This window comes from Mus musculus, chromosome 6, assembly GCF_000001635.26.
Source record: "Mus musculus strain C57BL/6J chromosome 6, GRCm38.p6 C57BL/6J".
Lineage (NCBI taxonomy): Eukaryota > Metazoa > Chordata > Mammalia > Rodentia > Muridae > Mus > Mus musculus.
Genome location: NC_000072.6, coordinates 142,064,823 through 142,201,309, shown reverse-complemented (window position 1 = coordinate 142,201,309; position 136,487 = coordinate 142,064,823). Strand labels below are relative to the sequence as shown.

The 136,487-nt window shown below is 40.2% G+C and overlaps 1 protein-coding gene and 1 pseudogene across 4 annotated transcripts; one reads left to right on the top strand and one right to left on the bottom strand.

Moving 5' to 3' along the window:
• The first annotated feature begins 15,132 nt into the window (after positions 1-15,132).
• Slco1a6 (solute carrier organic anion transporter family, member 1a6) lies at positions 15,133-115,549 on the top strand. 4 transcript variants are annotated; one of them, XM_006506965.3, is made up of 15 exons: positions 15,133-15,303; positions 40,198-40,310; positions 43,934-44,075; positions 55,540-55,672; positions 68,078-68,184; positions 68,595-68,741; positions 88,348-88,446; positions 91,782-92,003; positions 98,168-98,332; positions 99,523-99,718; positions 101,823-101,988; positions 104,899-105,071; positions 110,241-110,305; positions 111,389-111,506; positions 114,706-115,549. In XM_006506965.3, exons 2-15 carry the CDS (start codon positions 40,251-40,253, stop codon positions 114,923-114,925), a joined length of 2,013 nt encoding a protein of 670 aa, XP_006507028.1. In that variant the 5' UTR covers positions 15,133-15,303; positions 40,198-40,250; the 3' UTR covers positions 114,926-115,549. The 4 variants fall into 4 exon arrangements, with proteins under 4 accessions (XP_006507028.1, NP_076207.1, XP_011239889.1 ...); NM_023718.3 differs by having other exon boundaries at positions 15,161-15,281; positions 114,706-115,542; XM_011241587.2 differs by lacking the exon at positions 15,133-15,303 and adding an exon at positions 34,041-34,301.
• Positions 89,788-90,860, bottom strand: Gm18159 (predicted gene, 18159; annotated as a pseudogene).
• Positions 115,550-136,487: the final 20,938 nt, after the last annotated feature.

The following is a 136,487-nucleotide window of genomic DNA, read 5'->3' as shown; positions in this document are numbered from 1 at the left end:
GATGAATTTTGAATTATCCTCTATTAAAACCAATCAACATAGTTGGTTCCAGAAAAGAATTGTTCTTAGGTTGGGTTGATGGAGTAAAAAAAGTAATCAACTGAAGACAGAAAGAACTGAGAAGAAGAGGAACATCTTGGGCCACATCTGAGAAATTGTCCTTTGACTTTAAAGTCAACTTGAAATGGTTGCCAAGGGATAATGGTTTGAAAACACTTACTTGTATTGTTATGAGAAAATACGCTGACAAAACCAGTTTTGTCAAGTTTATTCACCTGATGTAATTGTCATCTCAGAGGCTTACTGCCTCTGCCTGCTAACATAGGTCCAGTCCTGGAAGTGTGTGATATAATCTAGGCCTAGAATGTTTCAGCCTAGAAGAGTTTCTGCTTAAGCTCATCTTTTCTTGTTCTTCTGAACACTAGCTGGTTGGAACAATTCAACCTGGCTTCTCTCAGCTTCTCTGAATTGTTCTGCTGAGCCTAAAATGAACTTTAGTAGTATGTTCTAATCTTCTGGTTCCTTCCCATTCTCTGGTTCATTCTATCTACAAATGTGGTTAGCTTGTTCTGTCTTTAACCTGTCTTGATAAAACTCTCCTGGTATAAACTGCTTCCTCTATCCCACATTCTCTGTGCTGCTTCCTTAATTCACTTCCCTTCTCTCTCTCTTCTCCTGAGAGTTAGGTATGTCCTATTTTGTTAAAACTTTCTCTAACTTGTTGCTATGTCTGCCACACAATAAGACATCACTTTCAAATATGAATTCTAACTTCTACAAACTAACTTTACCATCATTGCTTGGGGTTAAAAGTATGTACCACCACAGTTAGACCTAAGATTTTCTCTACCTGAAATTTGTTCTATACCAGGCTGGTGTTGAGTTCAGAGATCCATTTGCTTCTGTCTCCTGGGATCAAAGGCATGTCTGCATTCTATCCTGATCACACAGACCTAGAAGGTCTTTGGATGGACATATTGCCAAAGCAGCCATGTTATGGATTAATATTTCTCTACAGAGGTGAAAATGTCTGTTTTCTGCTCTGGACTCATGAAGTCCAGAGAAGGACAATGAGTTATTGCTTCCACAAACTGAAGTTACCCTCTTGTTTCCATTCTGTCCCCACTATAATGAGTTTATGGCCACAACAGACCACACTTTTTTCTTTATGTCAACACTGGAGATTCTAGCTCATGTCCTCATATTTATATGGCAAGTGCTTCTACACACTGAGCATGACTCCTGTCTTGTTTCCTCTATGTTTAAAGCTACAAATCTAATCCTATTTAGTTTGTTTATAACCAAGGAAAGTGATAGTTTGAAAGAGAATTACCTGTATATGCTCAGGTTTGAATACTTGGTTTACAGTTGGTGGAACAGTTTGGGAAAGATTGAGAGTGTGGCCTTGTTGAAAGAGGTGTGTTATTAGGGGTGGTCTTGAGGTTTCCAAAGTTTCCAATATCCATGTCATTCCATGTTCTCTCTCTCTGACTCTCTCTGTGTGTCTCTGTCTGTCTCTGTCTCTCTCTCAGTTCTAAGCTATAGCCCTCATAACTACTTCTATGCTCCCAGCATGGTGGTGATGGTCTTGGACTCTTACCCTCTGGAACTGTGAGCCCCAAATGGAATACTTTATTCTATATGTTACCTTGGTTATTGTGTCTCTTCACAGCAACAGAAAAGTAACTATGGCAGGGGATAACAATTTTAATAGGAAATTTAGAAAGAGTTTAACAAAGTTTAGTGCAGAAAAATCTAGATCAATCAGTTGGATAGATTCTTTTGAAATATTTCTATCTTTCAGTGGGGTTAATATCTGCACATTGACTGACTATAAAATCTTTACCAGTCACTTTGACAGTGGCTTCTTTCTCCTGTTTGGTCCATTTAGTCATGTGACTCTTTCCTTCACCTGTTTTGAATATATGCAGAGATGCTAAAATTTTCCTGTCCTTTTATGATGTCTTTGGAATTTTGGATATAAAACAAAGGGTATGGGAAAATAATGGATTATAGTCTTGAACCATGAAGCCGAAACAACAGTTACTGACTCCATGAGTATCTTTAAGAGTTATTCAGATGCTATGTTGAATGAATAATTAGAACAGGCCAGTCAAAATTATCCTGAAAGACAATCTTGCTAATAACTGCTGGCCTCCACAGATGAAGGAGGCAAACTATATTTCATCAATCCAAAAATTATATCATTGACTGAATCATTACATATCCTTCCATCCACTTAACCTGACTCTAGACTCAGTGGCTTTCATTGATCATGTATCTAGGATAATCCTAAACAAATCTATTTCAGATCATACTTTGGTGAGGCAGCCAGGCTTTTCAGAACAAGGCACATTTTTATCTCACTGATACTCTCTGCAGTAAAGATGACTACTGATTGTGGGACTCTCAAAAGACCATTTCATCTTACTGTCTGAATATTCCAGTGGAAAGTTCTGTTCTCTTTTCCATTAGCAGTTTCGAGAGTCTCATTAAAGATATGGCTCCTCTTCTGAGATGCCTCAGTTCACTTACTCCTTGCTCCTCAGAGACCTTCAAAGCATGGTCATCTCTGTAGATGCCAGGAAAAAAGGCTGATTTCCTATCTCATCAGGATACTAATGACTTCAAAGGAGACTCTAGGAAATATTCTAATAGAAAGGGGAGCAGAACTATAAGATTCAGGCTGTAAGATAAAAGCATCTGTTGATAGTCCTACAACCAGGGGTCATCAATTCTAAAGTCCTAAAATATGTTTTTATTAGTATGTAAACATAGAAGTAGGAATGGGTCAACTGTTTGATGAAGTCTTACAATGTCTATGTCAGAAACCAGTCAAGTTATATAAGTTATAGCTTTACATCATGCAGACTAGGTTAAAAATGGGAAGTTGCCAATACTAAGTATTTAACCTTATAGATGACTTAAAAACAAAGGCAGGGAATGAGTATTCACCATCATCTAAAAATGGCTGCTGGTACCATCTGTGGAATTCAGGACAGTACTAAAGGGACGCTTACCACTATTTCCAAGAAACCAGGAGTTCCGTTATGTCACCTCCAGTTGCTGCATATGCAGACCTATTAACATCAGAGAAAGGAAGTGCTGAGAAAGAAACACAGTAAAAAAATCTGAGCTTATAAGGAACTCAGAAAAGATGGACTCCCACTATGAGGAATAGATTACCTACCTTATTTCAATTGTATTTCTAAAGACATACAATCTTCAAAAGTTGAATCATGAGTTGGTGGAAACCCTGGACAGGCCTGTGCTAGTGAGGACATTGGAACAAGAATACAGAGAAAAACCCACAGCTAGATGAGTTCACTGGAGTATTCTGCCTAGCACTCAGAAAGACCTAAGTCTAGTCCTTCACATGTACTCATGAGGAAACACTCACTCAACATGGCCAGCACTTCCATGCCATTAACACTAGGACAGGAGCTGACAATACTGTTAATCACAGTAGCTGTGGTCTAATTTTTTGGTGAAGTTTATTTTTATACAAAATTATAGCACACACCAAATTTTTATACTACTAAATAACCATTTGGAAATAAAATTATTATGAAAACAGTCTCACTTGCCGCGCATCAAGTGTAAATAAAGTTTATTGCACCCATTACTGAATAGAGATGCAAAAAGATCTGCATATACATTTGTAGCCATCTAATTCTAAAGAATTTTAATGCAATACAGATAATTATTTCTAAAGATAACAGAACATTTTACAACTATCATCCAGAAATATCTTCCCTGGCTCTGTATGAGTTTTGAAAACAAGAATGAACTCTAAAGTGAATGAGGATTGATGGTTTATATTGAAAACACTTGAAAGTTCATTCCTTCTCTTGGCCTACATTGTTGTCAACTTTATTCTGGACAAAATTCTTTGAAGTTATCAGAGTCCTGATGAGATAGAAAATCAGGTGTGTTTACACATCAGCCATGCATATGCTAAGACAGATTTCTTCCAGAGATATCCACAGAGGTTATCATGCTTTTGGTGGTCTCTGGGCCAACAGGGAGTCAGTGAAGTAGGGCATTTTAGAGGATCCACATTTTGGATGAGACTCAGAAATATGTTAATGGAGGAGAAAACAGAACAGTCTACTGGAAGACTCAGGACTGAAATGAAAGGTCATTTGAGAGTCCCACAAGCAGTAGTCATCTTTATTGCAAAGAGTATCAGTGAGATAAAAGTGGGAAATAAGAAAGGGCATCAAATTCTAAGAATAAAATTCAATACAATGAACCACCTATCATGTTCTGAAGAGCCTAGCTGCTTCACCAAAGTCTGGTCTGAAATTGACTTGTTTAGAAGGATTATTCTGGAAACATGGTGAAGGAAAGGGGCTGAGGCTGGAGTCAGGGTAAGTGGAAGGAAGTATATGTGATTATTTAGTCAATAATATAACTAAGTTTAAATATTCATGAAGAGGAAGACTATGAGAAACAGAAGTTTTTACACTGAAGTGATGAGTCTAGTATCTGCCATATTGAAATTTACATGTTTATTTAGATATGTAAAAACAGAAAAAGGAAGGAAAAGTTTAAAAAGTAAGTTAGCAGACTGTGCTTCATGAGCCAGTTAAATAAGATTACAGCTGAGAAGTACATGGGAGGGGAGAATTGAGACTTTCAAATTCAGATTTTTTAAAAAAAGATTCTTGTCTGTGAAAAGAAATAGGTAAACAAAACCAGCCACAAAATGGTTTGCAAAGAATGGAGAGTGCTTTGTGATAAGGAGTGAGTGGAGATGGAGGGGTGGGAATAACCAGGGAGTGGTCTGGTGGAATTAGATCTTGAAGATACAGGATGAAGAAACCTAATCTCTAGGATGGTTCCACAAATATAAGCTAAAGACAAATACAGTTTTTATTGATTTGGGGGGGAAAGATGAGAGATATTATGAAGATAGTTGGAGAAATGCATGATGTAACATTACATTTTAAAACCTGTTGTATAAAAACCATATGTTTATAAAATCAAGGTGGAACTGCCATCCCCATCCCAAAACAACAAAAATCCTGTAACTTCAGTTACATGGACTCTGCCACCCTCTTCTGGCCTTTGGCACTACACAAATATGACGTGCAGACATAAATGCAAACAAAACAGTCAAACAAAAAATGAAAATAAATAAATCTGAAAAATTATTAAAAGAATTTAGTATTACTGCCATTTTGTAGTTATGTCTAGAACAATTGATCACTGAAATTAAATGGTTCTGTATATTACTTAAGTATAAAGAAGAGTGCCCTCCTTTTGCAAAGTCATCAATATATGAAATTCCCAGAGGTCCTATTGGTGTTCACTCTATCCTGTGAAACATGCTCCTCATAAAGAAATAAATTCAAATATATGACTTTTATTCCATTTCACAACTGGTAAAGACAAGAGAGTGCTTAATTTAAACATCAGTTATAGCAATAATGTCTTCAAATATTTAGTATAGAATATGAATATAAGAGGTAGCCTTCCTGGAAATGGCCCACCAGTTTTGCATGGTCTGCGATGGGTGAGGGCAAGATCCTAAAGTGACTTCATCCCAGGATGGCTTCTTGCAGCTGATATGCTTTTCCTGTTATATATCTATATATCTATACCTATATCATATCCATTTCCATATTTATATCTATATCTCGACACTCTTTTGGGATGACTTCTGCAGAACAATAAAGATAAACTGTTTTGTAGTGATGCTATATAGACAAAGAGATAATTTCTTAATTCTTAATGATGATCCTATAAGAATTCCTAAAAATTATACTAAGCCCTTTATAATAGGACTGCTATTAAAGCCCCCTCTAATATGAAAATGCAGAATCCAAAATAAGTTCAAGACTACCTAGCCCCTTCACCTCTGAATGGACTTTCAGAAACATAGCAGTCAAAATGACTAAGTCTACAGCTGCCAAAACAAAATGAGCTGTTCTCAGAAAAATAACCATATCAAGATAGCAGTCCCCAGAGAAATTCCCCTACCATGCCCCACTCTAAATTCTGAGAAAAAAAAAAAAACAAAAAACTACAAACCGCCCTGACCTTGCTGATAGCTGTGATGTTAATAGTTATGACGTTGATAGCTGACCCTTAAGTTTAAAATGTACTACTGCTTTTCTGATCAAATCATAATAACTAACCATGGGGGCAGGCAAAGTGAGTCACAAGGCCAAAGGGTTACTTAGTCATCCTATACAAACCAACCAATACCTGGAAAGGTTACTTGCTGCTCTAATGAGAAAAAGCCAGCTACCCTGTTGCTCAAATATGCCCCTTACAAGGTATAAAAAGTATGTTCTTTCTTTGTTCTGGGTCTCTCCTCTGGCCTGCGTGCTAAGATGAGGGTCCCCAACATGTTGGATCAATAAAAATCTCTTGTCGTTTGTAGTAATGGCCATCTCTGTGGTCTTGGTAAGTGAGGGTCTTTTGACAAGCTCTAAAATTTGGTGCATTGGCCAGGAAGACCCTCCTCAAGAGGACCCAGACAGGGTGCATTGGAGGTCTGCTAGAACAAGATAAAGTCAGATCCCTGTCTGCCTGTCTGCCTGTCTGCCTGTCTGCCTGTCTGCCTGTCTGCCTGTCTGTCTGTCTGTCTGTTTGCCTGTCTGTCTGTTTTTCCAGTGTCTGCTGTCTGTGTCTGTTAGGTTCCAGGAAGGGACCGACTGGTTTCAGGTTCTAGTTTCAGGTCTGGTGTTTGGTCTTGGGGGGACTGACTGGTTTCAGGTCTGGTTTTGGTTGGGGGCAGGTGGGAGGGACCGACTGGTATTCAGGTTCCAGGGTTCTCGTGGGAGATCCCTATCTGGGTGGTCACTGTGACTTGCAGATGTGTTGGAGATGTCACAGAACATAGGGAACTGGAGGACACCCCAGAATTCCCCCGGGGGGTTGAATCGGAGGCGGTCATTCTCAACCAAGTGTTAGCTGCGAGTCAGCTACCTCCTGGTTCAGGCTTCTGTGGGAATTGCCTCTAAGAACGCCCTGTATTGGTCTTGTTTGTTTGGTTACTTTCTTTTTCTGTGGAATTACTTTATCTGTGTCTTCTGTGTCTCTTTGTATTCAGTCTTGGACTGATGAGTGACAACCGTTTTGAGTTATGCCCTACAGGAAAAGCATACGATACCTGGATGCTGACCTCTTTTTTTTCAGATCCTCAGCTGCCCTGCCTCCCACTCTCCAACTCCAGAGATCGGATGGTGGAAGCTCCCTTCCCTGCCCTGGGGGGCCTTCTTAGGTGGCCTCGCCCTGTTCCCATCCCCCTTTCACTATTGGCCATGAGTCTGTTCCAAGCTCCAGTGAGGGAGGCAGCCGCCCACTCGGGGCTTCTCCTGCCCAAGGTAGGGAGCATCTGAAAAGTCTGTTGCCAGACTCTATGGGAGGTGGGTGGGTCTCATCTCTGTGGGGTTGGAAAGTGCTCCACCAATCTGGCCAAGGTAACAGGTAGAAACAGAAGTTAGAAGGAAAGACAGGGTAAGTCGGTGAAAGAGTTCTGCAGGTCGATAAGAAGGTACAGAGGAGGAGAAACTAAGGAAGGAAGGAGAAGGAAGACAGATGTGTACAGATAGAGGTCTGGAAAGAAGTGAGCTAAGACTAGAAAAAAGAGCAAAGTTTCTGCAGACTCAGGAGAGATGGATGACAATGGCAAATGAAGAGATTAACAGTGAGAAGTGAAAATAGAGATGAAAGGGATTAGATAGAGGTCTGAGATAGGAGAGACAGGCAAAAGGAAGGGTTGCTATATAGAAATAGGAAACAAGATGGGCATAAAGACAAAGCACAAGTGGTGAGAAACAGGGACAGGCTGACAAAGACAGAGACCAGAGTCAGATTCAGAGATGTGCAGTAATACAGAAGGATAAACCAGGGCAGAGGCAAACTATGGGAGAGGATGAGTGACGAGATGGGGACTTGACAATTGGATAACATCCAAAAGAAGCAAAGACAAAAAACGGAGGAACAAAAAGTTGTATGTATGTATGTATACTCTCTCTCTCTCTCTCTCTCTCTCTCTCTCTCTCTCTCTCTCTCTCCATATATATATATGGAGAGAGAGAACATTATATGAGATCTTCATTACAATCAGGAAGACATGTGCAAAGAGAGGTAAATAAGAAAGACTAGAGCCTGGGAAGGTGGCACATGCTGATAATGCTAGCACTTAAGGAACAGGAAGCCAGGGAATTAAAAAAGGATGAGATGAGAGAAACTTGCATAAAATACTGGCCACAGTATTCAGGGAAGCTAGAGACCTGCAAGAATCTAGTAAGATAGTACCTGACAATAGAAGAGAGCCTTTGGATAAAGATCATTGTGTTTACTGTAAAGAGAAAGGATACTGGGTAAAGAAGAAGGAGGAGGAGGAGGAGGAAGAAGAAAGAAGAAAGAAGAAGAAAGAAGAAGAGGAAGAGGAAGAAGAGGAAGAAGAAGGAGAAGGAGGAGGAGGAGGAGGAGAAGATGATGAAGAAGAAGAAGAAGAAGAAGAAGAAGAAGAAGAAGAAGAAGAAGAAGAAGAAGAAGAAGAAGAAGAAGAAAAGAAGAAGGGGACAATGGTGGCCCTCTAAAGCTAGAAAAGAGAATGTGTTTCATATTCCCCCACCGACCAGTTGAAGTCAAGTTAGAGAGTTCCTGGGCACTAAGGTCTTTTATAGATTGTGGATTCCAGGTTTTGCTGAATTAGCAGCACTGCCTTATCCCCTCACAAGGGATAAACAGTCCTTTGCATTGGGAAATAAAGAACAACAAGCATTTGACACCATTGAGACTGCCCTAATGTTGGCTCCAGCTTTGGGCCTCCGAATGACACTAAGCCCTACCACCTGTTCATTACTGAGAACAAAGATATTGACAAAGGGGTTCTTACTCAGAGATTGGGGCCCTGGAAAAGACCTGTGGCATACTTATCTAAGAAATTAGACTCTGTAGCTGTAGGATGGCCTGCTTGCCTACACATGGTGGCAGCTGTGGCTTGCTAGTCAAGGATGCAGATAAATTGACTCTGGGACAAAACTTGGTGATCTCAGTGCCTCACACCTTAGAAAGTATGGTTCAGCCCCCTGATTGATGGCTGACTAATGCTCTCATGACACATTACCAGAATCTGTTGCTCAACTCCAACAGTCACTTTTACCCCCCAGCAAGTCTGAACTCAGCTAACCTGCTCCCAGATCCAGACTGTCAGCAAGTTCTTGCAGAGGCACATGAGAGGCATGAAGATCTGACAGGCCAGCCACTAAAGTGCACTGATGTTACCTGGTTCACAGAAGGAAACAACTGTGGTAAACAGACACCAAGTTACCTAAACACAGGCCCTACCAGAGGACACGTTGGCTCAAAAGGCAAAATTGATGCCCACACTAAGGCCTCAGAATTAAGAAAAGGAAAAAGACTCAACATCTACACAGATAGCAGGTATGCTTTTGCCACTGCTCACGTCCATGGGACCATATATTAACAGAGGAGTCTATTGACATTGAGAGGAAAAGAAATTAAAAACAAAGAGCAAATACTGGCTCTACTAAGGGCCTCCATGACCCTGCCAAGGTAAACATCATCCACTGTCCTAGTCACTGGAAGAGGTATACTGTGATAGCAAGGGAACAACACGACATACTGAGAGTTATGAGTGGTTACAGCCATGGCTCTGCTGGTGCTCCTGGCAACAGAGACCCAGGTTACCTACATAGGGGAAGACTTAGCCCTCATTTCCAAAGATTACATCACCAGTTCAACAAAAAGATGAGACTGTGGCACACCTCCGGGGGGAAAGAAAATCCTGCCACAAAGAAAAGCAGAGGCTATGATCAAACAGATGCACCGGTGGACTCATCTATGGGTAAGGAAGCACCACCAGACTAAGTACCATGTACCAGGGTTAAAACACCTTGTGGAGCAGGAGGTACACAAGTGTGTTCCCTGCCAAAAAGTCAATGTCTGCCCCACCACGGTGGATCTAGGGAAGAGGTACCGGGGAGACCTACCTGGCGTCTACTGGCAGGTAGATTTACGGAGGAAAATATGGGTATAAATACCTTCTGGCTTTTGTGGGTACATTCTCGAGATGGGTAGAAGCTTTTTCCTGTAAAAATGAGACTACTCAGATGGTTGTCAAGAAGATTATTGAAGACATTTTTTTCCCAAGGTTTGGAGTGCCAAAAGCAATAGGATCAGATAATGGCCCTGCCTTTGTTGCCTAGGTAAGTCGGGGCGTGGCCAAGTATTTAGAGGTCGAATGAAAATTACATTGTGTATACAGATCTCAGAGTACAGGACAGGTAGAAAAAATAAATAGAACCCTTAAAGAACCCTTGACAAAATTGACCATGGAGACTGGGGCAGACTGGGTAGCGCTCCTTCCCCTTGCCCTATTTAGAACCAGAAAATACTCCCTCTTGATTCAGTCTTACTCTCACTGTCTTAAATGATGTGTTTAAACCCACATGTTGTAATAATGATCTGTATGCTAAGTTAAAAGGCTTGCATGTGGTGCAAAAGAAAGTCTGGTCACAACTGGCTACAGCAAACAAGCTGGTTACTCCAAAGCCATCCCATTAGTTCCAGTCTGAGATATGATATACATGCCCCCGCATCATGCCCAGACCTTCGAGCCTTACTGGAAGAGTCCCTACCTACTCTTGTTTACTACCCCTTCTTATTCTGTTTTTGTTCTTAACCCACGCATCCTTAATTGCTTAAGTTACAGTACAAGTTTTGACGCTCAGGCAACAATATCAGTAAATGAAACAAAGTGAGACATCATTTCAGGATTGAAATGTACCAGAGTAAAGGGGTGGGGGATTGTAGAATCCCAAATGAGTTCAAGACCACCTAGCCTCTTCCCCTCTGAAGGGACTTTCAGAAAAATAGCAGTCAAAATGACTGAGTCTACAGCTGCCAAAGCAAAATGAACTGTTTTCAGAAAAATAACCATAACAAGATAGCAGTTTCCAGAGAAATTCCCCTACCCTGCCCCACACTAAACTATGAGGAAAAACTCACAAACCGCCCTGACCTTGTTGATAGGTGTGACGTTAATAGCTGTGACATTGAAATAGCTGACCCTTAAGTTCAAAATGTACTACTACTTTGCTGACCAAATTATAATAATCCACCATGGAGGCAGGCAAAGTGAGTCACTAGGGCAAAGGTTTACTTAGTCACCCTATACAAACCAACCAATGCCTGAAAAGGTTACTTGCTGCTCTAATGAGAATAAGCCAGCTATCCTGTTGCCCAAATATGCCCCCTACAAGGTATAAAAAGTGTGTTCTTTCTTTGTTCTGGGTCTCTCCTCTCGCCTGAGTGCTGAGAGGAGGGTCCTCAACATGTTGGATCAATAAAAATCTCTTGCCGTTTGTAATGATGGCCGTCTCTGTGGTCTTTGTGAGTGAGGGTGTTTTGATGAACTCCAACAAAAACTGCAACTAGAATCTCGCCAGTCTCCATGTGTCATGAATGAATTGCTTCTGAGATAGAAAGAAACCATTTACAACTTAGAACGCATTCCAAAAGCATCATTATTGTAAAACAATTAACCAGAGGCCATAAAAGGGTACTGTCAATTTATTGTAGGTGTGAGCATAGAGGATAAAATATTGACTGGGTTCATCTATACAAAACTTCAATGATAGCTGTGTCACGAAAATTGTGATTTTTAACTTTTCATGAACCTGTGAAGCCAGAGATAGATAATGAATTTCTATGACTAATGAGAATGTATATTAACACCTCTGTTGTAAAATTCTCATTCAATTTACGATTTGAATTTGTGTTTGAACTTTTAGTGAACTTTTGTAAAAAAAAAAAGTATATTTGGAAAAACCATGTGGCCTATTTCCCTAGAAAATGTATAAAACACCCAGGAGTGATTACATTGCATGACATTGTTACAACAGAGCAGGAAGAGAACAAGATTAGGAGTTGGAAGGAGAGAGCAAGATGAGAATGAGGAAATAGAAGGACAGTAGAGTGGAGTAACCTAGAAATTAAGAAAGCAACTCAGAAACTCAGAGAGCATATAGTCTGAGAGATTTCCTCCTTAGAGTAGGATCAGCAGAAGAAAGCAATATGCAGAACACAGAGAGAAATAGGAAACGAAGAAGCTGCAGAGAGAGCAGCATGATGGTGCAGGTTTCTCCTTACCATGGGATGCAACAGGTCTTTTCTTACAGATTTGGGTTTAATTCATTTAGCAATAAAGGGGTAGAAGCTTTTTCTTTCTCTGTGCAATAAAGATTAGAGTTCATTTTTCATCCAGAATAAATGAGTTCTTTCTGAGCTGGTGCTTTGACTTTTGCTTCATATGCATATGTAAGTAAGCATGTATGTATGTGTGTAAGTATGTAAGTTGATTCAAGAGATTCTTGGGCCCAGCAAATAAGTATGAATGTGTATATAGGAATGTATGTGAATTTATGCATATTTGCTTGTGTAAAAGTTTTTTTCCTTCTGTGAGTGACTCTCTCTTCTTCTGATTCAATAAAAGTTTATTGTTTCAAACTCTCTTCCTTCCTCACAAAGGAGATGGGAGGCTTCTGGACAAGAGAGAAAAAAGCCTTAGCATTTAATCCTTTACTTAATCCCCTGTGGTTAGGCTACGGATGTTAACCAACCAAGCTAGTGGTTTCTAATTTCAGAATAAGCAAGAAAGTTATTATTATTTTTTTTAAAGAAGTCAGCAGTTTCAGCATTCAGCATAGCTAGAGTTTAAAGCCCAGAGACCATTAGTATTTGAAAGTACATCTAGAGACCATCAATTTTTAAAATGACGTCCGGAGACCTTCAGTCTTTAAAGCTACCTCTACTTCCAATGCTTTGATGTGCTTCAAACTGTTCCAGGCCGGGATGGTTCTGGACACAATGATACCTATATTTATGACTGTGTATCACGTGTGTGGTGCCAAGAAGGCCAGAAGAGGGTGTCAGATTCCATGGAACTGAAGTTACAAGATTTTTATCCACCTTGACTTGTAATATAGCATGTTTCAAAATATACCTACATAATGCATTGCTCCAAATATTTTTTCCTAGGGATGTAAAGTGGGCTAAGGAGCTGGAGAGACACCTCAGCAGTTAAGAAAAGTGACCGGTCTTCCGGAGAATCTGGGTTCAATTCCCCAGCATGAAGACAGGTGGTGGGCACAATGTCCCATCCCAAGCTAAGAAGCTATTAGCACTTGCAAACTACTGGGAGACAGAGAGAGAGAGAGGAGAGAGAGAGAGAGAGAGAGAGAGAGAGAGAGAGAGAGAGAGAGAGAGAGAGAGAGAGAGAGAGAGAGAGAGAGAGAGAGGAGTTTCCTTTAACAAACAGTGTGGCCCGTGATGGGCCCACTGTGTTCTGGTGAAGACCACTCTCAAAAGCATGCAGGCAGCACAAGCTATAGTTGATCAGTTTTACAAAAAGAAAAAGGCACAAATTTGGGTGGATAAAGAAGTACAGATGGGTCTGGGGTAAACAGAAGAAATGGTAAATATGATCTAACTTTCTTGTGTGAGGAAAAAAAAACTGTATGTATTTGGATTCAGATTGAATGGCTTTGAAATGTTTGCAGTAAAATTGAATGCAAGAGCAATGTTCCAGTCATCGGCTTTATAATGTTATCTGTGCTTGCTCAGGTGTATGTAGACATTGGATCAGTAGAGCTGAGCAGACAGAATTACATAAGAGACCAGGAGAATGCCCTTCAAATACCAGCTACCATGCCTCCAAGTTACTGGTTTATCAACTCGTTCAACGGTCATGCAATTGCCCTGTTTTAGAAATTATAAATGGAGAGGATGTACCCATACTTAGAACAAAACAACATTATTTCTTGCCTATGCCAAACTCCTGCAAGTCTATAAAATGGAGCATTTGGTGCAAACTTACTTTAGATAACTAGATAAAAAAGAATCTATGCTGGAGTTTTTGACATCACCAGGTAAATTGAGGAAGGCAGTGAAGGTGATTGAGGCCAAAGCTGCTTTACCTTCAGCAATTCTTTGTCTTACTTAACTTGTTGCTATTTTGTGGCCCAAAGCCACTGACTTATGGTGATTAACTTCTGCTAATAGCAGCAGGGGATTAAGAAAAAAAGGCTTAGTTACTAGTTCTGTTTTCTATTTGGCTCAAGGGACCCTTGCTGGCTAGGTGAGGGTTAGGGTTAGGGTTAGGGGCTCAGAGTTTAACAACTCTTCATGAACCAGAGAGAAGAGAAAAGAAAGAAAGTGCCACAGACTGTACTCAGTTGGCCCCTCAACCTGCAGGAGAATCAGGGTCCCAGTATTCAGGTAAGCAGGGAGTGGGCGAAAAGTGACAAACGGACACCGACACAGAGAGAGTGCTGTATCTGAATGTAATTTCTCAAAGCAAGCATCAGATTTATAATACAGAAGAAAATAAGAAAGTTAGGTGACACATCAGCCAAGGTATATTGAGGTTACTGGATGCTTAATGACTTTTTACACAAAACAGAGGAATGCATACATAAAGACTGGCAGGATCTAGGCAATATAACATCTGAGACAAATGCAGCACTATCTAAGATCAGCTATATTCTTAGACCAGGTGTGAGGTCCTTATGCTCCTGGGGCAAGGGCTTTCACACCTAAGCCATAGTTCTAATTTTGATTTATTGTTTAGCCCACTACCAGCCAGCTCTCAGTAAATACTCAACTATGCTATTCCTCTGGGCTAGTGAAAATATGTGCTAAGGAATTCAGCTCTAGCTGACCTTCTCATGAATAATGCAATACTCTAGTTCCTCCTTAAACCACAGCCCTACCTACTTCCTAAACCATTGTAAATTCCTGTATATGAGAGTGACTCAGATGCTATTCTAAGTGATTTTGTGGGGGACTTTCTTCTATTCAATAATGTAGCCTGCCATACATAACTATAATAAGCATTCTAAACTTACTTTCCTAAGCTTACCCTGAAATTTCTAACTCTATGTAGTAGATTTTAATGCCTGATTTCTTTCACTATTTCTCTTTCCATGCTGGATGCAATTCATCTGAATAGGTAATATTCTTACTAAATTCCAAGTCCAGGGTCCGCTCAAGGACTGCTTAAGACATTGGTGAAGGCCAGGAATCAAAGTTCAATCTAGCTTAGGTATTTGACAAATTATTTCTTGGAGGCACCTATAATAAAAAATACTGAAAGAAAGCACACAGATCCATTCACTGACTAACACAAGGACAAGTTTGGAGTGATCTGAACTCTGGGAAGCCTGTGGCCAGGGAAGCCTGCACTGAGGACAGCTGCTTCCTCAGCTGCTGTGTAGACTGAGTTCCATCAGGTTTGTTTTGGAAGCTGCTTTTGTAAGTATAGCACATGGAGGGAAGTGTGCTAGAGGAATCAGGAGCTGATGGGTCCTCACTGAAGTCAACGTTGCTGGGAAAGTCTGATCTTTGTATTTGGGCCTTCAGGGTAAATACCTTCCAAGGAGAATGAGAACATTGTCCCTTGAACAGTCCCTAAAATAGTCAGAGCCCATAGTATAACTAAAAGGGGGAACTGTAGAGGATTGAGTGCAGGTAGTGTGTTTGGACTTTAAAAATACAGCTGGCTTTCAGCAGCAAATCTGGAGATCTGTAGACCATGAGAGCTTGTGTAGCAGGCGTTTTTAGTACAGAGGCCTGTCCTTGCTGCTCTGCATGTCTGATATATACTGAGGCGGCCATCTGACCCTCTGAGGAATTGTCTGCGCCTTACCTCTCCCAACTTAAGGTTCCAGGACTACTAGTGCAGCTTCTGGGACTCTCCTGCACTCTCGTGCTGGGGTGTAGTAAGCCCTTTCCCAGGCATGACACCTGCCACTGTTGGCTGGATCCTCTAGGCATGGAGTGAGGAGGAAAGTGGGGAAAGACAGTTTGATTTGCTTCTGTGTGGCTAACATACTATGATTCAGGTTTCAGTTCTCTGTAGAAAGGACCATTTAGAGAGATGAGAGTCGGGTGCTACATGTTTAATCTTTAAAAATGAAAAACACGTACATAACTTGAAAGGTGCTTTTGTGCAGCTTGTAGAAAAAGCAGCCGTTTCCTCTGCAGTCCTGACTCACACTCTCCATAATGACTTGAGTTCTTAGCTCTGATGGATTTCTAAACATGCAGTATGAAGTCCCAAGTACCTAAAATGTATATATTCAAATACACAATAAAAAGCATGTTTGTTTTTTGTTTTTTAAGTCAGGATCTCACTAGGTAGCTCTGACTGTTTTGAAATTTATTGTGTAGACCAAACTGGCCTCAAACTCACAGAGATCTGCCTGCCTCTGTCTCTCTGGTGCTGCGATTAAAGATGTGGGCCACTACATCCAGCTGAGGACACAGTTTCTTGCATGACCAAACTCAAGACAGAAGTTAGCATTTCTTTTTGTATTTTTTGTAAAATTTTATAAAAGATTGAATTTTAATTAGAGCAAGCTAATCTCTTCTAATAGTAAACCTTGGGCAGGCAAAATGTCTCAGTGTGTACTTGCAACCAAACCTTACAACCTGAGTTTGTATCCTGGGACCCACTTGGGGGAAGGGAAGAACCAACTCCCCCAGATTGTCTTGTGACCTCCATATGCACTGTAACATGACCATATACACACTAAATGAGTGTGAAACCTTTAAGTTGAAAAAAAAAAGGAAGGAAGAGTCACACATACTGGATTAAGTGGAGAAGGGTAAATTGCCTTTGTATTGTTGTTCTTGGTATTTTTACTTTCTTAGGATAATTGATCACATGTTTTTCTAAGTATTTTTTATATCCCATAAGTTCACAGTAAGTTAAAGGCAATAGTTCATGTCATAGATCAGTAAGGAGTTACTACAGCAGACTTGTTTGCATGTCTTTCCATTAAGACTTGTATTTGGGACTGACGAGATGGCTCAGTGGGTAAGAGCACTGACTGCTCTTCCTGAAGGTCCTGAGTTCAAATCTCACCAACCACATGGTGACTCACAACTACCCATAATGAGATCTGATGCCCTCTTCTGGTGCATCTGAAGTCAGCAACAGTGTACTTATATATAATGATAAATCAATCTAAAAAAAAAAAGACTTGTATTTGACTAAACATTCATTATCTGTTACTAGCTCCATAAGTTTATTGTACATTTAAAGAAATATTTTTTATGTCATAAGATAGTTTTGCCAAGAGACAAGTCATCTGCCTTGTGTCTCATTATTTTGATATCTTGTATGTCAACATCTAGTGCACTGGGGGTCCCAAGTGAGGGTAATCAGGAAAGAGAGGATGCACCACAACAGTATGCTGATGAATACTTTATCGAATGTTCGAGTATTTTAGTAGACAAGCAGAATAAAGTTTTCTTACAGCTTCTAACTCTCAACAGCTTCTGTTTCTCAAGCAATAGCTTGTCTTGCTTCAAGTGACCTCCTTGCAGAATGCAAAATCTCTCAGCCGTCCAACACTCCTATGTGTTGTCTAACTTTACTATAAACAAAGTTACTTTCTCATGAGAAAATGATTATGAAGGCTACTTCCTCATGCATGCAGCTTACTGGGTAGAACACCAGAATTCTCTGCTGTGAAAGTTTGCCTTCTCGGTATTTCAGTATGCTGAGGTTTACAGAGCTCCCATGTCAACTTGTATCTAGTGGGCAGGGGGCAGTCACCTCATAACATTTCTCTACACTTGTATATGTAGACTAATCCATCATTTAGTTTTTGTCCTTGCACCTATAATAACCTGCCCATTTACAGTTTATAGCCTATAGTAACCAGATAGTGGCTTCATTCCTAATCTAGAAGGAATGTTTGCCTTGTTAGTAATTTTGTTCCAAGCCTGCTTTCTTTTCCTAGTGCAATTGTCCCTTTACACATGAAGGTTTACAGAGATCAATTTACAGATTTTATTCTGTAGGGGGCTTGAGATTACTTATATAAATGTAGGAATTCTATAGAATTATAATCAGGGATAGTAAAATCATTAATTTGTCTACACAGCATTACTATATAAAAATACATCTTCATATTGAATTGTTTGTTGAGACACAGTCATATTACATGGCTGAGGCTTATCTCAAAGACACAGTTCTCATAGAGAACATTTGGTTCTGGGATGCAATAGAAAACATATTTGTAGCTGTCCAGCAGCCATGGATGAACTGGGTTACCTGAAAGGGGGGCTGGAAATGAAAAGGAGAGAGTGCGAGAGAAGGATGAAGTCAAGACAAAAGTTTCTGATCAAGGCTCAAAGTTTAATAGTCAGCACTGCATTTATATATAGAGAAACCACAGACTCATACTTTGTTTCAGCTGGACGGAGTTGCAAAGCAAGCTCAGCAGGCAGTCTACTCCTGTAGGAAATTGATTCCCTCTGGGTCTTTGAGGTCCAACTGAGGCAAGCACTTAAGGTCAATTTAGCCTGCTCAAGGCTGGGGGAAGGATACACATATTTATTTCTTGCACCAGTCAACGGGCTATGTTTTTTGAACAATAAAACATATTGAATTGTTTGATAACATTGTCAATACAGTTTTTTTTTCTTTTTGAGTAATTTTTTAAAAATATTGTTTTTATTACATATTTTCCTCAATTACATTTCCAATGCTATCCCAAAAGTCCCCCATACCCTCACCCCCACTCCCCTACCCAACCATTCTCACTTTTTGTCCCTGGCATTCCCCTGTACTGGGGCATATAAAGTTTGCAAATCCAATGGGCCTCTCTTTCCAGTGATGGCCTAGTAGGCCATCTTTTGATACATATGCAGCTAGAGTCAAGAGCTCTGGGGTACTGGATAGTTCATAATGTGGTTGCACCTACAGGGCTGCAGATATCTTTAGCTCCTTGGATACTTTCTCTAGCTCCTCCAATGGGGGCCCTGTGATCCATCCAATAACTGACTGTGAGCATCCACTTATGTGTTTGCTAGGCCCCGGCCTATTCTCACAAGAGACAGCTATATCAGGGTACTTTCAGCAAACACTTACTAGTGTATGCAATGGTGTCATCGTTTGGAGGCTAATTATGGGATGGATTCCTGGGTATGGCAATCTCTAGATAGTCCATCCTTTTGATCAGCTCCAAACTTCGTCTCTGTAACTCCTTCCATGGGTGATTGTTTCCAATTCTAAGAAGGGGCAAAGTGTCCACACTTTGATCTTCGTTATTCTTGAGTTTCATGTGTTTCACAAATTGTATCTTATGTCTTGGGTATTCTAAGTATCTGGGCTAATATCCACTTATCAGTGAGTACATATCATGTGAGTTCTTTTGTGATTGGGTTACCTCACTCAGGATGATGCCCTCCAGGTCCAACCATTTGCCTAGGAATTTCATAAATTCAGTCCTTTTAATAGGTGTGTAGTACTCCGTTGTGTAAATGTACCACATTTTTTGTATCCATTCCTCTGTTGAGGGGCATCTGGGTTCTTTCCAGCTTCTGGCTATTATAAATAAGGCTGCTATTAACATAGTGGAGCATGTGTCTTTCTTAACAGTTGGTACATCTTCTTGATATATGCCCAGGAGAGGTATTGCCAGATCCTCCAGTAGCATTATGTCCAATTTTCTGAGGAGCTGCCAGACTGATTTTCAGAGTGGTTGTACAAGCTTGTAATCCCACCAACAATGGAGGAATGCTCCTCTTTCTTCACATCCTCGCCATCATCTGCTGTCACCTGAATTTTTGATCTTAGCCATTCTGATTGGTGTGTGATGGAATCTCGGGATTGTTTTGATTTGATTTCCCTGATGATTAAGGATGTTGAGCATTTTTTCAGGTACTTCTCAGCCATTCGGTATTCCTCAGGTGAGAATTCTTTGTTCAGCTCTGAGCCCCATTTTTTAATGGGGTTATTTGATTTTCTGGAGTCCACCTTCTTGAGTTCTTTATATATATTGGATATTAGTCCCCTATCTGATTTAGGATAGGTAAAGATTCTTTCCCAATCTGTTGGTGGCCTTTTTGTCTTATTGACGGTGTCTTTTGCCTTATAGAAGCTTTGCAGTTTCATGAGGTCCTATTTGTCAATTCTCGATCTTACTTCACAAGCCATTGCTGTTCTATTCAGGAATTTTTTCCCTGTGCCCATATCTTCGAGGCTTTTCCCCACTTTCTCCTCTATAAGTTTCAGTGTCTCTGGGTTTATGTGGAGTTCCGTAATCCACTTAGATTTGACCTTAGTACAAGGAAATAGGAATGATTCAATTAGCATTCTTCTACATGGTAACCACCAGTTGTGCCAGCACCATTTGTTGAAAATGCGGTCTTTTTTTCATGGGATGGTTTAACTCCCTTGTCAAAGATCAAGTGACCATAAGTGTGTTGGTTAATTTCTGGGTCTTCAATTCTATTCCATTAGACTACTTGTGTGTAGCTATACCAGTACCATGCAGTTTTTTATCATAATTGCTCTGTAGTACAGCTTTAGGTCAGGCATGGTGATTCCACCAGAGGTTCTTTTATACTTGAGAAGAGGTTTTGCTATCCTAGGTTTTTTTATTTTTTATTTATTACGTATTTTCCTCAATTACATTTCCAATGCTATCCCAAAAGTCCCCCATACCCTCCCCACCACTTCCCTACCCATCCATTCCAATTTTTTTTTTTTTTGGCCCTGGTGTTCCTCTGTACTGGGGCATATAAAGTTTGTGTGTCCAATGGGCCTTTCTTTCCAGTGATGGCCAACTAGGCCATCTTTTGATACATATGTAGCTAGAGTCAAGAGCTCTGGGGTACTGGTTAGTTCATAATGTTGTTCCATCTATAGGGTTGCAGGTCCCTTTAGCTCCTTGGGTACTTTCTCTAGCTCCTCCATTGGGAGCCCTGTGATCCATCCAATAGCTGACTTTGAGCATCCACTTCTGTGTTTGCTAGGCCCCGGCATAGTCTCTCAAGAGACAGCTATATCTGGATCCTTTCAGCAAAATCTTGCTAGTGTATGCAATGGTGTTAGCGTTTGGAAGCTGATTATGGGGTGGATCCCTAGATATGGCAGTCTCTAGATGGTCCATCCTTTTGTCACAGCTCCAAACTTTGTCTCTGTAACTCCTTCTATAGGTGTTTTGTTCCCAATTCTAAGAAGGGGCACAGTGTCCACACTTTGGTCTTCATTCTTCTAGAGTTTCATGCGTTTGGCAAATTGTATCTTATATCTTGGGTATCCTAAGTTTTGGACTAATATCCACTTATCAGTGAGTACATATTGTGTGAGTTCCTTTGTGATTGTGTTACCTCACTCAGGATGATGCCCTCCAGGTCCATCTATTTGCCTAGGAATTTCATAAGTTCATTCTTTTTAATAGCTGAGTTGTACTCCATTGTGTAAATGTACCACATTTTCTGTATCCATTCCTCTTTTGAGGGGCATCTGGGTTCTTTCCAGCTTCTGGCTATTATAAATAAGGCTGCTATGAACATAGTGGAGCATGTATCCTTCATACCGGTTGGGACATCTTCTTGATATATGCCCAGCAGAGGTATTGCTGGATCCTCCGGTAGTACTATGTCCAATTTTCTAAAAAACCACCAGAGTGATTTCCAGAGTGGTTGTACAAGCTTGCAATCACACCAACAACGGAAGAGTGTTCCTCTTTCTCCACATCCTGGCCAGCATCTGCTGTCATCTGAATTTTTGATCTTAGCCATTCTGACTGGTGTGAGGTGGAATCTCAGGGTTGTTTGATTTGCATTTCCCTGATGATTAAGGATGTTGAACATTTTTTCATGTGCTTCTCTGCCATTCGGTATTCCTCAGGTGAGAATTCTTTGTTCAGCTCTGAGCCCCATTTTTTAATGGGGTTATTTGATTTTCTGGAGTCCACCCTCTTCAGTTCTTTATATATATTGGATATTAGTCTCCTATCTGATTTAGGATAGGTAAAGATCCTTTCCCAATCTGTTGGTGGCCTTTTTGTCTTATTGACGGTGTCTTTTGCCTTGCAGAAACTTTGGAGTTTCATTAGGTCCCATTTTCAATTCTCGATCTTACAGTACAAGCCATTGCTGTTCTGTTCAGGAATTTTTCCCCTGTGCCCATATCTTCAAGGCTTTTCCCCACTTTCTCCTCTATAAGTTTCAGTGTCTCTGGTTTTATGTGAAGTTCCTTGATCCACTTAGATTTGACCTTAGTACAAGGAGATAAGTATGGATCGATTCGCATTCTTCTACACGATAACAACCAGTTGTGCCAGCACCATTTGTTGAAAATGCTGTCTTTCTTCCACTGGATGGTTTTAGCTCCCTTGTCGAAGATCAAGTGACCATAGGTGTGTGGGTTCATTTCTGGGTCTTCAATTCTATTCCATTGGTCTACTTGTCTGTCACTATACCAGTACCATGCAGTTTTTATCACAATTGCTCTGTAGTAAAGCTTTAGGTCAGGCATGGTGATTCCACCAGAGGTTCTTTTATACTTGAGAAGAGTTTTTGCTATCCTAGGTTTTTTGTTATTCCAGATGAATTTGCAGATTGCTCTTTCTAATTCCTTGAAGAATTGAGTTGGAATTTTGATGGGGATTGCATTGAATCTGTAGATTGCTTTTGGCAAGATAGCCAATTTTACAATGTTGATCCTGCCAATCCATGAGCATGGGAGATCTTTCCATCTTCTGAGATCTTCTTTAATTTCTTTCTTCAGAGACTTGAATTCTTATCATACAGATTTTTCACTTCCTTAGTTAGAGTCACGCCAAGGAATTTTATATTATTTGTGACTATTGAGAAGGGTGTTGTTTCCCTAATTTCTTTCTCAGCCTGTTTATTCTTTGTGTAGAGAAAGGCCATTGACTTGTTTGACTTAATTTTATATCCTGCTACTTCACTGAAGCTGTTTATCAGGTTTAGGAGTTCTCTGGTGGAATTTTTAGGGTCACTTATATATACTATCATATCATCTGCAAAAAGTGATATTTTGACTTCATCTTTTCCAAATTGTATCCCCTTGATCTCCTTTTGTTGTCGAATTGCTCTGGCTAGGACTTCAAGTACTATGTTGAATAGGTAGGGAGAAAGTGGGCAGCTTTATCTAGTCCCTGATTTTAGTGGGATTGCTTCCAGCTTCTCACCATTTACTTTGATGTTGGCTACTGATTAGCTGTAGATTGCTTTTATCATGGTTAGGTATGGGCCTTGAATTCCTGATCTTTCCAAGACTTTTATCATGAACGGGTGTTAGATTTTGTTAAATGCTTTCTCCGCATCTTTGGAGATGATCATGTGTTTTTTGTCCTTGAGTTTGTTTATATATAGGATTACCTTGATGGATTTCCGTATATTAAACCATACCTGCATCCCTGGAATAAAACCTACTTGGTCAGGATGGATGATTGCTTTAATGTGTTCTTGGATTCGGTTGGTGAGAATTTTATTGAGTATTTTTGCATCAATATTCAATATTCATAAGGGAAATTGTTCTGAAATTCTCTATCTTTGTTGGATTTTTCTGTGGTTTAGGTATCAGAGTAATTGTGGCTTCATAGAATGAGTTGGGTAGAATACCTTCTACTTCTTTTTTGTGGGATAGTTTGTGCAGAACTGGAATTAGATCTCTTTGAAGGTCTGATAGAACTCTGCACTAAACCCATCTGGTCCTGGGCTTTTTTGGCTGGGAGACTATTAATGACTGCTTCTATTTCTGTAGGGGATATGGGACTGTAGATTTTTAACTTGATCCTGATTTAACTTTGGTACCTGGTATCTGTCTAGGAATTTGTCCATTTCGTCCAGGTTTTCCAGTTTTGTTGAGTATAGCCTTTTGTAGAAGGATCTGATGGTGTTTTGGATTTCTTCAGGATCTGTTGTTATGTCTCCCTTTTTTCCTTTCCTTTTCTTCTCTTTCTTTCTTTCTTTCTTTCTTTCTTTCTTTCTTTCTTTCTTTCTTTCTTTCTTTCTTTCTTTCTTTCTTTCTTTCTTTCTTTCTTTCTTCTTACTTTCCTCTTTCCTTCTTCTTCTTTGTTCTTCCTTGCTCTTCTTCCTTCCTTCCTTCCTCCTCCTTCTCCTCCTCCTCCTCCTCCCCCCCCTTCTTCTTCTTCTTCTTCTTCTTCTTCTTCTTCTTCTTCTTCTTCTTCTTCTTCTTCTTCTTCTTCTTCTTCTTCTTCTTCTTCTTCTTCTTCTTCTTCCTCTTCTTTCTTCTTCCTCTTCCTTTCTTCTTCCTTTTCTCTTTGGTGTTGTTGTTGTTCTTCCTTCTTTCTTTCTCCTTTCCTTCTTTTTTCTTTCTTCTTCTCTTTCTTTCTTTCCTCCTTCTTCATTTCTTTTCTTTCTTTCTTTCTTTCTTTCTTTCTTTCTTTCTTTCTTTCTTTCTTTCTTTCTTTCTTTCTTTTTCTTCTTGTTCTTGTTCTTCTTCTTCCTTTCTTCTTCCTTTCTTCCTTTTTTCTTTCTTCTTTCCTTCTTCTTCTTTGTTCTTCTTTTCTCTTCTTTCTTTCTTCCTTCTTCCTTCTTCTTCTTCCTTCTTCTTCCTTTCTTCTTCCTCTTCCTTCCTTCTTCCTTTCTTCCTCTTTCTTTCTTCTTCCTTTTCTCTTTGGTGTTGTTGTTGTTTTTCCTTCCTCTTTCTTTCTCCTTTCTTTCTCCCCTTTCTTTCTTTCTTTCTTTCTTTCTTTCTTTCTTTCTTTCTTTCTTTCTTTCTTTCTTTCTTTTTCTTTCTTTCTTTCTCTCCTCCTCCTCTTCCTTCTTCTTTTTTTTCTTCCTTTCTTTTTCTTCTTGTTCTTCTTCTTCCTTTCTTCTTCCTTCCTTTCTCTCTCTCTTTCTTTCTTTCTTTCTTTCTTTCTTTCTTTCTTTCTTTCTTTCTTTCTTTCTTTCTTTCTTTCTTTCTTTCTTTCTTTCTTTCTTTCTTCCTCCTCCTCCTTCTTCCTTTCTTTTTTTACTTTCTTTCTTCCTTTCTTTTTCTTCTTCTTGTTCTTTTTTCTTTCTCTCCTCCTCCTCCTCCTTCTTCTTCTTTTTCTTCTTCTTTTTCTTCTTCTTCTTCTTCTCTGCCTCCTCCTCCTCCTTCTTCTTCCTTCTTTGTCTTTGCCCAATATCCTTTCTCTTCACAGTAAACACAATGATCTTTTACCAAAGGCTCTCTTCTGTTGCCCAGTATTATTTTACTAGATTATTGAGGCTCTCTAGCTTCCCTGAATACTGTGGCCAGAATTTTATGCAAGTTTCTCTTGTCTCTTATCCCTTTTTCATTACTTGGCTTTCTGTCCCTTACAGATCATTCCTAAGTTTTACCATTTCCAGCATGTGCCACCTTCCCAGGTTCTAGTCTTTGTTATTTACCTGTCTTTGCTCCTGTTTTCCTGTTCCTCCATTTTTTTTCCTTTGCTTCTTTTGGATGTTAGCCAATTGTCAAGTTCCCATCCTGTCACTCATCCTCTCCCATAGTTTGCCTCTGCCCTGGTTGATCCTTTTGTCTTACTGCACATCTCTGAATCTGACTCTGGTCTCTGTCTTTGTAAGCCTGTTCCTGTGTCTCACCACTTGTGCCTTGTCCTTCTCTCCACCTTTTCCCAATTTCTATATAGCAACCCTTCCTTTTGCCTGTCTCTCTTATCTCAGACCTCTATCTAATTCCTTTCATTTCTATTTCCACTTCTCACTGTTAATCTCTTCATTTGCCATTGTCAAGTATCTCTCCTGAGTCTGCAGAAGCTTTGTTCTTTTTTCCAGTCTTAGCTCAGTTCTTTCCAGACCTCTATCTGTACATATATGTCTTCCTCATCCTCTCTTCCTTCCTTTGTTCCTCCTCCTCTGTACCTTCTTATCAACCTGTACAACTCTTTCACCGACTTACACTGTATTTCCTTCTAACTTCTCTTTCTACCTGTTATCTTGGTTAGATTGGTGGAGCACTTTCTAACTCTACAGACGTGAGACCCCCGAAGAGTCTGGCAACAGACTTTTCAGATGATCCCTACCTTGGGCAGGAGAAGCCCCAAGTGGGCGGATGGCTCCCTCAATGGATCTTGGAACAGACTCATGGCCAGAAGTGAAAGGGGGATGGGAATGGGGCGGGGCCACCTGAGAAGCCCCCCACCCCCGGGACAGGGAAGGGAGCACAGAGGTCACAGCTGACTCTGCTCCACCATCTGATCTCTGGAGTTGGGGAGTGGGAGGCAGGGCAGCTGTGGATCTGAAAGGAAGAGGTCAGCATTGGGGTCTGACAGGATTCTTAGGCTTTTCCCAGAGGGCATAATACTCAAAACAGTCATCAGCCATCAGTCCAAGCTGAACACACAGAGATACAGAACACGCACACAGAAACTGTCCAGATAAAGCATCACAGTAATTCCACAGAAACAGAAAATAACCAACCAAACAAGACCAATCAGGGCGTTCTTAGACACAATTCCCATAGAAGCCTGGACCAGGTGGTAGCTGCCTCTCACTCAACCACTGGGCTGAGAATGAATGCCTCTGATTCAACCCCCAGGGGGAATTCTGGGGTGTCCTCCAGTTCCCCATGGCCTGTGACATCTCAACATGTCTGGAAGTCACAGCGACCACCCAGATGGGAGTTTCCCACCAGAGCCCCGGCACCTGAATACCAGTCATTTCCCCCATGACCAAAACCAGACCTGAAATTAGAACCTGAAACCAGTCGGTCCCTTCCTCGGACCTAACAACACAGACAAGGCAGACATTCAGATAGGCAGACTGGGATCCGTTGCACAGTGTTTGGGTCCTCTTGAGGAAAGTCTTCCTGGCCAATGCATCAAAATTTGGATCTCCTCAGAAGACCCTCACTCACAAAGACCACAGAGACAGCCATCACTGCAAACTTCAAGAGGATTTTTTTTTTTATTGATCCAATATGTTGGGGACTCTCCTCTCAGCACACAGACCAGAGGAGAGACCCAGAACAAAGAAGGAACACACTTTTTATACCTTGTAAGGGGCAAATTTGAGCAACAGGGTAGCTGGCTTATTCTTATTGGTGTAACAAGTAACCTTTTCAGGCATTGGTTGGTTTGTATAGGGTGACTAAGTAACCCTTTGCCCCAGTGACTCACTTTGCCTGCCCCCATGGTGGGTTATTATGATTTGGTCAGCAAAGCAGTAGTACATTTTGAACTTAAGGGTCAGCTATCAACATCACAGCTGTTACCATCGCAGCTATCAACAAGGTCAGGGCAGTTTGTGTTTTTTGTTTGTTTGTTTTTTGTTTTTTGTTTTTTTCCTCAGCATTTAGTGTTGGGAAGGGTAGGGGAATTTCTCCGGGAACTGCTATCTTGCTATGGTTATTTTTCTGAGAACACCTCATTTTGTTTTGGCAGCTATAGACTTAGTCATTTTAACTGCTATGCTTCTGAAAGTCCCTTCAAAGGGGGAGGGGCTAGGTAGCCTCTAACTTATTTTGGATTCTACAGTTTCTTTGGATGGTTATTTTGGGAACTCACTGGTTAAGGAAAAACTGCCACCATATTAACTTCCAGCTTTAATTAATATGTACAAAATATTAATAATCATTTTTTACACCCTATAGAATCAAAGAGCAAAAATACACAGAGATTATTCCAAAGTTGTTCTTTACTTCTTAAATGAAAGGCACTATAGACTGTCTCAACTTTTCTTTATGTCTGATCATCTTAAAAAAGGGAAAGCTAATAGAGTAAGTTGAAAATAATGTGTCTGTGAACAATCAATCTTCAAAAATCCTCTTTTCATGATCACTTTTTTCACCATATTTAGTGATATTGCTGATTTTAACTCCTAGGCATCAACATTTCTGTTTCTCAAGATAGGACAACAAAAATTGCTAGAGATATTGCTGCATTTGGCAGAAAGAACAGAGTCATCCCTGGATGAGAACATGGGTACAGTACATGTCTGAACAGTAAATAGAAATACGTATCACCTATTTCAAAGCCTCTATCCATCAACGCAACAATAGAAGATGACATGCCAAATCTTTCTCTTTGAGTGATGGAACTTTTCAGAGTGATGGAACTTTTCATCATGATTCCACTGGGTTTTGCATATGTAACTGAATGAGAAGGCTACCACAAGTATCTAAGAAAAAGCAGAGAGGAGAATAAAGGTTAACTGAAGGATTGGTTATAAAAACTCAATTGCTTTTCTACTTAATGTAAAGATATAATTTTTGTTTTTCTTTTCTTGTTTTTAATTGAAGACAGTATAACTGTCTTTTCCTATTGGCAATTGATATGCCTTAACATTTTTAATGTTGTCATTGTAGAGATAACACATAACTTTCTAACTTAGTTATCAGTCATTAAAGCAGTAAAGTTAACACTATTAGATTATAAACTGATTTCTAAGTGGATAATCTCCTCTGGCCATTACTTTAGACTAACCTTTGTTTCAGCAGAAGCCACCTCTAGGGATTGGCAGGATGTTTTCAAGGGCAGTGCTTTTAGAATGCTGGGAGAATATTTTAAGGTTCAAAATAAACAGATGTCCCCTAGACAACATGAGTGAATGAACTTTGATCTAAGATGCTGTCTAACCTATTTTACTATTGCTGTGATGAGACAGCAGATAGTTGCTGGCTTATTTATAGTTTTAGAGGGTTAGTCCATGACCATCATGGTGGGGAGCTGAAAGATTCTCGAATTCCCGGCCAATGCACCAAATGAAAGATTCTCGAATTCCCGGCCAATGCACCAAATGAAAGACCCCCGAAGGGAGACCCTCACACAGACACTCAAGTCCCGGGACAGCCGCGTACCCAAGAAGACACTGAGACCATACATAAAATGTAGAAGGCAAGATTTAATAAAGTAGCAACATGAAAGCACACAGACCAGAGCTCTGGGGTCGAAATAAAGCAGCAACATGAAAGCACACAGAGCTCTGGGGTCGAAACTCATACACCTTTGCACAGGGTAGAGGAGTCTCGACAGTCAGCCAAAATTTTTCACAGGCTTATATAGTAAAACTCAAAGGGGGAGAACTGGGCAGGAAAAGTACAAGTTTACATCACTAGGGAGTTCTGCCAAAGGAATCTACGTAACTAAGGAGTCATGTCCTATCAAGGAATCTACGTAACTAAGGAGTCATGTCCTATCATTTGGCAATGTACCCGGTTCATTTTGAGGTTGTTTCAGGAGGCCTTTATCTCAAAAATGTTCTTGGAACAGTTTTTTCGAACTTTAGGGTGAGGAGTTTTGGGGTGAAAAGTTTAGGAGTGTTCCGAGAACAATCTCTAGATGGGAGGGGGTGGGCTCCGAGGTAAAAAATTCATGTTCTTACAAGAGGCCAGTAATTTTTTATTCTTCATTCCCCACTTCTTCTTGTAAGTAATTCTAATCTTAGAATTTCAGAAGTCTATATCTCTATGTGGAGAATACTGCATTTACTCTATCTTTAACATGGGAACAAAAACAGAATAAGGCAGATTAGTAAACAGAACTAGGCAGAGACCCTTCTAGTGAGGCTTGAGGGTCTCAGCATGACGCAGGTGTACGTAGATCAGATCTCTGGCTGGAACTGGTAAGATGTCCTTGGGGTACCCAGCTCGTTCACTGTAGCCAGTTGTGACCAGACTTCTTTCTGCACCATCTGTAAGCCTTTTAACTTAGTATACAGATCATTATTATAACAACATAGGTTTAAACACATTATTTAAGACAGTGATGGGCATAGGAGCCCCATAAAGGATCTTAAAAAGAGTAAAACTGAATCAAGAGGGAGTATTCTCAGTTTTAAATAGGGCAAGGGGAAGGAGTACCAAGTAAGTCTGTGCCAGTCTCCAGGATTAATTTTGTCAAGGTCTGTTTAGAGTTTTATTCAGTATTTCTATCTGTCCTGAGTTCTGAGGTCTGTACACATAATACAATTTTTATTTGACCTCTAAATACTTGGCCACACCCTGACTTACCTGGGCAACAAAGGCAGGACCATTATCTGACACTATTGCTTTTGGCACTCCGAACCTTGGAAAATTTTTAATAATCTTCTTGATGACTATCTGAGCAGTCTCAGTTTTACAAGGAAAAGCTTTTATCCATCTTGAGAACGTTCACAAAAACCAGAAGGTATTCATACACATATTTTTTTTCAGTAAAGTCTATTTTTCAGTAGATGTCAGGTCTGTCTTCTCATGAGAGGACTAGTTTTCTTTCTTCAGTTTCTACTATGTCATACAGGGTTTCTTTTACCAGTCTTAATTTGTCTATAACTTGATAGTCTTCAGACTGTCAGGATCATTGCTCTTTAGGATGCCTGGGCGGTTAGATTTGCCACCTGATTTTTTTTAGCCACAGCATCTTAGGTCTTTCTCTGCAGATGTCAACAGCTCTCTTTGTCTGTATATATAGAGCTTGTATTAAAGCCACAAGTTTAGCTTTCTGGGCTGAAGTCTCTTTAGGGAGGCTGCTGGCCTAGATCACTTGCTTTCTGTCCATCACTGCACTGCTGTCCCCGCCTTCCGCTTACCTTTAACCTCCAGGCTACTGCCATCCGTGTACCAGTTCAAACTCTCAGGCCAAGGCTGATCTGATCCTTCAGATCATCTCGAGTATGAGTTCCTTCTGCCAGAATGTCAGCACAATGATGAGTAGGTGAAGTCTCAGGCAGTAGTGAGATTGAGGATAGCAGGGGGAGCGAAGGTCACTCGTTCAGTCAACAAAAAGCTCTGACAATGTGTCCATCGGTCAGGGGGACGGTTGGATAATGTGACATGTGCCAAGTTTTGTCTCAGAGTCAATTTATCTGCGTCCTTAACCAGAAGCCACTATGTGCAGACAAGCAGGCCATCCTACAGCCACCAGGTCTAATTTTTTACAAGTATGCCACAGGTCTTTTTTAGGGTCCCAATCTCTGAGTAAGAACTTTTTTGGCAATACCTTTGTTCTCAGTCACATCTAGGAGTCCCATAGCTGGGGATAACATTAGGGCAGTCTCAAGAGCATCCAAGGCCATCCAAGATTGTTCTCTTTTTTATATACGAAGGGCTGTTTATCTCTTTAATTCAGCAAAACCTGGAATCCACAATCTGCAAAAGTCCGCAGTGCCCAGGAACTTTTTAGCTTGTTTTGCACTGGTCAGTGGAGGAGTATGAAACACAGTCTCTTTTTTTAGCTGCTTCAACAGGTAGGCCACCGGACTCTTCTAAGGACTCAGCTTCTGTATTAGCACCCCTTTTGTTATCTCTTTATTTTTAGTTACGAACAGGTGAAGGGTTTGATCATGAGGGGGGCTCCTCTTCTTTTTATTGGGGCAGTCTCTCACCCAGTGCTTTTTTTCTTTACAGTAAACACATTGATTTTTAGCCAAAAGCTTTCTTTTGTTGCCAGGTACTATCTAAGTTTTCTAATTTTCCTGACTTTTGTGGCCAGCATTTTATTTCTCTTATCTCTTTGTCTCACAGCACAGTTCTGATTCTGACTCTGGTCTCTGTCTTTGTCAGCCTCATGTTTCTTTAACTCTTTTTCTTGTCTGACTCTTATACCCTGTCCTTTTAACTTCTTGTTACCTTGGTCAGATTGTTGGGACTTTCTAGTCCCACAGAGACGAGACCCCCATCAGAGCCTGGCAGTTAGACTCACAGGTGCTCCTTACCTTGGACAGAAGCCCCAAGTGGGCGGATGCCTCCCTCACTGGAACTTGGAACAGACTCACTGCCAGCAGCTCAGGGTGGTGCCACCTTCTGAGAAGAGGGAACTTTAGAGCAGAGACGGGAGTGCAGCTCTCACAGCTGGCTGCAACCGGCACCTATCTTAAAGTGAAAGCAGTTTTTCTGTTAACAAGAGACGGGATGGGAGGGACAGGGGAATGAGAAGCTGCCTGGGAACCTGCAGCGCTCTTGGCCGGCTACTCGAACAGCCTCCTCTTCTTTTTGCTTTAGCAGCCACAACATCCAGGCCACTGACTTCTCAGGGACCACTCCTCATTTGCTCCGGATTTCCGAACTCATTTTTCCCTAGGCTCCAGGTCCATGGGCGGGACCACTGTGACCCGCTGGCTGCTCTCTGGAGTTGGAGTGGGAGGCAGGGCAGCTGTTGATCTGAAAGGAAGTGGTCAGCATAGGGATCTGACAGGATTTTTAGGCTTATTTCAGAAGGCATAACTTAAAAACAGTCGTCAGTCATCAGTCCAAGTCCGAACACAAAGAGACACAAAAGACACACACAGAAACCGTTTTTTAGGCAACCACTATAGAATCACAGTACCACAGAAATGACAAACACAAGCAAGACCAATACAGGGCATCTTACATACGATTTCCAGAGAAGCTTACTGTCACTATGACCAACTCAAATGGACCTGTCTCCATGGGAAGGTCCCAGAACCTGAGACCGGCCTAAAACCAAACCAAGATAATCAGTCAACTCCTTGGGACCAAGACCAGACCTGAAACCAGACAAACCAAAAACAAAACAGAATCAGAAGGTGGTCCAATGGAGGACACACAAGTGAACAAGACACACAGACATACAGACAGGGAGGGATCCCACTTTATCTCCGACGTACAGTGTCTGTGTCTCATGACAAAAACCACAAACAAAAACAAGATAGCAACAGAGAAAAAGAAGCCTGACGGGGTCGGATTCCACATCGACTCCCTTCCTGATGGGGTGGGATTCCACGTCCACTCCCACTCTGGCAGAGAGAACACCCTCTCTCCTTTAAATTCAGCGGTGCCACACTTAGACACTTAGATAACAGACAACATAGACGACTCACAAAAACAAACGTAAACAAACAAAATTACCAAGCGACAGAACCAGAGTCAGAGAAAGGGGAGTGGACACAGATTGTCCCATTTCTAGAAAAACAGTAGTCACAACAAGAGCGGACACGAGACTAAGACAAAAAAGAAACCAGAAGAATCAGATGGCCTCTCTAAGGCCGGCCGATTGAGACCCTCTGCACGAGGTGGGACTCGAACCCACGATCCCGTGACCAGACGCGAGGTGGGACTCGAACCCACGGTCTCACAACAAGGTGCGAGGTGGGACTCAAACCCACGATCTCGCAACAAAACGCGAGGTGGGACTCGAACCCACGATCTCGCAACTGGGCACGAGGTGGGACTCTAACCCACGATCTCGCAACCCCAAATGGTCTCTTGGCCTTCAAAGGGGTCCACCAGGCGTCCCTGATCCTCCCCTGATCCTCCTGGGACGTCTCCCAGGGTGAACGGACGGTGGACACCTGGACACGTCTATCCTTATCCACCCCGCGCTCCGGAGCGCGGTCTCACTGAGCGTCCGCAAAACTGAAACTGCGATCGCACCAAACTTAGAAACAGAACACAGACATCAGACCAAAGCAGAACAAAGAATCTTACCTCTAAGTGGGTCTAGGACCTCTGGGTGGTCGCGCTGTTTCCCGGCCAACGCACCAAATGAAAGATTCTCGAATTCCCGGCCAATGCACCAAATGAAAGATTCTCGAATTCCCGGCCAATGCACCAAATGAAAGACCCCCGAAGGGAGACCCTCACACAGACACTCAAGTCCCGGGACAGCCGCGTACCCAAGAAGACACTGAGACCATACATAAAATGTAGAAGGCAAGATTTAATAAAGTAGCAACATGAAAGCACACAGACCAGAGCTCTGGGGTCGAAATAAAGCAGCAACATGAAAGCACACAGAGCTCTGGGGTCGAAACTCATACACCTTTGCACAGGGTAGAGGAGTCTCGACAGTCAGCCAAAATTTTTCACAGGCTTATATAGTAAAACTCAAAGGGGGAGAACTGGGCAGGAAAAGTACAAGTTTACATCACTAGGGAGTTCTGCCAAAGGAATCTACGTAACTAAGGAGTCATGTCCTATCAAGGAATCTACGTAACTAAGGAGTCATGTCCTATCATTTGGCAATGTACCCGGTTCATTTTGAGGTTGTTTCAGGAGGCCTTTATCTCAAAAATGTTCTTGGAACAGTTTTTTCGAACTTTAGGGTGAGGAGTTTTGGGGTGAAAAGTTTAGGAGTGTTCCGAGAACAATCTCTAGATGGGAGGGGGTGGGCTCCGAGGTAAAAAATTCATGTTCTTACAAGAGGCCAGTAATTTTTTATTCTTCAGAGCAAGGCTCCAGGCATATGGTACTGGAACAGTATCTGAGACACATGGCCAAAGCTGCGTAGTTCTACTGCTTGCTGGAGCTGGAGCTGGAGCTGGAGCTGGAGCTGGAGCTGGAGCTGGAGCTGGAGCTGGAGCTGGAGCTGGAGCTGGAGCATGGGCCACTTGTTCTATTGCATGATCACCAGCTATTTCTTTTTCAACTCTTTCACTGCTTAAATTTGGCTTTCCTGGAACTGGCTTTGAAGATTGACCTGAACTCAGAGATTCCATGGCATGTACTACCATGCCTGGATTTAAGCTTTTATTCACCTAGAACCTGCTGTGTCCAAGGTTGACCTTGAACTCAGTGATCTGCTTGGCTTTGTCTCCTGGGATTAAAGGTGTGTACAGACATGCTGGATCTAAATTTAGCTGGATAGGATCTTGCCTCAAATTCCCTCTCCCTTAATCTCCTATCTCCTAGAACATAGTATTCAATTCCATTTCACTTCCTGGTACCTCTTTAATACCTGAAGCATATAATTTATATTTTTCTTTTTATTAGCTTGCTACACTTGTTTAGAATGTTTTTCTTAACCAGAGAACAAAATCTATGATGGGTGCTTCTGAGATTCCCGTTGTCAATGCAATTAATCTGAGTTTCTTCATTGTAGCCTCAGGCCGACCAAGGGCAAAAATTAGCCAATTCTTCACCAAAATACCACCAAACAGTCTTTATGCCACATACTGAAATTCTTCTTCTCTGAAACCTCTTGGGCCAGGTCTGCACAGTTCAAATTATTTGGATCAACAGTTTCTTCCATATTCCTATTAGGATAACTGATTAAGCCCCATTTAAAGCATTCCTCTGCTTTCTAAATTCAAAGTCCCAAAATTTATAGTCTTCCAAACAAAATTATGGTCAGGACTATCACAGCAATACCCGAGTACCTGGTACCAACTTCTGTCTCAGTTAGGATTTTACTGCTGTGAAGAGACACCATGACCAAGGTAAGTCTTATAAAGGACAACACATATTTGGGGCTGGCTTACAGGTTCAGAGTTTTAGTCTATTATCATCAAGGTGGGAGCATGGCAGCTTCTAGGCAGGCATGGTGCAGGCAGAGCTGAGAGTTCTACATCTTCATCTAAAGGCTTCTATTGGAAGACTGACTTCCAGGCAGCTAAAGTGAGGGTCTTAAACCCACACCCACAGTGACTCATCTTTTCCAACAAGGCCACACCCCCTAATAGTACCACTCCCTGGGCTAAGCATATACAAACCATCACAAAGACAGAAAACAGTTTAATGAGACAAGTACAATTGAATAGAGCTCAAGTCACCTTTTTGAATTACATCTAAATGCTTGCATGTAAATATCAGTTATTCAGAGAAGGACACGTTCATCCACACATAATATTTATCTCATAAGTAATCACATGTATAGATCTCTGTTTAGGTGTCTGGTCTTTTCCTAGACTCTACATTATTAAAGTTAGAATTATTGGATTTTTCTCTATATCAGAGACTTGTGGCTTTTACTTAGGTTATTCTTGTGATTAAAACTCCATGTATCCTCAGATTTCTGTGACTCTACCTTGCCATAGAAAGTGTTTTAGTCTTGAAATTCTGGGTAAATTTTGGAATTCAAAGACCTCAAGAAAGAATCCTGGTCAAATAGTCTAGGCTTCAGTGAGGCAGAGGTTTAGTACAAGTACAACAGATAGCTTCCCATTTTTAAAGGCAACAGCCTTCAAGTGAGTTCAAAACTCACCTTCTAGGTTTCATTTATTTTGTGTAAAGAAATGAAAACCTTTATTTTATCTATATTGTCATTAGCTTAATGTCATAGCAAAAAGCTCTGAGGCTATCTTTAGTATCACCAAAGAATGAGTATAGTTATTTGCATTGGATTTTTCAATAGAAACCATAAAAAGGTAATCTTTTATGCTTTTATTTACAAGGTCACTCAGACTATACTAACCTTCCTAGATAATATTATAATATTCAAGGTACTGCTTAAGTTGTTTCTATTCAAGAGATTGTCTTGACACATTTGAGTGGTGTGCATGTCTGCATACATGTTTATATGTATGGGTTTGTGTGTATACATAGGAGTATGTTCAGGTGCAGGTGCACATAAACAGGTGTGTGTATTATAGAGGCCAGAAATCAATGCTGAATATCTTCCTCTAGAGTACTCAACCTTATGTGTTTTTGATGGTGGTCTTGTCTTAGGGATTTGTTGCTGTAAAGAAACACCATGACCACCAATGCTTATAAAGGAAAACATTTAATCCAGGCCCTTTTACAGTTTCAGAGGTTTAGTCTCTTCACATCATGGCAGGAAGCATGGTGTATTGCAGGTAGGCATGATGCTTAAGAAAAAGCTGAGAGTTTTGTGTATTGATCCAATGGCAGAGGAAGCAGACTGTGTTCCGCATTGTGCTTATATTGAGCATAGGGTACCTCAAAGCCTGACCCCACAGTGACACACTTCCTTCAACAAGGCTACATCCACTTCAAAAAGGCCACATCTTCTAATAGTGCCACTCCTCTGGGCCATGCCTTTAAATACTTGAGTCTTTTAGGGCCATACCTATTTAAACCACAATAGGTCTCTTCACTTAACCTGTTGGTAGTTTATTTGCTTAGAGTGGCAGGTTGGCACACTGCTTTGATCTTGCTGTCTGGGTTTTGAGGTTACAGGCAGGTGCAAAGAAACTCAGCTCTTTACTTGGCTACTAAGAATTCAAACTCACATTCTCAATATTAAAAGCCAAACGTTTTGTCCTTTGAACTTCCTCAGCTGTACTGGATAATTTTATATCAACTTGAGATGAGCTAGAGTCATCATCTGTGGACCAATGGTCTAGCCTGTGGTACATTTTCTTGACTGATGATTAATGTGAGGGGGTTAGCTCACTGTAGATGATGCCATGCCTCAGTACAAAGTCCTGGGTTCTGTAATACAGCAGGCTGAGCAATACATGAGGCGCAAAACTGTAAGTAGCATTCCTCCATGGCCTCTGCATTACTTCTTGCATCCAGATTCCTGCCCTCAGGTCCTGTCCTGACTTCCTTCAGTGATGAACTAATAGATAACAGCTCTGTGCTCTGCTTGAGCTGGCTTTCCAGACAGCTGTGTAGATGTCACAGCTCATGCAGACCAAAGTCCAGTCTTTTATTTGTATATTAATTCAATCATCCATACCAGGTTCCCTTTTGATTATCCTGCAATTCAGCATTTTATGACCTTAGGCCCTTGATTCTTAGAAAGAGACATCAAGTACATTTTCTTTTAACATAGCAAATGTACCCAGAGATCTACCTGTCTTTGTAAGTACAAACAACAAGTTTAGCTTGGTGGGATCCCACTCAGAGATCATCACTTCGATCTTGCCTAGACCTAAACTCACTCTGTCCCAGGCTGACTTTGAACCAGAAATCTGCCTATCTTTGTAAGTACAAATAAGTTTAGTGGGTGGAATTCTGCCTTTGGATTGTCACTCCCTAAATATTTTTATCTCCTTCCTTAATATCTTTCTGACAAGCTGACTCAGTGCAGGTATATCTGTTCTTTTAGGTCCATGAAGCCCCTCATACAATTCAATATTGCATCCTTATATTTTGCATAGTTCAGAAATTAGATATTTTTGAACTCATGTTTCCCCGCAGTACTTCCCCACAGTTTTAAGGGCTGTCCTGAAGGTGTCAGCATTTACCATTTGGCTGAGGAACATTAGACACACCCTCCCTCCCAGGATCATTCTGTTTCTAATTATCATGGAGTCATTAACCTTGGCAGGGAGTTCTTCAAGTCTTCGTCAAAAAAGTCATGTACTCAGTAACTGAACTCACAGTCAATGAATGTTTGCACTTTCGAATTAAAACAAAAAGGGTAAGATGCCAAGTCCTACATGGCTGTGGATGGGACTGTGAAACATGGAATTCCGTGCCCGGATGCTGGATGCAGGATGCTGGTCTCTAGGATTGCAGAAAGTTGCCTCCCCTCCTTTTTTTCTCTGTCTCCACTCCTCACTCCGCCTTCCTTCTCCTGTTCAATCATAAGCCTACCATTGCCCTAATGTGATCGGACAGGGAAAATCCTGCAACACTAGAGTCCCCTGTTAATAGTCTCCTGAATCATGGATGCTATTGACACATTTTTTGGATAACAGATCTACATGATGTGCTGTGTGAATCTCTCCAATCAAGGATGTAGTAGATAAGGAAAAACTGGAAATCACATCTGCCTGATCCAATCTTAGTGGTAGAGGAGGTGCTTAGTCCTACAAGTACTAGATGTTCCAGAGTAAGAGTTGTACTCAAGGATGGTGGTGTGGTGGTGGTGGGTCTCCCCTTCCTTGAGGAGGAGAGGGGGCAATGTGGGGAGGGACTTGTAAGGGTGGGACTGGTATGAGAAGAGGGAAGGGCCTGCAATTGGGATGTAATGTTAATTAAGAACAAGAAATTAAGTAAAGGAAAAATAAAGCAAAGCAAAGCAAAAAAAACAACAACAACAAAAAAAAAAAAAACCAAAACAAACAGAAAACCAACCAACCAACCACCACCACCACCACCACCAAACCAGATCCAAACACACAAAAAAACACCTTTTACCTATAAGTTTCTTTTGGTTCTAGTAGTTTATGATAGCCAGAGAAAAACTGACTAAGACAGCCTAGCCCTGAGATGATTTTTGTTTTGTTATGTTTTGTTTTAAAGAGTCACTTGTTATTGTCAGGAGCCATAATGGGACAAGTAATAACTAGCTGATGATCTTCCTGAGATGGCCTGCTTCAGATTATTATATAATCTATGACAGGTTTGCCCTCATTCAGTAAGGCTGTAAGGGATTCACTTTAGGAAAGATTCTTGCTATTAATACACTTTTCCTGTTATTATTAAACATATATAACAATCACGTCTTTGGTTCAGATTCACGAAGATGTACTAACTTGTAGTGATGTTATATAGACAAATAGATGTCATAAGTCTTAGTGTTCTAAAATTATATCTGTGATTATTAAGCTCTTTTATAGTGTGACTGCTATTAGGTCTTTTTCTGATAGTCAAAACTGCAATGAGAACTCTGCCAGGTCCCCAAGTGTCACCAGTTAATTGCTCTTAGATAGCAACCAGAATTTCTCCTACTCAGAACACTTTCTAAGAGGTTGTAAAACAATTAACCAAAGGTCATAAAAAGAGAAATAATGATTTATTATAGGTGCTATGACAGAAGATAAAATATTGACTGGGTCTATCTATACAAAACTTCACTAATAACTTAGTTATGGTTTTCAACTTACAATCACTTTGTGGAGCTGAGACAGGTGATGGATGTTTAGCCAGATAATTACTCCTAGTGAATATGCATGTAAACCTTCTATGTTGTAAATTTCTATTTCAATTTATGATTTGATTTTTTGTGTGAACCTGTGATGTACTTTGTAACATGTGATCATGTACTCAGAAAGATGTAGAAGTACTGAGGACAAAGAGAAGAGAGGAGAATTTTTTTTCCCTTAGAAGAATTTTTTTCCTTTTCCCCACTTAGGATATTTCTGCTTTTCCCCTTAGATAGCTTTCATAGGAAACTTTTTACAACATAGTAATAAACTCTATATCCACTTTTCAAAATGTCCCCTTTTCTTCCTGCAACTTCCTAATAGCAGGGCGAGAGTTAGAGCTGCTTAGTTCCTGCTGCGATAGTGCAAAGGCTATTTACTTAATCCTTAGAAATTGCAGTTTCTGGCTTCAGAGGATCTAGAAGGCAAGCTAGCTACAGTAGCATAGGAACTTAGACTTAGATAAATAAACTTTTTATTATTATACCGCAACCCTAAATATCTTGTAAGACAAAGTCTTACCCTCCATCGACACTCTTCCTCCTCTGCTGCCTCAAGGAGACCTGACAAGAAAGAATACCCCTTCACATTTTATAGTTCAGTAAATAAGTTAACTGCTTTAATAATTTAACAATTGTTCCCCTACTGAGTTGTACCCTTTGGCCCTGATACCAGGGTTTGAGCCTAGTTTCATTGTAACTTATTAAACATTCCATTGATATTCTTACAAGGCAAGCACATTTTTGGGGGTGGGGATGAAGAAGAGTTGGTCTGGGGGGGGGAGAAGGAAGGGGTAGGGTAAGGACTTTGGAAGTGGAGAGAGGGACACTGTGGTTGGGACTTAATGCATAAGAGAAAAAAACATAAGGAAATTCAAGGTCACAAATGAAAAAAAAATGACTTGTTATTGTTCAACAAATAATTTAAGCACTGTCTTTTAAACAGGCAGTGGTAGGACTTTGAAAGCAGAGACATCCTTAAACAATCAGAAGAACAAAATGGGAGAACCTGGGAAAAGGGTTGGAATCCACAGGGTCAGGTGCTTTGCCAAGATCAAGGTATGTACTGTTTAGAAATATGCGTATATACAGGCACAGAAGTCTTTTAAACGAGAATTGAAAGTTGCTGTAATATTGTTAAGCTTACATGAAATTTTGCAACACGAATGCCATTTTATTCTATGTGTTGTTAATTTCTTGACTTAAAAGCATTGGTTTTATAATTAGGAATATCTAACCAGTATTATTTATCCAGGATAAGAGGGAAAGATTTTTTTCATCTTAATTTCTATTTTTAAATTAAATTAAATTTCAGTTGCAGCCTCCTTCCCTCTTACAAAATGGAGTTTAAAATGTTTTAGGTGTATATTTTGTTGTAGTGGTGTTTAGTCTGAGGTCAGAGGTCAAACCAGTGCCTAGCCTTCAGGGATTCCTGACAGAAGGTTAGAAGTCACAGCTAGGAAATAGTTCCCTAATAGAAGTGCTATGTTGATTAATATGCAAAGATAACTTTATGATCCAGTCAGACAAATATTTTCTTCAAGTTTTGGCAACACAACAGTTACTCTTTGGTAAGAAGATACTGTTAGCTGGTTTGGTGGTTTTCAGTATTCTAGAGACAAAAATTGTTTTTATAGCTCCAAAGTCAGCTTTATATCACAAAATGTAAGCTTATTTTGACCTAGAAAATTTGAGCACTGGCCTAGTTCCTGAAGAATCCCTTAAATATTCCTCTCTAAGCTGCTAAGTCATCCTACTGAATGATCATTTTACTTTTATTCACATGTGCTAGAGGTTTATGAAGATAAAAGAGACCCTGGAAAGTATTTTTGCCTGCTATTATTGGAAACCAAAGGCATTCTGGTTATCCTCAGTTCTCACATGCTTTTGAGGAGTCCAGGTCCCTTGGCTCCTGACCTTCACCGGATGCCTACTCAGCTATCAAGTGGGTGCAGTGGACTGAATCCCAGTCCTCAGAAAGTACAGTCAGTGCTCTTCACCACTGAGCTGCATCTCCAGCTTCACGAATTAGGAGAGTGACGAGGATTTTGATTATTACTTACTAGGATTATGAGAATTTGTTGAGAAAAGTCATTAGGTATCTATAACCGTACTTCTCATAGTCTGTTTCAGGTAAATGACTTAATTAAGGTTTCAGTTACTGCAATGTGACATCATGGCCACTGTAGCTTTGGGCCAGTAATTTGGGCCATTTTAAATATTCAGAGGTTTAGTTCACTGCCATCATGGAAGGAATTATGGTGGTGCAAAGGCAGATATGGTACAGGAGAAGGAGCCATTAGATAGATATACATCAGGTCATCAGGGATCAGGAAGAGAGTGACTATGGGATTGAATGGACCTTTTGAATCCCCAGAGCCCAGCCCAGTTAGACACTGCCTCTTAAAGGCTAAACTTCTAATACTACTACTCCCTGGTGGCCAAGCCTTCAGGCTCATGTGTTTATGGGGCTCTTCCTAGCACAACCACCTGAATTACTTTAGAGTTTAATAAGAGTAGATATTGGTGTTAGTGTTATGGAAAAATGTTAAATCCATGACTTTACAAGATAAAATTTAGAAGTAATTGTTTAAAATTAATCACATGTCTCTTCTTCTCTGAAGTTAGAACTATCTTCATTGTTTAGTGGGCCAAATGGTCTACATTGACAGACTGAATGTAGGTCCTGCTTTCTAAATGGAGAATATTATCATTAACAAAAGTTTCCAGGACAGGAGAAATAACATCCTTGATGCCCTTCAATCATGCATGCATTGATGACCTTCCTGGTACCAATGGTTAGTTCTAACACAGTGGCTACACAGATGTCCCTGGTTATGCTCCATGGGTAAAAGAAAACTAAACCAAGATTCATGAATCTTGGAAAAGGACTTCTACGAACAAAGGTGCCCATGGAGAATAGAGGAGAAAGAAAGGGGAAGAAGAAAATAATCAGAACATACCATGTATGTATGAAATCAGTAAAAAATATATTTAATCAACAAAAATTATTAAAGAAAAGAAGGGAAAATTTCTCAAGAGGGCTGGGGAGATACCTTGATCAGTAAAGTAAAGTACTTGTTTGGAAAATAGGAGGTCCTAAATTCAGTCCTCAAAGTTTTCATTAAAAACTCGGCATGGTGACATATAAGTATAACTTTAGCATGGAGAGATGGAGTCTTGCTGATACATGTGGCTCACTGCTGAGCCAGTCTTGCCTCCTGGCTGAATTCCAGGCACTTGAGAGTCTCTATTTGTTTGTTTGTTTTTGTTTTTAATATGTCATTTCTTGGGGGTATTGACCCTGAAATTGTCTTCTTTCTCCCCATGTACATATGCATGTATGAACTCATCCCACACAAACATACACACACATCCAAAAAAAGAAAAGATGAAAAAACTTAAGAGGAAAAAAAAAAAGAAAACTACTTTAGGAAGCATGAAAAGACTACTCCAAAGGAGTTTACTTTAGACTCTAGAGAGCTAAGGTAAAAAGTTGGTAAGATTAGCTTCATGAATACAGATGTTATGTAGCAGGAGACCCAGATGTGCATAGCTATTGAATTCTTTTACTTCTGCACAGAACCAAATACTTTATAGAAAGAACTAAATAGGCTCATTAACTATTTATCTTTATTCTCTAAAACACAAAGAAAATAAATGATCATCCAGAGTCTGATTATTTTTGTAATTTTGTAGACTTTGGTTTTAAATAAAGGATCTGAATTGTAAGTCTCAAGTGAAAATTATAAAGTGTCAGTCACATCCTCTGAAAGAAGTACAATGGGAAGAGTGATCATCTCTTTAAACAGCGTTAGAATTTAGAAATGTCAAGAGATGGAATTACACTATATTACAGATAAAGAGTACTTGTGAGGTATGCTAAAGTTGGTACTCTCATTTCCAAATTAGGTTTTCTCTTTTTTCATGTTTTTGCTTTAGTTCATCTATCTTAATTGATACCTGTGACAGTAAAGTTATAAGCACTAAATAAAAATTTCACATAATAACATTTGAATATAGTTTTGGATAAGACAGTTCAGAAATTCCAGAAACTTGGACGATAAAATTTGCCATCAACCAGCTGCTGGAAGATAAGTTAACAGAAACAGAAATCTCATTCACTACATCACTCCAAGTGAGTTAATTAGTCACAGGCAGGTAGTTGGAAGTGTTTTCTATAAAGCCATAGTTTATCCTGTACCTATGGGAACCCACACTGTTCTGCCCTAGTGTTTAATTACTTGAACACCATTTGGGCTGCTTCGATAAAGTGTTACAGAGAATATTGTACAAAGGAGAAAAACAACCCCATAGGTCACTCTTCACTCTTCTCTGACAATTGCATCCTGTGTTGTGCTTGAGAATGCAGAAAAAGAGAACAAAGTGTTGAACTGACCAAGGACACTCAGTGGTAACAGTATAGTAATAAAGATCCATCAATAGCTATGTCTTACATGGAACAACTCCATGTCTTTCTGTATGAGTAAGGTACACCATAAGAGAGCAAAGCCCTATCTACAAAATTTACTAAATGTTAACCAACTATTCTGTGTGTTCAGAGTGCAGGCATGGTGACACAGAAAGAAGAGATTACACTTTGAAGGTGCTTGCTTGGATGTTACGGGCTGTTTAAGACAAAGTTTTCTTTTCTTTTTTTTCTTAATATTTTTTCTTCCTAGGTGTTTCTGTTGGCATTAATATGGGCATATATATCCAAAATACTATCAGGAGTTTACATGAGTACTATGCTCACACAATTAGAGAGACAATTCAATATTTCCACATCTATAGTTGGACTTATCAATGGGAGCTTTGAGATGGGTGAGTTATTACACTTATTTTTATATATTGATATTTTCTCCTTATTTCCTGAATTAGACTATAAAGTATGACTGAGTTATATGCTTCCTGGTGTTGCCTGGTTTGGTGTGAAGAAGCTTCTTATTTAAATATCCTCGTGATAGCAGATAACTATTGTCACATAGGGTGACATGATTCTGCTTCTCTGGAGGGGGCAAGAGATGATGAACATTAATATCTAGTTCTATCATTTGGTAACTCAGAGAGAAGCTAGTGCCTTTTCTTTGGCATTTTAGAAGGTCACTTTGGGACTCAGAGAAACTGACATTCCGAAGGAGAGAGCAAATGTTTCTCTTCCCACTACTGTATCTCTGAGTGTTACAGCTCTTCACTCGTAGTTCTTGGGAATGATAAAGAAAATTTCCTGTGTTTGAGTTGTGTCAGACACAATACCTTGAACTTCAACTCATAAACACATGAGAGTACAAAGGATGAAGGAAGGAAATATTCCCTTTATAAGCCAAGAGACCTAGAAGTTTGACCGTAGCTTTTACCTCATTCAAGGTGAAATTGTCTTTAATGTATTTGATAAAAATGGCAAGAAAAATTAGGATTGAGAAGAAGGTACACACACTGAAGATGATCTGTCCTGCTTCGCAGAGTCAAGGTGCTCAGTGCTTATGATTGCATCCATGTCCTAAGCCTTCAGTAAAGTCAGGATGAGTGTGGCACATAGACCTTACACAAATTCTTCTGGTGTTCTGTGAGTTAGATGCAGGAAATGTAGTTTATTGATTATCCAAGGTCCTACAAGGCACAGCTGTGCAAGGGAAGAAAGATTCCTGAAGGAGTAAAGGCTTTCCAGAAGAAGAAAAGGTGAGGTTAATGTGAAGGGGAGATTTGGACAGAAGATGAAGCATAAAATCATTTTTTGTGGGCATGGAGTCAGCCTAGTTTTATGGGGAGTTGGATGTTGCTAGAACATGAGCCTGGAGAGATGTGCAAGGATGAGAAATGAGTAGAGGCTGTGGCTTACTCTTGAGTATGACTTTTACCTCACAGGTGTCAGAGTGCCAGTATAAGTTTGCAAGTGGATATTTGTCTTTCTATGCAGAGAACTCACCATGAAAATCCAATGACATTTAATTACATGCAATTGAAGTATTTAGGTGAATAGGGAGCCATTTACATGTGTTATTAGACGCGTTCTCACGACCGGCCAGGAAAGACGCAACAGACCAGAATCTTCTGCGGCAAAACTTTATTGCTTACATCTTCAGGAGCCAGAGTGCAAGAGGCAAGAGAGAGAGAAAACGAAACCCTGTCCCTCTTAAGGAGAATTATCCTTCGCCTCGGACGTGTCACTCCCTGATTGGCTGCAGCCCATCGGCCGAGTTGACGTCACGGGGAAGGCAGAGTACAAGTAGTCACAAAATACCCTTGGCACATGCGCAGATTATTTGTTTACCACTTAGAACACAGGATGTCAACGCCATCTTGTGACGGCGAATGTGGGGGCGGCTCCCAACATCTCCCCCTTTCCTTTTAATAAGAGCAAATAGGCCACCCATATTAATGAGAGTGGAGATAGAGGTCAAATCCCCAGTGTGTAGGTAAAGGAGCCATGTACAGGATTAGCTCTTAGGCTCACAGGCTTTTACCCAGAGCAACCCTGACCTGCTCCCGTGTCGTTTTGCCTGGGGGAAGGGAACTAGGACACTGAACCTTCATGAAAGATGACATGTCTCCCTAGAATAGGCTCATATATGCCGCAGAGCCTTTCCATTGCAGTGCTTAGCCGTGCAACTCTCTCGGGCTGCTGAAGCACACTCACTCTATCCCGTGCAATGAGTCTAGCCTCGTGAGATATAAGAGCTGAGTGGCCAGCGACCTATTGCCTAAGCATAGATAACCATATATCAGGGGGAGCTCCATGTTCTAGTCCTGCAAGCGCCTGGGCAATAACCACCTTGTCTCTCCTAGTTTGGGCCTTAAGCTTACAGACCAATCAAAGAAGCAACACTAATCCACAGCAAAGTGTATCTCCAAATAATATTAATCCCACCCATTTTTTAAAGAAAGAAAATGCTGAGGAGATCCAATTGGGTAATCCTTTGGTCAGGGACAGGTCCAAGCGCGTGGAGTTGACCTGAAGTCTCAATTCCCGAAGGGATCTGTTCAAATTCAGCCATCCAATTCTGTAACATATACTGAAAAAGACTTTTTGACAATTTAGCTGCCCTAGTAAATTTAACATACTGAATGGAAATAACACACAATCCCGGAAACTTTTGTTCACATCCCAGCTGAGTTATTTGTCATAATACATCTAGTTGTATCTGGACAAGATCTATGAGTTGATTAACCAGCATGAGACCTCTCTGTATCTTGACATTAGCTGAGGCCTGTTTATCTATGACTGTAGTCACTGAGGCTGACAAAGTGTTAATGGTGTCAGTTGTCTGGACCTGTCCAGACAGAGCCAAGGCTGTCTGAATTAAGGCCAAACCCAGTTCCTAGTTAGTGTAAAAAGCAGGAGAATACTTGAGCATTATACATCACCGTCATTGGGAGTGGAAATGTCGACATTATCCCCCAACGCTGCTCTCTCTTTATTATTGACGCCCTGGACATCACCAAGACGAGGGACATCAGTATTCCCTTGGTCAGTCTGGATTTTTCGGGTGAGTCTTTCTGGTATCCAAAATGGGTTGTCTTCATCCTGTGGGAAAACACAGACCGCTCCCCTGGATCTTATCAAAATAGGATCCGGGCCATACCATTTATTATCAAGGACATTTTTCCATTTAACCATCTCATTGGGCCTATCTGGCTCTGTACAATGACGTTCAGCCGCAGTATGGCCATGAGCATCAATATTTAAAAAATTGAGTGTAAAGAGTGCCAAAGACACCGACACTCTTGGTGCTCGGGGTAAAATCTCTTCAATTCCCCTCTTTTGCTTTATAAGATAGGCTTTGAGGGTGCGATGCGCACGCTCAACAATACCCTGTCCTTGAGGGTTGTATGGAAGTCCAGTCAGGTGGGTTACGTCCATCTGACGGCAGAACTGTTGGAATTTTTGAGACGTATAAGCTGGTCCATTATCAGTCTTAAGGAGTTTGGGTTTCCCCCAAGCACTCCATGCCTCAAGACAATGTTGAATCACATGTGAGGCTTTTTCTCCGGTTAATGGAGAAGCAAACATGATGCCAGAACATGTGTCAATGGACACATGGAGATATTGAAGTTTTCCAAAGGAAGAAACATGTGTAACATCCATTTGCCAGACCTGTAGAGGTCGAATACCACGTGGGTTAATTCCCACATGAGGAACTGGCAAGAACTCACAGCAGCTTTGACATTGAGTAACAATGTCACGGGCTTCTTTTCTTGTCAAGGAGAAACGACTGCGTAATGTTTCAGCCGTCACATGAAAATTGTTATGAAAATTTCTTGCAGCCTCTACCGGGGATGATAGGGCAGCAGCCACCACTTTAGTGGCCTTATCTGCCAAATCATTTCCCAGAGCCATGGGGCCAGGTAGGCCTGAATGGGCTCTAACATGAGTAATATAAACAGGAAATCTTCTAGATAACAAAACTAATTGTATCTGCTGAAAAATATTGGCAACTCTACTGGAAGGCTTAATCACTCCAGCCACTTCTAAAAGATTTACTGCATTAACCACATAACAGGAATCTGACACAATATTAAGGGGTTCTAAAAAGGTTTTTAAAACTTCTAAGACCACTAAACATTCTACCACTTGAGGTGAATTTTCATTATATTGTTTGGATACCACTTTACCATTAGCCACATAGGCACCTATGCCAGTTTTTGATCCATCAGTATATACCACAATCCCATTTTTAAGTGGGTTTCTTACTGTTATTTGTGGAAACACAACAGATTGATTTTGGGCAAACTGTAAGATTGGATGCTTTGGATAATGGTTATCTATTTTTCCTGAAAAGGAGGTAACTAAAACTGCCCAATCATTAGATGTGGCTGCCAAGGTTTGAACCTGTGCAGCGGTATAAGGTACAATTAAAAGATATGGACTTTGCCCAAAGTGGGTGATTGCTGCTTTTAGGCCTTTAAGGGCAAGCTGTGCAATTGCATCAGGATACCAATCTATTATTTTAGCTGGGGATACGTTTGGATGGATCCACAACAATGGCCCATTCTGCCACAAAACTGCAGTTGGCAATTGTGCTGTCTTAAAGACACACAAACTGAAAGGCTGCGAATCCTCAATACGTTGTAATTGTGCATTCTGTAAGGCTTTTTCCACTTTTTGTAAGGCCTGGTTAGCAGCTAGAGTAAGAGTCCTAGGGGAGGAGATATGAGGATCTCCTTCTAAAATACTAAACAAAGGCCTTAACTCAGCGGAAGGAATCTTTAGAAAAGGTCTGAGCCAATTAATATCTCCCAACAGCTTTTGAAAATCATTTAAGGTATGGAGGTGATCTCTTCTTATCTCTACCTTTTGGGGCACAATCTTATCTGGGGACACCACAGAGCCCAAGAATTGTCCTGTATCAGAAATTTGGACCTTTTCTGTGGCTATCTGTAAACCCCACTGACTTAAAGTTTTAAGTAGAAAAGGATATGCCTTTTGTAGCATGGTAAGGTCTTTATGGCACAGGAGGATGTCATCCATGTAAAGGAGCAAAATTAAAGAGGGGAATTGTTCCCTCACTGGCAAAAGAGCTTCTTGTACATAAAGTTGACACATAGTAGGACTATTGGACATTCCCTGTGGTAAGACCTTCCATTGATACCTCTTATCAGGTTCCATGTGATTAATAGAGGGGATGGTAAAGGCAAATCTGGGCCTATCCCTTGGACACAAAGGTATAGAAAAGAAACAATCTTTAATATCTATAATAATTAAATTCCAGCCACGTGGTAAGGCGGAAAGTACAGGGAGACCCCTCTGTACTGGGCCAAATAAGTTCATTTGCTCATTAATGGCTCTGAGGTCATGGAGCAGTCTCCACTTTCCTGACTTTTTCTTAATTACAAAAATTGGAGTATTCCAAGGTGAGGTAGAGGGTTCAATATGGCCTAGTTTTAATTGTTCCTCTACCAGTTGAATCACAGCTTCTAGTTTTTCAGAGGATAGGTGCCATTGAGGAACCCACACTGGGTCCCCTGTTTTCCATGGTATGGGTCGTGCTGCCCCAATGGCCGCTATGGAAAACCCAGACCCTGTCTGTCTTGGTTTCCATTAGGTGAGATGGGCTCTATCCTTCCCTGTTCTTGATGTCCTAACCCTTTTCCTTCTTTATAACCCATCTTTGCCATGATATTTTTTGCTTTAGCTGAATACCCTCCTGATGGGGTGTTTTCATTGGACAAAATAAGGCCCAAATGCTGCATAATATCCCTTCCCCAGAGGTTAACCGGGAGTGGGAGCACATAAGGTATGAATTTCCCTTGCTGTCCTTCAGAGGATTCCCACGTCAAGGCAATGGAGCTTATAGTGGGACATGATTGATAACCTAGGCCCTGTAATGAATGAGATGACTCTGTGGTGGGCCATGCTTTGGGCCACCAATGTGTAGAAATTATACTTTTATCTGCTCCGGTATCAAGGATGCCTTCAAACTCTTTTCCGTTGATCTTAAGGCGGAGCTTAGGTCTATCATTTAAAGATACAACCAAATAGGCAGAATCATTTCCTGAGGAGCCCATTTTCTTTATCTCAGGTCCTGCAAATTTCTCCCTGGTATTATCAGGGAGGAGCAGCAGCTGAGCTATCCTATCTCCTTTACTAATAGAAAAAACGCCCTTAGGGCTTGAGCACAGGACCTGTATTTCAGGGGAATGTTGACAATCCATAACTCCAGGGTGGACTACTAAGCCCTGCAAGGTGAGTGAACCCCGGCCGAGAATAAGGCCCATGGTTCCCGGGGGCAAGGATGGTATAGGCTCCACCGGCACCGGCTGAATACTCATTTGAGGCATTAATAGGAAGTCGGAGGCGGCACGCAGGTCCACCCTTGTGGGTCTTCCTGGGTCGCCTCTCTGACTGCTTCCTGGGTCCTGACAAACCGGTTCCCATATCTTTGAGGGCCCTGGGACCGAGGGCCCGATGACCCGTTTTTTGGCACATCAGTTGATTGACTATCAGGTGGGGGAAGGACTCTGCCCTTTATATCCCTCACAGAGCGACACTGGTCAGCTCTATGATAACCCTTGCCACACTTAGAGCAAAGAGTGAGAGTCCCTCCCTGTTTATCTGGAGCTCTGCAATCTTTCTTAAAATGCCCAGGCTTTCCGCAATTAAAACATGTCCTCTGATCATTTCTGCTCATGGAGCGGTTCTGAGATTGGAGGATGGCGGCCGCTAAGCCTGCATTGGTGAGGGGTCCCCCAAGCTCTCGACAGACCCTGAGCCAGTCTTGTAAGCCTTTGTTCTTTCTTGGGGCTATGGCCGCTCGGCACTCCTTTGTGGCTTGCTCATAGATTAGCTGTTCTATCAGAGGCGCAGCTTGCTCTGACTCTCCAAAAATACGCTCTGCTGCCTCTGTCATTCTGGCCACAAAATCTGAGAAGGATTCCTGAGGTCCCTGGATTATCTTTGTTAACTGCCCAGTGGTTTCACCTGCTCGAGAGAGCGCCTTCCAGGCCCTAATAGCCGTGGAAGAAATCTGGGCATAAGCTCCCCAATGGTAGTTTGTCTGATCAGCAGAATAAGCTCCCTGACCCGTTAACAAGTCAAAAGTCCAATCTCTCTGCTCTGGAGTCAAAGCAGCTGCGTTTGCTCGGGCCTGCGCTTGTGCAGCTTCGTGCCAAAGCGCTCTCCATTCCATATATTTGCCCATACTAGGGAGAGCGGCTTTTACAACCGTTTGCCAGTCGGCAGGAGTTAGTGCCATGCCGGCGAGCCTGTCTAACTGCACCAAGGTAAAATTAGCATTGATTCCGTATTTACGAACCGACTCGGCAATTTCTTTAATTTGTAAATATTCTACCGGAGCGTGGACACGCCCACCCTCGGCTCCTTCAAAGACCGGAAATGCCTGTTGTATTTTCCTTTGTTCCTCTCTGGGAATGAATGAGTCTGCGCACTGCCTCTCTGCACACTGCCTCTCTGCGCATTGCCTCTCTGCGCATTGCTGACGCACTACGCAGGGCGGGGGCTCCGCATAGGGCGGACCTTGAAGCCGACTGCCCTGAGGCCAATCAGCAAACTGGCCTTCGCCAGCCGCTTTTGGCTTCCTTAACTGATTAGCTAGCACTTTACCTGGCTGGTACCCTTTTTTCTCATAATGAGCTGCTTCTTCCTCCCAGTCTGTTTCCTCAGAGGAGGATTCTTCACCTGCTTCAGAGCTACTAAGAGCTGGCTCCCCGAGCCCATCTAGCGATGAGCACAGGCTCCTTTTCCTAGAGACCTCCGCTAATTGATCTTTTTTCTTTTCCCTTTTTCCTCTTTTTCTTCTAATCTCTCTCCAGGTATTCCTACCTAACCTTAACTTTTCCTCGGGTTCAAGACCCTTGGAAAGGCCTGTATACTTATTTTGTGTACCATATTTTCTCTTTGTTCCTACTCTCTCTCCCCACTTTACTTCTGATAGCTTGTCCTGAATTTCATCCAGAATCCGCCCTGCCTTAACCACTTGATAACATGTGAAAAGGAACAAAAGGGCTCCTAACACCAGAAAAAATTCAAGGCCAAACATATTCCACTTTACTTCTGATAGACTGTCTTGAATTTCCTTAGAAAGTTCAAGACCAGACTTACCTCGTAAAGCTGTACTCACTGGTACTCTCGTTCCCCAGCTGAAAAGTTCTGAATTCATACAGTTGAATCCTTCTTAACAGTCTGCTTTACGGGAACCTCTATCACCGCGACCCGCAGTTCTGGTTCTGGAATGAGGGATCTTCCCTGCGCCAGTCCCGAGTTTTTTCTCGTCCCGGAATTCGGCACCAATTGTTATTAGACGCGTTCTCACGACCGGCCAGGAAAGACGCAACAGACCAGAATCTTCTGCGGCAAAACTTTATTGCTTACATCTTCAGGAGCCAGAGTGCAAGAGGCAAGAGAGAGAGAAAACGAAACCCTGTCCCTCTTAAGGAGAATTATCCTTCGCCTCGGACGTGTCACTCCCTGATTGGCTGCAGCCCATCGGCCGAGTTGACGTCACGGGGAAGGCAGAGTACAAGTAGTCACAAAATACCCTTGGCACATGCGCAGATTATTTGTTTACCACTTAGAACACAGGATGTCAACGCCATCTTGTGACGGCGAATGTGGGGGCGGCTCCCAACATACATGGAATAAAAATTATCAGAACCTTTAAACAACCTGTCAACATTTGTGCTTTTTAACAACAAGGTAAACATTTAGATTTGTTTTTCAAGTAATTATTGGCTTCATGACATGTTGTAGTATTTACAACAACCACAATGTCACAGTCACAATGTCAAAGTCATATTTTTACTCTATTGGTGTCAGAATCATGACTGCTCATGTCACTTTTGCTTCCTATTTCACCATTAACAGAAATGCTAATGTACAGTTAATGATTATTGAAAATAATTTTTATACAAGTTTATGGAAAACTTTATTTCTTGCATAACTCTAATTTCTGTGAACTACATGGACTTAAGGTTAAATATTAAAGGTGACTGTCTAAAGCAGAACATACTAACTAGTAATAACAACACTGGCTGTGATCCATGATATAAGGCAAAGTCTTAAGTAGAAAGAATTGTGAAAAGAAGCGATTCACATTGGCCAGTGAAAGCAGCATTTGTTAGGCATTTCCTAGGGAGTTTTGCAAGCAACCTTTTCTTACCATGGATAAAATTTACATCTTTCCCCATGCCTCCCAGTATATTATTTGAAGAAAACAGCAAGGCAATGGAGGAGGTGAACTTAGCATAATGTGAGTTCTTTTTTTCCAAACAGTAGGTATTTCAGGCATGATTTAGAGCATTCAGAGGGTACAGCCATATATTAGAAAGTGGCACAAAGTGTTCAAACAGTAGATATTCTAGGACATTGCATTCTACATGATGGCCTTAGTGAAAGAGAATGGTTGTAATAAGGAGATAGAAAGGGCACATACCATTCAAATTACTGCAAATTCTCTTTTACTTAGGTAACTGTTTAAGGAGAGATAGCATTGGAAGAAATACAAAATCTTCATTTATCTTTCAAATATTTAAGACCACCTAGAGGTACACTAAGTCATCAAAAAGATGGTTGTATTTTTTTTCTGATTTTCCTATTATGTATAATTTGAACAGGGTAGACATTTTCATCATAATGAAATTATGTAGTTTGTAGATAATTTACTTATGTATTTGGTTCTTTTTTGTGACCCAAGGGGAGGAGTATCCTGAACAGAGATTTAGGATTTTCCAGCCTGGAAAAGTCTTCCTTCAGGATCACTATTGCTTTACATTTGAAGCAATACCCAAAGCATTCTAAGCCCCAGTCCCCATATTAGGTGGTTGGTAAACAATGAGCCCTAGCATCCACTTATTAGTGAATACATACCATGCATGTCCTTTGGGGTCTGAGGTACCTCACTCAGGATGATATTTTCTAGTTCCATCCATTTGCCTGCAAAACTCAGGATGTCCTCATTCTTAATAGCTGAGGAGTATTCCATTGTGTAAATGAACCACATTTCCTGTATCCATTCTTTTGTTGTGGGACATCTAGGTTCTTTCCAGCTTCTGGCTATCATAAATAAGGCCAATATGAACAGAGTGGAACATGTACCCTTATGGCATGGTGGGGCATCTTTTGGGTATATGCCCAAGAGTGGTGTTGCTGGGTCTTCACGTAGATCTACTTCCGGTTTTCTGAGGAACCTCTAGATTGATTTCCAGCAATGGAGGACTGTTCCTCTTTCTCTACATCCTCTCCAACATATGTTGTCACCTGAGGTTTTGATCTTACCCATTCTGATTGGTGTAAGGTGGTATCTCAGGGTCGTTTTGATTTGCATTTCTCTAATCACTAAGGACTTTGAACATTTCTTTAGGTGCTTCTCAGCCATTTGAGATTCCTCAGTTGTGAATTCTTGTTTAAGTTCTGTACCCCATTCTTTAATTGGGTTGTTTGTTTTTTGGTAATTAACTTCTTGAGTTCTTTATATATTTTGGATATTAGCCCTCCATCAGATGTGGCAATATTAGCAAAAAAAAAAAATACAGAATATCCAAGATACAGTTTACAGGACTCAAAAAGGTCAACAATCTGAAGTGCCCAAGTGAGGACCTCTCAGATACGCTTGGGAGAGAGAAGATAGCAATCACAATTGGGGAGGGAGGGAGGGACCTGGGAGGGAAAGTGGGCAGTGGGGGAGGGAGGAGAGAGGTGGAGAGGGGAACCATCAGGTTCACTGGTGTTGTCTGAGGGAAAAGGACTGAAGCACTGAGGGCCAGAAGAAAGAATGGAGACAGCTAACCTCAGGAAATAGGAGATTGGGGGGGGGTCCCTCAAAAATGCACCAGAGATCTGGGAGGTAAGAAACTCTCAGGACACAAAGGGAGGGACCTTAGATGAAATGCCAAACAGTAGGGAGAGGGAACTTATAGAGCCCACCTCCATCAGGAAGACAGGACTTTAAATGAGGGATGGGGTTGCTATCCCACAGTCACAACTCTGACTCATAAGTGTCCTGTCTGAAAGAATTACAGGGATGGAAATTGAGAGGAACCTGAGGAAAAGAAGGTCCAAGGACAGGCCCAAAGTGGGATCTAGGACAAGGCGAGGTTCCAAAGCCTGACACTATTACTGAGACTATGGAGCGCTCATGAAAATTGACCTATCATGACTGCCCTCCGAAAGACCCACCAAACAGCTGAAAGAGTCAGATGCAGATATTTGCACCCAACCAATGGACAGAAGCTGCTGACCCCTGTTGTTGAATTAGGGAAGGCTGAAAGAAGCTGAGGAGAAGGGCAACCCTGCAGGAGGGCCAGCAGTCTCAATTAATCTGGATGCCCCAGATCTCTCAAACACTGGACCACCAACCAGGCAGCATAAAACAGCTGATATGAGGCTCCCAACACACATATACAGTAGAGGACTTCCAGATCTGTGTTCATTCAGAAATGATGCACCTAACCTTCAAGAGACTGGAGGCCCCAGGGAGTTTAGAGGTCTGGTGGAGTGGGGGGTTGGAGACATCCAGATGGAGACAGGGGCGTGGGGAGGTGGTATAGGATGTGGAAGAGTTGGAATGTGGATCGAGAGGAGGGTATAGAATATGGAGTATAAAAAAGTTAATTAATTAAATTTTAAAAAATCTTTAAAAAAAAAGAGCAGTCCAGGAGGGTTATAATGTCTGGACATAAATAAAATTAAAAACAAAGCAAACAAACAAAACAAATAAACAAAACAAAACAACAACAAACCTCAACGAGCCCTAGAGTCCAAATGTTGGGAAGGCTGTTGTCTAAGAGCTACTAATACTTTACTAAAACATGCATTCTCATTTCCCTCTTTCAGGTAACCTTTTGGTGATTGTATTCGTGAGTTATTTTGGAACAAAACTGCATAGACCTATCATGATTGGTGTTGGTTGTGCAGTTATGGGCCTAGGGTGTTTCATAATATCACTACCTCATTTCCTCATGGGCAGGTGAGTATTCTAGTCCTTGATGATATTTTAGATTCAATTTTAACCTACAGGAAATGAAGCTCTGAATTTCCTCTCTGGGAGAAGCAATGTTCCTTTTTGTCCCAGAGGGAAATACCACAGCCCTTCCTTCTTTGAGTATAAATCCAGTACCACATGGCAGAAACTGTCAAGTTCTGCTGCTAACTGGAGTTGGAAGATGACTGACTCCTTCCTTCACTAGATCTTCATCAGCTTTCTGCTTTCCATCTTTTCTCTCACTGCTTAAACTTGTGTCTTTTTCCTGGATTACTTTCCCCTGAGTTAATATGAAATGGTTTCTCCAAATTAATTTTTAATTAATTTTTGATTTATTTACATTCCAAATGTTTCCCCCTTTCGCGTCCCTCCTCCACAAGTTCTTCACCACTCCCCCATCCACTTTGCTTCTAAGAGGGTGCTCCCCACCCACCTGCTTCTACCTCAAGCACTGCACTAGCACCCCATTTCCCTGGGGCATCAAGGTTCTACAGTATTAAGCCAATCCTTTCTCACTGAGGCCCGACAAGGCAATCCTCTGCTATTTACATAGCAGGATCCATGGACCAGCCCATGTATGCATTTTGGTTGATGGCTTAGTCTTTGGGAGATCAGAGGGATCTGGGTTAGTTGATACTGTTGTTCTTACTATGGGGTTGAAAACTCCTTCAACTTCTTCAGTCACGCCCCCCCCCCCCCAACTTTTCCACTGGGATCTCTGACCTTAGCTCAATGGTTGTCTATAGGTACCTGCATCTGTCTCAGTCATTTTCCGGTAGAGGATCTCAGAGGACAGCCATGCTAGGATCCTATCTGCAACCACAACATTGGTATCAGTAACAGTGTGTGGGTTTGGTGCTTGTGCATGGGATAGATCCCAAGTTAAGCTGATCTCTGGATGTCCTTTCCTTTAGTTTCTGTTCCATTTTTGTCCCTGCAATTCCTTTAGATGGGAACAATTCTGGGTCAAAAAATTTGAAGATGGGTGTGTGGACCCATGTCTCTAATGGAGGCCATGTGTATCTACTGGAGGTTGTCTCTTAAGGTTCCATTCTCCCACTCTTGGGCATTTCCACTAAGGTAATCCCCATTGGGTCCTGGGAACCTTTTACATACCTGGTGTCTAGGACTTTCTAGAAGTTGCTTCCACTCCCACCCTTTGCATATTTATATTCATTCTCCTGGCCCTCTAGGTTTCTCTCCTGTCTTTCCCCCATACCTGACCCTGGGTTTCCCCTTTTTTCTCCTTCTCACCTCTCCCACCCAGGTCCCTACCACCCTCTGCCTCTCATGATTATTTTGTTTCCCCTTCTAAGTGGGATTGAAGCATCTTTTCTTAGGCCTTCCTTTTTGGTAAACATTTTATACTCTGTGGGTTATGGTCAGTGAGTTGTATCATGGGTATTTTGTACTTTTTGGTTAATATTCTTTTATAAGTAAGTTCATACTATTTATGTCCTTTTGCATCTGGGACATCTCACTCAGGATGATATTTTCTAGTTTCCTCCATTTAACTTCAAAATTTATGATATTCTCAATTTTAAAGGCTGAATAGTATTTCATTGTATAAACGAACCATGTCTTCTTTATTTATTCTTTGGTTCAGGAACATCTGTTTGTTTGTTTGTTTGTTTGTTTGGTTTTGCTTTTTACAGTTTCTGGCTATTATGAATAAGGCTGGTATGAACATACTGGAACAAGTGTCCTTGTGCTATGGTGGAACATCTTTTGTGTATAAGCCCAGGGGCAGTATAGCTGGTTCTTCAGGTAGAAATAGGGCCAATTCTCTGAGAAATCTACAGATTGATTTCCAGAGTGGTTGAATCAGTTTACAATCCCACCAGAAATAAAGGAATGTTCCTCTTTCTCCACATCCTCAAGAGCATGTGCTGTCACCTGAGTTTCTGATCTTAGACATTATGACTGGTCTAAGGTGGAACCTCATGGTTGTTTTGATTTGCATTTTGCTGATGACTAAGGATGTTGAACATTTCTTTAAGTGTTTCTCAAGGATTCAAGATTCCTTTGTTGAGGATTCTCTGTTTAGCTCTGTACTCCATTTTTAAACTGGGTTACTTGCTTTTCTGGAATCTAACTTCTTGTGTTTATTATATATTTTTTGATATTAGCTCTCTATCTAATGTAAGGTTAGTGAAGATCTTTTGCCAATATGTAGGCTGCCATTTTGTCCTATCGACAGTGTCCTTTACCTTACAGGAGCTTTTCAGTTTCATGAGGTCCCATTTGTCAATTGTTGATCTTAGAGCCTGAGCCATTAGTGTTCTGTCTAGGAAGTTTACACCTGTGTCAATGCATTCAAAGCTATTCTCCACTATTTCTTCTAATAGATTCAATGCATCTGGTTTTATGTGAAGGTCCTTGATCCACTTGGACTGTAGCTTTGTCCAAGGTGATAAATATGGATCAATTTGCATTCTTCTACATGCATATCACCAGTTAGGCCAGCACCGTTTGTTGAAGATGCTTTCTTTTTTTAAACTGTATGGTTTTGGCTTCTTTGTCAAATATCAAGTGTCCATAGGTGTGCGGGTTTATTTCTGGATCTTCAATTCTATTCCTTTGATGGACCTGTCTGTCTCTGTACCAATATCACTATTTTGTTTTGATCACTATTGCTCTGTAGTACAGCTTGAGGTCAGGGATGGTGATTCCCCTAGAAGTTCTTTGATTGTTGAGAATTGTTTGTGCTATCTTTGTTTGTTTGTTTGTTTGTTTTGTTATTGCATATGAAGTTGAGAATTGCTTTTTCCCTGTGAATAACCGAGTTGGAATTTTGATGGAAATTGGGTTGAATCTATAGTTAGCTTTTGGTAAGATGGCCATTTTCACTATGCTAATACTACTGATATATATATAAGCTCCGTGATCTCCTTTTCTTCTCCAACTGTTCTAGCTAGAACTTAAAGTAATATATTGAATAGATAGGGAGAGAGTGGGCAGCCTTATCTTGTCCCTGATTTTAGTGGGATTATTTCAAATCTCTTTCCATTTACGTTGATGTTGGCTGTTGGTTTTTTGTATACTGCTTTTATTATGTTTAGGTATGTGCCATGAATTCCTCATCTCTCCATGAGTTTTAACATTTTCTCAAAGTCTTTTTCAACATCTAATGAAATGATCATGCAATTTTTTCCTTTATTTGTTAAATAGTGGATTACATTGAAATATTTTCTTATATTTAGCCATCCCTCCATCCTTGGCATGAAGCCTTCATGATTGTGGTGAATGATGTTTTTTGATGTCTTCTTGGATTTGGTTTGTGTGAATTTTATTGAGTATTTTCCTATCAATATTCATAAGTAAAATTGGTCCAAAGATCTCTTTCTTTGCTGGGTCCTTGTGTAGTTTATAGTATCAGAGTAACTGTGGCATCATAGAATGGATCAGGTAGTGTTTATTCCATTTGTATTTTGTGAAACGATTGTGGAGTATTGGTATTAGGTCTTCTTTAAATGTCTGGTAGAATTCTGTACTAAAACTATCTGGTTCTGGACTCTTTTTGGTTGGGAGGTTTTTAATGACTACTTGTATATCCTTAGGGGCTATGGAACAGTTTAGGTAGCTTATCTGGTCTTGATTTAAATTTGGTACATGGTATCTGTCTAGAAACCCACCCATTTTATCTAGAGTTTCAGTTTTGTAGAGTATAGGCTTTTGTAGTAAGATATGAGTTTTTTTTTAAATTTCCTCAGTTTCTCTAGTAATCTCTCCCTTTTCATATCTGATGTTGTTAATTTGGATACTGTCTCTTTGCACTTTAGTTATGTTGGCTAAAGTTATATCAGTCTTGTTCATTTTCTCAATGAACCAGCTCTTAGTTCTGTCGATTCTTTATGAGATACTTAGTGCTATGAAACCTCTTAGCTTTCATTGTGTCCCATACATTTTGCCTATTCTGTACCTTCATTTTCTTTGAATTCTAGAACACCTTTAAGTTCTTTCTTTATTTCTACCCTGACCATCGTTGCCATGGACTGGACTCAGTCAGTCCTTCAACCTGTGGGGAACCAGGATACCGGTACAGGTGAGCAAGGAGTTGGAGGATGATAAACAGACACGGATACCAGAGAGAGTGCTGCATCTGAATGTAATTTCTCAAAGCGAGCACCAGACATATTATACAAAAGAAAAACAAGAAAGCTAGGCAATATATCAGTCAAGGTACATCGAGATGCATAATGGTTCTTTACACAAAATAGAGAAAATGCATATATAAAAATCATGCAGGAGCCAGGCAGTGTTTACAACTGAGATAGGAACAGCCCTACCTAAAATTGTCTATTCACAGGAGCCAGGTGAAAGGTCTGATGCAATGACAGTTTGTTGTTAAACCCACCACCGGCGTCCCTTAGTAAATACCTAATTATGTTATTCCTCTGGGCCTGGTGAAAAACATGCACCAGGGGAATTCCATTCTACTAACCTTTTCATGAATAATACTTTAGTTCCTCCTAGAACCACAACCTACCTTCTTTCTACTATTAGGTAATATAGACTGCCATTCATGTCTGCAATGAGAATTCTAAGTTTACTCTTTTGAACTAGCCCTGAAAATACTAGCTCCTATCTGGCAAACTGAGATGCCTGATTGCTAACTGTCAGCACTGGGACATTTTGTCTGAATGAATAACATTCTTATGAAAATCCAAGCTCAGGGTCAGCTCAAGGACTGCCTAGGACATTGATGAAGACCAGGGAGTAAAGTTCAACCTGATTTAGGTATTTGTAAGGTCATTTCTTGGAGGCACCTATAATAAAACAATACTGAAAGAAAGCACACAGGTCTGTTCACTGACGAACGCAGGGACAGGTTTGGAGCATTGTTGCCAAGGTTCCAGGAGACTGAGCTTCTGTGAACCTCTTCACCTCAGGTCTGCATCCAAGCTGTTGGGCCTGGCACCCAGACTTCAGGAGTGGTGTGGCACATAGCATCATTGAATAGACAGTTGTTCAGTCTCTATGAGTATATATATATATATTCTATTATTTTTGTTGTTATTGAAGTCCAGCCTTAGTCTTCGATGATCTGATTGAATGCATGTGATTATTCAATATTCTTGTATGAGTTGAGGCTACTTTATGTTTGATAACATGGTAAATTTTGAAGAAGGATCTGTCAGGTGCTGAGAAGGTACATTCTTTTGTTTTGAGGTGAAATGTTCTACAGAGATCTGTAAAACCCATTTGGTTCATAACTTCTGTTAGTTTTACTGATTCTCTGTTTAGTTTTTGTTTTGATGACCTGTCCTTTGGTGAGAGTGGGATGGTGAAGTTTCTTAAAATTATTGTGTGGGGTCTAATGCATGCTTTAAGCTTTAATAAAGTTTCTTTTATGAATGTGGGTGCCCTTTCATTTGGGACAAGATGTTCAGAAATGAGACTTCACCTTGCTGGATTTTTCCTTTGATGAGTAGGAAGGTCCTTCCTCATCTCTTAGGATTACTGTTGGTTGAGAATCCATTTTATTGTATATTAGTATGACTACTACAGCTTGTTTCTTGGGACTGTTTGCTTGGAAAACCTTTTCTAGCCCTTTACTCTGAGGTATTGTCTGTATTTGTTTCTGAGGTGTGTTTCTTTTATGCAGCAAAATGATTGATCCTGTTTGCACAGCCAGTCTGTTAGCCTTGTCTTTTTATTAGTGATTGATTCTGTTGATGTTGAGAGATATTAAAGACCAATGATAGTTGCTGTTATTTTTGATGTTGGAGTTGGTATTATGTGTGTATGATTCTCTTCTTTTGGATTTGTTATGGGATGATTAATTTCTTGCATGTTTTGGGGTGTGTGTGGTTACACTCTGCCTGTTGGAGTTTTCCTTCTAGTATCCTCTGTAAGGCTGGATTAGTAGAAAGATATTGTTTAAATTTGGTTTTATCATGGAATATCTTGGTTTCTCCATCTATGGTAATTGAGTGTTTCACTGAGTATAATAGCCTGGGCTGGCATTTGTGTTCTCTTAGGGTCTACATGACATCTGCCTAGGATCTTCTGGCTTTTAGTCTCTGTTGAGAAATCTGTGTAATTCTGACAGGCCTGCCTTTATATGTTACTTGGTCTTTTTTTTTTCTTACAGCTTTTAATATTATTTCTTTGTTCTGTTTGTTTGTTTCTTTGTTTGTTTTGATTATTATGTGGCTAGAGGATTTTCTTTTCTGGTCAAATCATTTGGTGTTCTCTACTCTTCTTGTGCTTTAATGTCCATCTCTTTATTTTAGGTTAGGGAAGTCTTCTTCTGTGATTTTGTTGATTTTTCTGTCTCTTTAAACTGGTAATCCTCACCCTTTTCTATTCCTATTATTTTTATGTTTGATATTTTCATTGTGTTTAAAATTTCCTGGATGTTTTGGGTTAGGATTTATACTTTTTTTTTTGACCAATGTTTTGATATTTCCTATAGTTTCTTCTATACCTGAAATTCTCTCTTCCATCTCTTATATTCTGTAAGTGATGCTTAAGTCTATAGCTCCTGATCTCTCTTCTAGATTTCCCATCTCCAGGGTTGCCTCCATTTGTGATTTCTTTATTGTTTCTATTTCCATTTTTAGGTCTTTGACCATTTCTGTTCAATTCTTTTACCTGTATTATTGTATTTTCCTATATTTCTTTAAGGGATTTACTTGTTTTTCCTTAAAGGCCTGTGTTTTCCTGTGTTTCTTTAAAGAAACTATTTATATTCTTCTTAATGGCCTCTAGATTAAAATTAATCCTTATCTTAATGAGATGGGATTTTAGGTCAGAATCTTGCTCTTCAGGTCTATTAAGGTATCCGGGACTTGCTGTGGTAGGAGAACTGGGTTTTGATGTTGTCAAATTACATTAGCTTCTGTTTCTTATGTTGTTGTGCTTGCTTTTTTGCCATCTGGTTATCTGTTGTGTTAACTGGCCTGGGTATATCATACTGGAACAGTCCTCCTTGGGGTCACATAGAACTGTTTGACCTGGGTTTGAGCACATCTCCTGGGAGGCAGGCAATTCTCTCTCTGGTTAAGGTAGGCTTCCTTTTCTTCTGGTTAGAGCAAGCTGCTTGTGTCCCCAGTTAAAGCAGTCCTCCTTGTATCCTCTGGTTAGAGCAGAGCTCCTAGGAAACAAGCAGCCTTTGGTGTTAGGGGGCAAGAATGCTGCTCTGCTAAGGGTGCAGGTGGAGGGTCAGACTGAAAGCCCAAGGCAACTCTTGTGGAGGAAAACACTTAATTTGGGGCAGGGTTACACTTTCACAGGTTTAGTCCATTATCATCATGGCAAGAAGCATGGGGTCGTGCAGGCAGACATGTTGACGAAGGAACTGAAAGCTCTGGATCTTGATCCATGGGCAGGGGAAGAAGATTGTGTTCTACACTAGGCAGAGCTTACGTGTAGTAATGAGACCTCAGAGCCCACTTCCATAGTGATATACATTCTCCAACAAGGCCACACCTCCTCCAACAAGACTACCCATTCTAATAGTGCCACTTCCTATGGCCAATCATTCACCCATACGAATCCATGGGGCCATACCTATTCAGAACACAACACCATCTCTTTGGTGCTTTGTAGTAGATTTAACTTTGCCATTTTGTCTCTTGAATAGGCTTGGCACTTATGTTATTTATTTATTTATTTATTTATTTATTTATTTATTTATTTATTTATTTATTGCTGTATTTAAAAAGATACCATGTGCTGCAAATTTCTCTTCTGAGAGAACATCTTGTTATTTTCACAAGAATTCACTGTCTTTTTTTTGTTTTGTTTTGTTTTGTTTTGTTTTTCTAGACAGAGCTTTTCTGTATAGCCCTGGCTGTCCTGGAACTCACTTTGTAGACCAGGCTGGCCTCGAACTCAGAAATCTGCCTGCCTCTGCCTCTCAAGTGGTGGGATCAAAGGCGTGCGCCACCACCACCCGGCACACTGTTTTGTTTTGTTGGTTTTTTGTTTTTGTTTTTGTTTTTTTATGTATCTCTTTCCTTATATCACCATTGCCCCTGGCTCCTTCCTTGGAGATTTTGTCTTTGGATTTATGTAATAGAGTGTTCACATTATAAACTTAGTTGTCCATATCTAAGAGAGAATAACAACAGAAAACTAGCTGAAAATTCTGCATACAAGTACAGACAGATTTGGTTAAGGTTTTGTGTGTGTGTATGCACACATTTTTATTTTTCACTTATTTATACCCAATTCCTGCCCCACTCCTAGTTCCCCAATCGTCCAGTCCCTTACTCATCCCCCTGAGAATCTCCCCACCCTGGCACACCAAGTCTCTGCAGTGTGACACTAATCCTTTCTCACCAAGGCAAGACAAGGCAGCTTAGTTAGGGGAATGGATTCCACAAACAGGCAAGAGCTTTAGGTACAGCCCCGACTCCAGTGGTTGGGCACACACATGAAGGCCAAGCTGCATATCTGCTACATATGTGTGGTGGGCCTAGGTGCAGCCCATCTTTAGTTGATGATTTATGCTCTAAAAGCCCCCAAGGATTGAGGTTAATTGACTCTGTAGGTGCAGATCCTATCCCTTTTTGGACCCTCAATCCTTCCCCCAACTCTTCCACGAGATTCTCCAAGTTTTGTCCAATGTTTGGCTGTGGGTTTCTGCATCTGTTTCAGTTATCTGCTGGGTGGAACCTCTTAGAACAGTTATGCCATATGTATCAAAAGATGGCCTAGTCGGCCATCACTGGAAAGAGAGGCCCATTGGACATGCAAATTTTATATGCCCCAGTACAGGGGAACGCCAGGGCCAAAAAGGGGGAGTGGGTGGGTAGGGGAGTGAGGGTGGGTGGGTATGGGGGACTTTTGGTATAGCATTGGAAATGTAAATGAGCTAAATACCTAATAAAAAATTTAAAAAATAAAATAAAATTAAATTAAAAAAAAATAAATTCAATTTCTATGAAAAAAAAAAAAAGAACAGTTATGCCAGGCTCCTGTCTGCAAACATAACAGAGTATCATTAATTGTGTCAGAGATTGGTACTTGCCCATGGAATCGATCTCAAGTTGGGCCAGTTATTGGTTGGCTGTTCCTCCAGTCTCTGCTCCATCTTTGTCCCTGAATTTCTTGTATAAAGGACAATTTTAGAGTCGAAAATATTGTGGATGTGTTGGTAACCTTATCCCTCCACTGAGAGTCCTTTCTGGCTATAGGAGGTGGCTATTTCAGCTTCCATATCTCTACTGCTATAAGTCACAGCTAAATTTACCCCCAGAGACTCCTGTTAGCCTACCCATCCAGGTCTCTGCCGTGTCCTAGAGATGACTCTTCTCCACTCCAGCCATCTACAGATCATTCTGGTGGACCTCTGGCCTTTTCTCTTGTCTCTCTCCACACCTGATCCAGAATCTCTCCCATTCCCCTCCCCATCTCCTTTCCCACCCAGATCCATCCTTCCATCTGTTTCTTATGACTACTTTATTCCCCTTTCTAAATGAGGTTCAGACATCCTCACTTGGGCCATCTTTCTTGTTTAGCTTCTTTGGGTCTGCAGAGTGTAGTATGGATATCCTTTACTTTATGGAAAATATCTACTTATAAATGAGTACATACCATTGCACATCCTTTTGAGTCTGGGTTACTTCACTCAGGATGATATTTTCTAGTTCCATCCCTTTGCCTGCAAAAATAATGATGTCCTTGTTTTGATTTAGCTGAATAGTATTCCAATGTGTAAATGAACCCCATATTCTATATCTATTCTTCAGTTGAGGGAGATCTGGGCTGTTTCCAGTTTATGCCTATTACAAATAAGGCTGCTATGAACATACTGGAGTAAGTGTCCTTGTGGAATGGTGGAGCATCTTTTGGGTATGTGCCCAGGAGTGGTATAGTTGGTTCCTCTGATAGAACTATTTCTGATTTTCTGAGAAACCTCCACATTGATTTCCAGAGTTGTGGTACAAGTTTGGTGTCCCATCAGCAATGGAGTAGTTTTCCCTTTTCTTCACATGCTCACCAGCATGTGCTATTGCTTCAGGTTTTGATTTTAGCTGTTCTTATGGGTTTAAGATGGAATCTCCGAGTCATTTTTATTTGCATTTCCCTGATGTGTTTTACAGGAGGATGAGTTAACAGGTGATTGAGCAGGAATGAGTGATTTTGAGCTCTCTCCAGACTTGGAAAGAATTCTCTTCTCTTCTTAAGGAGAAAAAAGATCTACAAGCAGGCAGAAAGAATATGGATATCATCTTTTATTATGGAGAATTTTAAAAAGTCTAATAACTTTTTTTTTAAACCTCTGTGTCTCTTTGGTTTCTTTTACACCTGTGAGTGTTTCCACTTGAGAGATGGATGACAAGTCTGAGGATATAGGTGTTCTGTATGTGCACTTGAACCCTCACTTTAGATTTTGTGTTGGGTATTCACATGGGCCCTGCATTGAGATTCTCTTCCTGCAGCTTTCAAGGGAGGCCTGGAACATCTCCTGTTGTGACAAGCATCATGCTGGTTAGGTTTCCTTACTCCCAGATTCAGTGGCCTTTCAAATATCCACAACCCAATCTCAAATTTTTATTTAAGTTGACTACACTTCTAATCTATTTCTTATATTTATTTTATTTTTTTAAATTAAAAAATAAAACATTTTAAGCTATTTTGTTTATGATGATGGTGCATGTGCTTTCATGTGAAGTTGGTCAGCAGCCCTCAGAAGATCATCTCTACCTCGTCTCTGTGTTGTCAGGTTTGCATATAAGCATCTTTATCCATAGAGGTATCTGCTACCTCATAAGACTTGATTGTTTATTGTTTGTTTGTTTGTTTTGCATGGAACCTCAGGTAGCTCAGGGTGGAATGAAATTCATTGTGTCGTTATGGGTATTCAAGAACTTCTGATCCTCTTCCTTGTATCCTGAGTGCTGGGATTACAGGCATTTCCCACTGTGTCCAGTCTGGTTTTATTGAGTGCTCAGAATACTCAGGATCAAACCTGGCACTGTTGCTTGCCAGGCACCAATGACTATTTGAACTACATCTCCATATTTAGATTTCTTTATCTTTCAGGAAAGGAAATTTCCTCTTTTTCGTTTTGAAACATTCTTAGTGCCATTTTATTGTCATTTGGGGGAATAAATCGACCTTGAATGAGTAATTGAATTTTAAATGGGTAATTAACTAAATGAAGGCTACTTTATGTTCTCAGGTATTTTTGAAGGCAACTTAAAGTTTGGACATCTTTTCCTCTATGTTTGTATTCTGTCATTTTCTTTCTAGGATGGCAATCCCTGGTGATTTGTTCAAGTTAAATTACCACAGTATATAAGCAGTCCCATGAGGCTGTGTTGCCTGATGTTACATTCTGTTACTTCTCATTGTGATATGTGGATTGTTTCTTCTGTTGTAGTTGATGAGCACATGGAAGAATAGTTGTTTGAATTCTCAGAAAGGAAGAATAGGTCCACAGTTCAGAGAACCCAATGCAGGTGTCTTGTTTTATATTCTTTGTGTTTCTCTAAAATGTTTATCTTCTTAATTCTACTTTACTGAGTTTCTTTTTTTTCTTGCTTTTGTCCTTTATCTCACAACAATTAATTCTAGGAAATAGTCATTTAGAAATTACAAGGAGATGACATTTGAGAATGTGAATACTATGTCTCCTAAATGTAGAGATATGTGAGGTAAGTATAAAGAAAGTGCATGAGTTTTGTTTTGTTGTTTTATTTTTTGTTTGTTCATTTGTTTTTACTTCTATTCATTCAGTTTTTTATTTTGTTATGTTTTACTTTGTTTTTGAGACAAACTCTAATGAAGTCCAAGTTTAACTCAAACTTGCTGTGCAGATGAGGGTAGCCTTGAGATTCTCATTCTCCTTTTACTATTTCTCAAGTGCTTTGGTGACATTCACTGGACATGATACCCAGTTCATACACTTCTGGAACTTACACCCAGCCCTACATGTTCAGCCCAATGATACAGTTTTCTGTTTCTGTCTATCTATCTATCTATCTATCTATCTATCTATCTATCTATCTATCTATCTATCTATCTATCTATCATTTATCTATCCATCTAACATCATCTATTTCTCTATCTCTCTATCATCTATTTTTTTATTTCTGTGGTGTACAGTGTGTGTGTGTGTGTGTGTGTGTGTGTGTATCTATGTGTGTACATGGAGATATCAGATGACTATTTTATGGAGTCATTCCTCTATTTCATCTTTCTGCTTTCCATGGGTTTCAGGCATTGAACTCAGGAGGTCAGGCTTGTGCAGCAAGTACTTCACATGCTGCATCCTCCCTGGCCATACTGTAGGATTTATTAGACTGCCTGCTCTGGAAATGTCTTTACTGGCTCCAGATGCCCTGTTTTCAGGGACACAGGAGTCAATAATCAGCAGATGCTCTCTTTGCACTCAACTCCTCACAGTGAATGTTTCCTGTGTCCACACAGATACGAATATGAAACAACAATTTCACCTACAAGCAACTTGTCCTCAAACAGCTTTTTGTGTGTGGAAAACAGATCCCAGACCTTAAAGCCAACACAAGACCCAGCAGGTTGACTCATGCTTCTCATTGATTTCTGTTCAGACTTAGCTACAGAATGCTCTTTTATGAAAGGTTATAATACCACACTGGGTTTGATAGACATGTAAGATGAATGAGCACAATTTAGTTCCCCCTTCAGGGAAGGGAGTTGTCTAATTATCAAGAATATCCTTCCTCCTGAGTTTGAATATACTTATTAAGAATCCTTTGTTACTCAGCCAACATTATATATTTAGTCTCATAAGGAAAAAATGACTTATAAGGATAAATTTAGCAATATAATATAATCTATGTGATTAGTCTATTTTTGTTTTCTCGTGCTATAATGAAACATTGACCTAAAATAAGCTTACAAACATTTATTGTTAGCTATACTTGACTTTCAAATACTCATGTGGTTTTCTCTTGTTTTAATGCAGAGTGTGTGAAAGAAATTAAATCATTAATGTGGATATATGTACTGGTAGGAAACATTATACGTGGAATTGGTGAAACTCCCATCATGCCTTTAGGTATTTCCTATATAGAAGACTTTGCCAAATCAGAAAATTCTCCTTTATACATTGGTAAGTATGAGAATCATCATTAGGAGGGTAGAAATCAATTATTGATTTGGATGCTCTATGGTTTCCTGAAACTAAGCAAAGTGTTACTACACTTCAGGTCATAAGATTCCTCAATGGGGTAATATAATGGTAGGTCCAGATAAGCTCCTTCATCAAGTTTCCTCTCACTATTGAAGAGCCCTCTTATCTCCTGACCCTACAGTCCTCTGATGCCACCACACTATCTCAAAATCATTAAGAGATTCCCCTATATTTACTGGAAAATGTTCCTTAGATTCAGTTGTTTTCTTTATTTTTGTTGCTTTTAGACTCTCTGTCTCTCTTTTTCATCTGTAAGTTATTACTGCTTTATTATTGGCCACTTTCTGCCTGTAGTATTTTAAAATTAAGTCAGTTCTCTTTTAAAATATAGTTTTACTTTTTTATTACCCCCCCACCCCTCGTGTGCATGTGCATACACATGCATGTCAGTGTGGTGGTCAGAAGACAGAAATCAGGCATAGTCTTGGGGATTGAGCTGGGGTCCTGGGCCAGGTTTGGTGGACAAGTGTTTTTACCTGCTCAGCCATCAGGTGGGCCCTATAGTGTTTTTTCTTGTTGCTGCCTCATAAACATTCTTGCAGAGTAAGCGTTACCAAACACATGTTTTAATCAGATATTCTCTACCATGTTTACCATACCAACTGGTTTCTTACTTACTAGTTGCTCTCTTTTACTACTGTGGGCTCTATACCCTGCTTTTCTATGAAGTTAGCAGTACAGTTTTCTTCCTTATATTCCCTTAGCCTAGAAAGGTTTATCATTTTAACATATATTTCAGTTCACTCTCTTCATTGTATTCCTTGATATCTTAAAAAAAAAAATCTATGCACTTCCCAGGCAAGAGCCAAATACTGTCCATATTCCTTTGTTGTCTTCTAAATGATCTGAGATTATTATGAATAATTGTTTATATCTGTGAGTAAATCTATAAATTATTATAGATTAAAAATCTATAACTGTATATAGCAGTGTTTTTCAACCTGTGAGTCACAATACCTTTGGAAGTCATGTGACCCCTTCACAGGGTTCAAATAAGACCATTGGAAAACATACATATCTATATTACAATTTTTAAGAGTAGTAAAATTTCAGTTATGAAATAGGAACAAACACAATTGTATTATTGGAAATCACAAGAACATGAAGAATTGTATTAAAGGGTCAGAGCATTAGGAAGTGTGAGAACCACTGGAATATAGGATCTTTTCCAATAATGTAGACATATCACTTTGAAAAATGAAGAGCATAAGAGAAGACAGGATTAGGCTTAGGATTAATCAAAATGAATTAAATTTTAAAAATTAATGTTGTCTTTTTTCTGGAGACTTATTAGTTTGACAATATTCTTTTGCATTTTTAATCTAGTCATCTCTTTAGATGCCTTTGCAGATATAAAAAAAGAAAATACAAGCACTTTTCTAGAATAAGCTGTTAGAATATGGGTCCCTTTATCAAAATTCTAAAAACAAATTGTACACATAAATATAAAAAATATATAATAGTTATATTAAGGTAAAATACCTTTACATTTATTATATTTAGTACATAAATAGCTTTTTTTCTAAATGACTAGCTATACAATTATACATATTATTACAGTTATACCATAGAATTCAACAGGTAAAGCACTTATTGAATGAACTAATCCTACCTTAACAGAGTTGCTTAGTAAACAGAAATGGCAATACGATCTTCAATAAATACCCTGAATAATGCTTTATTAACTTCAATTTTTTGAATGCCAATGAGGCAGAAAAAACAGCTTCTTAAAGGCACTGGATTGTTAAAAAAAAAAAAGAGGCTGAATTTGATTAACCTGTATATTTTAATCATGTTTTAACATTGGAATGGAAGTCATGGAATGTGTTACATTGGGTAAGAGGTTTTTGTCTATGAAAGATTATGGGTTCCATCAAAATTGATAAAGATCCACCTTGAGTACATGAAAGGCATGACCCCAGGAAGGAAGAGACACAGAAAGATAGAAACATAGATGACAGAGAAAGCTTATCCTCTCTGTATGGGGATAGCTCATCAAACCAGCTAAAATTAATCTAACCGGCTGATTGAAAATTCTTGAAGTTGAAATCTACATTTGTAGGACAGAAGATCACTCTTGCAGTAAGTGATGCTGTAAGGATCATGCAATAGTAGATGTTCATAAGGACTTTGAATTGTTAAATTTATGGGATTAGTTATTGTTTTTCTTGTAGCAGTTAAACTGTGTACAATTTTTAAGTTTGAACAGAAAGGGTTAAGGTGTAGAAGAATTTTAATACAGCAACATGGCAGCTCTGATAAAGGATCTCATAGAAATATCTTCTAGGTCTATGTTAACTGGCGGAAATTCAGACATGCTTTGGATTGCAGCATGATCAAGCTGGAGCACAGATTCTCCACTATTACATACCTTCTATATCCCAAACAATCTAAGTATGGTTAGTTCATAGAAGGAAGCAACCATATTTGAAAGTGATCTCTCATTGAGTGGTAGACAAACTGATGAACGAGAGAAAGATGTGGCAGGATGAGTCAGAGATAGGATATGCCCAGCTCTCACAAGAACGGGACAGGAAAGAGAAGCTACTTAAGAGCAACACAGAGATATGGAAGGAGATAAAATTGAGTTGTGCTGAGTTGAGAGGATGCATTGAGTTTTTACTGAGAGTTTCATACTAGGACAACTTTCCAGACACAGGTTGCAGAGAAGGAATAAGTTAGGCACAGGAAAAACAGAACAAGCCAGAGATTTAGAAGGAACCAGAAGATCAAAACATAGTTTCAGGATCTCTATCTGCACTCACAGTACATCAGCACACCTTGCCTGTCTCCTAGGAGGATTTTTCTAACCAAGGACAGAGGTAAGATCCCTGACACAACCCCCATACTGGCTAGGGCCAAGGAGACATGGAATCTGACCCTCTCTGTCAGAGTGCCATCTTCCTCCCAGTCTTCACTTCCACCAGCACTAATGAGAGATCAGCAGCTCCCTCCTCATCCCTGCCTGTCTCCCAGGAGGTCTGTTTTAACCAGGGACACAGGAGGCCTGCTTTAACCAGAGACACAGTCTGCTCTAACACTGGACACACACCTCCACCCACCCCTGCTCCAATATGGGACACACAGGCCAGCAAAAACTAGAGACAACCATATGATGAAAGGCAAGTGCAAGAAAGTGATCAACAGAAGCCAATGCAATATGGAACTATCAGAACCCAGTTCTCTGTAGTAGGACAGCAAGCACTGGATATCCTAAAACACCCGAAGAGAAAGATTCTAACTTTAAATCCTATCTCATGAAAATGATAGAGGCATTTTAAAAAGTTATAAATAACTCCCTTAGAGAAATACAGGAAAAAACAGTCAAACAGGTAGAAACCCTTAAAGAGGAAACAAATATCTTAATGAAATACAAGAGAACACAGGAAAACAGGTGAAGAAAATGAAGAAAATGGTCTAAGACTTAGAAGTAATAAAGAAAACAAAAATGGAGGAAACCCTGGAGGTGGGAAACTCAGAAAACAGAACGGGAACTACAGACACAAGCATCACCAACAGAATACAAGAGATGGAAGAGAGAATCTCAAGTAGAAGATAACAGAAGAAACTGATTAATCCATTAAAGAAAATGACAAGTATAAAAAGTTGTTAAACCAAAACATCCAAGAAATTTGACACACAATGAAAAGACTAAACCTGAGAATAATAGGAATAGAGAACGAAGATTCCCAGCTCAATGGACCTGAAAACATCTTCAACAAAGTCATAGAAGAAACTTCCCTAACAGAAAGAAAGAGATGGCTATAAAAGCACAAGAAGAGTAGAGACCAGAAAATAGATTGGACCAGAAAGCAAATCCTCCAACCACATAATAATAAAAACACTAAATGTATAGAACAAAGACAGAGTATTAAATACTGCAAGGGCAAAAGGCCAAAAAATAAAGACAAGCCTATCAGAATTACACCAGACTTCCCAACAGAGACTCTAAAACCTAGAAGATCCTGGAAACTGTCTTGCAGACCTCAAGAGACCACGGATGCCAGTCCAGAGTATATACCCAGTAAAACTTTCAATCATCATAGATGGATAAACCAAAATATCCCATGAAAAAAATCAAATAAAAAAATATATCTCTACTAATCCAGCCTCACCGAGGATACTGTACCAAAGAAAACACAAGTAGTTAATCATCTCACAACAAACCCAAAAGAAGAGTATCACACACACACACAGTAACATCTCTAACAACAAGATAACCAGACCTAAAAATCATTGGTCATTATTACCTCTTAAAATCAATGGACGCAGTTCAACAATAAAAAGGCACAGCCTAACAGAATGGATATATAAACAGGTTCCATCATTCTGATGCATACAAGAAACACACCTCAGCGATAAAGACAGACATTACTTCAGTCTGAAGGACTGTAAAAATGATTTCCAAGCACATAGTTCCAAGAAGCAAGCTGGAGTAGCCATTATAATATCTAATAAAATAGAATTTCAACCAAATGTAGTTAAATGAGATGGCAAAGGGTATTTTATACTCATCAAAGGAAAATCCACCAAGATGAACTCTCAATTCTGAACATCTATATCCTAAATGTAAGGGCACCTGTATTTGTAAAAGAAACTTTAGTAAAGTTCAAAAAACACTTTGAACCTCAGACAACAATAGCAGGAGACTTCAATCACCCATTCTCAGCAATGAACAGGTCATCAAGACAAATACTAAACAGAGACATAAGGAAATTAACAGAAGAAAATGCATTAACAGATATCTAGAGAACATTTTACCCACAAACAAAAGAGTATACCATCTTCTCAGCACCCCATGTTACCTTCTCCAAAATTGCCCATATAATCAAACAGAAACAAGCCTCAACAGGTACAAAATGACTGAAATAATCTCATGCATTCTATTGGCTCACCACAGATTAAAGCTGGACGTCAACAATAACCAAAAGAACAGAAGGCCCCCATACTAATGAAAACTGAACAACTCTCTACTCAATGATAATTTGGTCAGGGAAGAAATAAAGAAAGAAATTAAAGACGTTCTAGAATTCAACAAAAATCAAGGCATCTAATTTCCCTAAACTTATGGGACACTATGAAAGCAGTTCTAAGAGGAAAATTCATAGCACTAAGTGCCTTCATAAAGAAATTCGAGAGATCCTACACTAGCAGCTTAACAGCACACCTGAAAGCTCTAAACAAAAAGAAGCAAATGCACTCAAGAGGAGTATATGACAGGAAATAGCCAAATTCAGGTCTGTGATCAACTAATTAAAAAAAAAAAAAGAACATTACAAAGAATCAACAAAACCAAGAGTTGGTTCTTTGAGAAAATCAACAAGATAGACAAACCCTTTGCCAAACCAATTAGAAGGCACAGAACCAGTATCCAAATTAACAAAATCAGAAATAAAAAGGGAGCCATAACAACAGAAACTGAGAAAATTCAAAGTATGAAAAGGTCTTACTTCAAAAGCATATACTGGACAAGTCCCTTCCAGTTGGCGCCAGCACCGGTTCACCTTGGGCACAGAGTTGGAGGACACACCCAAGGTCCCCTAGAGGACTCTCCACACGATCTTAGGACCACCTGTGAGTGGAACACAACTTCTGTTCCAATCCAATCGCACAGGACCTGAGACAGCATTGGGAAAGCAGGAAACCCGGCCTGACCAGGGTCACAAGTCCATTCTGGTCAGTGCTAGCACCATGTCACCTAGGCACAGAGTCAGCAGACACCCACAAGGTCCCTAGAGGACAGCTTCTGAGACAGACCTTGTTTCAGGCTCCAGACATCTGGGCACCTTCCCTGCCAGAGGAGAGGTGAACGCCCTGCCCAGGAGGGCTTTGCCTGAGCACCTGGGGGAGCCATCTTGGTTCCCAGTTCCCTCCTAGACTAGTTTGCAGGTGAGAGTGTGGACTACAGAAGCTAACAGATTCTGTGACAGGCCGAAGCAGCACAGCTTCTGTGACAGGTCCTGTTTCAGGCCTTCATCTTCTGCCAGGAGGGAGGTCCGAACTCCAGATATCTGTGTACCTTCCCTGTAAGAGGAGAGCTTGCCTGCAGAGAGTGCTCTGACCACTGAAACTCAGAGGAGAGAGCTAGTCTGCCAGGTCTGCAGATAGAGGCTAACAGAATCACTAGAGGAACAATCTCTAACCAGAGACAACTTTAACAACTAACTCCAGAGATTACCAGATGACGAAAGGCAAATGTAAGACTCTTACTAACAGAAACCAAGACCATTCATCATCATCAGAATGCAGCACTCCCACCTCGCCCAGTCCTGGTCACCCCAACACACCTGAAAAGCTAGACCCAGATTTAAAAGCATAACTCATGAAGATGGTAGAGAACATCAAGAAGGACTATATTTATTTATTTTTTTAATATTTTTTATTACATATTTTTCTCAATTACATTTCCAATGCTATCCCAAAAGTTCCCCATACCCCCCCCCCCACTTCCCTACCCACCCATTCCCATATTTTTTGGCCCTGGCGTTCCCCTGTACTGGGGCATATACAGTTTGCATGTCCAATGGGCCTCTCTTTCGAGTGATGGCCGACTAGGCCATCTTTTGATACATATGCAGCTAGAGTCAAGAGCTCTGGGGTACTGGTTAGTTCATAATGTTGTTCCACCTATAGGGTTGCAGATCCCTTTAGCTCCTTGGATACTTTCTCCAGCTCCTCCATTGGGGGCCCTTTGATCCATCCAATAGTTGACTGTGAGCATCCACTTCTTTGTTTGCTAGGCCCCGGCCTAGTCTCACAAGGGACAGCTATATCACTGTCCTTGCAACAAAGGCTTGCTAGTGTATGCAATGGTGTCATCGTTTGGAGGCTAATTATGGGATGGATCCCTGGATATGGCAGTCTCAGGTGCTTCTCTGCCATTCGGTATTCCTCAGGTGAGAATTCTTTGTTCAGTTCTGAGCCCCATTTTTTAATGGGGTTATTTGATTTTCTGAAGTCCACCTTCTTGAGTTCTTTATATGTGATGGACATTAGTTCCCTATCTGATTTAGGATAGGTAAAGATCCTTTCCCAATCTGTTGGTGGTCTTTTTGTCTTATCGATGGTGTCTTTTGCCTTGCAGAAGCTTTGCAGTTTCATGAGGTCCCATTTGTCAATTCTCGATCTTACAGCACAAGCCATTGCTGTTCTATTCAGGAATTTTTCCCCTGTGCCCATATCTTCAAGGCTTTTCCCCACTTTCTCCTCTATAAGTTTCAGTGTCTCTGGTTTTATGTGAAGTTCCTTGATCCACTTAGATTTGACCTTAGTACTAGGAGATAGGTATGGATCGATTCGCATTCTTCTACATGATAACAACCAGTTGTGCCAGCACCATTTGTTGAAAATGCTGTCATTCTTCCACTAAATGGTTTTGGCTCCCTTGTCGAAGATCAAGTGACCACAGGTGTGTGGGTTCTGGGTCTTCAATTCTATTCTATTGGTCTACTTGTCTGTCAGTATACCAGTACCATGCAGTTTTTATCACAATTGCTCTGTAGTAAGGCTTTAGGTCAGGCATGGTGATTACACCAGAGGTTCTTTTATCCTTGAGAAGAGTTTTTGCTATCCTAGGTTTTTTGTTATTCCAGATGAATTTGAAGATTGTTCTTTCTAATTTGTTGAAGAATTGAGTTGGAATTTTGATGGGGATTGCATTGAATCTGTAGATTGCTTTTGGCAAGATAGCCATTTTTACAATGTTGATCCTGCCAATCCATGAGCATGGGAGATCTTTCCATCTTCTGAGATCTTCTTTAATTTCTTTCTTCAGAGATTTGAAGCTTGTATCATACAGATCTTTCACTTCCTTAATTAGAGTCACGCCAAGATATTTGATATTATTTGTGACTATTGAGAAGGGTGTTGTTTCCCTAATTTTTTTCTCAGCCTGTTTATTCTTTGTGTAGAGAAAGGCCATTGACTTGTTTGAGTTAATTTTATATCCAGCTACTTCACCGAGGCTGTTCATCAGGTTTAGGAGTTCTCTGGTGGAATTTTTAGGGTCACTTATATATACTATCATATCATCTGCAAAAAGTGATATTTTGACTTCCTCTTTTCCAATTTGTATCCCCTTGAAATCCTTTTGTTGTTGAATTGCTCTGGCTAATACTTTAAGTACTATGTTGAAGAGGTATGGAGAAAGTGGGCAGCCATGTCTAGTCCCTAATTTTAGTGGGATTGCTTCCAGCTTCTCTCCATTTACTTTGATGTTGGCTACTGGCTTGCTGTAGATTGCTTTTATCACGTTTAGGTATGGGCCTTGAATTCCTGATCTCGAAGACTTTTATCATGAATGGGTGTTGGATCTTGTCAAATGCTTTTTCTGCATCTAACGAGATGATCATGTGGTTTTTGTCTTTGAGTTTGTTTATATAATGGATTACATTGATGGATTTTCGTATATTAAACCATCCCTGCATCCTGGAATAAAACCTACTCGGTCAGGATGGATGATTGCTTTAATGTGTTCTTGAATTCGGTTAGCAAGGATTTTATTGAGGATGTTTGCATCGATATTCATAAGAGAAATTGGTCTGAAGTTCTCTATCTTTGTTGGATCTTTCTGTGGTTTAGGTATCAGAGTAATTGTGGCTTCATAAAATGAGTTGGGTAGAGTACCTTCTACTTCTATTTTGTGAAATAGTTTGTGCAGAACTGGAATTAGATCTTTTTTGAAGGTCTGATAGAACTCTGCACTAAACCCATCTGGTCCTGGGCTTTTTTTGGCTGGGAGACTTTAATAACTGCTTCTATTTCTTTAGGGGATATGGGACTGTTTAGATCGTTAACTTGATCCTGATTTAACTTTGGTACCTGGTATCTTTCCAGAAATTTGTCCATTTCGTCCAGGTTTTCCAGTTTTGTTGAGTATAGCCTTTTGTAGAAGGATCTGATGGTGTTTTGGATTTCTTCAGCATCTGTTGTTATGTCTCCCTTTTCATTTCTGATTTTGTTAATTAGGATTCTGTCCCTGTGCCCTCTAGTGAGTCTAGCTAAGGGTTTATCTATCTCGTTGATTTTCTCAAAGAACCAACTCTTCGTTTGGTTAAGTCTTTGAATAGTTCTTCTTGTTTCCACTTGGTTGATTTCACCCCTGAGTTTGATTATTTCCTGCCTTCTACTCCTCTTGGGTGAATGTTCTTCCTTTTTTCTAGAGCTTTTAGATGTGTTGTCAATTTTGGAGAGGTACCATGAGGTGCTGTGAAGAAGGTATATCCTTTTGTTTTAGGATAAAATGTTCTGTAGATATCTGTTAAATCCATTTGTTTCATCACTTCTGTTAGTTTCACTGTATCCCTGTTTAGTTTCTGTTTCCACGATCTGTCTATTGATGAAAGTGGTGTGTTGAAGTCTCCCCATATTATTGTGTGAGGTGTAATGTGTGCTTTGAGCTTTACTAAGGTGTCTTTAATGAATGTGGCTGCCCTTGCATTTGGGGCATAGATATTCAGAATTGAGAGTTCCTCTTGGAGGATTTTACCTTTGATGAGTATGAAGTGTCCCTCCTTGTCTTTTTTGATAACTTTGGGTTGGAAGTCGATTTTATTCGATATCAGAATGGCTACTCCAGCTTGTTTCTTCATACCATTTGCTTGGAAAATTGTTTTCCAGTCTTTCATTCTGAGGTAGTGTCTATCTTTTTCTCTGAGATGAGTTTCCTGTAAGCAGCAAAACGTTGGGTCTTGGTTTGTGTAGCCAGTTTGTTAGTCTATGTCTTTTTCTTGGGGAATTGAGTCCATTGATATTAAGAGATATTAAGGAAAAGTAATTGTTGCTTTCTTTTATTTTTGTTGTTAGAGTTGGCATTCTTTTCTTGTGGCAGTCTTCTTTTTGGTTCTTTGAGGGATTACTTTCTTGCTTTTTCTAGGGTGTGATTTCTGTCCTTGTATTGTTTTTTTTTCTGTTATTATCCTTTGAAGGGCTGGATTCTTGGAAAGATAATGTGTGAATTTGGTTTTGTCATGGAATACTTTGGTTTCTCCATCTATGGTAATTGAGAGTTTGGCTGGGTATAGTAGCCTGGGCTGGCATTTGTGATCTCTTAGTGTCTGTATAACATCTGCCCAGGCTCTTCTGGCTTTCATAATCTCTGGTGAAAAGTCTGGTTTAATTCTGATAGGCCTGACTTTATATGTTTCTTGACCTTTCTCCCTTACTGCTTTTAATATTCTATCTTTATTTAGTGCATTTGTTGTTCTGACTTTAACAACTCACTTTAAGTGACTTTAATAACTCACTTAAAGAAATACAGGAGAACACAGCTAAAGAGTTACAATTCCTTAAAGAAAAAAGGAAAACACGACCAAACAGGTAGAAGTCCTTAAAGAAAAACAGGAAAATACATCCAACCAGGTGATTGAAATGAAGAAAACGATATTAGACCTAAAAAGGGAAGTAGACACAATAAAGAAAACCCAAAGTGAGGCAACACTGGAGATAGAAACCCTAGGAAAGAAATCTGGAACCATAGATGTGAGCATCAGCAACAGAATACAAGAGATGGAAGAGAAAATCTCAGGTGCAGAAGATTCCATAGAGAACATCAGCACAACAATCAAAGAAAGTACAAAATGCAAAAAGATCCTAACTCAAAACATCCAGGAAATCTAGGACACAATGAGAAGACCAAACCTATAGATAATAGGAGTAGATGAGAATGAAGATTTTCAACTTAAAGGGACAGAAAATATCTTCAACAAAATAATAGAAGAAATCTTCCCAAACCTAAAGAAAGAGATGACCATGAACATACAAGAAGCCTAAAGAACTCCAAATAGACTGGACCAGAAAAGAAATTCCTCCAGACACATAATAATCAGAACAACAAATGCACTAAAGATAGAATATTAAAAGCAGTAAAGGAAAAGTGTCAAGTAACATATAAAGGCAGGCCTATCAGAATTAAACCAGACTTTTCACCAGAGACAATGAAAGCCAGAAGATCCTGGGCAGATGTTATACAGACAAAAAGAGAACACAAATGCCAGCCCAGGCTACTATACCCAGCCAAACTCTAAATTACCATAAATGGAGAAACAAAAGTATTTCACGACAAAGCCAAATTCACACATTATCTTTCCATGAATCCAGCCTTTCACAGGATAATAACAGAAAAAAACCAATACAAGGACAGAAACCAAGCCTTAGAAAAAGCAAGAAAGTAATCTTGCAACAAACCTAAAAGAAAACAGTCACAAGAACAGAATGCCAACTCTAACAACAAAAATAGGAAGAAACAATTACTTTTCGTTAATATCTCTTAATATCAATGGACTCAATTCCCCAATAAAAAGACATAGACTAACAGACTGGCTACACAAACAGGGCCCACCATTTTGCTGCTTACAGGAAACCCATCTCAGGGAAAAAGACAGAATTAAAGGCTGGAAAACAATTTTGCAAGCAAATGGTCTAAAGAAACACGCTGGAGTAGCCATTCTAATATTTAATAAAATCTACTTCCAAACCAAAGTTATCAAAAATAGACAAGGAGGGACACTTAATACTCATCAAAGATAAAATCTTTTATCTTTTATCAAAGATAAAAGAGAAACTCTCAATTCTGAATATCTATGCTCCAAATGCAAGGGCAGCCACATTCATTAAAGAAACTTTAGTAAAGCTCAAAGCACACGTTGCACCTCACACAATAATACTGTGAGACTTCAACACACCACTTTCATCAATGGACAAATCATGGAATCAGAAACTAAACAGAGACACAGTGAAACTAACAGAAGTTATGAAACAAATGGACCTGTCAGATATCTACAGAACATTTTATCCTAAAAAAAAGGATATACCTTCTTCTCAGCACCTCATGGTACCTTCTCCAAAATTGACCATATAATTGGTCACAAACCCGGCCTTAACAGATACAAAAATATTGAAATTGTTCCATGCATCCTATCAGATCACCTGGACTAAGGCTGATCTTCAATAACAACATAAATAATAGAAAGCCAACATTCACATGGAAACTCTTCTCAATGATACCTTGGTCAAGGGAGGAATAAAGAAGGAAATTAAAGACTTTTTAGAGTGTAATGAAAATGAAGCCACAACATACCCAAACTTATGGGACACAATGAAAGCATTCCTAAGAGTAAAACTCATAGCTCAGAATGCCTCCCAAAAGAAACTGGAGAGAGCACACACTAGCAGCTTGACAACATACCTAATAGCTCTACAACAAAAGGAAGAAAATTCACCCAAGAGGAGTAGATGTCAGGTAATAATTAAACTCAGGGGCAAAATCAACCAAGTGGAAACAAGAAGAACTATTAAAAGAATCAACCAAATGAGGAGCTGGTTCTTTGAGAAAATCAACAAGATAGACAAACCCTTAGCCAGACTAACTAGAGGGCACAGGGACAGCATCCTATATAACAAAATCAATAATGAAAAGGGAGACATAACAACAGATCCTGAAGAAATCCAAAACAGCATCATATCCGTCTACAAAAAGGCTATACTCAACAAAACTGGAAAACCTGGATGAAATGGACAAATTTCTAGAGAGATACCTGGTACCAAAGTTAAATCAGGATCAGGTTAATGATCTAAACAGACCTATATCCTCTACAGAAATAGAAGAAGCCACTAAGAGTCTCCCAACCATAAAGTCCCAGACCAGATGGGTTTAGAATTCTATTGGACCTTCAAAGAAGATCTAATTCCAGTTCTTTTTAAACTATTCCACAAAATAGAAGCAGAAGGTACTCTACTCAATTCATTCTATGAAGCCACAATTTCTCTGATACCTAAACCACAGAATGACCCAACAAAGATAGAGAACTTCAGACCAATTTCCCTTATGAATATCGATGCAAAAATACTCAATAAAATTCTCACTAACCAAATCCAAGAACACATCAAAACAATCATCCATCCTGACCAAGTAGGTCTCATTCCAGGGATGCAGGGATGGTTTAACATACGGAATCAACGTAATCCACTATATAAACCAACTCAAAGACAAAAACCACATGATCATCTTGTTAGAAGCCGAGAAAGCATTTGACAAAATCCAACACCCATTCATGATAAAAGTCTTGGAAAGATCAGGAATTCAAGCCCATACCTAAACATGATAAAATCAGTCTACATCAAACCCGTAGTCAACATCAAAGTAAATGGTGAGAAGCTGGAAGCAATCCCACTAAAATCAGGGACTAGACAATGCTGCCCACTTTCTCCCTACCTATTCAACATTGTACTTGAAGTCCTAGCCAGAGCAATTCGACAACAAAAGGAGATCAAGGGGATACAAATTGGAAAGGAAGAAGTCAAAATATAACTTTTTGCAGATGATATGATAGTATATATAAGTGACCCTAAAAATTCCACTAGAGAACTCCTAAACCTGATCAACAGCTTCATTGAAGTAGCTGGATATAAAATTAACTCAAACAACTCAATGACCTTTCTGTACACAAAGGACAAACAGGCTGAGAAAGAAATTAGGGAAACAACAACCTTCACAATAGTCACAAATAATATAAAATACCTTGGCGTGACTCTAACTAAGGAAGTGAAAGATCTGTATGATAAGAAATTCAAGTCTCTGAAGAAAGAAATTAAAGAAGATCTCAGAAGATGGAAAGATCTCCCATGCTCATGGATTGGCAGGATCAACATTGTAAAAATGGCTATCTTGCCAAAAGCAATCTACAGATTCAATGCAATCCCCATCAAAATTCCAACTCAATTCTTCAACAAATTAGAAAGGGAAATAAGCAAATTCATCTGGAATAACAAAAAACCTAGGATAGCAAAAACTCTTCTCAAGGATAAAAGAACCTCTGGTGTAATCACCATGCCTGACTTAAAGCTGTACTACAGAACAATTGTGATAAAAACTGCATGGTACTGGTATAGGGACAGACAAGTAGACCAATGGAATAGAATTGAAGACCCAGAGATGAACCCACACACCTATGGTCACTTGATATTTGACAAGGGAGCTAAAACCATCCAGTGGAAAAAAGACAGCATTTTCAACAAGTTGTCTAGGTACAACTGGTGGTTATCATGTAGAAGAATGCCAATTAATCCATTCCTATCTCCTTGTACTAAGGTCAAATCTAAGTGGATCAAGGAACTCCACATAAAACCAGAGACAGTGAAACTTATAGAGGAGAAAGTGGGTAAAAGCCTCGAAGATATGGGTACAGGGGAAAATTTCCTGAATAGAACAGCAATGGCCTGAGCTGTAAGATCGAGAATAGACAAATGGGTCCTCATAAAATTGCAAAGCTTCTGTAAGGAAAAAGACACCATCAATAAGACATAAAGGCCACCAACAGATTGGGAAAAGATCTTTACCTCTCCTAAATCAGATAGGGGACTGATATCCAATATATACAAAGAGCTCAAGAATCTGGACCCCAGAAAAACAAATAACTCCATTAAAAATGGGGCTCAGAGCTAAACAAAGAATTCTCACATGAGGAATACTGAATGGCTGAGAAGCACCTGAAAAAATGTTTAGCATCCTTAATCATCAGGGAAATTCAAATCAAAGCAACCCTGAGATTCCACATCATACCAGTCAGAATGGCTAAGATCAAAATCTCAGGTGACAGCAGATGCTAGCGAGGATGTGGAGAAAGAGGAACACTCCTCCATTGTTGGTGAAATTGCAAGCTTGTACAACTACTCTGGAAATCAGTCTGGCGGTTCCTCAGAAAATTGAACATAGTACTACTGGAGGATCCAGCATTACCTCTCCTGGGTATATATCCAGAAGATGTTCCAATTGGTAATAAGAACACATGCTCTACTATGTTCATAGCAGCCTTATTTATGATAGCCAGAAGCTGTAAAGAACCCAGATATCCCTCAACAGAGGAATGGATACAGAAAATGTGGTACATTTACACAATGGAGCACTACTCAGCTATTAAAAAGAATGAATTTATGAAATTCCTAGGCAAATGGATGGACCTGGAGGGCATCATCCTGAGTGAGGTAACCCAATCACAAAAGAACTCACATGATATGTACTCACTGATAGGTGGATATTAGCCCAGAAACTTAGAATACCCATGATACAAGATATAATCTGCAAAACACATGAAAGTCAAGGAGAATGAAGACTAATATGTGGACACTTTGCCCCTTCTTAGAATTGGGAACATAACACCCATAGAAGGAGTTACAGAGACAAAGTTTGGAGCTGAGACGAAAGGATGGACATCTAGAGACTGCCATACCCTGGGATCCATCCCATATTCAGCCTCCAAAAGCTGACACCATTGCATACACTAGCATGATTTTGCTGAAAGGACCCAGATATAGCTGTCTCTTGTGAGGCTATGCCGGGGCCTAGCAAACACAGAAGTGGATTCTCACAGTCAGCTATTAGATGGATCACAGGGCCCCCAATGGAGGAGCTAGAGAAAGTACTTAAGGAGCTAAAGGTGTTGACATCCCTATAAGGTGGAACAACAATATGAACTAACCAGTACCCCCCGGAGCTCATGTCTGTAGCTGCATATGTATCAGAAGATGGCCTAGTTGGCCATCATTTGAAAGAGTGGCCCATTGGTCTTCCAAACTTTATAATACTCAGTACAGGGGAATGCCAGGGCCAAGAAGTGGGAGTTGAGGGGAGGGAGTGGGAGGGGGGTATGGGGGTACTTTTGGGATAGCATTTGAAATGTAAATGAAGAAAATACCTAATTAAAAAAGCGTATACTCAAGAAAATTGGAAAATGTAGATGAAGTAGATGATTTTTTTAGACAGAAAACACATACCAAATCTAAATTAAGATCAGTTAAGCTATCTAAACAGTCTTATAACCCCTAAGGCAATATAAGTACTCATTAAAAACCTCCTAACCAAAAGCCAAACAAACAAAACCAAATAAACAAACAAACAAACAAAAAAAAACCAACCAACCAACCACCACCACCAAGAACAAAAAACTCAGTTGCAGATGGTTTTAGTGTAAAACTTGTACCAGACTTTTAAAGAAAAGCTAACACCAATTCTCTTTAAACTATTCCAAAAGATAGAAACAGAAGGAACACAACCCAATTCATTCTATGAGGCCACAGTTACTCTATTATCCAAACCACCCAAAGATCCAGGAATGAAAGATCACTTCAGACCACTTTGACTTATTAACATCTACACAAATTCTTCCATAAAATTCTTGTAAATGGATTGCAGGAACATATCAAGACATCATTCACCACAATCAAGTATGCTTCATTCTGGGGATGCAGGGATGGTTCAATATACAAAAATTAATCAATGTTATTCACTATATAAACAACCTTAAAGGACAAAAATCACATGATCATCTCAGTAGATACTGAAAAGGCCTTCAACAAAATCCAACACTCCTTTATGATAAAAATCTTGGGAAGATCAGGAATTTAAGGCACATACTTAAGTATAATAAAATTAATATACAGAAAACCAATAGCTAACATCATATTAAAAGGAGAGAAAATTGATGCAGTCCCACTAGAATCAGGGACAGGACATGGTTGCCCATTATCTTCCTATCTATTCAATATAGTACTTAAAGTTCTAGCTACAGCAATAAGACAACCAAAGGAGAACATGGAGATACAAATTGGAAAGAAAGAATTCAAAGTATTACTATTTGGGGATCACAGTATACGTAAACAACCCCAAAAATTCTACCAGAGAACTCCTACACCTGATAGCTTCAGCAAAGTGGCTGGATATAAAATTAACTCAAACAAATTATCATCCCTCCTTTAGACAAATGATAAATGGGCCAAGAAAGAAATTAGGGAAATGACATCCTTCACAGTAGCCACTAATAGTAAAAAATATCTTGGTCTAGCTCTAACCAAGCACATGAAAGATCTATATGACAAAAACTTCAAGTCCCTGAAGAAAGAGATGAAGAAAACCTCAGAAGTTGGAAAGATGTTCCATGCTCACAGATAGGTAAGATTAACATAATGAAAATAACCATCTTATCAAATGCAATCTGCAGATTCAATGCAATCTCCATCAAAATGCCAACACAATTCTTCACAGACATGGAAAGAGCAATCCTCAACGTCATATAGAAAAACAAAAAGTCCAGAATAGCCCAATAAATTCTGAATAATAAAAGAGCTTCTGGAGGAATCACCATCTCTGCTTTTCATGTGTACTAAACAGCAATAGTTATAAAAAAACACATGGTATAGAAATAGGGTGATCAATGGAATAGAAATGAAGAACCAGAAACAAAGCCACATATACATGGGTACTTGATGTTTGACAAATAACCTAAAAGCATTCAGTAGAAAAAAAATGAAAGCATCTACAACAAATGCCTCTGGTTGTAGTGGCAGTGCCCCTGTAGGAGAACACAAAGGGATCCATGTTTATCACCCTGTACAAAGCTGAATCTCAAGTGGATACACTGGCTTTAATACAAGAGAAAGTGCAAAATACCCTTGAACTCATTGGCATAGGAGAAAAATCTCCTGAGCAGAACTCTAATGACTCAGGCTCCAAGATCAACAATTGATAAACAGGACCTCTTCACACTGAAAAGCTTCTGTAAGGTAAAAAGACATTGTCAATAGGATAAACCAACAACTTACAGATTGGTAAAAGGCCTTCAGTAACCCTACATCTGACAGAGTGCTAATATCTAAAATATATAAAGGACTCACAAAGTCAGATTCTAATACACCAAATAACTCAATTAAAACATGGGTTGCAGAAATAGACAGAGAATTTTCAACAGAGGAACCTTGAATGGCTGAGAATCACCTAAAGACATGCTTAATATCCTTAGTCATCAGGGAAATGTAAATCAGAACGACCCTGAGATTCTTCCTTACACCAATCAGAATGGCTAAGACCAAAATCTCAAGCAACAGTACGTGCTGGCGAAGATGCGCAGGAAGGGGAACACTCCCCCCTTGCTGGTAGTATTGCAAACCTGAAGATCCAGGTCTACTGCTCCTGGGCATACACCCAAATGATGCTCTACCATACCATAAGGACATATGTTCCACTATGTTCATAAAAGCCTTACTTGTAATAGCCAGAAACTAAACAATTCTGCTGTCCCTGAATCAAAGAATGTATACAGCAAAAGTGGTTCATATACACAATGGAATTCTAGTCAACTATGAAAAATGAGGGCATGATAAATTTTGCAGGCAAATGGATGGAACTAGAAAATATCATTCTGAGTGAGGTAACCCAGACCTAAATTGACATGCATGGTATATACTCACTGATAAGTGGATATTAGCCAAAAAATACAGACTACCTGTGATACACCCCACAGACCTAATGAAATTAAACAACAAGGAAGGCCTAAGTGAGGAAGCTTAAATCCCACTGAGAAGGGGAACAACCTAGTCATGTGAGATAGAGGGAGGGAGGGTCCTTGGTGGAAGAAGGGATGGGGAGGGGAATAGGGGGACCAGATCAAGTTTGGGGAGAAACAGGATAGATGCCCAGAAGGTCAGGAGAGTGAATGGAAATCTGCAGCTGCTGGCAGTGGGGGTTGAGGGGAATCTCTAGGAAGTCTCAGTGACCTGGGATGGAGGAGGCTTCCAGGACTTGTCTGAGGCTCTCAGCACACATGTAGCACTTGTCTGGCCTCAGTAGGAGAGGATGTGCCTAATCCTGTAGAGGCTTGATGCACCAGGGTGGGAGGATACTGTGGGGTAGCATGCAAAGGGGAGGGGGAAGGGCAAAAAGCTCTGCAAAGGGGGAGGTCAGGATCATGGTCAACATTTGGGCTACAACTAAATAAAATAATTAATTAAAAAAAACCCCAAAACAACAACAAAAGCATATTGCCTGAATTAGTTTGAGGTCAGGCAGTGTTAGTCGATTAAAAGCCAAGAGAAGCCTTTTTGAGTAAGTCGGCCTGTGGAGGAGTGTAGGGCATAGCAGGTGAACTGAACCAGTTAGTGAGTGTTCAGAAAGAGTTAGAAAGTCTTGCATCTCCACATCTGAGGAAACAAAACAAAGTTGATGCGGTGTGGAGAGTACTTCATTGTGACTTTCCTTTCAGGTAATTCTAGGTTGTGTCAAGTTGACAATGAAAGCGCACCATCACAGAGACCCTCTGAAAACATTGCTACAGAAGCATCAAAGGACTTTGTTCAAATCATGGCTTTGCTGGGTAGTATAGTCTTTGGCCTTATCTCAGCATAAAAGAAAAGTTGAACTGTAGCTTTAAGTAATGAAGTTTCCGTGTCAATCATGTTTTCTTTCATTTTAATTAATACCTGAGTTAATGGTTTGTGAAGAGAAAGAATTCACTTGGCTCACATCTTTGGGGCTTTGAGTCTATGTCACTGGGCTGTGTGGTTTGGAGGCCTGTTATGAGGAATCTCATTATGGTGGAAATGTGCACGAAGTATAATTTCTTTGTATGTTGTATATATAAAAATATCTGAGGTAGCTCATTGGTAGAACACTTGGTAGCCTTTTGGATTTGATGCCCAGCTCTATAAACTAAGGGGAAGAAATCTGATTATGTAATGACCTATCTTTGTTTGCTTCCAGGAATTTTAGAAGTTGGGAAGATGATTGGCCCAATACTTGGATATTTGATGGGACCTTTCTGTGCAAACATTTATGTAGACACAGGGTCTGTGAATACAGGTAACACAATGAATTTTATTTATAAAGTCCAGTCCCCAGAGTGTGAGAGAATACTCTGGAATGATAAACGAATGTCTCTTTTGATAAATTAATTATCACCATTTACAGATGGCAGACCTAATGGCGGCAGAGGTAAGGGTGAAATGCCACATTCTGATTCAAAATTCTTCACCCCCTTCTATGTTTCAGCCGTACTATTGGTTTTAAAATTTTGCTTACATAGAATTTATTATGTGAAGCAGTTGGAGAAAGCTCAGGTTTTGGCCATGATCTTCTCCAGCAGTCTTCTCCCCCCCCCCCGCCCCACCCCCCACATCCCCAACGCATAGCTGAAGTGGTGGATTACAGACTGCAGCCCAAATTGCATCATAGTTACTGTGTACTTCTTGATTATCTTAAGATCACAAAGGGTGTGTTTTGGACCCAAATGTTATAAAGAAAAGCCCTATGATGAAATTATGCTCTGTGATACTCATTTGACAGATATCAGCAGCCTTACCCAGCTGAGAGGGGGGGCATCTTCCGATAGCCAGAACTGAGTGGAATGGGAAAATAATTGCCTGTGAGTGAGCCTGGGAGAGGAGTCAAACCTTTGAGTGGGAAACACAAGCCCTCCTGTGGCCCTCTTATATGAGTTAGGCAGGATTTAAAATCTTTGGATGGAAGTCTCCTGGTTGCCTAGCAACCGGTACTGCTCCTGTTCATGCATGAGCAGTGTTGGGTAGGGTGGGCCTCCACTTTGCAAATGTAAGGACAGAATACTTAGTAGCTGAGGCAGAGGTGGTCTTTGGTCAGAGCTGAGTGCCCGTATTCTTTCCACATCTGAGGAAAGCTAGTGTACCTCATCTGCGACTTGCCTTATTCTTCCCATCAGTTCCTTGCCTGGATCCAGAAGGCAAGTTCCTTTTCTTATTCCCCTCAAATCAAATGACATTTAGCTTGACCCAAAGATCAGCCCTGGGGCCACTTCCATGTTAATGAAGCTGCTACTTCATAAGTCAGCCCCACTCCCTGGCAGGCACAGAGAAACATGGACAAAGGCATGCTTTGTCTCCTCACTCAAAGAAGAAGGTACTAGAGAAAGGGCATTTCCAGGACCTATCTGCCAGACTCTTTGTGCTAGACTTTCCTCAGTATAAGCATCTCATTCTGGCTACAAGGTCCCCCAAGGTGTCTCTACTTCTGTCTTTAAGACATACCAAACTATATATAAGACTCTCGGCTTATAGTTTATTATTTTTACCATTCAAAATAAAGTTCTGCATTAACGGCCTCCCCTTCTAGCCATTTAGTCCTTAGATGCTAGAGAGTGGGCTGAGGGCATAGATCAATTCACATCTAGGGGTTCTTGTCATTGGGGTCACACTTGATCGTAACTTTCAGCCCCACTCCCTTTTTGGCTGTTTCAAAGGCGTCTCCATCCTTTTCCAGAGGGAATCTGTGGGTAACTAAGGGTTTTACATTCAAAGTCTTCAATGTAAGCATGGAAATCGGCCGCGGGTTGCAGTATCGAAACACGCCTTTGATATTCACCTCCGGCATGGCTGCATGGACTAGGAGTAAATTGATCATCACCATTCCCACAATCACCAAGGTCCCACCAGAGTGAGTGGCACAGATGCACATCTGGATGGAGGACTGCGCTCCTGTGCATTCAATGGTGATCTCCGGCTTGCTCCCCAGCAGACTTTCCGCCTTACTGGCAATTTCTTGAGGGGTCTCTTTGGCAACCTGGATGGTAAAGTCTGCCCCAACATCCTTGGCTTTAGTTAACCAAGCAGCAGATAGTTCAGTCACCACCATTTGAGCAGCTCCAACTGCTTTGGACACAAGCAAAATGACTATCCCAGCTCTCTCAGCTCCACACACGAGGGCCTTATTTCCCAGGGAAACTGAACCTGGACAGCAGGCATAGATCCCCACAGAGAGAGAGGCTCAGTTAGGGTCCCTTCTTTAAAGGTGACACAGTCAGGAAGCTTGTAGCAGAAGTCAGCACTGTGCCTGTAGAAGCAGCAGAGGTTCCCATCATTCGGGGTTGTGGCCCGGAAGAAGATTGATGACGTCAGATTGTATCAGCGAATCTTGACGTACTCAGCTACTTCTTGGGGAACTCCAGGTTCAATGGCAACCCGATTTCCTGGTTTTAGATGTATCTCCAACGCTCCTACTTTTGTGACTGTTCCCACAGCTTCATGCCCAAGCACCACTGGCTTTTTCAACAACAAAATCCCCAATTCAGCCAAGCTCCCAGTAGTGAACACCAGAGAGCCACAGATCCCCCCACCGGATGCATCTTTAGTAACGCATCATATGGGCCCAGCTCAGGGATTGGGCAGTTCTCCAGGTGAATTGTCTCTAGGTCTGTGCATCACCAGGGACAGGTGCTCGCTGTTAGCTGTAGCTGCCCTGTCGCTCTTTTTTAAGGCATTTTTTGTATTAGGTATTTTCTTCATTTACATTTCAAATGCTATCCCCAAAGCCCTGCTGCTCTCTTGCTTCGAGGTGTCAGCTGGATCCAGCTGGGAGCTGGTCTACATAGGGATTTTTATTCAGTGAGACAGTCAGTATGGATAATAAAACATCGTTTAGTTATATGATGAGTAACAAGTTATAAAGGTTTCACATGACAAGTGAAAATACTCATTTACTACTGGAAAATATATCACCAACTGCTAGATAAAATTAATTTTAATGAGTACACAAAATGAAAATAATAATTGGATAACATGTATTTTGTTAACTCTGTCTGTGTGTCTGTGTGTGTGTGTCTACTGTGCGTGTTGGTACCTGATAGTCAGAAGAGGGTGTCAGATCTCCTGAAATCAAAGTTACAGGAATTGTGAGTTTTCAAGTGGGTTCTGGGAATAGAATTCAGGACCTCTGTAAGATCAACAACAACTGTTTAGCCACTTAACTGTCAGTCCAGCCTCCTTCCTCATTCACCATGATGTTTTGAGACATGACTACATCAGGTTAAAGCTAGTTGCTGAAATGTGTCTCAACTGTTGTTTAAGTCTTTTTGAGATGTGGCTTTAAATATTTCTTCATGCACTACTTCAGAACCTCTTCTTCATACTTAGTTTTAACTTTGCTCAGTCAATCAACCTCAGACACTTTTTCTAACGGTCAGAATTATCCCAGTGGGGTTGGCGATGCCAGTAATCCCAGCACTAAGAAGCAGAGGCAGAGGATCACAAGTTCAAAGTCCAAACAAGAACAAGAATACATGATATACAAAGTTTATGCTCAAATGGATTCATGATGTGGAATAATTTTCTACAGTTCACACAGGAAAGAATGATGTAAGCTAATGCGATATCTGTATTTCTTTACAGATGACCTGACCATAACTCCCACTGATACACGCTGGGTCGGTGCTTGGTGGATTGGCTTTTTGGTCTGTGCAGGAGTGAATGTCCTGACCAGCATCCCCTTTTTCTTCTTTCCAAAAACACTCCCAAAGGAAGGATTACAGGATAATGGGGATGGAACTGAAAATGCCAAAGAGGAGAAGCACAGAGACAAGGCCAAGGAGGAAAACCAAGGAATCATTAAAGGCAAACATGGAAACTTTAAACTCTGTTTGGTTTAGATGGGTCTGTGGTCAGTGGGCACTTGTCACGTGTGCTGAAATAAGACAACTTGTCAGTAATCATCACTACTCAGTTGTGTTAATTGTCTTCTACACCCACTACGTAGAAACAACTGACATGAGAGGGAACCTGGCTTACATGACTTACCTCAGATTTGACTCTTAAAAATTCAAGTTAGTCTGAGTCTGAACACTCAACGAGCAAATATATTTCCCTATTTTTTCAGCTTATTTTACAGAAAATATTGCTCCAACTGAAAAGCATGAGCAATCAGAAATTCAAGATAAAGATAAAAATCTGTTTGATAAGGGAAATGTTAGTTTAGTTATGAGCATCCTTGAAGTGAAGGCTTAAAGAGAAAACATGACAGGTGAAATAATCCTCTATATTTAGAGGTCTGCGATAGTTTACAGGACAATGGTTCCCTTAGAACAGACTGTTTTACACCAAGCAGGAATGTTATTAACCAACAGTGTCGAGTAGAGATGCTTCTGTGAGAAGCTAAGGTGGGACAGTGGAGTGTTCAACACTGCACATTCTTAAAACTTGCCACTGCGTTCACAGTTGTGTGTGTTGAGGCCTGTGCAGTCTTCTCACGAGATAAAGGTTAGTCTTATAGGTGTATAGTTAGGAGATGGGAGTGGCTAGTGCTTTACCTATCAAATGAGGGTAAGAGTGCATTATATTCCTGGGTTTGTGTGTTTTTCTGGCACAGACTACTGTGGGGAGCACTTTAAGAGTGATATTGCTATTTCCACCTTCACACACAGCCCCCAACACCTATGTACATGGAATAGTCAGATGTTTGCCTTAAACAGTATAGGCCACGCCTAGGGAGTCAGTGCACAGGTGTGAACATTCATAGAATGATAGTCATGGAATCTCCTGAAAGGGCAAATACTGACTGTCTTGGGAGACATTGTGATCTGCCAGATCAACCTAAATTTCAAAACTAGGAAAGAGCCTACCAGAGAATAACGCACACTGACAGTAGCTGTGAACTGTGGAGATGCATTTAAGAGGACAGGGATGCCCACAAACATGTGAATTCGAAAGTTCCCAGGAATACAGACAGGAACCATCTCAATCATGAAGATTGGTTTGCCACTAGAGTTCCTTTGCTTTTATTAAACTGTCCTGCCCCTACTTCTCAGTGGACTCTTTTGGATACTTTTATCTCAATGAAATTATAGGCAATTTATTATGGATACTGTAAAATTAGAATATAAGGCAATCAATACGAAGACCTGAAAAGGAAAGAAACTAATAAGTGCAAATTTCAGCCAAATTATACTCAGTTACATTCAGTCCATTTCCTAGAAAAAGGCTCTAAACATGACTCTCAGCTTCTTTTTTCTAAAATTAATTAGTTATTTTTTTACACTTCATATTTTATCCCCCCATCCACCCTCTGACTGTTCCACATCCCACACCTCTTCCCCACTGCCCTGTCTCCATGTGGATGTCAGAACCCCTGACCCCACCTGACCTCTAAACTCCTAAGGGCCTCCAGTCTCTTGAGGGTTAGGTGCATCATCTCTGAATGAACACAAACATGGCAGTCCTCTACTGTATGGGTGTTGGGGGCCTCATATCAGCTGGTGTATGCTGCCTGGTTGGTGGTCCAGTGTTTGAGAGATCTCAGGGGTCCAGATTAATTGAGACTTTTGTTTCCCTAATTTCTTTCCCAGCCTGTTTATCATTTGTATAAAGTAAGACTACTGATTTATTTATGTTAATTTTATATCTGGCCACATGCTGAAGTTCTTTATGAGCTGGAGAAGTTCTCTGGTAGAATTTTTGGGGTTGCTTATGTATACTCTCATATTACCTGCAAATAGTGATACCTTTATTTCTTCTTTGCCAATATGTATCCCCTTTATCTCTTTTTGTTGTTTTATTGTTCTAGCTAGAATTTAGAGGACTATATTGAATAGATATGGGAAGAGTTGACATCCTTGTCTTGTCCGCAATTTCAGTGGGATTTCTTCAAGTATGTCTCTAGTTAATTTGATATTGACTGGTGGTTGGTAGTAAATTGCTTTTATTATGTTTAGGTAAGAGCCTTGAATATGATCTCTCTAATATTTTTATCATTAAGGGGTGTTGTATTCTTAAAATGCCTTTTCTGCATCTAAGGAGATGATCATGTGTTTTTTTTTCCCCTTGAGTTTGTTCTATAGTGGATTGTGTTAATGGATTTTCATATATTAAACCAAGCTTGTATCCCTGGGATGAAGCCTACTTCATCATGGTGAATGATGGTTTTGTTGTGATCCTGGATTCAGTTTGCAAGAATTTTATTGAGTATTTTTGCATCAATATTTATAAGTGAGATTGGCCTGAAGTTCTCTTTTTTGGTTGAGTCCTTGTGTGGTTTAGGTATCAGAGTAATTGTGGCTTCATAGTATAAGTTAGGTAGTATTCCTTCTCTTTCTATTTTATGGAATAGTTTGAGGAAAATTGCTATCAGATATTTTTTGGTAGAATTCTGCACTAAATCCATCTGGCCCTGGGCTTTATTTAGTTGGGAGCTTCTTAATGACTTCTTCCTTATGGGATATGGTCCTTAGATAGTTTACCTGCTCTTGATTTAACTTTGGTATGTGATATCTGTCTAAAAAAACATCCATTTCATTTAGATTTTCCAGTTTTGAATATAGGCCTTTGTAGTAGGATCTGATGGTTTATTTGAATTTCCTCCATTTCTGTTGTTATGTCTCCCTTTTCATCTCTGAATTTGTTAATATGGATACTGCCTCTCAGCCCTTTAGTTAGTTTGGCTAGGGGTTTAATCTACCTTGGTGATTCTCTTAAAGTACCAGCTTCTGGTTGATTCTTTGTATTGTTTTCTTCGTTCTACTTGGTTGATTTCAGCTCTGAGTTTGACTATTTCCTGTCTTCTACTCCTCTTGGGTGTGTTTGCTTATTTTTATTCTAGAACTCTCAGGTGTGCTGTTAAGTTGCTAGTGCAAGATCTCTCCAGTTTCTTTTCCAGGGCACTTAAGTGATATGAACTTTCCTCTTAGCACTGCTTTCATGGTATCTCATAAGTTTGGGTATGATGTGTCAACATTTTCATTAAATTTCAGAAAGTCTGTAATTTCTTTTTATTTCTTTCCTGACCAAGTTATTGAGTAAAGAGTTGTTCAGTTTCTACATGTAAGTGTGCTTTCTGTAGTTTTTGCTGTTCTTGAAGACCAGCCTTAGGCCATAGTGATCTGATAGGATGAATGGTATTATTTCAATCTTCTTGTATCCGTTGAGAGTTGTTTTGTGACAAATTATATGGTTGATTTTGGAGAAGGTACCATGAGGTGCTGAGAAGTAGTTGCAACCTTTTTTTTTTTTTTTTTTTTTTTTTGGGTGAAATGTTTTGTAGATATCTGTTAAGTCCATTTGTTTCATAACCTCTCTTAGTTTCACTGTGTCTTTGTTTAGTTTCTGTTTCAATGATTTGTCTATTGGTGAGAGTGGGGTGTTGAAGTCTCCTACTATTAATGTGTGGGGTTCAATGTGTGTTTTGACCTTTAGTAAAGTTTCTTTTATGAATGTGGCTGTTCTTGCATTTGGGGCAGAGATGTTTAGAATTGAGACTTTCTTTTGGTGGATTTTTACCCTTGATGAATATGACTTGTACTTCTTCATCATGCTTGATAACTTTTGGTTGAACGTTGATTTTATTGGATATTAGGATGGCAACTCTTGCTTGTTTTCTTGGACCATTTGCTTGGAAGACCTTTTTCCATCCTTTTATTTTTAAATAGTTCTGTCTTTGATAGTGAAGTGTGTTTCTTGTATGCAGCAAAATGCTGGATCTTGTTTATGTATTCAGTCTGTTAATTTACGCCTTTTTATAGATTAATTGAGTCCATTAGTATTCAGAGATATTAAAGAGAGATGACAGTTGGTTCCTGATATGTTTGTTTTTGTAGGTGGTTTTATGTGCTTGTGGTTCTCTCCTTTTGGCTTTGTTGTGAGATGCATAATACCTTATCTTTTCTTTGGTGCAAGGTACCTTCCTTGTATTGGTGTTTTCCTTCCAGTATCCTCTGTAGGGCTAGATTGGTAGATAGATACTGTTTGAATTTGGTTTTGTCCTGGATTATTTTGGTTTCTCAATATATGTTGATTGAGAGTTTTGCTGGGTATAGTAGTTTGGACTGGCATTTGTGTTCTTTTAGAGTCTGCATGACCTCTGACTAGGCTCTTCTGGCTTTCCTAGTCTCTGTTGAGAAGTCTGGTGTAATCCTGATAGGTCTACCTTTGAAAGTTACTTGGCCCTTTTTCCTTGCTGCTTGTAACATTCTTTCTTTGTTCTTTTGATTATTATGTGATGAGAGGATTTTCTTTTTTGGTCCCATTTATTTGGTGTTCTATAGGCTTCTTCTACCTTTATAGCCATCTCTTTGTGTAGGTTGGGGAAGTTTTCTTCTATGATTTTGTTGAAGACATTTTCAGGTCCTTTGAGCTGGGTATCTTCCTTATACTCTATTCCAATTCTTTTTAGATTTTTTTTTCATTGTGTCCTGAATTTCTTGGATGCTTTGGGTTAGGGTTTTTTTTTTTTTTTTTTTTTTTTTTTTTTTTTTTTTTTTTTATGTTTTGAGCTTTCTTTGACAGTTGTGTCATCTCTTCTACTGGACCTTCTACACCTGGGATTCTCTCTTCTATTTCTTGTATTCTGTTGGTGATTCTTACATCTGTAATTCCTGACCTCTTTCCTAGGTTTTCCATTTCTAGGTTTGCCTCCATTTGTGTTTTCTTTATTGTCTCTATTAACACTTTTAGGTCTTGGATCACTTTCTTCAATTCCTTCACCTGTTTACCTGTGTTTTTTTTATTTCTTTCATTGAGTTATTGATATCCTCCTTAAAGGACTCTATAATCTTCATGAAATAGGATTTTAGGTCAGCTTCCTGATTTTCAGGTGTGTTGTTGTATTCAGGGCTTGCTGTGGTGGGAGAACTGGGTTCTAATGATGCCCACCTATATTGGTTTTTGTTGCTTATGGTCTTGTGCTTGCTTGGCACCATCTGGATATCCCAGGTGTTTGATGGTCTGGGTAGGTATCTGGAGCCTGCCTTTTTTTGTCCCTGGTTTGCTTCAAGTCTCCTGGTAGGCCCATAGCCTTGGCTGTAGCATAGTATCAGTGGGACCTTCCAACTTGGGGCTCTTCACGGGGGCAGAGAAGTTACTGATCTGTTGCCCTGACTGCAGTATATCTCCCGGGATGCCTTCAGACTGTTGGGTCTTCAGTCGTGCAGTTAAGCTGTTATTCAACTGCTCTGAGTGCAGCTGGTCCTCAACTACTCTCAGTGAAGTGGATCCTCAACAGCTCTGAGTAGAATAGGTCCTCTACTGCTCTGAGTGCAGTGGGTCCTCTAGGATGGGTCAGGATATGATGTCTTCACTGGAATACACCAGCTAAGAGTCTACTCCAGCAAAAAGTATCAGGCTAAAGGGAATGAAAGGATGGAAGGGGAGTGGTATTCGGGAGGGCAGGGATTTTGGTAGGTGATGGGTCCCAAGTCCACTGGACTCCTGGACTCCCAGCAGCAGCTCTGGGATTCTGGAGAAAGGGGGGGTGTTCTTACCAACTGCTCTCTGAGTTTAGGAGTTCCTCTAGATTTGATGTCTTTACTGGAGCAGACCAGCTAAGAGTCTCGACTCTCAGCTTCTTAAACATGGAAAAAATTTTGGTTCAGTCACTTTAAAAGTGCTTGCTATATACCAGAATTCCATATAGTGAGACGTTCATGTTGAAATGTTTATGGTTATCACTAGGTGTTCTAATGCATGTCCTGCTGTAAAGTGCTGCAGAGATGCTGAGGTTGTCCGGGCTATAGCATGATTCCTGGAGCATTCCCAAGATTTTAGAATATTCATTCTTGCATCTTTATGATAGTATCAGTGTCTGAACTCATCATCAAAGTAAGTTTCTTGCTGATTCCAGAGAACAGAGTAGTCACTCTTTAGTGAAATCAGGATATTAGTAGAAGGTAAGGAGAGAAAAATAAAATGCATTTGTGTCACAGTACAGAATCTGTGAGAAAATTGTAGGGGAGCACTGGACATGAAATGCAAGGTTAAGTTGACTTGATGGTCTCAACACTCCCTTGTTTCAGAATTCTTCCTTATGATGAAGAACCTCTTCTGTAACCCTATTTACATGCTTTGCGTCCTTACAAGTGTGCTCCAGGTAAATGGAGTTGCCAATATTGTGATTTACAAGCCTAAATACCTGGAACATCATTTTGGAATCTCCACAGCAAAGGCAGTCTTCCTCATTGGTATGTACTTTCATTATTTGCTTGGTAGTACTTCCCCTCCCAGAAGGACATGCTTTAAACAGTATCTCAAGGACATGATAAAGAGTAACATAACATGACTAATAGTAGATCACAATGTAATTAAAATCTCTTAGGATATTCTTATAAATTTCCCTTTTCAATATCCAGGGAAATTAAGACATGACAGGGAAACAAGTCGTCCAGAAATATTCTCTAGTTCCCTCTCCAATTTGAATGGAAACTATAAGTTATGGAAGTCTTTGGAGGCAGCTCATGTCAATCAATTTTCAGACAGGGAACATGCTAATTCAAAGAGGAATACAGAGGTAGCTCACTGAGATTCTTAATCTTACTCCCAGATTTCAGTTCTGGGCTTCATACTACTTCTAATTCAGTTGCTTGGTGATCTGAAGAGTGTGTGCAGAAATGCTGTTTTGAAGAAATTCTTGGTATACTAAACCTAGGGATCGTACTTTACCCTTAAAAACTGGCTGTCACAGGCTGCTAGCATCCACATTATCTAGGATTGTCTGAAAGCCCAGATCTCAGTTCTCATCCTCAGATGTATAAAATTAAATGCAATGGCATGGAACTGCAAAAGATGATTAAACTCTTCCAAGCCTGGGGCTGGTGTTGTGCAAGTGCAACTTAGCCAGGAATTTCTCTTTCTTTTTTTTTGTTTTTCCCCTTTGAGTTTTGGCTGTGAAAAGAGAGCCAGGAATGAAGAATACTGGGCAACATACATTACACAAAATGTTCTACACTTGACAACCACACACACAGCAGCAACATTCAGGATCACCGGGAGCTGAATCTGAATCAAATGCCCAATAAAAAGAAATACACAACATATTTAATATGTACATATATCATATGTATGTATGTATGTATTATGCATATATGTGTGTCTGTGTGTTATGCTTATAAAGTCTTTATAATTTCTGCAAATGATTAAATAAATGCTAGGAGTCTTCTTAAAGTGACTTTATAGGGGCACTGGGAAACCTCTTTTTATGTAATTTGTGAAAGAATAGGAGTTATGATCACTGTGTATCAGAACTTAATATCAGAACTAAATAGTTTATTTTATTTCCTTTTTGTTCTAAATAATTTTTTAAGATTTACTAGACAGGTTAATAACATTTATTTTTCTCCTATTTTTATAAATACTATTTTAATTGCACTTACAGGTCTTTATACCACACCTTCAGTATCTGCTGGATATTTAATTAGTGGTTTTATTATGAAGAAGTTGAAGATTACTCTCAAGAAAGCTGCAATCATAGCACTTTGCCTATTCATGTCTGAGTGCCTTTTATCCCTTTGTAACTTTATGCTAACCTGTGATACCACTCCAATTGCCGGCTTAACTACCTCTTATGAAGGGTATGTTGTTTCCTTATGAATATCATAATTTGTTTGCAAGTCCTAGTCCATTTTCTTCACAGGTTATATATGAACAGATGGTCCATGGTTATCTTGTGGCTTCCTTCCATTCATTAATTTTATACCAAGCCCATACAAGTTATATGCTTATTAAAGATGTATGAGAACCACCAAGGACTAAGTTTATGATTCTGTATTTATATATATGTAGTTGCCATGGTGATTTCCTAGTCTTCTTTAAAGTGTGAGAGCAAAAAATAACCTAGGCTTTATAGTCTAAATTACACATGTATTTTATTCTACCATAAACAGTTGTAAAAGTTTACTGTACAGTCTGCAATCCTTCATAAGTCTCTACAATGGACTCAACTTTAGTATAATTGAATCTAGTACATACTCAACTTTAGTATAATTGAATCTAGTACATGCTGGATATATATATATATATATATATATATATATATATATATATATATATATATATATATATTAGTGTGCTTCTATCTCATGTACTCTGAAGTTTTAGATTTTTATATTTCAAGTGTTACCTGTCCATATTCTGTATTAGCCTGGAAAATTAAAACCTTGGTTTAGGACACAGTGACATAATCAACCAATTTGTTAAAATGAAATAAAGCATATACTTGGAGATTCCCTTCAAAGGGCTGAGGAGACAATGCAGTTGTAAAATGCTTGCTGGGCATGCAGGAAGTCCTGAGTTCAGGTGCCTAGAACCCATGTAAAGCTTGGCATGGTTGGCTATTTGTAATAGCAGCACTCCTACTGTGAGCTGAAGAGCTGAGGCAGAAAAAGACTCTAAGTTCCTGTACCTGCTAGTCTGGCATTTTCAGCAGTGAACAACATGGAACTCTGTCTCTAACAAGATGGAAGGTTATATTCTGATCTCCATATGCATGCTGTTGTGATGTGTGTCTATGAGCATGTGCATGTTCACATACACACACACCCACACAAACACATGAGAGAGATAGAGATTAAAAGTAAAATTTGTTTAAAAATCCTTAGGAATTGAAAAATATGAATAATTTCAAATGTAAAATTATAATATGTATATATATATATATATATATATATATATATATATATATATATCATCAGATTTAAATCCCTTTTTAAGAAAAGAGTTTTTCCATTTATGTTGTAAATGTAGAGATTGAAACTCAGGGGCCATTATTGAGTTTACAGAAAATGGCTTCAACATCACCAACTAGAATTGTACATATAGAGTCCATGTCCAGTGGTGCTGACTCAACACTGTATTTGAGGGACAGAATTTAAATGCAGCCTCTAGACTTCCACCTTATTGTCTTTCAATCCTACTATGAGTGCTGGTCACTTTCTGTCTCTGAAGATCATGTCTGGATATTCGAACTCCTCTGTTTTGGGGGCAAAATGCAGCAGCTAATAAATGGAAATTGCAGATTTTGTTTAAGACAACCCTCTTTCACTATTTCCCATTATGCAGATTAATGAGAGATAAACCCTCTACATTTTAGCTTTGACAGCACAGTACTTTCCCACAGAGTAGGCACTTAAGGTTTGTTTTCTGAAGTAATTGAAAAAAGCAGTCATAGGACCAGTAGAGAAGAAAACATGTGTGCCAAAAACCTAGTACAGATACCACATATTGATATTTATGATTCCTGTATTTGTTCTGTGGGAGAAAATGAACTCTCCTTCTCCTCCCTCCCCCTCTCCCCCTCTCCCCCTCTCCCCCTCTCCCCCTCTCCCCCTCCCCCCTCCCTCTCCCTCTCTCTCCTCCTCCTTCTTGTTCTTCTTGTTCTTCTTCGTGTTCTTGTTCTTCTTCTTCCTTCTCCTCCTTCTCCTTCTCCTTCTCCTTCTCCTTTTCTCCTTCTCCTTCTCCTTCTTCTCCTCTCTCCTCTCTATCTCTCCCTTTCTCCCTTTCTCCCTCCATTCCTTCCTCGAATCCCTTTCTCTCTGCCTTCCTTCCTCTATCCATCCATCCCTCCTGCCCTCCCCCCCACCCCTGTTGGTTTTGTGCACACATGCTGGGATGAAGGGAAGAAAATAAAGTACTTCTGTGGATTTTCTGTATCTGTGACATTATTTTAAATCATTTCAGAATTCAGCAGTCTTTTGATATGGAGAATAAGTTTCTTTCTGACTGCAACACAAGGTGTAACTGCTTAACAAAAACATGGGATCCAGTGTGTGGGAACAATGGCCTAGCATACATGTCACCTTGCCTTGCAGGCTGTGAAAAGTCTGTTGGAACAGGAGCCAACATGGTAAGAATCCTTTCAGTGTTTGGACTGATGTTTGTGTTCTGCATCAACATGTGCTATGAACTAAGCCTACATTTATTAAAAGAAATTTAGTCATGCTTAAAATAGATAAATAGATTAATATCTTCGTGAACAACTCAATTTATTTTGTATACATATAAGTGACCTTAAAATTCTTAGATGTTATAGAAAACCTTGACAGAGTCTGAGCATTATTTTGTAATTGCAAAGCACAGAGATGATTAGTCAAAAAACAATGCAATGTTTGGGTTGGAGAGATGGCGCAGCTGTAAAGAGCACTTGCTGCTCTTTCAGAAGACATGTTTAGTTCCCAGCAACCACATGAGGCAGCTCACAATGAGGCAGCTCACAACTACAGCTTCAGGCCACCTGTCACTCTCTTCTGTCCTTCTCAGATACACACATCTACCTGTTTGTATACACATAGATACAGAAACATACACATAAATCAACATTAAAGTTAAAACTTTCGATTACTCACGACAGAATTGTCCCTTTGTTGTGAAAGGGTCTCGTGAATCCCAGGATGGCCTCAGACTTGCTGTGTAGTTGAGGTTGACAGAAAACTTTTCATATCTCAAGCCTTTTGTCAACTGTTTTATTATTGCTAATTAATCAGTTTGGTTACTGTGTTTGCATGTGTGTAGTACGCAGGAGCATGTGCATATGGAGGCCGGGAGGCAACCTCAGCTTTGACTCTCAGGACCATGCACTTTGTGCTTCTGATACAGGATCTCACTGGTCTGGAATTTTCTGGTTCTGTTAGGCTGCCTAACAGATGAAGCCCAGGGAGTCGCCTGTACCCACCTTCAGATCTAGTGTGACAGGCACATCCTCTTGCATGCATTGTTCCCGTGTGTGCTGGGATGAGAACTCAGAGCCTCATTCTTCTGCAGGTCATCACTGACTGTCCCATCTCCCCCAGCCTCATCGGGACAGTTTAGTATGATAAAGCCACAAATTTTCCTTCATCTCAACATGTTATAATACTTAGAATTGGTTGGTAATCAAAATGAAATATAATATTTGACTCTTAATCAGATCTGCAAATAGAACAATGAAAAACATTGACTATTTTTTAAATAAACTTTTTTCTTGGCAACGTGACTTTGTTAGTAAGTAGCTACTTATTCCACTTGTATTCTGAAATACATTTTGTTTTAGCACTTAGTACTAGTGTCAAAATAATACAAATTCATATTTATTTACTTAAAAAAAAACCCTGCCAGATGGTGATGACATATTTCTTTAGTCCCATCACTCTGAAAGCAGAGGCAGGAGTGTTTGTATTCTGTCTAGACTCCAACTCAACAGTTACCTGGCAACAGCCAGGTATGCTCCTCCCCACAGTTACCTGGCAACAGTCAGGTAGGCTTGGCCCACTATACAGGGGCTGCTTGCTCCTCCTCTCTCTCTTACTCTTGCTCTCTTGCCTCTCTTTCTTGCCTCTTGTCCCATTGCTCCCCCTCTCTCCCCATCCCCTTGTCCTTCTCCTCTCTGCCTTTCTCTGCCTCTACTACTCTCTTAACTCCCCTCCCCATGCCCTAAATAAACTCTATTCTATACTGGTCCCTCAGGGGGAGGGGATGCCTTGGCACGGGCCACCAAGACATCTTCTTCCCCCACACTTCACCATACCCCCATAGACCATATCTCAATACCTCTTTATCTTTTTATAATCACAATGAGGAGGATCTCAGAGTTTGAGGCCAGCCTGGTCTACAGAGTGAGTTACAGGACAGACAAGGAAGGCTACACAGAAAAATCCTGTTGCAAAAAATCGGAAAAAAATTGTGCAGACTATAAAGTTGGCTCAATGTGTAAAGGTATTTGCTATTAAGCTTCACAACTATAATTATATGCTGGGACCCATGTTGTATAAGAAGAGAAGTATATCCCATAACTTATTCAATGACTTCTACTTGTACATTGTGGCAAACACATGTCCATACATAGATACATGTATGTGTATGCATGGACACACATATGCATGCACACACACACACACCCCACATGCACAGCACATACATCTATGAGAAAACACAATCATCCAAATAAATATAAATATGTTAAGTGTGCATTAAGGATAATTGAATTTTTGTAAATTTATTCCATGTACTTAGAAAATAAATAATGTCTAAACACTCTACATTCCAATTGCAGTTTCCCCTCTCCCCCCTCCTCTCAGTGCCCCCCTCTTGCCTCCTCCCCCAATTCATCCCTCCTGACCTTCTCCTCAGAAAGGGGGAGGTCTCCCATGGATTTCAACCAGCCATACCAATTTGCAATACGACTAGGAACATCTTCTTGTATTGAGGCTAGACAAGGAAGCCCAGTTAGGGAAAAGGCAGCAAAAGGCAGGCAGTGTAGTCAGATATATCCTCTGCTCCTGCTTTAGAAGTTATACATGAATACCCAGCTGCACAACTGTTACATATGTGCAGCGGGACTAGGTCATTCCATTGATGCTCTTTGGTTAGTGGTTCAGTCTCAGCCCATATGGGCCAAGACTAGTTGATTCTGAAGGTTTCCTTGTGGTGTCCCTGACCTCTTTGGTTCTTTATATTTTATGACTGACTTCTGAGATACATAGAAAAACAAAAATCAAAAATAACAACAACAAAGGGTGATGGAGATAAAGATGAAAAGAAACCTCAATTTATTTATTTAGTATTTTTTTATTTATGGTTTTTTGTGCCCAAACTTGAGGCCACATTTAAACAAGATGAATGTTCTTTCTCTGAGTCATATCACTGACCCAACAGTCTCCATTTTGCTCCTACTGCCTGGCTGTGTAAAAAACAACAACAACAACAATAACAAAAACTATAAAGGTTTAAGCCCAATATTCTTCTTCCTTAGATGGGACTTATTCCCCCCTTTCTTTGACAGGTGTTTCAAAATTGCAGCTGCATTCGGTCATCAGGAAACTCATCTGCAGTCCTGGGGCTGTGTAAGAAAGGCCCTGACTGTGCTAACAAGCTTCAGTACTTTTTAATCATAACGGTATTTTGCTGCTTCTTCTACTCGTTAGCAACCATACCTGGGTACATGGTTTTTCTGAGGTAAAACTAGACTCCTTTATTTATCTTTCTATCTTTGCTTCTTTATAGTGTGTACATATGCAAGTATACGGTGTGTGTGTGTGTGTGTGTGTGTGTGTGTGTGTGTGTGTTTCCTGTGTGGCTCTAAAACACAGTGAGGACAAAACACAATGTTGAGGAGTCCATTCTCCCCTTTCACCATCTGTTTGAGGCAGGATCTCTCTTGCTATTTCTCCTGCCATGCTGCAGGTGTTCTCCAGCATACCTTGCCTTTGGTTGTAAGAGCTTCTGTTTTCTCTTCTTATTTAACTGTGGGGATGCAGGAATTACAGATGCATCCTGCCCTTTAATTTTAATATTTTATATTTGTTCCGAGGTCCTGGGGATTTAATTCAGGTCATCACGCCTTTGTGGCCAGAATGTTTGCAACCTGAGCCATCCCACTGATGTCAATTAGATTTTGTTTTTGTCATTTATTAAAGTTTCCTTTTTTCAAAGAGAGTCCTTTTGAATTGGTTCCTAGAATATCAATGCTGTAAGATGCTTTTATCAAGACTCTTATACTAAGCATTGCTAAATTTAACAATAAGTTAACCTTTGGTGGAGTTTGCCTTTCTGCCCTTCCCTATTTCTTTCCCTTATAGAGTAAGCCTAAATGAATGACATCTTTTTAAAAATTTTTTTTAATTAGGTATTTTCTTCATTTACATTTCCAGTGCTATACCAAAAGTCCCCCATACCCTCCCCCCTACGCCCCTACCCACCCACTCCCACTTCTTGGTCCTGGCATTCCCCTGTACTGAGGCATATAAAGTTTGCATGACCAATGGGCCTCTCTTTCCACTGATGGCCGACTAGGCCATCTTTTGATACATATGCAGCTAGAGTCAAGAGCTCCGGGGTACTGGTTAGTTCATAATGTTGTTCCACCTATAGGGTTGCAGATCCCTTTAGCTCCTTGGGTATTTTCTCTAGCTCCTCCATTGGGGGCCCTGTGATCCATCCAATAGTTGACTGTGAGCATACACTTCTGTGTTTGCTAGGCCCTGGCATAGTCTCACAAGAAACAGCTATATCAGGGTCCTTTCAGCAAAATCTTGCTAGTGTATACAATGGTGTCAGTGTTTGGAGGCTGATTATGGGATGGATCCCCAGATATGGCAGTCTCTAGATGGTCCGTCCTTTCGTCTCAGCTCCTAACTTTGTCTCTGTAACTCCTTCCATGGGTGTTTTGTTCCCAATTCTAAGAAGGGGCAAAGTGTCCACAATTTGGCCTTCGTTCTTCTTGAGTTTCATGTGTTTAGCAAATTGTATCATATATCTTGGGTATTCTAAGTATCTGGGCTAATATCCACTTATCAATGAGTACATATCATGTGAGTTCTTTTGTGATTGGGTTACTTCACCCAGGATGATGCCCTCCAGGTCCATCCATTTGCCTAGGAATTTCATAAATTCATTCCTTTTAATAGCTGAGTAGTACTCCATTGTGTAAATGTACCACCCTTTTTGTATCCATTCCTCTGTTGAGGGACATCTGGGTTCTTTCCAGCTTCTGGCTATTATAAATAAGGCTGCTATGAACATAGTGGAGCATGTTTTTTTCTTAACAGTTGGTACATCTTCTTGATATATGCCCAGGAGAGGTATTGCCACATCCTCCAGTAGCATTATGTCCAATTTTCTGAGGAGCTGCCAGAATGATTTCCAGAGTGGTTGTACAAGCCTGCAATCCCACCAACAATGGAGTAGTCTTCCTCTTTCTCCACATCCTCACCAGCATCTGCTGTCACCTGAATTTTTTATCTTAGCCATTCTGACTGGTGTGAGATGGAATCTCTGGGTTGTTTTGATTTGCATTTCCCTGATGATTAAGGATGCTGAACATTTTTTCAGGTGTTTCTCAGCCATTCGGTATTCCTCAGGTGAGAATTCTTTGTTTAGCTCTGAGCCCCAAAAGTGAGAGTAGTTGCTTAGCACTCATTCCTATGGCTCAGCTAACTTAACCGCAGAGTGTGAAACTCTGTGTAAAATGGTCCAGTTCTCTTTCACATCCTGAGCCCAATCTGTCTTTAACAAACTTCATGAATCAAATAACAGATACTCTCTAACCAGGAAGTACATTCGTGCAGTAACATATATACTTGAACAAGGACAGTTATGAATGCAACAAGATATTCTCAGCTCTTTAACATAAAATGAAGTAGTTGAAGAGCTGAGTTTCAACGTTTGTTTTCTTAGTAGGCGTTCTTCCCAGTCTAGTGAACTTTACATCCACTAACAATGGGAAAAACATTTCAACCTGCCTTTCCGTGTCATTGGAATTCAGGGGCAAGTTGAGTTAACCGTTATATGTAACTCATTTATGTGTAATACATTTTATTCTTATACAGTGGAACAAGGTTATCACTTCTTTCTTTTCCTGTGCTTTTCTGATTTCTTGCCCACATTTCCTTTGCACATCTTTCTCTTTTTCCAAATTCCTTTCTCCTTTCCTTCTCCATTTCTGCTTCCTCCTTCTCCCCCACACCTCTCCTCTCCTCTCTCCTCTCCTCTCCCTCCCTCTCTCCCTCTCCCCCTCCCCTCCTCTCCTCCCCTCTCCCCTCCCCTCCTCTCCTCCCCTTCCCTCCCCTCCCCTCCTCCCCTCCTTTTCCTGTCTGCTCACTCTTTCCTTCCCTCCTCTCTAGTCTTTCTTTCCCCTGCTTCTAATATATATACATATATATATACATATATATATATATATATATGTGTGTGTGTGTGTGTGTATATATATATATATATATATATATATACTCTCATATATACTGACTGGAATAGGCTATGTATCTGCTCTTATTTATTCATTTTTCCACTGTAAGATATTATATTTTTATATTCACCAAATGGAAATGTGGCATATGTCTTGTTTCATTTCATAAGTTCACAGACAGAAAAACATACCAAGTACTGCTAGTTCTTAAGAGTTATTCTTGTGATGGACCATCTAGAGCCTGCCATATCCAGGGTTCCATCCCATAATCAGCTTCCCAACGCTGACACCATGGCATATACTAGCAAGATTTTGCTGAAAGGACCCAGATATAGCTGTCTCTTGTGAGACTATGCCAGGGCCTAGCAAACACAGAAGTGGATGCTCACAGTCAGCTATTGGATGGATCACAGGGCCCCCAATGGAGGAGCTAGAGAAAGTACCCAAGGAGCTAAAGGGATCTGCAACCCTATAGGTAGAACAACATTATGAACTAACCAGTACCCCAGAGCTCTTGACTCTAGCTGCATATGTATCAAAAGATGGCCTAGTCGGCCATCACTGCAAAGAGAGGCCCATTGGACTTGCAAACTTTATATGCCCCAGTACAGGGGAACACCAGGGCCAAAAAGTGGGAGTGGGTGGGTAGGGGAGTGGGAGGGAGGGTATGGGGGACTTTTGGGATAGCATTGGAAATGTAAATGAGGAAAATACCTAATAAAAAGTATAAAAAAATAAATAAAATGTTCAACAAAAAAGAGATATCTACATATTTAATAGAATGTAACTAAAAAGTAGGGGTTTTTTGTTTTGTTTTACTTCATAAGAACACAAAACCAAAAATTAAAATATGTAGGCTTTAGAAGTGAAAAACAGTGTGGCTTGCCTTGGATACTGGATTTCCACTTGCTGAGCAGATGGCTCAAATATAATAAAACACAGTTTTAACTGCTAAAAAAAAAAGAATTATTCTTGCAAGTGAGGGACATTTTGCTGTCACATCTGTCACTCGCATCACAAGCCAGGCAGATTGAGGTGATGTGGCTAGTCCAGATGTCTCAAACCTGTATGCTTTGTTGACAAGGATGCTTCCTTATAGAGGAGAATGGTCACAGGTGAAGAGCTTAGGAGCAACTGAACTCTCGTGTTAAAGCCTCCAAGCTTGCTCCGGTGAGAGGCTCTCATGTTTCTTCTATGACTGTCCCCCTTCCACGCCCCACTCAGTTTCTCAATTATTTTACTTTCTGAAGTCAACTCTTCAATTGGTTGTAAAAAAACATGGCTAATTAATGTTTTAATGTATAATTATTTAACATATTTATTGTTTATGTACATATATGTGCATGTGTATGTTTGTGTGTGTATGTGTGTGTATATGAGAGTGTTTAGTGTGTCTCTTTGCATGACATGACATGCCTATTGAGATGACAAGACATCTCTCAGGAGTTGGTTCATTTTGTACCACTTGGGTTTTTAGACACTGAACTCAGTTTGTCAAATTTGAGCCATCTTATAGGCCCTAATGTGTGATTTCATGATGTAATGAGGCTAAAGTGTATTCAAATCATTTTCCCCATATTTCTTTGATCTTTCCTGCTGAATATGATGATTGCAATGTAAATGCTAGAAAATATGGGAGTTCTGTTTGGATGCAATCATTATTCTTTTAGTCTGTGGTGTTTTCTTAAAGTCTTTCATGGAGTCACTTCCGAAACAAAAATCTCAACAATTATACATATTACGATTTTCTTGTCTAAGGATGTATTTGCTGGGAAAAGGCCACATTAAAAAAGGCTTCCACATTCCTAATTTATCAGAATATTTTTCAGTTTTTGTCCTTATGGCTTTGTAGTTTTCCCTTTGAATGTAATTTTCAAAGCCATCTCAAGTCTATCTTCATAGGCAGTATAGGAGAGACAAATGTTTACAAATTTTAAATCCATACAACAAAGTAGTTTCCTCATTGTCATTGCATGCTCAATGGATTATTTCTTTTTTATCTGTGTGACTGCATTTACCATCCTTTGAATTTTTATATATGACATGCGTTTTATCAACATGAGGAAATGCCTGGCAAATAACTTAAGAGAAGGATTGTGTATATGGTTTGTGGTTTCACAACTTGAGGTCAATTCTAATGGGTATGGCATGGTTGTGGCCATAGTCACCAGGAAAATATTCATCTAAGTTAACCGGCAGTGTCTAGCTGCCAAGGAGCTCAGCCCTGCTTCAGATGTGGGGAGGCCAGAAGCCAGCTTTCAGAAGTTTGTATTCTCCTCTTTCTATGTAAACTTTACAGAGGAACAGCTCTATCAGCCTTACTTAGGGATGAGAAGCCTAACCATTAGAATCGTGAACTGCTGCTGTCATTGGAATGATGCTAGAGAAGATATAGATTTGCGGGATGAACTTTTATTCATTTATGTATGTATTTTCAGATGTATGAAGTCTGAAGAGAAGTCACTTGGAATTGGATTACAGGCATTTTTCATGAGACTATTTGGTATGAAGAATTTCCCAACATATCAGATCAATATTAAGTGCTTAGTTAGCCAATTTCTTTCCCCTGAATAAGAAGATAAAACTATCTTGTCAACACAAAATGCAACTATCACCTTAAAGGGAATAAGAGTTTATCCTAGAATCAAACACGAGTGACCATGATGTGGTTATCCAAATATGTTCCAGCAGGAAGAGAGTTTTATATGGTTTATAGTTAGAGGAATGCATGAACAAGGTTCTTCTTAAATATATCTATGGAGACATCAGCTAGGTTGATTAGAGCAAAGCAGGTAATTCTCTGCTCTAGCTTCAGGTGCTATCTGATGGCGTTCTTAGTGTTTGGGTGGGTGGAAGGCAGTGAACCCCTAAGCCACTGCTTCTCAAAAGTTTCATGCAGTAATGGAACAGATATATGGTCTGAGACAGGGCTGGGGTCAGGAACGGTTAATACGAGGGAGTAAAGATAATTTGTTCTTGGATCTGCCCTATTGTAGCTGCTCACACCTAGGAAGTTCCTATGACCTTGTAGCATATTTAACATAGGTGTTTTCTGCCCACTTTACAGTGAAATCTATAAGTTTCAGTTTATAAGCTGCAGGGTTTGGAGCTGGCTCCTTGTAATTCGCCTGAGAATGAAGTAACTGTAGAGATGAAAAATGTTTTCTCTCTTCTTTAAAGACCTTAATTGAACTTATTTTTTACCTTTTATATTTTAGAAAATTCAAGAATAAAATGAGAAGTAAATGGTTTTTTTAGTTGGGTGTACAGAAAATCAATGGAAAATATTTCAGAAAATACATGAGGTTTATGATTATGAAATCCATGAATTGTTTCTTAGTGTCTTATATGTAAATTTCATTCATTGTGATCTAAAATTTACATTAACTTAAAATTCCTAAAAGTAAGTTTAGAACATGTGATTCATAATTTGTTATGTTGTTTTTTTTAAAATAGGAGAATTGAAATACTTCTAGAAAAAATAATACATCTCTCTTTTTTTCTATATTCCTGTCAATGAGTCTTGTCTTTGGTTATATTTTGATTTTGATTTGTTTTATTTTGTCTCTTTTTCTCTCCATTGCAGCTGGTATTCCTGCACCTATTTACTTTGGCGCTTTGATAGACAGAACATGCTTACATTGGGGAACTCTGAAATGTGGTGAGCCAGGAGCATGCAGGACCTATGAAGTCAGTAGTTTCAGGTAAAGATAACCTTTGAGACCAACTTTTGTATTATAAAATTTCCTCATTCATATCTAACATTTTTGACTAATAAGATTATATATGGCTTCATTTTCAAAACACACATGAATGGTATATCTTCCTCATTTATATATTTTAATATTTACCCATTATTTCTAAAGTATTTGATATATATGTATATATGTATACATACCCTGAGTGGGTTTCCTAAGAACCCTTCAAAAATTTTAGAACTACTTTAGAAAGGGAGTAGGTATGTGAACAGAAGGCCTGGATTATTAGGGGAGAGCTCAATTTTGAGTTTAGCTAGTATGGCAGAATTCTAGATATGAACAAGACAGCCAAATCCAGATACCTAGAATAACAGTGCTATATGTAGGAACAAAATCTTTCAGCTCCTATCACCCCATATCTCCTATCACCCCATATCGACAGACAGAGAAAAGGGACTCCCTATTGCACTGGTTGGGATGACAGAGTCCCAGAACATCCAGGTAGCATGTATTCTGGCATTCTAGCTCCTAGAAAGTTGCATATTGCTGCCTAACTTGATGAGAACCTCAAATCTGTGTAGTACCTTGCAGCTTAACAAAAAATTCCAGGTACTGTAGCTAAGACTATATTGATAAGGGACTTGTTATATAAATTTATCTGATGGTCTAGTCTCTGGAAACACACAGATATGCCACTGCACATATGGTTAGCTGTCTCATGGATGCAACTCAGTAGAGTGATTGTGGCACAAACCCACGGAGAGTATGTCACGAGGAGAGGAGGTTGCCACACATAGAAATAACTGAAGCCCTTACCCTCAAGTACCGAAAGAACAGGGAGTACACCATTTGAAGTTTGGGTATAACCAGTTGTGTGTGGTTTCATGCTGCTACTTGATCTAAAAGCAGTTACTTACGTGGTTCCCATCACTCTCAATGCTAAGCAGGCAGCTGTCACTAACAGCATACTGAGAGAATGGTGGGTTCACTGTTGCTCCATCTCCAGTGTCATGCCAAGTTGACCTTGAAATAGACTCTGGCTGTGGTTACCTTGCTTGACCTCTCAGGTACAATTTTCAAAGAAGCCCACAGACAAACTGTTTTTCGTAGTAACACTACTCCTTGCTCCTAAAACTTTTTCAGCCTAAAGGAATTTGCACCTATGGTTCTTTTTCTGGATAGGCACTATTCTGAAAACTTCTTGAAGAGAAAAGTGAGCCTTTGTGCTGTTCAAAGGGTTTATGGCAGGGGATGTCTGAGATTGCATTCCCAGCCTTGTGTACGAATCACAACAAAGTGAAAGGACTCAAGGACTTTTTTTTTAGCACGTGCGTGTGTGTGTGTGTGTGTGTGTGTGTGTGTGTGTGTGTGAAAGTTCCAGTTGCCTTGACATTCCTAGAAAGGTGGACCATATCCCAGTATTATGAGCAAATTAACCATTCTTCCTTAAATTGGTTTTGACAAGATCTTTTGTAATAGTGTCAGAAAAATAAGCTAAGATATTTGTTAATCTATTATCTATTTAGAAAAAAATATTATATTTCCAAACAGTTACACCTGAAATCTAAAGAATTTATGATTTCTTTCTGTACAAGTAGCCATGATAATTTTCTGTATTCTTGTTTTTCAAAATATGGTTTCTTTGTGTATGGCTCTCATTGTCCTGGAACTCACTTTGTAGATCTGCCTTGCCTTGAACTCAGAGAGGTATGCCTGCCTCAGGGCTAGGAGTAAAAGTATGAACCACCAAGCCCATGCTCCATTTTCTCCATTCAGATGTAGTTCAGGATTTCCTGACTAATGAATGGAACAGCCAACTCTGGGCTGGCTCTTCTCACCTCTATTGATCTAATCAAAATAATGTCCCACCAGCATGTTCGCAGGGCCAATATAATCCACACATACCTTCACTGAAACTTCCTTCCCAGAATATTGTACACAGTTTGAGGTTAGCAACACTAACCATTGCACTAGATTTTACTATAAATATATTGAGAACAGAAAGGAATACTTTTACAGTTGTTTACAAATGTGCATATGTTAAAAATACACATTTCCCAACCCATTAAATCCAGAAACCTTAAGGCTTATTTTATTAAATATATAAAGAACAGATGCATACAATAGTATCCAAGTCATTTTAAGAAATTGTAAAAAAGGAAATTACTTCATTCATTTCAGGAAGCTTGTACAGTTCTCATACATAACTGGGTAATCTTCTCGAATGGAAAGAATTAGTAGCTATAGAGATGGGTCAGGGGATAAGAACACATATTGCTATTGCAGAGGACATGAGTTCCATCCCCATAACCCACACTGAGAAGCTCACAACGTCCACTCACCCCAACTCCCAGGTGGGAGTTGAACTCATGAACACATACTTACACAGAGAGCAAACCTGTATATATAGTTAAAAATAATAAAAATAATATGATACATTAATTTTTGTACATGCTAAAGCATATGTGAAAATTAACAAATTGAGTCTATTAATATATAGTAATGACCAATAGGACTTCTTTTAGACATAAAAGAGTTTCAATATTACGAGAATCTATTGGTGTAACACTATACAAATGCTGAGAAGAGATAACTTGCAAAGTGACTTCATGATGCTTTCATATGTGTGATTAAAATTTGAGCAAACAAAACAGAAAAGAGTTTCTTTAACCTTATTTAGAGCTTTTTGGCTCAGTATTTCAGAGAACAGGTGATCATAGCAGGTAGGAATGGAGGCAGAGTGTGTGGTAATGTCAGGCCAAGCTTGGTGACAGAGTCTGTGGTAATGGCAGATGAGGCATGGTGGCTAAGTTTGAGAATGCTGGTCATGTTGAACATTCTTTCAGAAAGCACTTAGTGCTAGAAGTCCAGCCGATGGTGCCCACATTTATGGGAGGATTTCAGTGTTAGCTAAACCTTTTTAAAAGCACCCTCAGAGACACACCCAGAGATGTATTTCTACAATAATCCTAAGTATCATTAGGCTGATAATAGAAATGAACCATTGCCAACATGAAGAAAATATGTCTAAAGTTTCATGGTGAATTTTTTTTTTGGCATTTTAACACACAAAATAGAGTAGATTAAATGCATGAGCATAATTATCACTGGGCAATTTTCTTGTAAAAAAAAATCTGTAACAATGTAAAAATTTAGCTTTCACTAAACACATTAAGATGTAATACATATTACTTCTTTACAATAGGCGCCTCTATCTTGGATTGCCTGCAGCTCTAAGAGGATCAATCATTCTTCCTTCATTCTTCATTCTAAGACTTATCAGGAAACTCCAAATCCCTGGGGACACTGACTCTTCAGAAATTGAACTTGCAGAGACGAAGCCCACAGAGAAGGAAAGTGAGTGCACAGACATGCACAAAAGTTCTAAGGTCGAGAACGATGGAGAACTGAAAACTAAGCTGTAATGAGGTTTCTACTGGCCTATGCAAGGCCACGAACAGAATACTCATTTCATTTCCTTTGAATCATAAGAGAAATAATAGGAACCCTCATCTTTAAGGACCTCAAAAGCTATTTTTCTCATTATAAAAATAATTACTGATATTATTTTCAGAACTTCAGGGTAGCACTTAAGATTTTCCTAGTGAAGACTTTAATGGTGACCCCCACCCTGGACTTTAAAAAGCCTTCGTTTTCAAAGAGCATTTTCTCTTTAAACTCAGTCAAAGGAAATGTGTGTTTCTTGCATATCTTCAAGTAGATTTCATTTCACTTAATTTCATTGAATTTACATTTCAATATTGGAGGTAATTAGAGCTGAAAGTATGCCTTCTGGTTGTGTCATATTGAAATAAATTGTTCAGATTCATCCTTTCCATGTGCAAGGTGTCTGCATGTGTCTTTAACTCTTTGGGAGCTGTTATCTTTCTTTTCTCATTCTAGACTTTTGATGCTTCAGAGATTAGACTCTCACTAATGTGTCATCTCGTGTTTTCAATTCCCTCTTTCATTATTCATGTCACATATTTGATCATTTTGTTTAGAACTCTGACAAATTTAAACAGGTTATTAAAACTCATGTAGAAAAATGGCTTGTTTTTTTTTTTTCTAGCAGTTCAATCCTGGTCATGAAACTTTTTCTTAAAAGCAAATATTTGAGATAGCCAGTCCCTTCAAAGGTACTTTGAAGAGATAAGTTGTAGTTCAGTGGTACAATATGTTGTAGAAAATATTTAATCTCAAACAAGAGTTTCTACCACATCTTTGGTTATTCAGTTTCCAGATAAATGACACACAGCTTTTATACCTATAATAAGTCTTCAAGGCAGTAGAGATGGGCACATGTCTACCATCTCAGCTATTATGTCTACTTCCTTATCAATAACCCTGAGCTATAACTTGCCATGTTCCATTTGGCAAGCTCTTAACTCCAAATGGCCAACCTTCATGGCCATGTTTTCATGATTACTTACCCCATGATGTTTCTCCTCTCTCCACCTTCTTCCCTCTCATTCTCATGGTCTCTACCCAGACCCCCCAGCCCAGAAACCCAAACTCTGCCAATCTCTCTTCTGCCTAGTTATAGGCTTTAGGTATCTTTATTCACCAATCAAGGCCAAGTTGAGAGGCAAGGTTACACAGCATCATTCATATGTGTGCAGATTCTTTTATTCCTGGAAGCAACCAGGCTTTAGGGGCCAGTATTTAGCATTATAAGGCTATGACCAAACCTCAACAACAATACTTTCCCAATATTTAAGAGGCCCCAGGTTAAACCCCAAGGTACAATAATATTCTGACAAAATAAATCAATGGTGGTTGAAGGATGAGGCTAATTCTCATATTCAGGAGGTGTCTTTGGCTCATGTTCATTCTATTTATATGTCCTAACAGCACATAGTTATTAACTTTCAAAATCATCTTAGAGTAAAACCATTGAAGAAGGATCAGCTAAATAACTCGGCAGAAATGGTGTTTGCCAGTAAGGTTGACAAGGTGGGGTTAATCCCTGGGACCAACATGGTAGAAGAAAAGAACTACCTTCTAGAAGTTGTCCTTTGCCCTCTACTCAGGTACAGTGGTGTACATGCCATACTCCTAAGCAAGCAAGCAAAAAATCAAATATACACATAGGTTAAAAACAAGAAAATTTTAGAGACTTTTGCTAAAAATTGCGTTTAATATAATTCAAGGTAACTATTAAAAACAAAATCAAGTTGTGGTGGTTTGAATGACAATGTCTCTCTTAGGCTCAGACAATAAGATATTTGGTATGCTGCTGATAATGTTGCTCAGGGAAGATTAGGGAATGATGCTATCCCGAAAGTCCCCTATACCCTCCCCCCTGCCCTGCTCCCCTAACCACCCACTCCCACTTGGCCCTGGAATTCCCCTGTACTGGGGCATATAAAGTTTGCAAGACCAAGGGGCCTCTCTTCCCAATGATGGACTAGGCCATCTTCTGCTACATATGCAGCTAGAGACAGACATGAGCTCTGGGGTACTGGTTAGTTCATATTGTTGTTCCACCTACAGGGTTGCAGACCCCTTCAGCTCCTTGGGTACTTTCTCTAGCTCCTCCATTGGGGGCCCTGTGTTCCATCCTATAGATGATTGTGAGCATCCACTTCTGTATTTGCCAGGCACTGGCAAAGCCTCACAGGAGACAGCTCTATCAGGGTCCTGTCAGCAAAATATTGCTGGCATATGCAATAGTGTCTGCATTTGGTGGCTGACTATGGGATGGATCCCTGGGTGAGGCAGTCTCTGGATGGTCCATCCTTTTGTCTCAGCTCCAAACTTTGTCTCTGTAACCCCTTCCATGGGTATTCTGTTTCCTATTCTTTTTTTTTCATTTTTTATTAGGTATTTAGCTCATTTACATGTCCAATGCTATACCAAAAGTCCCCCATACCCACCCACCCTCACTCCCCTACCCACCCACTCCCCCCCTTTGGCCCTGGCGTTCCCCTGTACTGGGGCATATAAAGTTTGCAAGTCCAATGGGCCTCTCTTTCCAGTGATGGCAGACTAGGCCATCTTTTGATACATATGCAGCTAGAGACAAGAGCTCCGAGGTGCTGCTTAGTTCATATTGTTGTTCCACCTATAGGGTTGCATTTCCCTTTAGTTCCTTGGGTGCTTTCTCTAGTTCCTCCATTGGGGGCCCTGTGGTCCATTCAATAGCTGACTGTGAGCTTCCACTTCTGTGTTTGCTAGGCCCTGGCATAATCTCACAAGAGACAGCTATATCTGGGTCCTTTCAGCAAAATCTTGCTAGTATATGCAATGGTGTCAGCGTTTGGAAGCTGATCATGGGATGGATCTCTGGATATGGCAATCACTAGATGGTCCATCCTTTCGTCACACTTCCAAATTTTGTCTCTGTAATTCCTTCCATGGGTGTTTTGTTTCCTATTCTAAGAAGGGGCAAAATGTCCACACTTTGGTCTTCGTTCTCTTGAGTTTAATGTTTTTAGCAAATTATATCTTATATCTTGGGTATCCTAAGTTTCTGGGCTAATATTCACTTATCAGTGAGTACATAGTGTGAGAGTTCCTTTGTGATTGGGTTACCTCACTCAGGATGATGCCCTCCAGGTCCATCCATTTGGCTAGGAATTTCATAAATTCATTCTTTTTAATAGCTGAGTAGTACTCCATTGTGTAGATGTACCACATTTTCTGTATCCATTCCTCTGTTGAGGGGCATTTGGGTTCTTTCTAGCTTCTGGCTATTATAAATAAGGCTGCTATGAACATAGTGGAGCATGTGTCCTTCTTACCAGTTGGGGCATCTTCTAGATATATGCCCAGGAGTGGTATTGCTGGATCCTCTGGTAGTACTATGTCCAATTTTTTGAGGAACCGCCAGACTGATTTCCAGAGTGGTTGTACAAGCCTGCAATCCCACCAACAATGGAGGAGTGTTCCTCTTTCTCCACATCCACGCCAGCATCTGCTGTCACCTGAATTTTTGATCTTAGCCATTCTGACTGGTGTGAGGTGGAATCTCAGGGTTGTTTTGATTTGCATTTCCCTGATGATTAAGGATGTTGAACATTTTTTCAGGTGCTTCTCTGCCATTCGGTATTCCTCAGGTGAGAATTCTTTGTTCAGTTCTGAGCTCCATTATTTAATGGGGTTATTTGATTTTCTGAAGTCCACCTTCTTGAGTTCTTTATATATATTGGATATTAGTCCCCTATCTGATTTAGGATAGGTAAAGATCCTTTCCCAATCTGTTGGTGGTCTTTTTGTCTTATTGATGGTGTCTTTTGCCTTGCAGAAACTTTGGAGTTTCATTAGGTCCCATTTGTCAATTCTCGATCTTACAGTACAAGCCATTGCTGTTCTGTTCAGGAATTTTTCCCCTGTGCCCATATCTTCAAGGCTTTTCCCCACTTTCTCCTCTATAAGTTTCAGTGTCTCTGGTTTTATGTGAAGTTCCTTGATCCACTTAGATTTGACCTTAGTACAAGGAGATAAGTATGGATCGATTCACATTCTTCTACACGATAACAACCAGTTGTGCCAGCACGATTTGTTGAAAATACTGTCTTTCTTCCACTGGATGGTTTTAGCTCCCTTGTCGAAGATCAAGTGACCATAGGTGTGTGGGTTCATTTCTGGGTCTTCAATTCTATTCCATTGGTCTACTTGTCTGTCTCTATACCAGTACCATGCAGTTTTTATCAAAATTGCTCTGTAGTAAAGCTTTAGGTCAGGCATGGTGATTCCACCAGAGGTTCTTTTATCCTTGAGAAGAGTTTTTGCTATCCTAGGTTTTTTTTTATTCCAGATGAATTTGCAAATTGCTCCTTCTAATTCGTTGAAGAATTGAGTTGGAATTTTGATGGGGATTTCATTGAATCTGTAGATTGCTTTTGGCAAGATAGCCATTTTTACAATGTTGATGCTGCCCATCCATGAGCATGGGAGATCTTTCCATCTTCTGAGTTCTTCTTTAATTTCTTTCTTCAGAGATTTGAAGTTTTTATCATACAGATCTTTCACTTCCTTACTTAGAGTTACGCCAAGACATTTTATACTATTTGTGACTATTGAGAAGGGTGTTGTTTCCCTAATTTCTTTCTCAGCCTGTTTATTCTTTGTATAGAAAAAGGCCATTGATTTGTTTGAGTTTATTTTATATCCAGCTACTTCACCAAAGCTGTTTATCAGGTTTAGGAGTTCTCTGGTAGAATTTTTAGGGTCACTTATATATACTATCATATCACCTGCAAAAAGTGATATTTTGACTTCATCTTTTCCAATTTGTATCCCCTTGATCTCCTTTTGTTGTCGAATTGCTCTGGCTAATACTTCAAGTACTATGTTGAAAAGGTAGGGAGAAAGTGGGCAGCCTTGTCTAGTCCCTGATTTTAGTCGGATTGCTTCCAGCTTCTCTCCATTTGCTTTGATGTTGGCTACTGGTTTGCTGTAGATTGCTTTTATCATGTTTAGGTATGGGCCTTGAATTCCTGATCTTTCCAAAACTTTTATCATGAATGGGTGTTGGATCTTGTCAAATGCTTTTTCTGCATCTAACGAGATGATCATGTGGTTTTTGTCTTTGAGTTTGTTTATATAATGGATTACATTGATGGATTTTCTTATATTAAACCATCCCTGCATCCCTGGAATAAAACCTACTTGGTCAGGATGGATGATTGCTTTAATGTGTTCTTGGATTCGGTTAGCGAGAATTTTATTGAGGATTTTTGCATCGATATTCATAAGAGAAATTGGTCTGAAGTTCTCTATCTTTGTTGGATCTTTCTGTGGTTTAGGTATCAGAGTAATAGTGGCTTCATAAAATGAGTTGGGTAGAGTACCTTCTACTTCTATTTTGTGAAATAGTTTGTGCAGAACTGGAATTAGATCTTCTTTGAAAGTCTGATAGAACTCTGCACTAAACCTGTCTGGTCCTGGGCTTTTTTTGGCTGGGAGACTATTAATAACTGCTTCTATTTCTTTAGGTGATATGGGACTGTTTAGATGGTCAACTTGATCCTGATTCAACTTTGGTACCTGGTATCTGTCCAGAAATTTGTCCATTTCGTCCAGGTTTTCCAGTTTTTTTGAGTATAGCCTTTTGTAGAAGGATCTGATGGTGTTTTGGATTTCTTCAGGATCTGTTGTTATGTGTCCCTTTTCATTTCTGATTTTGTTAATTAGGATTTTGTCCCTGTGCCCTCTAGTGAGTCTAGCTAAGGGTTTATCTATCTTGGTGATTTTTTCAAAGAACCAACTCCTCGTTTGGTTAATTCTTTGAATAGTTCTTCTTGTTTCCACTTGGTTGATTTCACCCCTGAGTTTGATTATTTCCTGCCGTCTACTCCTCTTGGGTGAATTTGCTTCCCTTTTTTCTAGAGCTTTTAGATGTGTTTTCAAGCTGCTAGTATGTGCTCTCTCCCGTTTCTTCTTGGAGGCACTCAGAGCTATGAGTTTCCCTCTTAGAAATGCTTTCATTGTGTCCCATAGGTTTGGGTACATTGTGCCTTCATTTTCATTAAACTCTAAAAAGTCTTTAATTTCTTTCTTTATTCCTTCCTTGACCAAGGTATCATTGAGAAGAGTGTTGTTCAGTTTCCACGTGAATGTTGGCTTTCCATTATTTATGTTGTTATTGAAGATCAGTCTTAGGCCATGGTGGTCTGATAGGATACATGGGACAATTTCAATATTTTTGTATCTGTTGAGGCCTGTTTTGTGACCAATTATATGGTCAATTTTGGAGAAGGTCCCGTGAGGTGCTGAGAAGAAGGTATATCCTTTTGTTTCAGGATAAAATGTTCTGTAGATATCTGTCAGGTCCATTTGTTTCATAACTTCTGTTAGTTTCACTGTGTCCCTGTTTAGTTTCTGTTTCCACGATCTGTCCATTGATGAAAGTGGTGTGTTGAAGTCTCCCACTATTATTGTGTGATGTGCAATGTGTGCTTTGAGCTTTACTAAAGTGTCTTTAATGAATGTGGCTGCCCTTGCATTTGGAGCATAGATATTCAGAATTGAGGGTTCCTCTTGGAGGATTTTTCCTTTGATGAGTATGAAGTGTCCCTCCTTGTCTTTTTTGATAACTTTGGGTTGGAAGTCGATTTTATCCGATATTAAAATGGCTACTCCAGCTTGTTTCTTCAGACCATTTGCTTGGAAAATTGTTTTCCAGCCTTTCACTCTGAGGTAGTGTCTGTCTTTTTCCCTGAGATGGGTTTCATGTAAGCAGCAGAATGTTGGGTCCTGTTTGTGTAGCCAGTCTGTTAGTCTATGTCTTTTTATTGGGGATTTGAGACCATTGATATTAAGAGATATTAAGGAAAAGTAATTGTTGCTTCCTGTTATTTTTGTTGTTAAAGTTGGCATTCTGTTCTTGTGCTGTCTTCTTTTAGGTTTGTTGAGGGATTATCTTCTTGTTTTTTCTAGGGCGTGGTTCCCGTCCTTGTATTGGTTGTTTTCTGTTATTATCCTTTGAAGTGCTGGATTCGTGGAGAGATAATGGGTGAACTTAGTTTTGTCGTGGAATACTTTGGTTTCTCCATCTATGGTAATTGAGAGTTTGGCTGGGTATAGTAGCCTGGGCTGGCATTTGTGTTCTCTTAGTGTCTGTATAACATCTGTCCAAGCTCTTCTGGCTTTCATAGTCTCTGGTGAAAAATCTGGTGTAATTCTGATAGGCCTGCCTTTATATGTTACTTGACCCTTTTCCCTTACTGCTTTTAGTATTCTATGTTTATTTAGTGCATTTGATGTTCTGATTATTATGTGTCGGGAGGAATTTCTTTTCTGGTCCAGTCTATTTGGAGTTCTGTAGGCTTCTTGTATGTTCCTGGGCATCTCTTTCTTTAGATTTGGGAAGTTTTCTTCAATAATTTTGTTGAAGATGTTTGCTGGTCCTTTGAGTTGAAAATCTTCATTCTCATCCACTCCTATTATCCGTAGTTTTGGTCTTCTCATTGTGTCCTGGATTTCCTGGATGTTTTTAGTTAGGATCTTTTTGCATTTTCCATTTTCATTGATTGTTGTGCCGATGTTCTCTATGGAATCTTCTGCACCTGAGATTCTCTCTTCCATCTCTTGTATTCTGTTGCTGATGCTGGCATCTATGGTTCCAGATTTCTTTCCTAGGGTTTCTATCTCCAGTGTTGCCTCACTTTGGGTTTTCTTTATTGTGTCTACTTCCCTTTTTAGGTCTAGTATGGTTTTGTTCATTTCTATCACCTGTTTGGATGTGTTTTCCTGTTTTTCTATAAGGACTTCTACCTGTTTGGTTGTGTTTTCCTGTTTTTCTTTAAGGACTTGTAACTCTTTAGCAGTGTTCTCCTGTATTTCTTTAAGTGAGTTATTAAATTCCTTCTTTATGTCCTCTACCATCATCATTAGATATGCTTTTAAATCCAGGTCTACCTTTTCAGGTGTGTTAGGATGCCCTGGACTGGGCGAAGTGGGAGTGCTGGGTTCTGATGATGGTGAGTGGTCTTGGTTCCTGTTAGTAGGATTCTTACGTTTACCTTTCGCCATCTGGCAATCTCTGGAGTTAGTTGTTATAGTTGTCTTTGTTTAGAGATTGTTCCTCTGTTGATTTTGTTACCCTCTATCAGCAGACGTGGGAGACTAGCTCTCTCCTCTGAGTTTCAGTGGTCAGAGCAGTCTCTGCAGGCAAGCTCTCCTCTTTCAGGGAAACTGCACAGTTATCTGGTGTTTGGACCTCCTCCTGGCTGAAGATGAAGGCCCAAAACAGGATCTTTCCCAGAAGCTGTGTTGCTTTGGCCAGGAAGGTGGCCGGTTGTCTGGAGCCGAAGATGTCGCCGCCTCAGAAGCTCTGTGGCTCTCGCCTGCCCCAGAAACGGCTGGCCTCTGTATTCCACACCCTCACCTGTGCAGCCTGCCCTCCGCCGAGTCCCAGAGCCAAGGAGGCTCCCGCCGGGGCCTGAGGCACAAACCTCTTGGGCTGGCGGACCCCTGTGCGCTCACCAGGAAGGTGGCCGGTTGTCTGGAGCCGAAGATGGCACCGCCTCCTCTTTTTCCTATTCTAAGGAGGAATGAAGTATCCATACTTTGGTTTTCCTTCTTCTCAAGTTTCATGTTTTTTGCAAATTGTATCTTGGGTAGTCTAAGTTTCTGGGCTAATATGTACTTATCAGTGAGTGCATATTACGTGAGTTCTTTTGTAATTGGGTTACCTCACTCAGGATGATATCCTCCAGATCCATCGATTTGCCTAAGAATTTCATAAATCCATTGTTTTTAATAGTTGAGTAGTACTCCATTGTGTAAATGTATCACATTTTCTGTATCCATTCTTCTGTTGAGGGGCATCTGGGTTCTTTCTAGCTTCTGGCTATTATAAATAAGGCTTCTATGAACATAGTGGAGCATGTGTCCTTATTACCTGTTGGAACATCTTCTGGGTATATGCCTAGGAGAGGTATTGCTGGATCCTCTGTTAATACTATGTCCAATTTTCTGAGGAACCACCAGACTGATTTCCAGAGTGGGAATCTGTCCTTTTTGAAGGAAGTGTATCACTGGACTGGCTTGAGAATTAAAAGCCTCTTTTTCCATTACATTCTCTGCTTTGTATTATGGGTGAGGATGTGAAACTTCAGCTTCCTGCTCCAGTCACCATGCCTGCTGCCTGTAGTCATGATTCCTTCCCATGAGGGACTCAATCCCTCTGGAATCATAAACTAAAATAAACCCTTCTATAGACTGTTTTGTGGCGTTTAATCACAGCAGTGTAAAGGAATAGATAGAAGTCATCTTATTTTTGTGGCTGATAAAGAATATAGAGATTTTTAAGCACCAAGATGCTTTCTGTCTGGGTTGCCAAGGGGATACATGTTGCTGAAAGAGGAACACTCCTCCATTGCTGGTGGGATTGCAAGCTTGTACAACCACTCTGGAAATCAGTCTGGCAGTTCCTCAGAAAATTGGATATAGTACTACTGGAAGATCCAGCAATACCTCTCCTGGACATATATCCAGAAGATGTTCCAATTGGTAAGAAGGACACATGCTCCACTATGTTTGTAGCAGCTTTATTTATAATAGCCAGAAGCTGGAAAGAACCCAGACATCCCTCAACAGAGGAATGGATACAGAAAATGTGGTACATTTACACAATGGAGTACTACAAGGCTATTAAAAACAATGGATTTATGAAATTCTTAGGCAAATGGATGGATCTGGAGGGTATCATCCTGAGTAGGTAACCCAATTACAAAAGAACTCACATGATATATACTCATTGATAAGTGGGTATTAGCCCAGAGACTTAGAATACCCAAGATATAAGATACAATTTGTGAAACACATGAAACTCAAGAAGAACGAAGAGCAAAGTGTGGATACTTCATTCTTCCTTAGAATAGGAAACAAAATACCCATGGAAGGGGTTACAGAGACAAAGTTTGGAGCTGAGACAAAAGGATGGACCATCCATATACTGCTCCACCCAGGGATCCATCCCATAGTCAGACACCAAATGCAGACACTATTGCATATGCCAGCAAGATTTTGCTGACAGGACCCTGATAGAGCTGTCTCTTGTGAGGCTATGCCAGTGCCTGGCAAATACAGAAGTGGATGTTTATAGTCATCTATTGGATGGAACACAGGGCCCAATGGAGGAGCTAGAGAAAGTACCCAAGGAGCTGAAGAGGTCTGCAAGCCTATAGGAGGAACAACAATATGAACTAACCAGTACCCCAAGAGCTCGTGTCTGTCTCTAGCTGCATATGTAGCAGAAGATGGCCTAGTTGTCCATCATTGGGAAGAGACACCCCTTGGTCTTACAAACTTTATATGCCCCTGTACAGGGGAATGCCAGGGCCAGGAAGCAGGAGTGGGTAGGTAGGGGATCCAGACAGGGGGAGGGTATAGGGGACTATCAGGATAACATTTGAAATATAAATGAAGAAAATATCTGATTAAAAAATGTTAATGAACAAACAAACAAATAAAACCCAAGTTTGCTAAGGATTATCTAACATTACATGCAGAAGTCTGACCCAGGTTTTTTAGTTGTTTGGCTCAATTATTCAAGCCAACCTTTCCAAAGAGTACCTCACAGATTAAAAACTTTGCATATTGAATTTCTAACACATATTTGGTATATAAAATTGGATTTATGACTTATGGAACAAGATAAAATTCAATTTTGACATTAATTGTTAAGAAAAAAAGTGTATATAAAAATATTAGACCATTATTGATTGTAATCTCTGTACAGATAGTGATAGTTTGAAATTTGAAAATACATATTAACACATTTTCCTTTTCAAGACTAGGAGCCAAAAATAAACCATAGGCTAATTAAAACATGTTTCCCCCAAGGGAAAAAAGTATGAAAAATTCTGTTACACAAACTTCAGGTCCTCTTGTGCACTGATTTCATGAATAAACCTTTAAGCAAAACATTTATGGTTCAAACCAGACAATTTAGAAAATTCCTTCTATTAAAAAATTAACTGGAGGGAAATGAGATGCCTTAGTGGTTAATAGTACTTGCTGCACTAGGAGAGGTGCCAAGTTTGCTTTTCAGTATCCATTCTGGTGATTTACAGCCAGCTGAATCTCCAGCTATAGGGATTAAAATTCTCTTTTGTCCCTTGAAGATACACAGAGACACATAAAAGAAGTAAGAGGTAAAAATTAAAAAGCAGCTGCTCTCCTTAAGCAAATTGCAGCCCTACCTCAGTGTATGTGTGTGTGTGTGTGTGTGTGTGTGTGTGTGTGTGTGTGTGTGTGTGTGTTGGGGGTGGGAGTTGGGGGAGTGGAGGGTCTGTGTATTCAGAGTGTTATATCTTCTTCTGTTGAATCTGGCCACAGTTGTAATTACAGAATTAAAACTCAGCATTTTTCACACCATGTACTGGTGAGTCTAAATGCAATCAGAGAAGGAACTTTTGAGATCGGTCAGGGCAGCAGGATTGATTGATCCTCTTTGATGTGTGGGATGTGCTAGGTATTTGGAATGTGTGGCTGATATACTTGATTCCCATATTACCTACAAAGGGGATGCTAGGACACACCCATTCAAAGGAAAGCCTTGCACAAAGGACAGAGCCCTTGAAAGAGAATGCAGCATTATATTTGTCAACTGGAAAGCTAAAGGGATTTGAAGGCAATTTGTAAAACAGACGATTTCAAAAGAAATAAGGATACCTTCACTTAAGCCCAGCTGTGTCCAAACCAGTCAGGCCATGACTGACTGTGTACACTGGCAACTAAACACTGTTTTCAGACATGACATAGGATTTATTTTTTAGTTATTGTTGTTGAAATATTTTTATTAGATATTTTTTATTTACATTTCAAATGTTATCCCCTTTCCTCGTTTCCCCTCTGAAAATCCCCTATGCCATTCCCCCTCTCCCAGTTCACCAACCCATCCATGCACATTTCCCTGTCCTGGCATTCCCCTATACCGGGGCATGGAACCTTCACAGGACCAAAGGCCTCTCCTCCCATTTATGTCTGACAAGACCATCCTCTGCTATATATGGGCTGGAGCCATGGGCCCCTCCATGTGTACTCTTTGGTTGGTGGTTTACTTGCCTCTGTGCACAGGTCCTGCCAGGAGAGTGCTGGTCTCCCAGGAGTGCTGGCATAGACTTACAGGCCCACAGGAGGGACACACATTTAACATTTTTGAGACTGTTATACCGTATGGAGATTCTTTAAGTTGGACAAAATGTATTTTGCATTATGCCAGGGCTAGGCATGGCCCTGATTTTACTAATGTGTTTGAACAAGTCTATGGGGGCCAGGGAGTGGAATGTGGTGGTTTGATAAGTGTCATTTGAAGTGGCATTATTAGGAGGTCTGGACATGTTGGAATAGGTGTGGCCTTACTAGATGAAGTGTGTCACTACATAAGCAGGCTTCTAGTGCTCCTGGTGCTCAAGCTCAACCAAGTGTAGAAGAAAGAGCCTCATTCTGGCTGCCTTCAGATGAAGATGTAAAATTCTTGGCTCCTCTAGCACTATGTCTGTTGCAGGCTGCCATGCTTCCCACCATGATAACAATGGATGAGACCTCTGAAACTGTAAGTGAGCCCCAGTTAAATATTTCCCTTTGTAAGAGTTGCCTTGGTCTGTCCCTTCACAGCAATCAAACTCCACTGAGTTCTGGTGACGTTTAGCCCTGTTGAAGCATTGACTATTTCTAACATAGTTAAAGGCTTAAGATTTTAAATTTCCTTTGGTTGACCTCTAAATATAAACTTGAAGGTAGTTCTATATATTCAAAACAATTGAGATCAGCAATCAACCCTATTTAAACATGAATAAGCTGGCCTGAGAGGTTTGTGTCACAGGCGCCGGCGGGAGCCTTCTTGGCTCCGGGACTCCGTGGAGGGCAGGCTGCACGGGTGACCCTGTGGAATACAGAGGCCAGCCGTTTCTGGTACGGGCGAGAGTCGCAGAGCCTCTGGGGCGGCGCCATCTTCAGCTCCAGACAGCCGGCCACCTTCCTGGTGAGAGCACGGGGGTCTGCCCGGCCTGAGAGGTTTGTGTCACAGGTGCCGGCGGGAGCCTTCTTGGCTCCGGGACTCCGTGGAGGGCAGGCTGCACGGGAGATCGTGTGGAATACAGAAGCCAGCCGTTTCTGGGACAGGCGAGAGTCGCAGAGCTTCTGGGGCGGCGCCATCTTCGTCTCCAGACGGCCGGCCACCTTCCTGGCGAGAGCCACAGAGCTTCTGAGGCGGCGCCATCTTCAGCTCCAGACAGCCAGCCACCTTCCTGGTGAGAGCACGGGGGTCTGCCCGGCCTGAGAGGTTTGTGCCACAGGCGCCGGCGGGAGCCTTCTTGGCTCCGGGACTCCGCGGAGGGCAGGCTGCATGGGAGATCGTGTGGAATACAGAAGCCAGCCATTTCTGGGACGGGCGAGAGTCGCAGAGCTTCTGGAGCGGCGCCATCTTCATCTCCAGAAAGCAGGCCACCTTCCTGGCAAGAGCCACAGAGCTTCTGAGGCGGCGACATCTTCGACTCCAGACAACCGGCCACCTTCCTGGCCAAAGCAACACAGCTTCTGGGAAAGATCCTGTTTTGGGCCTTCACCTTCAGCCAGGAGGAGGTCCAAACACCAGATAACTGTACACCTTCCCCGAAAGAGGAGAGCTTGCCTGCAGAGACTGCTCTGACCACTGAAACTCAGAGGAGAGAGCTTGTCTCCCACGCCTGCTGATTGAGGGTAACAAAATCAACAGAGGAACAATCTCTTAACAAAGACAACTATAACAACTAACTCCAGAGATTGCCAGATGGCGAAAGGTAAACGTAAGAATCCTACTAACAGAAACCAGGACCACTCACCATCATCAGAACCCAGAACGCCCACTTCGCCCAGTCCAAGACACCCTAACACACCTGAAAAGGTAGACCTGGATTTAAAAGCATATCTCATGATGATGGTAGAGGACATAAAGAAGGAATTCAATAACTCACTTAAAGAGATACAGGAGAACACTGCTAAAGAATTACAAGTCCTTAAAGAAAAACAGGAAAACACTGCTAAAGAGTTACAAGTCCTTAAAGAAAAACAGGAAAAAACAAACAAACAGGTAGAAGTCCTTATAGAAAAACAGGAAAACACATCCAAACAGGTGATGGAAATGAACAAAACCATACAGGACCTAAAAAGGGAAGTAGACACAATAAAGAAAACCCAAAGTGAGGCAACGCTGGAGATAGAAACCCTAGGAAAGAAATCTGGAACCATAGATGCCATCATCAGCAACAGAATACAAGAGATGGAAGAGAGAATCTCAGGTGTAGACGACACCATAGAGAACATCGGCACAACAATCAAAGAAAATGGAAAGTGCAAAAAGATCCTAACTAAAAACATCCAGGAAATCCAAGACACAATGAGAAGACCAAACCTACGGATAATAGGAGTGGATGAGAATGAAGATTTTCAACTCAAAGGACCAGCAAACATCTTCAACAAAATTATTGAAGAAAACTTCCCAAATCTAACGAAAGAGATGCCCATGAACATACAAGAAGCCTAGAGAACTCCAAATAGACTGGACCAGAAAAGAAATTCCTCCCGACACATATTAATCAGAACATCAAATGACTAAATAAAGATAGAATACTAAAAGCAGTAAGGGAAAAAGGTCAAGTAACATATAAAGGCAAGCCTATCAGAATTACACCAGATTTTTCACCAGAGACTATGAAAGCCAGAAGAGCCTGGACAGATGTTATACAGACACTAAGAGAACACAAATTCCAGCCCAGGCTACTATACCCAGCCAAACTCTCAATTACCATAGATGGAGAAACCAACGTATTCCACGACAAAACTAAATTCACCCATTATCTCTCCACGAATCCAGCCCTTCAAAGGATAATAACAACAACAACAACAAAAAAAAAAACAATACAAGGACGGGAACCACGCCCTAGAAAAAACAAGAAGATAATCCCTCAACAAAACTAAAATAAGACAGCCACAAGAACAGAATGCCAACTTTAACAACAAAAATAACAGGAAGCAACAATTACCTTTCCTTAATATCTCTTAATAACAATGGACTCAATTCCCCAATAAAAAGACATAGACTAGCAGACTGGCTACACAAACAGGACCCAACATTCTGCTGCTTACAGGAAACCCATCTCAGGGAAAAAGACAGACACTACCTCAGAGTAAAAGGCTGGAAAACAATTTTCCAAGCAAATGGTCTGAAGAAACAGGCTGGAGTAGCCATTCTAATATCGGACAAAATCAACTTCCAACCCAAAGTTTTCAAAAAAGACAAGGAGGGACACTTCATACTCATCAAAGGTAAAATCCTTCAAGAGGAACTCTCAATTCTGAATATCTACGCTCCAAATGCAAGGGCAGCCACATTCATTAAAGACACTTTAGTAAAGCTCAAAGCACACATTGCACATCACACAATAATAGTGGGAGACTTCAACACACCACTTTCATCAATGGACAGATCGTGGAAACAGAAACTAAACAGGGACACAGTGAAACTAATAGAAGTTATGAAACAAATGGACCTGACAGATATCTACAGAATATTTTATCCTAAAACAAAAGGATATACTTTCTTCTCAGCACCTCACGGGACCTTCTCCAAAATTGACCATATACTTGGTCACAAAATAGGCCTCAACAGATACAAAAATATTGAAATTGTCCCATGTATCCTATCAGACCACCATGGCCTAAGACTGATCTTCAATAACAACATAAATAATGGAAAGCCAACATTCACGTGGAAACTGAACAACACTCTTCTCAATGATACCTTGGTCAAGGAAGGAATAAAGAAAGAAATTAAAGACTTTTTAGAGTTTAATGAAAATGAAGGCACAACGTACCCAAACCTTTGGGACACAATGAAAGCATTTCTAAGAGGGAAACTCATAGCTCTGAGTACCTCCAAAAAGAAATGGGAGAGAGCACATACTAGCAGCTTGAAAACACATCTAAAAGCTCTAGAAAAAAAGGAAGCAAATTCACCCAAGAGGAGTAGACGGCAGGAAATAATCAAACTCAGGGGTGATATTAACCAAGTGGAAACAAGAAGAACTATTCAAAGAATTAACCAAACGAGGAGTTGGTTCTTTGAGAAAATCAACAAGATAGATAAACCCTTAGCTAGACTCACTAGAGGGCACAGGGACAAAATCCTAATCAACAAAATCAGAAATGAAAAGGGACACATAACAACAGATCCTGAAGAAATCCAAAACACCATCAGATCCTTCTACAAAAGGCTATACTCAACAAAACTGGAAAACCTGGACGAAATGGACAAATTTCTGGACAGATACCAGGTACCAAAGTTGAATCAGGATCAAGTTGACCTTCTAAACAGTCCCATATCCCCTAAAGAAATAGAAGCAGTTATAAATTGTCTCCCAGCCAAAAAAAGCCCAGGACCAGACGGGTTTAGTGCAGAGTTCTATCAGACCTTCAAAGAAGATCTAATTCCAGTTCTGCACAAACTTTTTCACAAGATAGAAGTAGAAAGTACTCTACCCAACTCATTTTATGAAGCCACTATTACTCTGATACCTAAACCACAGAAAGATCCAACAAAGATAGAGAACTTCAGACCAATTTCTCTTATGAATATCGATGCAAAAATCCTCAATAAAATTCTCGCTAACCGAATCCAAGAACACATTAAAGCAATCATCCATTCTGACCAAGTAGGTTTTATTCCAGGGATGCAGGGATGGTTTAATATACGAAAATCCATCAATGTAATCCACTATATAAACAAAGTCAAAGACAAAAACCACATGATCATCTCGTTAGATGCAGAAAAAGCATTTGACAAGATCCAACACCCATTCATGATAAAAGTTCTGGAAAGATCAGGAATTCAAGGCCCATACCTAAACATGATAAAAGCAATCTACAGCAAACCAGTAGCCAACATCAAAGCAAACGGAGAGAAGCTGGAAGCAATCCCACTAAAATCAGGGACTAGACAAGGCTGCCCACTTTCTCCCTACCTTTTCAACATAGTACTTGAAGTATTAGCCAGAGCAATTCGACAACAAAAGGAGATCAAGGGGATACAAATTGGAAAGGAGGAAGTCAAAATATCACTTTTTGCAGATGATATGATAGTATATATAAGTGACCCTAAAAATTCCACCAGAGAACTCCTAAACCTGATAAACAGCTTCGGTGAAGTAGCTGGATATAAAATTAACTCAAACAAGTCAATGGCCCTTCTCTACACAAAGAATAAACAGGCTGAAAAAAAAATTAGGGAAACAACACCCTTCTCAATAGTCACAAATAATATAAAACATCTCGGTGTGACTCTAACTAAGGAAGTGAAAGATCTGTATGATAAAAACTTCAAGTCTCTGAAGAAAGAAATTAAAGAAGATCTCAGAAGATGGAAACATCTCCCATGCTCATGGATTGGCAGGATCAACATTGTAAAAATGGCTATCTTGCCAAAAGCAATCTACAGATTCAATGCAATCCCCATCAAAATTCCAACTCAATTCTTCAACGAATTAGAAGGAGCAATTTGCAAATTCATCTGGAATAAAAAAAAACCTAGGATAGCAAAAACTCTTCTCAAGGATAAAAGAACCTCTGGTGGAATCACCATGCCTGACCTAAAGCTTTACTACAGAGCAATTGTGGTAAAAACTGCATGGTACTGGTATAGAGACAGACAAGTAGACCAATGGAATAGAATTGAAGACCCAGAAATGAACCCACACACCTATGGTCACTTGATCTTCGACAAGGGAGCTAAAACCATCCAGTGGAAGAAAGACAGCATTTTCAACAATTGGTGCTGGCACAACTGGTTGTTATCGTGTAGAAGAATGCGAATCGATCCATACTTATCTCCTTTTACTAAGGTCAAATCTAAGTGGATCAAGGAACTTCACATAAAACCAGAGACACTGAAACTTATAGAGGAGAAAGTGGGGAAAAGCCTTGAAGATATGGGCACAGGGGAAAAATTCCTGAACAGAACAGCAATGGCTTGTGCTGTAAGATCGAGAATTGACAAATGGGATCTAATGAAACTCCAAAGTTTCTGCAAGGCAAAAGACACCGTCAATAATACAAAAAGACCACCAACAGATTGGGAAAGGATCTTTACCTATCCTAAATCAGATAGGGGACTAATATCCAACATAAATAAAGAACTCAAGAAGGTGGACTTCAGAAAATCAAATAACCCCATTAAAAAATGGAGCTCAGAACTGAACAAAGAATTCTCACCTGAGGAATACCGAATGGCAGAGAAGCACCTGAAAAAATGTTCAACATCCTTAATCATCAGGGACATGCAAATCAAAACAACCCTGAGATTCCACCTCACACCAGTCAGAATGGCTAAGATCAAAAATTCAGGTGACAGCAGATGCTGGCGTGGATGTGGAGAAAGATGAACACTCCTCCATTGTTGGTGGGATTGCAGGCTTGTACATCCACTCTGGAAATCAGTCTGGCGGTTCCTCAGAAAACTGGATATAGTACTACCTGAGGATCCAGCAATACCTCTCCTGGGCATATATCCAGAAGATGCCCCAACTGGTAAGAAGTACACATGCTCCACTATGTTCATAGCAGCCTTATTTATAATAGCCAGAAGCTGGAAGGAACCCAGATGCCCCTCAACAGAGGAATGGATACAGAAAATGTGGTACATCTACACAATGGAGTACTACTCAGCTATTAAAAAGAATGAATTTATGAAATTCCTAGCCAAATGGATGGACCTGGAGGGCATCATCCTGAGTGAGGTAACACATTCACAAAGAAACTCATACAATATGTACTCACTGATAAGTGGATATTAGTCCAAAACCTAGGATATCCAAGATATAAGATACAATTTCCTAAACACATGAAACTCAAGAAAAATGAAGACTGAAGTGTGGACACTATGCCTCTCCTTAGAAGTGGGAACAAATCACCCTTGGAAGGAGGTACAGAGACAAACTTTGGAGCTGAGATAAAAAGATGGACCATGTAGAGACTGCCATATCCGGGGATCCATCCCATAATCAGCTTCCAAATGCTGACACCATTGCATACACTAGCAAGATTATGGTGAAAGGACCCTGATATAGCTGTCTCTTGTCAGAGTATGCCTGGGCCTAGCAAACATAGAAGTGGATGCTCACAGTCGGCTATTGGATGGATCACATGGTCCCCAATGAAGGAGCTAGAGAAAGTACACAAGAAGCTAAAGGGATCTGCAACCCTATAGGTGGAACAACATTATGAACTAACCAGTACCCCGGAGCTCTTGACTCTAGCTGCATATGTATCAAAAGATGGCCTAGGCGGCCATCACTGGAAAGAGAGGCCCATTGGACACGCAAACTTTATATGCCCCAGTACAGGGGAACGCCAGGGCCAAAAAAAGGGGAGTGTGTGGGTAGGGGAGCAGGGGTGGGTGGCTATGGGGGACTTTTGGTATAGCATTGGAAATGTAAATGAGCTAAATACCTAATAAAAAATGGAAAAAAACATGAATAAATTTTTATATTGATGTTCTTTAGAGCCAGTGGTGAAAATGATGTCTTTTTTAAAAAAAATATTCATTTCATGCTCCACATCCATCTTGACAGCTACTAGTGATTTGTCTATGACTCAAGTTTCTAGAAGATAAATTCCCAGTAACCAGAATCAGAAAGTCCACCTTCCTGGAAGTGTACACCTATGGCGGTCTATTTGTTATTTTATAAGTAACTGCCTTTTATGTTCTGTAACCTGCTTCTGCAGAGATTCAGGTCACATTGATGACATAATAATCTGGCAGAGCAAAACATCTGTTGTCTTGCTTGGGTAAATACTCAAGGTCTTCTTGTCATTTTCTCCTTTAAAAGTCCTTCCCAGTATCAAGGAAATATGAAGTTTGCTTCAGAACCTGTTATGTTAGCAGTAATCAATAAAACTTTGAATTATAATTGAATTGAGTTTCTGGTCTTTACCCAGGAGGCAGGAACTACACTTCAATACCTCTCATATATCTCTCTGAATTGTACTTCATAGATTCTCTTGCCAATTGTGGTGGTTTGAATGAAAATAGCCCTCATATGTGGGGAGCCTTGGGGCAGTGCTATATTCCCAGAAAGAAAGATTGGAAGTAGAGTAGTAAAGGTAGCCGATTAACTCTGGGCAAGAGCAACCATCAGCACAGGTGGTGATCATGAAATCAACAGCTTGGCAATGCTCTAGGGGCAGGAACCGTGTCATACCTCCCTACACAGCAATGCTGGACCCGGTAGTTGTGCTGTAAGACCCAGGCAGGGCAGAAGAGAACAAGAGAAGTCTGATGGGTGTGGATGACATAGAAGCTTCTAGCAGTCTGAACAGGTTAGAGGGTGCGCCAGAGAACCGGACAGCTTCTGGGACGGGCAGAAGCACAGAGCCGCTGAGGCAGCACCCTTGGCGGGCCTCAGACAGCCGGCCACCGTCCGGACCAGAGGACAGGTGTCCGCCTGACTTGGGAGGCGGCCTCAGCCTCAGCAGCAGCGGTCGCCATCTTGGTTCTGGGACTCAGCAGAACTTAGGAAATTAGTCTGAACAGGTTAGAGGGTGCGCCAGAGAACCGGACAGCTTCTGGGACAGGCGGAAGCACAGAGCCGCTGAGGCAGCACCCTTTGTGGGCTGCAGACAGCCGGCCACCGTCCGGACCAGAGGACAGGTGTCCACCTGGCTCGGGAGGCGGCCTCAGCCTCAGGAGCAGCGGTCGCCATCTGGGTTCCAGGACTCCCTGGAACTTAGTCTGCACAGGTGAGAGTCTGCACCACAGAAGCTGACAGCTTCTGGGAACTGCCAAAGCAACACAGCTTCTGAGAGAGGCCCTGTTTTGGGCCTTCTTCTTCGACCAGGAGGAGGTCCAAAAACAAGATATCTGCGCACCTTCCCTGTAAGAGAGCTTGCCAGCAGAGAGTGCTCTGAGCACTGAAACTCAGAGGAGAGAATCTGTCTCCCAGGTCTGCTGAGAGACGGTAACAGAATCACCAGAAGAACAATCTCTAAACAGAGTCAACTATAACTACTAACTCCAGAGATTACCAGATGGCGAAAGGTAAACGTAGGAATCCTACTAACAGGAACCAAGACCACTCACCATCATCAGAACCCAGCACTCCCACTTCGCCCAGTCCAGGGCACCCCAACACACCCAAAAACCTAGACCTAGATTTAAAAGCATATCTCATGATGATGGTAGAGGACATCAAGAAGGACTTTAATAAATCACTTAAAGAAATACAGGAGAACACTGCTAAAGAGTTACAAGTCCTTAAAGAAAAACAGGAAAACACAATCAAACAGGTAGAAGTCCTTACAGAAAAAGAGGAAAAAACATACAAACAGGTGATGGAAATGAACAAAACCATACTAGACCTAAAAAGGGAAGTAGAAACAATAAAGAAAACTCAAAGTGAGGCAACACTGGAGATAGAAACCCTAGGAAAGAAATCTGGAACCATAGATGCCAGCATCAGCAACAGAATACAAGAGATGGAAGAGAGAATCTCAGGTGCA

Coding starts and splice junctions, on each gene's coding strand:
- Slco1a6 (XM_006506965.3), top strand. CDS start 40,251: ATGGGAGAACCTGGGAAAAGGGTTGGAATCCACAGGGTCAGGTGCTTT. Junction 101,989..104,898: donor TTGGAACAGGAGCCAACATG/GTAAGAATCCTT, acceptor TTTCTTTGACAG/GTGTTTCAAAATTGCAGCTG. Junction 111,507..114,705: donor TATGAAGTCAGTAGTTTCAG/GTAAAGATAACC, acceptor TCTTTACAATAG/GCGCCTCTATCTTGGATTGC.